The sequence below is a fragment of the Pogoniulus pusillus genome, chromosome Z, assembly GCF_015220805.1.
Source record: "Pogoniulus pusillus isolate bPogPus1 chromosome Z, bPogPus1.pri, whole genome shotgun sequence".
Lineage (NCBI taxonomy): Eukaryota > Metazoa > Chordata > Aves > Piciformes > Lybiidae > Pogoniulus > Pogoniulus pusillus.
Window position 1 is genome coordinate 98,823,133 of NC_087309.1, and position 121,896 is coordinate 98,945,028.

Sequence of the window (121,896 nt, forward strand, 5' to 3'; positions counted from 1 at the left end):
AGCCTGATGAAAGTGTCCAGACTTCAGGGGATCTCTGCCTGTGGACTTCGAGGCTGGAATCCTTCTGGCTTGAGGGGAAAGGATGAATCTTCCCAGTTTCTGGGGAAATAGTGGTCTCTCACCTTGTTCTCCTGGCGAGGGATGCAGTCTCTGCCTGGGTGCTGCTGGCTCTTTCTGGGTGCTTTGTGCAGGGATTCTAGCAGGCAGGATCTCAGGTGTAGGAGAAGAACCGTGTCTCTGGCACGGTTCTTCACGCGTCTAGCAGGCTGTGTGTGTGTGCAGACAATTCAGAGTCTGCTTCCTGGTTATCTCAGCGGCAGTGGCCCTTACCAGGCAATGGTAGGCATCAGGCATGCAAAGTGTGCACGGCTGCTGCGAGTCTGAGCTCCATCGGTAAAGGTAATACAGGATCTGGTCCTGACAACACAGTAGCGTGCAGATGTGCACAGCTGGCAGGAGACTATAGGCTCCTCATATATATATATAGGCAGGCTTAAATGAGCTCTGTGACTAAGGTACACAGGCAGGTGAGCTGCGATTGGGTCAGAGCATGAGGATCTGAGGGTCTGAGCATTGGAGCTATGCAATGGAGTCCGAGCGTGGGGGTCTGAGTGGCTGAGTTATCAAGGTAGCATCTGAGCGGCTGAGCTGTAAGTGAGGGTCAGAGCGGCTGAGCACTTTGTTTACCTGTGCACCCCTATTTATTGAATGTGGGCCGAGATTAATGGCCTCCTTTGGCCACTAGAATGACCAATCAGGTTGGCAGTCAGCCAAACCTTACCATAATAGGCAAATGCCACTTGCCTGGACTTTCCCAAATATGGGGATCACATGGACTTATCCCAGGGAGACATGAGCTGGGTGTGTGGGGACTTACACAACCTGTTTACAACCAGGGGTCCTGGCAGAAAAATATGTCCAGGCAAGCCAAGGTGTAAATAAGCCTCTTTTCAGGCCTACAGGCCCTCCACGACACAAGACCAAGAGAAAAGCTTGCCTTTAGTTCAGTGAAAGACCAAGTTTTCCTTGTTTTGGCAATGCTGCTTCTTCCCCTCTTGTGTCTGCTCTCTTGAAGTCTGAAGACATTTTCATCCTATTTAAAGAAGAGTTAATAATTACCATCTCATTCTAAGAGAACTCCTGACAACAAATTTCAAAGTGTATCGGTTACTTAGATGTTGTAAACTCAGTCATATTCCTTCAAACTATGTCCTGCTCCTCTTAGGTCCATGGGTTTTTTAATCTCTCCTTTATTTTAATAAGCATCAAAAGCTCAAATTTTAATTATTATGATTCAACAATGCATTATGTCTATTGTTACACATCTAGATTCTCTTCATATTTGATTGGTAGTACCTAGAAAGGTATTTGTAACTTTTTGTTTGTTTTATATTTTAGAAAACAAACAAAAAAAAACCCCTCTTCTATTCAGTGTTACTAAATCACTAAGAATTATATGTAACAAAAGAAAGTACCTTACTGCACTTTCATACTTTCATAATAAATCTTTAAGACAGTGTCAAGTACAAGCTCATTTTTTAATTTGTCAATGTGAAATAAAAGGAATTGTGGAGGAGGATATGGGAATTAATTCTTAAAGCTAAAAATAAGAATGTCATAAAAATGACAGGAAACAACTGTTAGGAATTAGAGTTAACAAATGTAAAATTTGATTAACACAATTTCTTTAGACTGATTCATATTCTAGATTTTGTTTATGAGCCATTTTCTTTACATAACATATGTTTCATTGGCATTTGTAACCCAAAGCAGATATTTAAACAGCTAGAATGAAAAATTTAAAAAGAAACAATACAATAACAACCTGTAGCCTGTGGGAAGGGCTCATCTTGGAAAGGTTTATAGAGAATTGTGTCCTGGGCAGGGACCTCATACTGGAGAAGTGGAAGAGTTTAAGGATTTCTACTGAGGAGGAAGAAGTGATAGAGATAACATGATCTTTCAAGGCTCCTTCCAGCATGTTCTGTGTTTCTGTCAGCTGATGAACTAACCACAACCCCACTACCCATTGCCCTGCACCCCTCAAGAGTGAGTCTGAGCCCGGGATGAAGGGAGGAGTGGAGAGAAGGTGTTCTAAGATTAAGGTTTATTTTTCATTCAACGCTGATTCGACTAGTAATAAACTAAATTTATTTTCCCCAAATCAAGTCTGTTTTGTCCATGACAATAATTAGAGAATGATCTCTCCTGGTCTTGTGTCAGCCTATAACCCTTTTGTTGTATTTTCTCTGCCAGTCTAGATGACAAGGGATATGTTATAGAGCAACCTTGGTGGGCACCTGGTAGTCAAGAAGGGTCAATCCACTGCAAGAACATAGCAGGAAATTTCACTCAGCTCTTGACATGATGAGCACACTGATTGTTTTCTCAGACTTCAGAGTGCATGGTGAAGATTTATTGTTGTTTTCTAAGGTGATGGAGATGATCTGAACTGCCCAGAATGTTCATACTCAAACTATTTTCTTGAGTCCAGCTATTCTCTGCCTCACAATGTGAATTTCAGTAGATAAATGCTGTGAAGTCACAGGTGAGAAATTCTGGTCCACATTCCAGAGTATATATACTACATGCTGACTTAGGCATGCCTGTGTTAGCAGAGGGGCCAGATTAGGTGATCTCCAGAATTCCCTTACATCCTCTACCATTCCACAATTCTACCATTCCATGCTCATTCCAGCCTGGGAGTTTTAGGGCAAAAAAAAAAAAATGGTATATAGACTGCTTAGCACATTAATACCTTTGTCACAATAGCAAACACTTTAATTGCATGATGATTGTATATTTTGCATTTGCTTGCAAAGCCAAGAATGGATTCAGCTCCAGGTAACTGGCTACACTATAGATATTAATTCCTTAGATTCAGGTAAAGCCATTCTTATCAGAGTTGCAATAAATTGAATTAGATGTCAATGCATATACACTAATATACCCCCTGTTTCTCTGGGCTAGTTTTTAAAGTTACACACAATAAATAAAAATTGTTTCTGATAACTACCATGTAACTAGAATAGATTCTTCATTGTATAAAAAGCGTGAGTTAGTGTCAAGGTCCAGAGAACAGAGATTAACAATACCTCTGTCCAGAGAAGCAAGATCTGTTCTTATAGATTTCCGTGTTGTGAAATTAAGGTGCAAGTAAGATCATATATCACCACAAAACTATTTATTAAAGGATAAACTTGAACAAAACAGAGGGAGAGAGAGAAGGGAGGAGAGAAGGAGAGGGAACAACAGAGAAAAATAAAAGATCAGGGAAGGAAAAGATTAAGGCTTATATTACCACTGGCCAAAGATGGGGGGGGGGGGGGGCACAGAGAGAGACATGTGCATGGCCCAGGGATGTTCTTCTGTGGAGTTCGACAGGATCTCTTCTTTTGGAGTTGTTCTGCAGTTGTTCTTGGATTATTCTGGTGGAGGTGCTCATCTTGGCAGGCATTGCTCATGTCTTTTTATACATTTTTTTAGATCGGTGTCCAGGTGTAGCTCCCCAGGAAATCTTCCTGTGTATTCTCATGCATTTCAGGGAGTCCGGTGGTGGCAACCGGGAGGGCTTCTGACCCCCCTCTCCCTCCCCCCCCCGTGCTGCTTACCTGTCCATACCCTAAATACATATAAGCCTTTTCTCTTCAGGGTAGTTGAGGTAAGGCATGCACATCCTGGGCATTTAAGCCAGGCTGAGGTCCAGGAAGTCCACAAAAGCAATGTGTCTCTGTTGATCTGCATCCCCGTGCTTTTGGCCAGGAACCTGGGCTGAGTCCGGGAAGTCTACACAGGCACTGTATCTGTTGATTTGCAACCCTGAGCTTTCAGACAGGAACCTGGTCTGAGTCCAGGACCGTAACAAAGGCAATCTTTATCTTTGATGAACAAGGGAGAGACAATTTAGACTCTCACAGTTAGCATGCTGCAGCACATTGGGTTTTTTTTTCAGTCTAGGCACTCCTGACATAAAATATCAGTTACTTAATTCTATCAGTTAAGTAGATCTACCTATCAGTGTAATAAGATTATGAGGGGGGTTATAATGCAAATGAGCTAGCTCCTTTTAAACACAACACTAAAATTGTTACCCAACATAAAGTCGATGGTTTCCTGCAGTTCCCCCACAGTACATGTCAGAAATAGAAAACTAGGCACTGATTAAGTTGACTTTGACAAATTCTTTCACTAGCTGAATCTTCCAAGGCTGTATATTTCTTCAAAGGAAATGCAGCAGGTAGATATCCAAAACATTCAATAGAATTTGACTGAGTGTGTATTCAGAGAGGTTGTCTCCAGCAAAAGAAAATTTTCACTTGTGGATTTTTCTGTCTTCAGTGAATGATGAAGTTTTAAGCTGCATGGGTTTCAGATTGTGCAGTGCACGCTGGCTGAGCAGTGGGCAAAGGAAAATCAGAGCAGAATGAAAAAAAATCTGCAAGCAAAGAAACCCAAACAGTTGTAAACAAAACAGAACAAGTACATGTCTATTTTACTTTTCGGCTGACAAGTTTTTATGTGATGTGACTTTTCAGGACAGATAACTGGCATATTTCTAACTGAGTCATTGCCAGGAATAAGACGTTCAAGTAAAATTTTAATTTTTTAATTAAATTGGTCTATATTTCATAACCTGAAGAACAGCATGTCAAACTGTCTTTTCTCCAAGACTGTCAGGATTTTATGCAGTGGTTTTGCCTAACAGCTATTATAAATTAGTCAGATATTTGGAAAACAGTAGATCAGGATCTAAGTACAACTATTTCATCAGTGGTCATTGCACAGTGTAAAACACTGCGCCAGATGAATCTCAAGCACTTACCAACAGCTTACCCAAATGAATTTTGCTCTCAGGGAAATCTAATCACATGTGTTACTAGATGGACTTTTCACTGACTTCAAAATATCACAGTATCACAGTATCACAGTATCACAGTATCACCAAGGTTGGAAGAGACCTCACAGATCATCAAGTCCAACCCTTTACCACAGTGCCCAAGGCTAGACCATGGCACCAAGTGCCACATCCAACCTTGCCTTGAACTGCCCCAGGGACGACGACTCCACCACCTCCCCAGGCAGCCCATTCCAGTGCCCAATGACTCTCTCAGTGAAGAACTTTCTCCTCACCTCGAGCCGAAATTTCCCCTGGCGCAGCCTGAGGCTGTGTCCCCTTGTTCTGGAGCTGGCCACCTGAGAGAAGAGAGCAACCTCCTCCTGGCCACAACCACCCTTCAGGTAGTTGTAGACAGCAATAAGGTCACCCCTGAGCCTCCTCTTCTCCAGGCTAAACAACCTCAGCTCCCTCAGCCTCTCCTCATAGGGCTTGTGCTCGAGGTCTCTCACCAGCCTCGTTGCCCTTCTCTGGACACGCTCAAGCATTTTGATGTCCCTCCTAAACTGGGGGGCCCAGAACTGAACGCAGTACTCGAGGTGTGGTCTGACCAGTGCAGAGTACAGGGGCAGAATGACCTCCCTGCTCCTGCTGACCACACCATTCCTGATGCAGGCCAGGATGCCACTGGCCCTCTTGGCCACCTGGGCACACTGCTGGCTCATGTTCAGGCGGGTATCAATCAGTACCCCCAGATCCCTCTCTGTCTGGCTGCTCTCCAGCCACTCCGACCCCAGCCTGTATCTCTGCATGGGGTTGTTGTGGCCAAAGTGCAGCACCCTGCACTTTGAGCTATTGAACCCCATCCCATTGGCCTCTGCCCATCTGTCCAGGCGGTCAAGGTCCCGCTGCAGAGCCCTTCTGCCCTCCAGCTCAGTCACTTCTGCCTCCAGCTTAGTGTCATCTGCAAACTTGCTGATGACTGACTCGATGCCCTCATCCAGATCATCTATGAAGATGTTAAAGAGGATGGGGCCCAGCACTGATCCCTGAGGGACACCACTAGTGACTGGCCGCCAGCTGGATGTGGCACCATTCACCACCACTCTCTGGGTCCGGCCCTCCAGCCAGTTCCTAACCCAGCACAGAGTGTTACCATCCAAGCCGCGGGCTGACAGCTTAGCCAGCAGTTTGCTGTGGGGGACAGTGTCAAAGGCCTTGCTGAAGTCCAGATAGACCACATCCACAGGCCTCCCCACATCCACCAAGCGGGTCACCTGATCGTAGAAGGAGATCAGGTTAGAAAGGCAGGATCTGCCCTTCCTAAACCCATGCTGGCTGGACCTGAGATCTTTGCCATCCCTCAGGTGCGCTGTTATTGGCCCCAAGATAACCTGCTCCATCATTTTCCCTGGCACTGAGGTCAGGCTGACAGGTCTGTAGTTCCCAGGTTCCTCCATCCGACCCTTCTTGTGGATGGGGACCACGTTGGCCATTTTCCAGTCTCCTGGGACCTCTCCGGTGAGCCAGGACTGCTGGAAAATGATGGAGAGTGGTTTGGCCAGCTCAGCTGCCAGCTCTCTCAGCACCCTGGGATGGATCCCATCTGGTCCCATGGACTTGTGGGTGTCCAGATGGCTCAGCAGGTCCTGAACTAATTCCTCATGAATTTCCAGGGGAACACACCGCTCCCCGACCCCATCCCCCAGTTTAAGAGGCCATTTGCCTCCTCCTCCTCTCTCCTTACTGTTGAAAACTGAGGTGAAGAAGGCATTCAGGACCTCTGCCTTTGCTTCATCATCAGTTATAGTGTTCCCCTCCTGGTCCAGTAAGGAGTGGAGGCTCTTCTTGCCCTTCCTTTTAGCATTGATAAATTTATAAAAGTGTTTTTTGTTAGCTTTCACGGAAGTGGCCAGCCTAAGCTCTAGCTGAGCCTTAGCCTCTCTAATTTTTCTCCTACATAGTCTGGCTACCTCCTTAAACACATCAGGAGAAGCCTTCCCCTCCTTCCAGAGGCGATACACCCTCTTTTTCTCCCCCACTTCCTTCAAGAGCTCTTTGCTCATCCAGGCTGGTCGCCACCCCCTGCGGCTCATCTTTCGGCACGTGGGAACTGCCAGTTCCTGTGCCTTCAAGAGCTCCTGTTTAAAGTAAGTCCAACCATCCTGGACCCCTTTGTTCTCAAGAACTGCTGCCCAGGGGACATTGGAAATAAGTTCCTTGAGCAAATTGAAGTTTGCCCTCCTAAAGTCCAAGGTGTAGGTTTTGTTGAAGTGCCTCCCTACCTCCCTGTATATTGAAAACTCCACTAACTCGTGATCGCTACACCCCAGGCAGCCTCCCACTATCACATCTCCTACCAGCCCTTCTCTGTTGGAGAGCAGCAGGTCAAGCTGAGCTTGACCCCTAGTAGGCTCGTTTAACAGTTGGGTCATGAAGCTGTCCTCCATGCACTCCAGAAATCTCCTGGACTGCCTCCTCTCTGCTGAATTAAGTTCCCAGCAGATATCTGGCAGGTTAAAGTCACCCACAAGGACAAGATCTGAAGATCTTGAGACAGCCTCCAACTGTTTGTAAAATATCTCATCTGTTCCCTCATCCTGGTTGGGTGGTCTGTAACAGACTCCAACCAGGATGTCAGATTTATTAGTCTTCCCTCTGATTTTAATCCACAAGGTCTCTACCCCTTCATCCCTCACTTCTAGCTCAATGGCATGGAGTGACTCTCTAATATACAGGGCCACCCCTCCTCCTCTTCTCCCTTGCCTATCTCTCCTGAAAAGGTTATATCCCTCCAGTATAACAGCCCAGTCATGCCTGTCGTCCCACCAAGTTTCTGAAATGGCAACTACATCGTAGTCCCCCTGGTGGACCAGGACTTCCAATTCCTCCTGTTTGTTACCCAAGCTGCGTGCATTGGTGTAGATACACTTCAGCTGGGCTCTCGATTTAATTGTCCTTAGTTTCCTTCCATCTCTCTCCTTCTCAGAGAGAGTAATTTCCTCACCCACCCCCTTCAGACCTAGTTTAAAGCCCGCCTAATGAGCCCTGCCAACTCCATTGCCAGGACTCTCCTGCCCTTCCTAGATAACTGCACCCCATCACAAGCCAGCAGGTCTGGTGCAGTAAAAGTTCCCCCATGGTCAAAGAACCCAAAACGCCGCCGCTCACACCATCCCTTCAGCCATTTGTTGATATCGTAGGTTCTGCTATTCCTCTCTGTGAACTCCCTTGCCACAGAGGGAACTGAGCAGAACACCACCTGCGCTCCTGCCCCATCTATCAATTTCCCCAGGGCTTTAAATTCCTTTTTAATTGCCCTGGTCCCCTTCTTTTCAATTTCGTCGCTGCCAGCCTGTATTACCAACAAGGGGTAATAATCAGAGGGCTGGATTAGGTTTGGGAGTCTCCTGGTGATGTCCCTAACCCGGGCACCAGGAAGGAAGCAGACCTCCCTGTGAGACGGGTCGGGACGACAAATGGGTCCCTCTGTCCCCCTCAAGATGGAGTCCCCGACAACTACAACTCTTCTCTTTTTCTTGTTTTTTGTGGAGCTAGTCACCACAGTTGGTGGTGACTGCTCCACCCTAGGCAATGTCTCAGTGGGGTGATCCTCATTGCTCTCACCCTCTGTACCCTCTGCATGCAGGGCCTCATACTTGTTGCGCAAGGGCAGAGGAGGAGAAGGAGAGGGCCGGGTAGGATTTCCCTTACTTCCCCTGACAGGGATCTGCACCCATCCCTCACTGTTTCCAGGGGCAGATTCCTTAGCAGGGGGGATCTGCAGAGCCTGCACCCACAGATCCAGCTCCCTTTCATTCTGCCTTATTGACCTGAGCCTGGACACTTCGTCCTTCAGCTCGGCCACTTCATCTTTCAATTCCGCCACCAAGGTGAGAAGGAAGTTCACCTGCTCACACCTGGTGCAATTGTTCTCCCCCTCCCCTTCAGCAGCAAGGGAGAGGCTGTAGCACTCCCTGCATCCAGTGGCCTGGACTTCTGTGCTTTCCCAGGTCACATCAGTCTGTGTGCACACGCTCCTCCTGCCCTTTGTAGCACGAGTGACAGGCATAGTGCACAGTGATACTGACAGTCAGAAAGAGGAAAAAAAAGAAAAAAAAAAAAAAAATCTCCCAGCCGCAGGCAGGCTGGCTTTTCACTCTCTCGGCTCGGCAGCCAAAATGGCGGCCGGCGCGGCACGCGGCGGGATTTTAAATCTCCCGCGGCTGACGTCACCAGCCCCGTCACAGTCTCACGCTGTATCGCGAGACCACAGCCCAGCCGTCCCCTCTGCTTACCTTACCGTGTCTCAGAACCACGGAGAGCAGCAGAACGGAGCAGCAAAACCGAACCCGGCACCAACCCCCGCGGAGCTTTTCACTCTCTCGGCTCGGCAGCCAAAATGACCCAATTCCTGTGCCACGAAGGTACTTTAGTCTGGTAAATACTGCGGTATTTCTGGTGTCTGTCAGTTGTGACCTTCATGGCCTGGACAGGAGGGTTAGAAATTCATTCATCCCTTGGACAGTCAACTACTCTGGCTGCCAACTCGATGAGTCACTCTCCACCACTATGCCTTCATTCGTCTTCTCTTTTCACAGCTAGAGTTTCCTATTATTCATCCTGTTTATACCCATTAAATAGATCTCAGCCCTCCTCCTCATTCTGTTTACAATCTTAGGCTTTCTCCAAGATACAGTACCACGGCCTTGAAGTACACTAGGGCTCCAGGTTTCTGAAAGTCTAGTCATAGCCAGCCTCCCCTTCCTGCATGACACAGCATGCTCTTTGCTGATGATGACAGCAGAAGAAGTTCCTCCACTAATCATTTGCCCTTCGCAATTCCTTTTTTCACACCAGTCTGACATTCTGCATATTCTGTGCATATAGAGGAAAAACTGTAACTTAGCATTTCAAAGTTAGAATTATTTTCATTACTACTAAGAAAAAATAGGAATAAAATACTATTAAAACTTTTTTTCCTAATGCTTAAATATTATTAGTAAGAACCAAAGCAAACATAAAAGAAAATGAGGTAACAGATTAAAGGACTACATTATGTTGACTAATTTAAGGGTTTAGACATTACTTTAAATAATTCAGGCAGTAATGAAAATTATTGCCTAAAATTCCTCACATTTTAAAAATTCCCTAAAAGTAATTCCATGGAATTATTTTGTCTGGAAAAGACCTTTAAGATCATCAAGTCCGAACTTCAGCCTAAGATCACCATGGCCATTATGTTATAATCCCCAAGTGCCATGTCCACATGTTCCTCAAACACCTCCAGGGATGGTGACTCTACCACAGAATCAGAGAACCACAGATTCACAGAGTGTATCTATTTGGAAGAGATCAACTCAGTCCTACCTCTGACCCAGTACTGAAAGGTCAACACTAAACCATGTCCTTAAGCACCAGGCCTACATGCCACTTGAACACTCCCAAGTATGATGGCTCCACCACTGCCCTGTGCAGACCATTCCAATGTTTGATAACCTTTTCAGGGAAGAATTATTTCTTAACATCCACTCTGAATCTGCTCTGGTAGACCTTGTAACCATTTCTTCTAGCCCTGTCACTTGTGATCAAGAAGAAAAGGCTCCATCTTCCATTCAGGTGGTTGCAGCAGGCCATTCAGGTAATCAAAGAATGTAGTTTCATAAAGGTTTTAAAGGACACTAAAATGGTTGTCTTGGTTAGCATCCTTATTAGAGTAAAAGAAGTTAAAAATATTGATAATAGCTAAGACAGGGAATTTCATGCACTTTCAAGATTTTCAGGTACTCATGACAACCCCCTAGGACACTCTGTTCTTCATACCACAACTTTACGTATTTGGAGGAAAAAAAAAAAAAAAAGTAATATTACTGCTTGCAAGGTTATCCTGGTCGTATTTTTCTGGTAATTAGAGTGAAACGTTGTGGCTATTGTGCAGTCTCTGTTAGTCCTGTTTGAGCACAACACAGGCGGTAATGGGAGCATTAACAAAGAGCAGTAAAATGTAACCTGCAGTTATTTCTTTTTTTTTTTTTTTTCAGAAATATTTTCACCATACAATTAGTCACTAAGGTGAGCTTCTAGTGGAGGAAAAAGTATAGAGATGCACACTTCTTTTCTATCAGGGGAAAAATTTTGGAGAGGTACACCTGACACAGCCTCTTCCAGGGTGAAGTTAAAATGATTTCTCATATACACTGCTATGATTTCTGCCTGATTGCTCCATAAACACCTAAAATACTAGGTGTTATTTGGAGATTCTGACTTAGCATACATAAAATTTGCTGTGTTATAGGTAGGAGAACCATATATTCTAATTAGAACTGTCATGTAGCACCAGTTACATTAGATGCACATGTGGAGTTTAACAAAAATTCTTTTAGCAAAGAATACGGTGTTTCAGCTCACCTGGTTTAGAAATTTAGTTCTTATATACAGAACATTCATTCCAATCCATCAAATTTTACTTTTGGATTAGCAGCTAAGCCTTGATAGACTTCCAACTAAACAAAATATTTCTTTTTCTCTTTGCTATACTGCTCTGAGAGTTGGGAAAGCCAAAAGGACTACTGAAGTGCTTTCACAAGAACGTTTCCATTTGTAAGAACCTCGCACATGCATTTCCTCACTTTGATCTTGACAAGATCTGTGTAATTAGCACTGACAGCTCAATTCTCAATCTTCAGTTCTATAAAGTATAGAAAATAAGAATGTTTTTGTGGCTTGGGAGAAACCAGACTGAAACTTGTAAACAGAAACACCTTTCATCTGAAGCACAAGGGAACAATGAAATGTCCCTTTGATTAGAGATGGTAAAATATAAAAGCCATTACACAAACCACATGCCACACTGGAAGTCCTTCTGAAATTTGAAGTATGGGCTGATATACAGTGCCAAAGTGGGAGGATTGACCTGATTGAAGTTTTCACAATTGTGCACATGTGCAAAGAAACTAAAAGATATGCAGGAACAAAAGAAGGTGGCACATGACATTTCACAACACAGCTCGGGTGACTGTCAGGAAAGTGAGAAAAGACTTCTGGTCTTGAATACTGGTTGACTAAGATGTGAGTGCTCAAAAAAATTATTATTTAACTATTTCCTGATGTTTGATTCCTACAGATATAAAAGCACTCAACAGAATTGTGATAGGCTTATGTTTGATATCTGATTACAACACTAATTCCTCTTAGTCAAGGAACTATTTGACCACATCTTCTAGGCTATGTGTGAGATGAGATTTTTAAAAGTCTCCTTTTCCTATGACTTATAAGTTCTTCTCTGGAGAAAAGTGAAGGTCAAGTTACAGAAAGCAACAGCTGCCAAACACGTTCCTAACTCTTTGATGTCCATAAGGCAGAAGTAATGGTGTGAAGAACACGGAAGAGAAGTGTCAATGCAGAAAGGGTAACCTCTCCAGAGAGCAGAGTGCTGGTCTTCAAGAGATCACTGGAGCTAACAAACCAGAAATAACAGGATGCGAGTTTTGGTGGTTTTTTTTTTCATATTTTCACAAATCTAAAGTATGAAATTATTCCATTTCAGAAAACAAGCTAAGTGAAAAAACAAACATGTTCTTTTCATATATCAGAGTGGGTGGCACTGAAACAACACAGAATTTTTTTTTTTTTAGGAATTTGAAATAACATTTGAGATGTAAAATCTCTGCATTTAGAAATAGATTGCAAGTTTTAAAGTGTTCAAAACAATTGCGGATTAAGTTAGGTTTTACTTATATAGATACAGTGGATTGCATTTTGTGATTAGAAACTTCCAAAGGTTCTGCAAAATGCATCCTGCCAGAATTTTCTCCGGTAAATTGTAATAAATCTAATACCCTCAACAAAAGGAAAAGGCTCTTTTGTGTACAGTCTCATTCATTACAGTGACTCTCAGTGCCTGGCATTTCTAACAGGACATGGACATGAACAGGCTCCATGGTATGGTCTGAATGTTGTAACCTGTGGCCAGTTCATCTTGTAGCACTTGACCTTTGTGGATTAATTCTAATCTCTTCTGTCAGATTCTTTGCTCAAATCCTATTCAACTTCTTGACACAGTAGTTCTTTGTTAGCTTGCCTTTTTGACATTCAGTCATCATTCCAGCATGGACCAAAATATCTTCTTTACTTTTTTTCCCTTTTGCCTGTTTCTTTCCCTCAGTAGGAACTTCCACACCCTGCTGTTGATTTCCAACTATGTTTCTCCCCCAACACAGCAGATACTTCTCCAGAAAATGAAAGTATTGTGATACAAATATTCTCCTCCTGGTCAGTGATTTATCTTTAGAAAAGACCTCTTGAACACTCTGATAATAAAAAGGCAAACAGAAACAACAAACACCCCACTAATAATCCTAAGGAGTTAATACTTAATTGCATTTTAAAAAAAGGAAAAAAAAGTCAGAAATGTCAGCTTGACTTTCTACAAGCTATGACCATGTCTGAGACTAGAATCAGATGATCACTTTGATCACTTGTGATCCCGTTGGGGCAGAGCCATCATTTCACAAAAGGGTTAAATCACTGACCTAGGGAACGCAAATTAAGTGCTCAGTGAGTATGATCTCATTCCACCCAAGCTTCAAGGCCCTTTCAAAGAGTTTTGATGACACAACTGCTTGACAAGTACCTTCTTCCAACAAATGCTTCCACTTCTCCCACAAGCAAAATGGTGTTGCTTGAACTTTTGTTTAGCTGACAGGAATGAACCCATGGGCTTATGAGTGATATAAATCTAATAGAGCAGTCAAATGCCCTGCTACCATCCGGACCTGATATTAATAAGCATAGAATTGTAGCCTTATAACAAAACACAGTGACAAAGCAATGCACACTTGTGTGCATTGCAACACAACCAAAAATGAATTAGTGAAGGAACTGCCTGTGCCATTAAACTAAACTCAGACACTGTTAGTCAGTGTCAGTACTTTTCTAATTTACAGCTGGTTTAAGGCAAATATTGAAGCACAAGTAAGAAGAAAACACAAAAATATTTTTTGGACCTGTATATTGTTCTTCTTATTATTAGTATATCTGTATAAAACACAAGTATCTAAGGTTTTCCCATGTCATCAAATAATAAACATTGTACAGTAGACATCATGCAATCATTGAAGTCTGCCAGAAACAAGTTCCAACAAAGGCAAGATACAGACAACTAAAAATGAGATTCTACTATGTTTTCTCAGACTAAATATAACAACTAATATTTCCTGAAACAAGATTAGAAAAAATATAGCAGAAGCATACCCAGAAAATGGAAAATGCATTAGGTTAGTATCCCATTAACCCTTAGCCCTGTCATAATAGTATAGCTTTCTATATCCTTGGTGCAAATTGATCCCCGTGGATTGAGCATCCCTCACAGAACTCAGATAAAATAGTGTGGAAAATGGAGGGCTGTAAAAATGGTAATGTAAACATCCAAAGCATCTGTGACTGAAGATGCGCAAACAAGAGTAAAATGGCTGAGAAATATGGCCTGACAAGCAGCTCTGAAGCCAGCTGAGAGAGAGAAGAGGAGAAAAAAAGTATAAAATAGTTTAAATAGCATTTTTTCCCACATTCTGGTCTCAAATGTTCTGATTACAGCTGTACTCCTACAAGTCTGAGAGCACATTGTACTTTAAGCAAGTGAGAAATTTTCACTAAAGTCAAAATGATGGATCCATTATCTAGGCACCAAGTCATTGAGAAGTAAAAGAACTGTAAGACTAACAGGAGTTTATCCAAATCCAATTCTGTCCAAATACAAACACCTTGTCTTAAAATACTGTACATCTGTCTTAAAATACTGTATCTGATGAGCCAGAAGCAATCCCTCATACCATGTTGTATATCCCTGCTAAGAAGGCAGATACCACACCTGTAAGAGATATGACCTCGTACTATCTCCTCTCACACTTTCCCAGAGATTTCACCAGGGAAAAAGACGAAGTTAGCATATGTTGGGATTAATTAAATAAACACAGTTAAAAGATAAACTTATTCTCCCTTTGTTTCCTGCAAGCTTCTGTGAGTAAGCCCTGAAGTGCCTTGCTTATGGTCAGATCAAGCATTTGAAGGTGATAGTTTCTATATTGGCAAGAGGAAGTAATCAAAGATTTGAAAATGAGGCGGATACATGAGGGTGAAATATAAAAGAGTAGAAATGGATGAAACTGCTTCTAGATTGCTCAAATGCTGTTTGTCATGTCCTGCTGCTGCTTTGGAATAACAGAATCTGGCATCAGCAAATAACTAAAACACAGACAGCATGCAAAACAATGCAGCTGGAAAGAAAGGGACAGCAATTTAAAGATATTCACCTCTGGATTGAACTGACCCCTGAATGAGTCTTTTCTGCAGGGTAAGTATCTTCATTGCCTCTTAAAGAAATCTTAACAGGCTAATGGTTCCTTTTATATGCATTTTAAATGTGTTTAAATTTGCATCATGAGCTTGGAATTGTCTTTTTAAAGTTATAAAATGAAGTATCAGGCACAAAACACCCTCTTCCCAGTACTAGAAAATGATTACAGGAATCTGGTGTTGGTTAACAGTCGAGTAGGAAGTGAACTTTTAACAGCTCTCCCACCGCTAAAGCTAGCATACAAAATAAATGAGGGTCTGCCTGGTCCCAGGAGTTTAAAAGAGAAATCTGGCAGAGATAAAAGCAGCTATAGGTCAGATCGTTTCTGTCCAACTTTAAACTGCCCCCTGCCCTCCTGCAGTTGTTTAGATAGATGAACTTCAAAGTTCTGCTAGGATTTTAGAGCAAAATATCTTGCTGGGCAGAGAAGTATAAAAAGATTTTTTTTTTTCCCTGCTTTATTATGCTGAGGGGGAATATCATCTAGAAGTAATGTTTATAATCACACTAAAACTAGTAAATCATCACTGATGAAGCTATTTACATGAGTGAAAATATTCATAAGCACTACTTGCAATTATAAGGTAGAGAATTGTGGCCGTTTGAGCTGATTTTCTATCTCTGACACAGGGGAGAGGTGAATATTCCAGGGATAGGCCATATAATGGCAACAATGGATAAGTTAATATAATTTCATTGGAGCATCATTATGTCTAGAAGCAAAGCTTGTTCTTTCCTCTTGCTGGCTTCTGCTGCTTGAGCTGTGCCTGCCTGCTATCTTCCCCCGCTGCTGTTTTAGCTGCTACTGCTTTTGCTGCTTCGCCGCCGCTTGACCCCTTCCCCATCTTCCTTAAGGTTATCATTTTTTTTTTTTACTCTAGTAGTTTATTCTTTATACTGTTAAACTCTAAGAAATACAATTTCATCTTTCCCTGACTTTCAAAAAAAAAAAAATCTATGTTGTGGTGAGTTTATTCTACCAGGGGAGGGATCCACCCTAACCCGGGACAAGAATCAACACAGAGAAGGCAGCTTCAGCTAGCCAAAGATACAATCTTTAAGGACAAGACAGATGATGGCAGAGATTAAAAAGAGTGAGAACCAATACTTGCTGAACAAGAGGTGAAAATTAAAGAAAAGTTAGTTTCAGCAAAAAAGCAATTAAAGTAAAATTTTAAGTCCTCCAAGAGCCAACAAATATGCAGAAATATATCTGGAAGAAGATCAAGTTTCATTTATAAGGCAATGAAGTAAAAACTCCTAAGATACATTCTGTAGTTCAGAAACATTATCCTGCTATACACACACCTGCTATTAAGCTTGAGAAGTAAAGGGTCACTAGTCTACAGATGATTGATATTCTTCACTCTTCCCTGCAAAAATCCAATCTCCACAGAAAAATACATCTGACATTTAAAGTATACACGTACTGTGGTATTTGCTAAGGTTTTAAACAGTTATGAGTCTCAAATTCTGAGAAGGTGGGGTTTGTTGGCTTTTTTTTTTCCCTGAATGCTTGATTAATAGAAAGAGAAAAGCCATATTCTGAGAACTTCCAGACACACAAAAGGTGTTACAGGCCTCACCTATTTTACAGCAGACAAATGAATGCTGCAGAGTTCGGGTTTAGAGCTCCATCCTTCCTTCTCTGCACAGCAGTCTAAAACGGCAGAAGCTGAGAAGTACTTCTCACCCCGGGACTTGACTGTCAAATCTAGCACTTGGAAAGGAGCCAGAGGTAAAGTGGGAAGACACTGCATGGCTCCTCTTTAAGTTTCAGGAATTTCACCTTTCATGTGGCATTGGGTAGCTTCCCTAAAAGATGAAGGCAGCACAAAGGTTGGAGCTTTTTTTCCTGCATCACTGGCATTCAAAAAAGAATAGTCAGATACCTAGCTCCATTTTTCTTCAGTGGCTGTAAAGCACTTAAAGCACCTTTTTTTTTTTAACTTTTTTTCCTCCTTTTTTTTTTTTTTTCTTTAAGAACAGGAAGCATTTTCAATCTATTTGAAGGAAGATTTCAATAATACAATCTCTTAAATTTTTCAAAATCATACATGATATTGTTACGTTAAGCCTCTAATTAAATTAAAGTTGTGGAATTGTAGATCTGTAATGTCCAGAATAGGAGCAACAGTCAGTCTGAAACAGGCAGGAATGCAAAATGGGCTTCCCAAAGAGTGAACGGTGGGAGCTCAGCTTCATTATCAATTACATTCTTCCAGACACGGTCCCACAGGGAGTACAAATTACAGTGCATTCATCACAGCTGTCAGAATGAGCATATCATGAAACATCAGATTTGAGAGGCAAGAGAAAACACAGAGAAAACTGAGGCCATGGATTTTAAAACTTTGCTAGTAGAAAGAAATAGAGTTCAAGTTACAACTGTCTGCAGTTGCACCTTCACTCCAAACTGTTGCTCAGAATTTGATCATGCACCCCACCAGTTCCCCCCTCCCTGACTCGTTTTATTCACTCTTCTTTTTAAATAGTGGCTTTTTATTTTCATCTCCAGTGACGTCTTGTCCTAAGTAAACAGTTTGTTTATTTACTCTTGCTGCTTTAGTTCAGTGATTTAAACATCACTACACCTTAGATCTAGAAACCCCCACCATAAAAGCACAGGCTAAAACCAGACTACAACCTTTGGCTTTCAAATCCACGGGGAGATAATGTCTAAGGTTCCTAGACAGTTATATAATAATTTCAGGGATTAACACAGGAAGTGCATGAACCTTGTGTTAAGTTATAGCTCAAAGCTGATAAAACCTGAAGATTGCTACTGTTTTACAACGTATTTAAATTGAATTTCCTCTTTTACACGTGTGATTTCACAACGCAGCATGCTCGTTTATAGGGAATGCAAGGATAGAGACATCTTGTGGTGATATCAAGAGGTACACAAGGAGATGCACTTTCATACACTGAAACCAAAATTTTCCTGGGTTTACTTCACCTTTTCAAAGTAATTTCAAAACAAAAACTACTTTCAAATTAAAATATCAACATTCTTCATTGATTTTTTTAATGATCATTTTAAAGTATTTTTTGGGAGTTTTATTGACCAAAGTGACATTACTGGAATTTTAAGTATGGTAAAAGAAACATAACCCTTTTTAAACAAGATTCAGCTCTAACTGCAAGTACATTCAAGCAGCTTCCATACTTGCAAATTATCTGGGGAAGAAATGTAACCAAACAAATACAAATAAAATCACCGTTCTTTGTGGAAGAATACTTCAAAAACTTCCGGGTAGATAGGAAATTAAATGGTGCATCTAAACTGCATCAAGGAAAAGTCAGGACAAATGTTGTTTCCCCTGTCATGGCCTCTAAATAAGGCTAGGTTCACATTAGCATGCTAGCAGGGACACAGTTATACGACAGCATGAACTCTCCTTCTGTGGTTGTTCTCATGTTGGTTTTCTGTCTTTCAGTTTCTTCACTTTAAAAAGAAAGGTGCTTCTTACCACACTTATAAGACGTTTGGATTTTGCTGGCAGTATTATCCTTTACTTTCAACACAAATGGGGTCTAAAGCTTTATGAAAAATATCTTTTTTTGCTGCTGAGAAGCTTCAGTGAGATTTATCAGGTGAAAATGGATAAATTAAGAAAGGCATTATGTACACTGATCTATGACAACAATCCAGTTCCCTAGAACTGGGAATGACTACCACATTTCCATTTATTTCTGTGAGTTTATCCTATTAGTAAATAAACAGTGTAGAAAATATTAGTAAATATTTTTGCAAAGGAAAGGGGAAAATAAGAATATTAAATATTAAGGAATATAGGAAAACTTTTCTGCAATACAAAACATTGCTCACTGCTGAATGACTGAGTGGCCATGAGGTTCAGGAAGGTTAAACACTTCAGTTATGATCACAGCTCAATGTCAGACTAACTTTGGAAAACGTCTCATGCTCCTAGCTGAAGCTTTTAACAGCAGCTTACAGTCTTACATAGGCATATAATCCATTAATATACTGCATAAAAGCATCCATGCATGAGATGATGATCTTAAACAGTCACCATAAAAATAGAAAGAACTATCTCCAAAAATATTTGAAAACAGATGTTGAGAGGAACACAAGATATAGGACTACATTGCCCTCTGGAAGACAAGAAAACAAACACAAAATACAGTACCAAATACTCAAACAGAGCACCAAATTGCTGTGAGTGGATTTAACACATCTTACCAAAACAAGATGTCTCTCATGATCATGAATAAAAGAAGAGCAATATTTGGCCTGAAATGTCGAATGAGGTTGCAGAGTGACAATGGAGGAGTTTGCTATTAGATGAGCTGAAAGACATCACAGACTGTTTTGCCAGCCCACTGGAATGAGCAACATTTAGCCCAGGAAGTGTGTTGCCATTAGTTTTTATTAATGTTATTTCCTGTCTTCTGAAGACCAAACGTCTTCACCTAGTCTATCTTTCCAAATATTGAAGAGCAGGGAGAAAATAGCCACTTGAGATCACTCATTTCTGCTGTCATGGAGCTTTACCACTGCTACTTTTTCTTTTCCCTTTTTTATTATTACTGTTAAAGGAAATATTTGCGCTCACTTCTAACAGGGTAATAGTATTTTTTTTTATATCAACAGGTTGATATCTTGATAGTTTTAGCTCAATTCCCAATTACAAGTATAGCTTCAAGTCAGACAACAAATATTGATTCTTCTTAAAATGAGCTGTAATAGCTTTTTTAAAAAGCACAACTTTGTAAAGACAATCATCCTGAAGCATACTTCAAGCTGCAAACTATGATGAAAAGGAAGAATGAAGCATAATAGGAAGTTCTGAGTTCCCTCATCAAGGAGACAATTAATAAGGAAACTGAGCCAGATTAAACACTGCAGTTATGACAGAATCAGGTTTTGGAGCTATGCTCTCATTCTCACAATTGTTTTCAGCTAAACTACAGCTTTGACATTAATCATAAAGCAAAAGAGTACTGCCTGGAAAAAATAATGGGTATAGAATAAGGAAGAAATAACTGATTAATGAAGAGGTTAGGGAAGTCAAAAGCTCCTGAGGAGCTCTGACTGCCAGCTTTGTCCGCAGCCAAAGAAGCTGGAAGAATTCAAAGATTTTGCCAGGAAACACTGCAGGGATGGCTGGCAATAATGAGCCTCTCATCTGGCATGAGTCCAAGTAAATGCAAAGTGTCAGTTAAATGGGGTAAGAATAATGCCACTGCTATTAGGGATAGAAACACTGCATGTCTGTAAGTCTGAAAACTCAGAATACAACACCTATCTCCTGAAAGGAAGTTAAAACAGTTGCTTGTAAAACAGACATGTTGAGGTGCTGTAAAATTGTTGTTGAGGTGCTGTAAAATTGTTGGAGTTGAGGTTTTCTGTTTTTCTGTTTTTCTAATGCATACATAACAAGGAAAGGAAACTCACCACCACTCTTTCAAGGTGAAAGAAGTCTTTATTTGTGTATCAGAAACGCAATACATATTGTATAAATAGTGGGAGGCTGCATAACTCAAGCCACCAATGCAATCCAGATGTGCACACCGGCACAGAGAAACTGTCTAGCTGGTTACCCTTCTGGCATGGGGTGGATGTGACCTATAAGTGGCACTCTGAGGGTGTGTAAGGTTTAAAAAACTCTCCTATCCTACGTTGCTGACTGAAATAGCCCACATTTTCATTTTCAGCTAACAAAACAGCTTACTGCTGTTTAGGCTTGTGTCCTATTACTGCCTGCACTGCATAGCCCATTCAAACCACCCTGAAGTCCACTAAGCATCTTATCCCCTCTGCTATTGAATCTGTCACCTTCAACAGCTGCATCTCAGATTATGAGCCTCTCATACCTGCTTCAAGACAAACCCAGAAGGACTTGCCTCTTGTTTGTACCTGAAGACAGATTTAAAAGAGGATGATCCATGTCTTTTTAGTATTCTGTACTCCCCAAAAGAAATAGTATTCACAGCAACAGCCCAACTGCCTTGCACACTTTTCAGATCATCAGGGAGAACAGTATTATGCTACAAAAACTGGACTTGCCCAGAATTCAGAAGAAACTCAGCTTAAGACATTGTTCAATCAGAATTGATTACATTTACATTTTACTGTAGATAAGAAAAATCTGCTTTTATGTACTCTCTCATGAATAACTACACCATGAGGAAAAAAAGGGGAAAAAAAGAAAAACAGCACAAAATAGAATGTGTTAGGGTCATCCATACACTTCTGCCATAGCTGTAAAGAAACATTTGCACTTGAACATCAACAGCTGGACCCATATTAAAAGAAATCTTTCCATGCCACTGGAAATGCTGTAACAGACATACCACTGAAAACAGCATTGTAACAGAAAGTGCAGACATTATTCTGTGTCACTGCCTTACTTAAGCACACCCAATAAAAGGGACTTTTTGCAGGAGGGATAGAAGGAAAAAAAAATCTGCAATATGACTATGCAGCTCAACAGTGTACTGCTTAGGTAACTACTAACAGTACTCATTCCCTCACAACTGGTAGAATGATGTGTTCAGAAAATTAAACCTGTTAGCATTTCAACCAATGTGTACATGGAACAATATCATAGAGCTGTCAAGGCTGAAGGAAAAAACGCAATGTGGTTCACGCAAGAGAGAAAAGCCGAAGACATGAATAACCTAGAGATGAATAAAGGCAGCCTCCCCCAGGAAAAAACACACATCCTCCCAAATGTAATCACAGCTATTGTCCTTCAGGCAATATGTCACTATTAAAAGTAACCTCAGTTAATACCTTTTTCTCCTCAAAGAAGTATTTGATCACTAATGCATCTCATTTGCTGAAAACATTGTTTGACATAGATTCACTTTGCTAAGCTTTTCGGCAAAATGCTGTTCATCCCGAGTGGAATGAGGTGTTCACAAATTTCATGTCACCGCTATCTCGGCAATTTTACAACCAGCATAAACTCTACACACCACCTCTACTGAGCTCTCACAAAGGTTAAGCTAAGATAGTTGCCTAACAGTCCTGCTTACCCATTCTGGGTGCCTAGTGGCCTATTTACATAGCACAAACTTGATGGATTATTTTGTTAGTGGCCTATTATATTCAGATTTTATTTTGATAGATGATTGCCTGATATTGAGTCTACAGATGAGCAAAGCAGCAGGCTGCTGGCTGTGGCTGTCTGCCAAGGACAGTAGAATAGCCACTTACTATTGTCTTGCAGAGGAAAGGATGACAACATGTGTTGCAACATTCCCAGCTAAGTCATGGATTTAGGATGACTGTACTTGCACACAAGATCAGCCCTAATCATCCATGTGTATTTAGAGGGTGAGCAATGAAAAAGCCACAAAAGTTAGAATGGATTTCCCCCATAGCAGCTGTGCAACTGGACAGGGTAGTAAACATAGCAGCCCTGCTGCTTACCATTCACTGCAGAAACAGTTCTACACCCTCTATAAATTCATAGAATAGTTTAGGTTGGAAGGCACTTTCAGGATCATCTAGTTTCAACCCCTCTGCCATGGACAGAAACACATTCCAATAGACCAGATCTCTCAAGGGGTCATCCAACATGACCTTGAACACCTCCAGGGAGGGGGCATTCACAATATCCCTGGGTAACCTGTTCCAGTGTGTCACCGTTATCAGTATAAATAATTTATTCCTAATATCCAGTCTAAATCTACCCTCCTCAAGCTCCAAACTATTCATTCTCTTCATATCACTACAAGCCCTTGTAAAAAGTTCCTTCCTGGCTTTCTTGTAGGTGCCCTTCAGGTAGTGAAATGCCACTACAAGGTCTCCTTTGAAGCCACGTTTTCTCCAGGGTAAACAGCCCCAACACTCCTAGTCTTTCCCTACAGGGGAGGTGCTCCAGCCCTCTGATCATCTTTGTGGCCTGCCTCTGGACCTACTCCAGCAGTTTGATGTCCCTTTTATGCTGGGGACACCAGAAGAGGAAGCAGGGCTCGAAGTGGGACCTCACAAGAGCAGAGTAGAGAGGGAGAATCATCTCACCAGTCCTGCTGGTCACACTGCTTTTGATGCAGCCCAGAACACGGTTGGCCTTTTGGGGTCCAAGTGCACATTGTCAGCTCATGTTGAGTTTTTCATAAGTGATACCCTGAAGTCCTACTCCTTGAGACTGCTGTAGAACCACTCCTCCACTGGCCTATATCTGTGTTTGAAAGTGTCTCAACCCAAGCACAGGGGCAATTTGATGGTTTGGGTGTTACCCACACACACACACACACACACACTTTGTAAAATCACACAGACTAGACTCAGCCGGCTCTGGAAATTGAATGAAGCTTATTATGTACAGGTTAGCACAAAGTACAAGCAGCTATTTACAGTATATACAGTTACATACAGAAATATACAAGGTAAAAGGTAATACAGAAACACAACTCCCTTCCCAGAAACCGGAGTCCCCAGGAGGGGCTCCCAACCACCTCTTCACCTTCCCCCTGCCCCTTTCAACCTAACCCCAGTCCCAAGGAAGAATTTCCAAAGTGTGAGGGGGCAGGGTACACCCCAACCATCACAACGTTAGAGGTCGTTTAATACAACCTCCCTGCCACAGGCAGGGCCACCTCTGAACTAGACCAGGTTACTCAAGGACCCATTCAACCTGACCTTGAACATCTCCAGAGAGGCAGCATCCACAGCCTCTCTGGACAACTGATTCCAGAGTCTTGTCACCCTCACAGTAAAGACCTGTTTATATTGTTCTACGTATATTACTGGCAGAAATGCTAATATTGCAATACTTCATTTTGTGAGGTAACCAGTTGCACGGTGCTACTCAGATTAACATGGCTAATACAAAAGACTTGAATTTTCATTAAATATTCTAAACAATTTTTATGTTGGCTTCAGAAGCACAGGTACTATGAAGTACCCACGCACACATACTCCAAGTAAACAAAAGGATACATTTTTGGAGAAGAAGAGTCTGGAGGACAGAAAAAGAATGTGAAAAATCATATCAGAAATTCCACCATGAAACAGAAGACAACATTTAATGTCATTCGTTTTGGGTTATGTTGCATTTCACACACTCCCCAGCATGAGTACCTGTTGCTATATGTGGGGATATTCAGATGTCTCTGCACCATAACCCTGACACTAAAAGCAAAAGGAGGTACGTGAAAAAGTCCTCATACTATAATCAGATTTTTTTATGTAGTCACAAGGTTTAACTCAACTAACCTGGAAATAAAGTTAGAGGACATATGTAGCAAACATCCAGGAAAAGCAAGTAGGGAGGAGCCAACAGTCCTGACAAGGATATGGGGTAGGACTAGCTGCAACTGCCAACATGCTGCTCTGCTTCACTGAGATGGAAGGGGCTGAGAATTTCAAGCAGTGCTCTCTCTCACAGCAGCAGTCTACCCATAAATTAAGATGGTGCTTAGATTGTCAGTTTGCTCTTTGGCTCTCTGAGCAAGTGTAGCATAGCTGAGTTTGCTGATAATGCTTATCAATTAAAAGCTGGGAAATACATTGTGTATTCTTGTCACTGATGCACAAAATACTTCTGATTGCTTCAGTATCAAAAAACTTAAACTACATTTACAGTAATATGCTATTTGTTAAGTACTTCAATCTACAATTACACTGAACTCAAAGCTCTACCACTGTTTTAATTTAAAAGAAACAAATTGCCAGCATAAAATAGAATCATAGAATCATAGAATCAACCAGGTTGGAAGAGACCTCCAAGATCATCCACTCCAACCTATCACCCAGCCTTATCCAATCAACTAGACCATGGCACTAAGTGCCTCATCCAGTCTTTTCTTGAACACCTCCAGGGTCGAAGACTCCACCACCTCCCTGGGCAGCCCATTCCAATGGCAAATCGCTTTCTCTGTGAAGAACTTCCTCCTAACATCCAGCCTATACTACCCCCAGCACAACTTGAGAATATGTCCCCTTGTTCTATTGCTGGTTGTCTGGGAGAAGAGGCCAATCCCCACCTGGCTACAACCTCCCTTCAGGTAGTTGTAGACAGCAATGAGGTCACCACAAAACCTCCTCTTCTCCAGGCTAAACACCCCCATCTCCCTCAGCCTCTCCTCATAGGGTTTGTGCTCCAGGCCTTTCACCAGCCTTGTTGCCCTTCTCTGGACATGTTCCAGCACCTCAACATCTCTCTTGAACTGAGGAGTCCAGAACTGGACACAGCACTTAAGGTGTGGCCTGACCAGTGCTGAGTACAGTGGAAGAATAATCTCACCCTACTATCTACCAGTACCCCCAGGTCCCTTTCCTCCTGGCTGCTCTCCAGCCACTCAGTCCCCAGCCTATAGCACTGCTTGGGGTTGTTGTGGCCAAAGTGCAGAACTCTGCACTTGGCCTTGTTAAATGTCATCCCGTTGGCCTCTGCCCACCCATCCAGCCTGTCCAGGTCCTTCTGCAGGGCTCTCCTACCTTCCAATAGATAAACATCTGCTCCTAGCTTGGTGTCATCTGCAGACTTACTGATGATGGACAAAATGTCTTCATCCAGGTCATCAATAAAGATATTGATCAGGACTGGGCCCAGCACTGATCCCTGGGGCACACCACTAGTGACTGGCTGCCAACTGGATGTGGCACCATTCACCACCACTCTCTGGGTTCTGCCATCCAGCCAGTTCCTAACCCAGCACAGAGTGAATCTGTCCAAGCCATGAGCTGCCTGCTTGGCTAGGAGCTTCTTGTGGCAGGCAATGTCAAAGGCTTTGCTGAAGTCCAAGTAGACTACATCCACAGCCTGCCCCACATTCACCAGGCGGGTAACCTGATCATAAAAGGAGATCAGGTTGGTGAGACAGGACCTGCCCTTCCTAAACCCATGCTGGCTGGGCCTGATCCCTTGGCCATCTTGTAGGTGCTTTGTGATGGCACTCAGGATGACCTGTCCCATCACCTTGCCTGGCACTGAGGTCAGTCTGACAGGTCTGTAGTTTTCTGGTTCCTACTTATGACCCTTCTTGTGAATGGGTATCACATTGCCCAGCTTCCAGTCTTTGGGGACCTCTCCAGTGAGCCAGGACTGATGATAAACGATGGAGAGTGGCTTGGCCAGCTCAGCTGCCAGCTCTCTCAGAACCCTAGGATAGATCCCTGTTGTGAAGAGCAGGAATTAATATGTGGCCGAGTCGGGAATTTATCAAAAATAGTTATTTTTATTTTCCCAAAAACCCACCTCCACAACTATATATACAAAGATTAATTTAGTTTAATAAGCAGATTCAGTCGCATGAGAATTAACCTACAAGGATACCATCAATAATCTGACTATATTGGAAGTCAGAAGTTGGAAAAGGCCTCAGCTATTAATTAATAGCAGTTTCTTACTAAATTAAGCTAAGCCAAATAACTCACTCAGGCTGGCTCGTGCGGTCTGTGTTCCTCTTCCTTCCAGCGGCTGCAGGTGAATCGTTAAGTGGTCGTTAAGGGTCGTTAGGCACACAAAGGTGTCAATAGGAGAGCAAATCCTTTGAAGGTCTCTCTGCAGTCCAGGCACAGGGGAGTGTGTGAGCTCAGGCAAAAACATATGTCCAGGCACAGGCAAACTCCAAAGCGGGAAACCCAAAGGCAGGAAGGCCCCCAATATTTATAACCTTCGCTAGACAAAGGGCAGAGTTACCACACCTTAGGCGCGAAAGCGCACAGCCAATCCCAGCCTGGCTCCAGCGCGGGAACTCACGGGGCAGTCCTCCCCCCCTTCACGGGGCAGTCCCCCCCCCTTCACGGCTGCAGGGCAGGCAATGGGGGAGGGAAACCAGGCGGCTTTTCCCCTTTCCCCCCAAAGTCCGGGCAGGAGAGGAATTTAGGGGTACAGGACTCCAGGACAATCCCATCCGGTCCCATGGACTTGTGAGGATCCAAGTGGCTCAGTAGGTCCCTTACGTCTTCCTCATGGATTAGAGGGGGACTGTACTGGTCCCTGACTCCATCCGCCACTTCAGGAGTCCAGCTGTCCTGGATGCAACCTGTCCCACTATTGGAGATTGAGGCAAAGAAGGTGTTAAGCACCTCTGCCTTTTCCTCATCCTTTGTCACTATATTCCCCTCTCTATCTAATAAGGACTGGAGGTTGTCCTTGGCCCTTCTCTTGCCATTCATATAGTTAAAGAAACATTTTTTATTTTCCTTGACAGCCATGGCCAGCCTGAGCTCCAAAAGGGCTTTTGCCTCTCTGGTTGGAGGGCAGAAGGGCTCTGCAGTGGGACCTTGACCACCTGGACAGATGGGAAGAGTCCAATGGGATGGGGTTCAATAGCTCCAAGTGCAGGGTGCTGCACTTTGGCCACAACAACCCCATGCAGAGATACAGGCTGGGGTCGGAGTGGCTGGAGAGCAGCCAGACAGAGAGGGATCTGGGGGTGCTGATTGATACCCGCCTGAACATGACCCAGCAGTGTGCCCAGGTGGCCAGGAGAGCCAGTGGCATCCTGGCCTGCATCAGGAATGGTGTGGTCAGCAGGAGCAGGGAGGTCATTCTGCCCCTGTACTCTGCACTGGTTGGACCACACCTTGAGTACTGTGTTCAGTTCTGGGCCTCCCAGTTTAGAAGGGACACTGAGATGCTTGAGCGTGTCCAGAGAAGGGCGACGAGGCTGGTGAGAGGCCTTGAGCACAAGCCCTACAAGGAGAGGCTGAGGGAGCTGGGATTGTTTAGCCTGGAGAAGAGGAGGCTCAGAGGTGACCTTATTGCTGTCTACAACTACCTGAGGGATGGCTGTGGCCAGGGGGAGGTTGCTCTCTTCTCTCAGGTGGCCAGCACCGGAATGAGAGGACACAGCCTCAGGCTACGCCAGGGGAAATTTAGGCTGGAGGTGAGGAGAAAGTTCTTCACTGAGAGAGTCATTGGACACTGGAATGGGCTGCCTGGGGAGGTGGTGGAGTCGCCGTCCCTGGGGCTGTTCAAGGCAGGATTGGACGTGGCACTTGGTGCCATGGTCTAGCCTTGAGCTCTGTGGTGAAGGGCTGGACTTGATGATCTGTGAGGTCCCTTCCAACCCTGATGATACTATGATACTGTGATACTGTGAATTTTTCCTCTACAGGACCTAGCAACTTCCTTGAACTCTTCCTGGGACACCTCCCCTCTTTTCCAACAGTGATACACTCTCTTTTTAATCTTTAATTCCTTCAGCAGCTCCCTGCCCATCCAGTCTGGCTGCCTCCCTCCTTGGCTCGTCTTCCAGCTTAATGGCACAGCTGCTCCTGTGCCTTCAGGAGTTCTTTCTTGAAGTAGGTCCAACCTTCCTGGACCCCTTTGTTTTCAAGGGCTTTTTCCCAAGGAACTTTCTGAGTTAGTTCCTTAAATAGGCTGAAGTCTGCCCTTTGGAAGTCCATCGTGGAGGATCTGTTGATGCCCCTATACTTGTTACTAAGCTGCTATAGTCAGAGTAATATTAAAGTGACAATGTTCACAACGTGACCAGTGCTGAGTTAGTCATTACATCTTTGGACATGCTCTAAATGTTTTGATAATTACATCAACATCTTCCAGAGTACAATGTCATAGTTAACCACTTTTCTTCTTGAAGGTGCTTGAGGTATGTGCCACTTAACTTAGCAGCAGTACTGCTAGACTGGTGCACACCTACTGCTCTTTAAGTATCAATATATCCAATTCCATTGTTTAAAGGTCAGAAGACAAAAAGAAATCTTTACATCCACTTGGTCAGCAGAATACAGGTAGGGAATTTCACCCAGTAGAATGGTCCTGCCAGGGGCTTCCTCCTTACTGGAAAGGAAATCACTAATAGCAGTTTAAATGAACAGTTAAAATGCTACAATGAATAATAAAATCAGCATCATGAAAAACAAACTGTTCCTCCTCTTTCCATGTCTCTGAACAAGTCCATGACTGTCAGATACCATGCTGACCTCAAGCATCAATCAGGAAACCTATCACAGTTATCAAGGTGAACTTTTGTGTTGGTTCACATTTACACAGGTAGTATCTCAGACTCAACTGTGTTAATTCTGAGTGGACGAAACTGCAGTTTCAACAGTCAAGCAGAAGAACAGGGCCAAACCACACAGCTAATGCATGTGAATCTCATAATCTCCACACAGAAAAGCTTAATTTTCCAAACAAGCCTCCATCAAAGCCAGTGGCCTCAGTCTGGCAAAAAAACTCCAGTTTAGCTTTAGGCTGAAGACGAGCCAGCAGTGTGCCCAGGTGGCCAAGAAAGCCAATGGCATCCTGGCCTGCATCAGGAAGAGTGTGGCCAGTAGGACAAGGGAGGTTATTCTTCCACTGTACTCAGCACTGGTCAGGCCACACCTTGAGTACTGTGTCCAGTTCTGGGCTACTCAATTCAAGAGAAATGTTGAGGTGCTGGAACATGTCCAGAGAAGGGCAACAAAGCTGGTGAGAGGCCTGGAACACAAACCCTATGAGGAGAGGTTGAGGGAGCTGGGGTTGTTTAGCCTGGAGAAGAGGAGGTTGTTGCTGTCTACAACTACCTGAAGGGAGGATGTAGCCAGGTGAGAGTTGGCCTCTTCTCCCAGGCAACTAGCAATAGAACAAGGGGACACAGTCTCAAGTTGTGCTGGGGAAAGTATAGGCTGGATGTTAGGAGGAAGTTCTTTACAGAGAGAGTGATTGGCATTGGAATGGGCTGCCCAGGGAGGTGGTGGAGGTACCGTCCCTGGAGGTGTTCAAGAAAAGACTGGATGAGGCACTTAGTGCCATGGTCTAGTTGACTGGACAGGGCTGGGGTCTAGGTTGGAGTGGATGACCTTGGAGGTCTCTTCCAACCTGGTTGATTCTATGATCCTAACTGAGCTGCCACAGGTGCTTGCAGAAGTACAGAGGTGGGCATGATCTGCATGGCCCTCTCTGAACTCTGCTTCACATCAGCCCTGCTATGCCACTCTGAAGTCCCTCTACCAGACAGCTCTATGGCTGTGAGAATGACTGCAGCTTCATCCACTGAAACTGAATCTGGTGTTCCCACAAGCCTAGTAGTTGAAACAGAAAACAGAACAAAACATTGCTGTGAGTAAAAGACATTAAAAGGCCTAAGGAGGTGTGATGCAGCCAATATCAGTCTAAGGCTCCCTCTCAGTAGCTAATAGCATTAAAATGTCAAAGAGGTTTTCTATGAATTTCCTAACTCAAATTTGACAGTTTCTTCCTATCTAGTGAGTTGAGCATGCTAGAAAATTTTCATCTTTGTCATCTGAGTCACCTTTGAAGTAAATATCAATAATCAAACTCCCTGGCAATGCAGTCTGATTGCAGAAGTCAGCATGAGAGAGAAATGCACTTGTACAGTCAGAGGACATGCATCTTCAGATTTAGGTTAAAGATCCAGAGCAGACAACACATGAAAGCCATTAAAAATTCCAGTTGTTCATACCCAGTTACCCATTGAGACTTGCAGGTAAGCAAAAGAGGGCGGGCACATAAACTTTACATGTACAGAGCCAAGCTGAAAAAGAATCTTGAAACTGAAGACTTTTGTGCCAAATCCTGAAATCAGTGCCTTGAAAAGACCACCAGAAATCACTAGCAATTGCTGTTTGCTATCAGGCTTCTTTGCCAGGTAGGTGTCACTATGCACTGGGCTAACACTAATGTGTTGTTTTTTCCTCTCAGTCAATTTGTAGAATTTCACTTCTAAGTCAAGATTGTTTTAAAATCAACTTTGAGCTGGTTTCAAACAAGTTTTCAATACATTCTGAAAATACAAGGAGGAAAGAAAGATTGCTAAAGTTTTCTACACGCTTTATTGACTTGGGAACTTTCAGTTCTGGGATGCCATCCAGAAGGATCTTGACAGGCTTGACATATGAGCCTGTGCCACCCTCAGAAATATCAACAAGGCTAAGTGCAAGACCCTGCACATGGGTCAGGTCGATTCCAAGCACAAAAAAGGGTGGGCAAAGAATTGATTAGAGTAGCCCTGAGAAGGACTTGGGAGATTATGCTGACAAGAATCATGGAGTCATAGAATCATAGAAACACAAAGGTCACAAAAAACTTTCAAGATCATCGGGTCCAACTGTTAACCTAACACTGCCAAAGCCACCATTAAACCACGTTACTAAGCACCACATCTACTCAATTTTTTAACAGCTCTGCAGGATAGAAAAGCCACTGCTTCCCTGGACAGGTTGTTACAACCCTTAACCACTCTTCCAGTAAAGAATTTTTTTTTCTATTATCCATCCTAAACCTGCCCTGGCACAATCTGAGGCCTTTTCCTCCTGTCCTATTACTTCTTACTTGGGAGAAGAGATCAACACCCATCTCACAACTACCTGCTTGCAGGTAGTTACAGAGAGACACAAGGTCTCCCCTTGGTCTCCTCCATACTAAGCAACCTCAGTTCCCTCAGCCATTCCTCAGAACACTTGTTCTCTAGATGGTTCACAAGCTTTGTTTTCTTCTTTGGACACACTCTAGAAACTCAGTGTCTTTTCTTGTAGTGAGGATCTCAAAACTGAACACAGTATTTGAGGCATAGACTCACAAGCTCCAAGCTCAGGGGTAAGATCTCTTTCCTGGTCCTCTTAGCCACACTACTTCTGATACAACCAGGAAGTTGTTGGCCACCTTGGCCACCTGAGCACACTGCTGGCTCATATTAAGACAGCTATGAGCCAGCACACCCAGGTCTTTCTCCAATGAGAAGCTTTCCAGACACTTTTCCCCAGTCATGTAGCATTGTGATCCAAATGCAGGATCCGGCACTTGGCCTTGTTGAATTTCATATAGTTGCCCTTGGACATTGATCCAGCCTGTCCAGATCCCTCTGCAGAGCCTTCCTTCCCTTGGTAAAATCAATACTTCCACACAATTTGGTGTCACTTGCAGACAGAACTCTCAATCCCCTCATCCAGACCATGATATTTAAGATACTAAACCCACTTGGCCCCAAAGCTGAGCTATGGAGACCACCATCTGTGGCCAACAGCCAGCTGGATTTGACTCTGTTCACCACCACTCTTTGGACTCAGCCATGCAGTCAGTCTGTTTTACCCAGCAAAGAGTACACTTATCTAAGCCATGAGCAGCCAATTTCTCCAGGAGGATATTGCAGAAGCCAATGTCAAAGGTTTTAGTAAATCCAGGCAGATGAAATCCACAGCCTTTCCCTCATCCATTAGGCATCTTGTAGAAGTAGATCACGTTCATCTAGCAGGATCTGCCTCTCATGCAGATCTGCCCCAGCTGTCTTTCACATGCTATGTAGTAGCCCTCAAGATGATCTGCTCCATAACCTTACTCACAGTGAGTTCAGGGTGACACGCCTGTAGTTCCCAGATGGGTTTCACATTTCCTAACATCCAGTCAACAAGGACCTTCTTGGTTAGCTTGAACTGCTGATAAATGATGGAAAGTGACCTGGTTAACTTTTCTACCAGATCCCTCAGTATCCTTACACAGATCCAGTCCAGCTCCACAGACTTGATGGCATGAAGTAGCAGGTCATTGATTCCTCTTGGATTAGGAGAGAAGTTCAATGTGACCTGGTAACATGTGTTTGTAGTCCAGAAAGGCAGCTAGGCCCTGGGCTGAAACAAAAGAAGTGCAACCAGCAGGTCTGGGGAGGTGATTCTCCCTGTCTGCTCTGCTTCTCTGAGACCCCACATAGAGTGCTGCTTCCTTTCAGGTCTGGTCCCTCAAAATAAGAATGGCATAACATGCTCAGGTGACTTCAGAGGAGGGCCATGGAGCATCTGTCCAAGAAAAGCAGCTGGAGTTGCTCAGCTTGGGGAAGAAAAGACTCTGGTGAGACCTTACAAGCAGCCTTGCAGCACCTAAAGGAGACCTACAGGAAAGACGGAGAGGGAATTTTCACAAGGGCACACAGTGGTAGGACAAGAAGTAATGGCTTTTAAGTGAAAGAGGGTAGATTTAGGTTAGATATAAAGTTCTTCACTGTAAATGTGGTGAGGCTTTGTATTACCCAGACAAGCTGTGGATGCTCCCATCTTGGAAGTGCTCAAGGCCAAGCTGGGTGGGGCTTTGATCAACCTGATCCAGTGGCAGATGTCCTTTCCCGTGGCAGTGGGTTGGAACTATGAGAGTTTTAAGATGTCTACCCAAACTATCCCATCATTTGTGATTCCATGAGAGAATGCAGTAGCATTTTAAAACATTAGCTAACACAGTCAGTAAGATATGCCACATAATTTTATCAGAAATAGTGTGGCCAGCATGTGATCATGCCCCTCTGCTCAGCACTGGTGAGGCCACAGCTCAAGTACTGCATTCATTTTGGGGCGACTCAGTACAAGAAGGACTGAAGTGCTGGAGCACGTCCAAAGAAGACCAACAAAGTTAACAAACAGTCTGGAGAACAAGTCTTACAAGGAATGGCTGAGAGAACTGGAGGTGTTTCATCTAAGGAAAAGGAGACCGAGGGAAGATGTTATCACTTACTACAACTGCCTAAAAGGAGCTTGCTGTAAGATGACTGTTGGTCTCTTCTGCCAAATAACAAGTGGTAGCATGAGAGCAAAGTTGTGCCACGAGAGGTTTGCTTGGGTATTAAGACAAAGTTCTTTATCAAAAAGGCTATCAAGTATTGGAACAGGCAGCCTAGGAAAGTGGTTGTGTGATCATCTCTGGAGATATTTAAAAGATGTGTAGACAGGACACTTCAGGATGTGGTTTAGGGGTGACTTGGCAGTGGCTGGTTAATGGCTAGACCTGATGATCTTATAGGTCTTTTGCAGCATAAATGCAACTCTGATTCTATAATTTTGTGCATATAAAGCATGGAAAAACATTAATAAAATGCTGGGGCAGGGGGGGAAAGTCGCTAAAACATTGAGTCACAACCAGAGCAAAGCATTCAAAAAACATTCCCAATGGCTTCCAAATTTTTCACTGAACTAGTGTAGACATTGGAAATAACATTCTGCATTTGGAAATTATTCATTCATAAATATCATGGTTTCATATGACCAAAGGTTTTGTATAATAAGCATTCTATATTCCACAAAGAAATTTTATGAAATAGAGTTTTGTGTAGCAGAGTGGAGTATATAATACCACAATTTAAAAAAAAATGGATACCATCAAAAGGCTGTAAGGTCTTCCTCATGGCTACCTGGATTTTCACAGCAGTGATGGATCAGGTACATTCTCCAAAACCATAAGCAGGAAGTTTTTCCATTAGATGTCACAAGCTCAGATTTTGATCCTACTACTCAGTTTGTGGCACACTGTAAAATAACTCTGACTTTGTCCATTAGAGAAGTGTTCACTAGGACCAGCCAGGGTACAGGTACACTCCATATGTGTAAAAAACAATTCCCAAATGGAAGTATTTCTAATAGGAAGGGGAAATGTTCATGATTTCTTATTTCTTCAGATAAGCACCTGTTATTTCAAACAATGATGACTCAAGTAATTTAGCAGTTAAGATAAAAGTAACGTTCTATAGATAATTTTGAGAATAAGACAGCAGACTATAACCATTTCTCTGTCTTCCAAAATTGTCAGCTGTGAGAACTGTGGTGTCTTCAGTAAATGCAATTACAGCAAAACAGAGGATGATAATAGCACAGATTCTGTTACCACAAAGCCACACAACAGTTTTGATTTTTTCCTTTTGCTCAGTACATAAGTCTACAAATGGATGTTACTAGTCAGGATGTATTAATACTTGTCATGTTAGAAGAACATCACTGTACCAACAGAACCGGTATGATATTGCTGTTACTGGCAACTAAACATCATATTGTTATAGCCTCATCAAGTTTTGTTTTTTGGGATCCCTAATTTGATTGAAATTTGACTTTCTGTCTTAGAGTCCTGGCTTCACTGCAGACCTTTGGAAGCCATGAACATGAAAAGACTTTGAAGTCATGAACATATATCTTAATTTTCTTGACTTTTACCATGAGAGAATTCTTCTATCAAGACACACCAGTGAGAAAACTGTGAGAAATTCATAAGTCCGAAAATTACCAGCCTAAAACTTGCTGTGGAAACATCTCAGCAGATCAAAAAGTGCGTCATTATCTCCTTTTCTTGTCAGGAAGAGTAAATATTATTTCAAAAGGGCAGCATTAAATGTTCACAAGATACCTCCAGAGATAATTGGTATAGCGTCCTTGGGACAGACAAAGCACCAGAACAGTCACAATATTCACTTTTGGAATTACGGGAGCATATCTCAAGTTCTGCTAGGTAGGAGGTACAAGGGAAGAGAAAATTCAGACCCACCCTCGGTAAGTTTGCAGACAACACCAAGTTAAGTGGGAATATTGATCTGCTGGAGGGTAGTAAGGCTCTGCAGACAGACCAGGACAGGCTGCATAAATGTGCTGAGGAAAACCATGTTGGCTTCAACATGATCAAGTGGTGAGTCCCGCACCTAGGCAACAATAATGCCATTCAATACTACAGGCTGGAAAGCTGCTCAGCAGAAAGGGATTGGGGATATTGATAGACAAGTGTCTGAACATGAGCCAGCAGTGTGCTCAGGTAGCCAAGAAGGCCAATGTGGCATTCTGACTTGTCTCAGGAATAGCATGGCCAGCAGGACTAGAGGGATGATTGTTCCCCCATAGTTGGTACTTATGGGGCCACATCTTGAGTACTGTATTCAGTTTTGGGCACCTCACTGTAAGAATCATAGAATCATAGAATTAACCAGGTTGGAAGAGACCTCCAAGATCATCCAGTCCAACCTATCACCCAGCCCTAACCAATCAACTAGACCATGGCACTAAGTGCCTCATCCAGTCTTTTCTCGAACACCTCCAGGGTCGGTGACTCCACCACCTCCCTGGGCAGCCCATTCCAATGGGAAATCACTCTCTCTGTGAAGAACTTCTTCCTAACATCCAGCCTATACCTACCCCGGCACAACTTGAGACTGTGTCCCCTTGTTCTATTGGTGGATGCCTGGGAGAAGAGGCCACCCCTCACCTGGCTACAGTGCCCCTTCAGGTAGTTGTAGACAGTAATAAGATCACCCCTGAGCCTCCTCTTCTCCAGGCTAAACACCCCCAGCTCCCTCAACCTCTCCTCATAGGGTTTCTGTTCCAGGCCCCTCACCAGCTTTGTTGCCCTTCTCTGGACATGTTCCAGCACCTCAACATCTCTTTTGAATTGAGGGGCCCAGAACTGGACACAGTACTCAAGGTGTGGCCTGACCAGTGCTGAGTACAGGGGAAGAATAACCTCCCTTGTCCTACTGGCCACACTGTTCCTGATGCAGGCCAGAAGGACATTATTATATACTGAAGCATATCCACACACGGACAACGAAGTTGGTGACAGGTCTTGAGAATAAGCACCATGAGGAGCAGCTGTGGAAACTACCACTGGAGAAACAAAAAGTGAGCATAGACTGATCCTCAGCTATCTACGGGAGGTTGTAGAGAGGCAGGTGTTGGCCTGTTCTCAAAAGTCAGATCTTATAGGACTAGACAAATGACACCAAGTAAGAGGAAAAGGCACCAAGTTACACCAGGGGAAGTTTAGGTTAGATAATGTAATGAAAAAACTTCTATATTAAAAGTGTTATCAAAGACTGAAACAGGATGCCCAGGAAGTGGTTGAGTCATCATCCCTGGATGCATTTAAAAGCAATCTAGATATGGTGCTCAAGGATCTGGTGCAGTCAAGGCCCTGGTAGAGTCACATAATGTTTGGACTTGCTGATCTTAAAGATCTTTTCCAACCATAATAATTCTGTGAATTTTTTTATTGCAAGAGGATATTTGGGAAAGCATAAGGGTGTGTGCGTGTTCTTTTCAAGGAAAGACTACCAATCCCTATGCAGCTTCTACTTCACTGAGAATAAATTTATAGGCTGGTTATCAGCATATTTCACAGGATCACAGGATGTCAGGGTTTGGAAGGGACTCTAAGAGATCACCAAGTCCAACCCCCCTGCCAGAGAAGGATGATACAATCTAGCTCAGCTCACAGAGGAACGCATCCAAATGGGCCTTGAAAGTCTCTAGATCAGGAGACTCCATAACCTCTTTGAGAAGCCTGTTTCAGTACTCTGTGACCCTTACAGTAAAGAAGTTCCCCCTTGCATTGAGATGGAACCTCCTGTGCTGCAGCTTACATCCACTGCTCCTTGTCCTATCACAGGGAGCAAGTGAGAAGAGCCTGTCCTCCTGCTCCTGACACCCAGCCCTCGGATATTTATAGACATTTATTAAACCCCCTCTCAGTCCTCTCCAGACTAAAAATCTCCAGGTCCCTCAGCTTCTCCTCATCAGGCAGTGCTCCAGTTCCCAAATCATCCTTTTAGCCCTCCACTGGACCCTCTCCAGCAGATCCCTGTACCTCTTAAACTGGGGAGCCCAAAACTGAATGCAGTATTCAAGAAGAGGTCTCACCAGGGCAGAGTAGAGGGGGAGGAGACCCTCCTTTGATCTACTGGACACACTCTTCTTAATATACCCCAGGATCCCATTGGCCTTCTTGGCCAAAAGGGCATACTGCTGTGCCATGGATAACTTGTTATCCAACAGCACTCCCACATCCCTCTCCACAGGGCTGCTCTCCAGCAGATCACTTCTCAATCTGTACTGGTGCAGTTTTTTTTTATTCCTTCCCAGATGCAGGACTCTACGCTTGTCCTTGTTGAACCTCATTTGGTTCTTCTGTGCCCAGCTCTCCAGTCTCACTGGATGCTGCACAGCCTTCAAGCTGTATCAGCCAAGCTTCCCAGTTTGGTGTCATCAGCAAATTTGCTGAGCAGACTCTGTCTCCTCATCAATGTCAACCCCTAGGGGACTCAACTAGTTACAGCTCTTCAGATGAACTTGGCATCATTGATTGCTACTTACTCTTTGAACTCTGTCTGCTCTTCCACTCATACTTCCTGAGGTTGCTCACTAGGATTTCTCTCATATAGGAACTGAATCTTAGACAAAACCTGATGCTCTGGAAGACAAGACAGAAATGCCACAGACTTTATAGAAGACACTATAAAAGTTAAAATTTTCCCTCTGATGCATATAAGCTGAAGCTACTCAATTTTTTTTCAAGCTCTAATGGGATTTTTCTGAGCTCAGCAATGTGCCAGCTCCAGTTTGATCAGATTAGCCAAATTTGATTTGCCTTCTGTGAATGCAGATGGTGGCAGTGCACTACTACTCTTCACAAATGTGAGAGATCTTGAGTTTCCTGCTGGGCACTTTAGCACCCAGAGAAACCACTCATCTTGACTAATACATGTGGATTGTTGCAAACTGATCTATCATTTAAATTACTTTAGAATTGTTAACAAATTAGCCTTTCCAACAATGTAGTTATCATCTTTGTCTTTGCTAAATAAACACTACATTCATGCCTAACAAGGGAATTTCCATTCTGGCTCTTAGAGATTTAATGTATTCACGTTATTAATGATTTATAACACTTTTCCTCAGATTTCACTCATTCATTTTTAAATTAGCTCTTCTGTGACAGATGTCTATGCATGCCTTTAAGGAGACACTCATGCAGGAGACTTGTCATCAACATATTGGGGAAACATTTTAAATATTTAAGAGAGTATTACTAATGCAACAAAGAAGATCAGGGTAATGAATGAAAACATTACATTGAAAACAAAATCTGTTGTGTTTTGTGTTTTTTTTTCATTATTACACAGAATTTCTAGTCCAAGCATTTCTGACTTTTTCACATGTTTTAGACCCACTTTTACAGAAGTTATTACCCTCAGACTGTTGTGGAGGCAGGGAATTAACATGGCCAAGTCAAGAATTATAAAAATAGAAATAGAATTATTTTATGTTCCTGGAACCCCTGCACCAACCTATATACAAAAAATAGGAATTTCTTCAGAAAAGGATATCATAGATAAATTTAGATATTTAGGAAGTCAGGAAATGGAAAAGGCTAAGATATAAACACTGCTTTGCCCCACTACCAATCAGGCTGAAGCAGAGAATTAAGGGAACAGTGAGTTTCACTCATGGAGGTGAGATAGGTATTTGACAGTGGTCCCTTGCTGGATTCCTCTGCAGGAGCAGCCTTCTGATGCTGCAGGAAATATCCAACAATAGAGATCCACACAGCAGAAGCCCAAGGTGAGTGGCAGAGCTGCCAAACTTGGAAATGTCTCAAGTATTTCTTCCATGAATGGGATGATCATGGAATGATGCTGCCTTGGCAGTGGCAGGGGAGAGCCAAAACTGCTACTCTTCCCAATTCAGGAGGCAGTCAGGAAGTCAGTGGTCTGAGGGGCGCCAGGCCAGATGCCACCCGAGGCTTTCTCTCAAAGGACCCCAGGGCTTGCCAAGCCTGCACGTTTGCACAGAAGGGTGCAAAAGTGGGGAGAACTGTCCAAAAGCAGGTATGGCATAAAACTGGAAGCCGTGCAAAAGGTAGGAGCTATCCAAAAGGGGGGATGGTCCAGTCACAACAGGAACCTGTTGTTGTGGAGGCAGGGAATTAATGTGGCCAAGTCAGGGATTTATACAAAAATAGTCATTTTATTTTCCCGAAAACCCGCCCCCAAAACTATATACAGAAAGTGATTTAGTTTTAATTACCAGATTCAGTTTGTTTGAGAAAATCTGCAGGATACCATAGATAATTTGACTATTTTGGAAGTCAGAAGATGGAAAAGGCTTGTTGAGCTATTAAATGAACAGCGTTTCCCACTTAATAATAAAGCTGAGCTGAAATAACTCACAATCGGGCTGACTTGATCCAGTGGCCTGTCCTCTCGCTCTCTTCTGATGCCGTCCTTAAGAGAGTCGTTCAGAGGTATTCAGCTGCACAAAGGGCGCTAATGGGTGAAGCTGTCCTTTGGAGCCAGCGCTGGGCTCTTTCTGTAGAATCTATCCAGGCACGGGGGAGAACTCAGGCGGGCACCAACTTCCAGGCAGGGGTGAACTCTAAGGTGGGAACCCCAAGAACGGCAAGTCCCCTAATATTTATACCCTCCCTAGACAAAGAGCAGAGTTACCACTTCCTAGGCGCGAAGACCACAGCCAATTACAGCCCAGTTCCAGTGGGGGCACTGCATGGGGCACCCCTCATGCTGGAAGGGCCCCTTGATCACCCCCTTCATGCCTGCAGGATGGGGGGGGACGGGGGGACAGGTCTTTTCCTGTCTTTTCCTCTCCCAAAGGGAGAGGAAGGAGGGGTATACAGGACTCCAGGACACTTGTCCTGTTGGGCACTCTATTAGGAGCCCTTTTTCAAGGCAGGGAACTCTCATGATGTGAACTCTCAAGGTGGGCACCCTTTCACTTTCTCCCTTGCTCTATTTATGCTTTTCTAGACAAAGTGTCCATTTACCATTGTACACTGGGTGTGAAAACCCAGCCAACCACCAGTCCGGCTCCAGCACAGGCTTCCACACAGGTCAGCCCACGTGCAGAAAGGAGCCTCTTGCTGTTCCTCCCTTCAAACCCACAGGGTGGCAAGGGGAGGAAGTAGTTTTTGCACCTTCTTCTCTCATTGAAACCTGCAGTGGAGAAGAGGCAGGAGAAGAAAGGAATTTGGGGTCAGGGTAATGAATGAAGAAACATTACTTTGGAAATGAAGTCCAGGATTGTTTTTTCATTATTACACAGAATTTCAGGTCCAAGCATTCCTGATATTTTCACATGTTCTAGGCCCACTTTTACTGAATTTATTACACATCCTCAGACTTACAAAGCCTGTGACTCTTGCATAGTTCTGGACTGGGTACCTTTAAGCTGCAGCTCTCCTGAAGAAATAAGAAAGAGAAAACCAACCCCCCCAGTGGTCTGCACTTTGGCAACTTAATTTAAGAATCGCTCTAGTCATATGTCACATGGCCATGGGCAAGTCAGGTTAAGTTCTGTGTGCCAAATTTGTCCATTATTTTGCTGAGTTTAAAATCTGTGAACATGGTGACCACAGAAACCATACCAGCAGGAAGATTAGTAGTGGGGAAGTATTCACCAACTAAGGTATCAGTAAGAAATCAAAATCAGAGTTGCTATGTAAAAGCTTTTAAAAAAGAATACAGCAAAAATCCTCACCACTCCTTCTTGAGATCTTCTAAAAACAAACACTGTAGGTAATCTTAGAATGCAAGAGAACCGTTTTAACCAGTAGTAACTTCTGCCTAGAAAAATAACTAATGTTGAGGGGTTAATTACGTCAAATTAAGAGGTATGCATCTGTGACCTTTTCTTCTTCCCTTGAAATATAAATGAAATAGAATCACATCGGAGAAAGAAAATATAATCACTGTTGGAGAAGGGTAGTGATGTTTGAGACTCCAATGAAAGCATTCCCTCTAACTACTGTCAGAATGGATTTAATATTCCCTTGCTCTGTAAGAAGCATTCTACAGCACTGATGATGGTTTCATTCTCTTTCTTGCCTAGCAGACTTTTTAATTAAACAAAAGCTCAGAAAATGTATTATCAGAGCCTACTCCTCTAGTTCTTTGAAATTACTGGTTTTCATCACTCTGCTTATTTTCTATCAGTACTAGCAATCGTTTAAAGCAATTACAGTGATAACAGAGTACACAGAGAAACACAAGATTTGATGGCCCTTTAAAACTTCAGTTGTCTTTGCTAAAACATTCCATCTGTATTCATGATTTACACTGCTGCCCGGTCCTACTGTGCTTAACCACTTGCTGAGCTAATTAGTCAGGCTGCTTGGAGTTTCTGGCTTGTTCCTTATTTTGGATTACAAAGCATAGTATGCACACAACAGGTTTTTGGTAACAACAGGTAGTAATGCACTCAGTTTTGGTTTATCAGAAGAACATGTTCATTATCTGGTCACAAAGATCACCATGAAAGCAATAAAACAATACTGGCATTCCAATTGCATGAGATCTAAACTCCATTTCTGGACAAGCAACACATTTTCCCTCTTCATTTGAAAGTAAACAAGCAGTTCCACAGAAGGCAGTGTTGAGATGTATATTCTTCTGAAACATCTACATCTTGGTATACCTTTGTGGTTGTTTTTGCCACACAGATCTCTGAAGCTTAAGCAATGTATTTGTTGCTTTCCATGCATCATGAATCTGTGACAAGATCACAACAGATTTACTTAATTTCCCACAGACAATGGATGTGTGCCTAAAACAACTACAACTCCTGTTTCATTTGTTGGAAGACTACATCCTCCACCTCACCAGCTCCTTCTCCTTGCCTTGTACATCCAGAGAAGCTCCAGATTGCTGAACAGATGAATTAGAATGGGTTTTAACTGGCAGCCTAAACTGGAGTATACCATCTGAGATTATCAGCACTCTTCGTATATACTCTTCATGTATACATATATACACTTCCTAGATAACAAACACCAAAGGAAGAATCAACAATTTTCAGGCACAACTGCACACAAAATTCATGTGGTGTTTAATTAATTCTGGCCTAGATAACAATGCTTCTTTATCAATTAAAAATTTATACATTTGCATATGACTACCAAAAAAATGCAAAATTATTGTTTGAAGGTGCAGTGTTGCTTGGAGACAAAGAGTGTTTGTGATGAGCAGACCAGGCATTATTTTATAGTGTTGAATTTATTAACTACTAGTAACATCCATGTACATCTTTGTAGCAGCAGAATTTTACTAGATACTAATTATCTTGCAGAATTATTTAGAATCATAGAATCATAGAATCAACCAGGTTGGAAGAGACCTCCAAGATCATCCACTCCAACCTAGCACCCAGCCCTATCCAATCAACTAGACCATGGCACTAAGTGCCTCATCCAGGCTTTTCTTGAACACCTCCAGGGATGGTGACTCCACCACCTCCCTGGGCAGCCCATTCCAATGCCAATCACTCTCTCTGTAAAGAACTTCCTCCTAACATCCAGCCTATACTTTCCCCAGCACAACTTGAGACTGTGTCCCCTTGTTCTATTGCTGGTTGCCTGGGAGAAGAGGCCACCCCCCACCTGGCTACATCCTCCCTTCAGGTAGTTGTAGACAGTAATAAGATCACCCCTGAGCCTCCTCTTCTCCAGGCTAAACAACCCCCGCTCCCTCAACCTCTCCTCATAGGGTTTGTGCTCCAGGCCCCTCACCAGCTTTGTTGCCCTTCTCTGGACATGTTCCAGCATCTCAACATCTTTCTTGAATTGAGGGGCCCAGAACTGGACACTGTACTCAAGGTGTGGTCTGACCAGTGCCGAGTACAGTGGAAGAATAACCTCCCTTGTCCTACTGGCCACACTGTTCCTGATGCAGGCCAGGATGCCATTGGCTCTCTTGGCCACCTGGGCACACTGCTGCCTCATCTTCAGCTTACTATCTATCAGTACCCCCAGGTCCCTTTCCTCCTGGCTGCTCTCCAGCCACTCAGTCCCCAGCCTATAGCGCTGCTTGGGGTTGTTTGTCAGCTGAGACATTTTGAATCAGTAAGCATTTTTCAAAGTGCAGTTTGTGCAGCCATGGTTTTACTTCAGCTACTCAACAGGATAATTGTCTTGCTCCAAAATAACTTTAAAAATAAAACACATAAATGCTAAACATCGAAGTAAGGAGTGTCAGAATATTCAAACTACAATTATGAAGAAGAAACTGATCAGAACAACTTCTGTGTCTGCTAAAATCACTGATTACAGGCAGGAAATGGTGCCATAGCAAAGGTGCTTTCACAGTTTCTGATGGCAAGACCAAAGAGGCTGGAACGCATAATACAGTACTTGTGAACATAGCATGAGCTCCAAACTCCAATTCACAACTAAGAACAGAAGGGACTAGTGACCAGGAACCAGCAGTGTGCTGGCTGTAACTAGTAGGTCAAGAGAGGTTATCCCTCTACTCTGCCCTGGTGAGGCCACATCTGCAGTACCGTGTCCAGTTCTGGGCCCTCCAGTTCAAGATGCACATAGAGCTTCTTGAGAGTGTCCAGTGCAGAGTCACAAAGATGATTAAGGGAATGGAACAGATGTCTTCAGAACAAGGAGAGCCTGAGGGAGCTGGGGCACTTTAGCTTGGAGAAGACTGAGAGGTGACCTTATCAACGTTTATAAATATCTAAAGGGTGAGTGCTAGGAGGGTGGAGCCAGGCTCTTCTCAGTGATGCCCAGTGACAGGACAAGGGGCAATGGGTGAAAGTTAAGACGTCGCAACTTTCATGTAAACATGAGGAGGAATTTTTTCCCTGTGAGGGTGACAGAACACTGGAACAGGCTGCCCAGGGGGGCTGCAGAGTTGTCTCCTCTGGAGATAATTCAAAACATGCCTGGACATTTTCCTGTGTGATCTCGTATAGGCGATTCTGCTCTGGCAGAGGGGTTAGACTGAATGATCTTTTGAGGTCCCTTTCAGCCCCTGACATTCTGTGATTCTGTGAAACAATGATGCTGACAGTGTACAGATAGAATCTTATTTTCCCATGAGAGCTTTCAATTTTTATACAAGGCATGTGCTAAGCTCTGTTGCAAAACGTACTTTAAATTGTCAAAATTTCTAAGGTTTTCTTATTTGTTACATGTAAGTACTTGTGAAAAAGGACATCAAAGAGCAAAACAGTGCAACAACTCAAGCCTATCTATGCTGAAACAAATAAACCTGAAGAGTGCAAGATTAATCAGCATTTAACAGCTGTTACCAGAAACCCTGCACTGGCAAACCAGTATCTGCAGTAAATGACAGAAAAGCATCGAAGCACAATTTGCTACTTCATTTACGAGCAAGGAGTAATTTTGAGTTAAATGCAGAACAGGAATAATTATTCTGAATCAAGGTAACCATGGTAAATAGAGCACTTAAAACAGAATGGTGATTGGCAATACCAGAGCATAAAGGAGTGCTAGTAGCGAACATAGTAAGTCATTATCTCTGGTGGGAGGGAGAGGCACAAGTAATTATTACCTGTGGATCACTGAAAAGTTGGTGGAGATGTATTGTTGAGGTAAATGACAACGTACTATGAAAGCAGAGTCTTTATTAAATCTGTAATTTCAGTACCCAGCCTGGCTAGAGTCAGCCTCTGTGCTCCCAACCTGCTTGTGGAAAGCATTGCCTGTACAAGGTCATCTTGTGGAACAGGAGCCACACACGGTGGTTTTAAGAGACACTTCTTAAGCCCTTTATTGGCCATGTGCAAACTCATTACAGTCACTGTTATATCCTGTAGTCTGCTTGTATTTGCTCTTCATAAAATAACTCTAAGGCAATCAAACTGGTGACTGAACCATTCAAGTACAGCCTGATTCCTTCAATATTTATTTAAAAATAAGTGTCTTTTGGTTGCTGTTTCTGCCAATCACCTAGCAACACAGTGACAGAGTGCTCCATTAAACATACATCTTACAACTCTTGGAGCACATAGGAAAATGTTTACAGCCAGACCTCTTTTTCATGGTGGTTAGAGTTACGTGTGAAGAACAGACTGAACCTTCCACCTAGCAGTATTTCCAAACCCAGACCCACACTGCTGCATTCATTTCTGGCCTCTCCAGATGGGGAATGTTTTGGTAAGTGCAAACTGCATGAGAATTCTGCTCTCCCAAGACTGGTACTGGGCTATTGGCTCCATTTTGGTCTATTACAAGTGGGTATTTTACCAGCCCGAGAAAACAACGTGGAACTCAAATTTTCCCCTAGCTACAAAATTCGCAGCTCCTTATAGATTTCTGACATGCAGAAGGCACTTAAAAAGAAAAAAAAAAATTAAGTGTCTGTGGTAACATACTTGCTGGCAGAGCAGAAACACTTATTTTATCACAACCTTCTAAGTTCAAAGCTACCTGATAGTTCTGTTTTATGAGAGCTATTAAGTATTAGATATATTACAACATCTGGTGTCCAAGTGACTGGGAAGGAAAAAAAAAAAAAAAAAAAAAAAAACCACTTAGGTTTTTTGACCTTCATTAGAAAATTTCCCCAAACACCTGTGTGCTGCAGACTATCAAAGCCTAGTTTAGTAAGACTGGCTGCTGTGCTTACAGGGCCTAGCATAAATACCCATGAAAATTTTCTCTAATCACAGTCCTCCTAGGAAACAGCAAGAGACCATCATACAATCTCACACCATTGAGCTGGCACTATTTACCTAAGCACTTGACTTCTGAAGATAAGTTTCCCATGTCTTCTTGGAATTGTGAAAAATTAAATGAAAGCATGCAGTTTTGACTGTAAACAGGTATTTCCTTTCAAAATAAGGTAGTTTGATAATATTCAACATTGGCCTGGAATTTTAGGCTGACCATGAAAATTACTGCAATTGCAGACTCATTAAGTGGCCTGGAATTGTCACCCAACTCGAAGTTGCAAATGGCATGCAGATAAACACCTCTCTTAAAACCCCACAAAACTCCATACTAACTCTGAATGAATGCAGGTAACCAGAAGTTTGGGTTTGCTTCAGATGTTTTTACAGTTTGAGACTAAAATTTAATTGTACAGAATTCTTCAGAGGTTTTGGGCAGTTGAAGAGGGGTGGAATCCTCAGAGTTCACACTATAATAAAGTAAGTCCATCTTAACCAACTGGTCTGAAGAAATAGCTTATATTCTGCAGAACAAGCTCAGTAGCTCTCACTGCTCTGTCTCAGGCTTCAGGCTTTGTCATTCTCCCTCCGGCCTTGTGGCTTTCTCTAGTTTGCATTCTGTAAGATACAGTGGGGGTTGGAAAGCGAGCGCACGTGTCTGTATAGCCTTTTGAGGCCCTTAACCCACAGGAGGGAATAAAAGAGATGAATTAAAGGAGCTATGCTGCTTTCAAGCTGCACGCATTTATGTAAATATACTTCACATTTGTATTACCTTTTGCATTTTTATATTTAGTTTCCCTTGTAAATACAATTCCATTTTTGCCTCCGAGTTCTGAGTGTGGTCAAATTGCTCTTTGGAGGGCAGATTTAAACAAACCAAAAAAAGTTACTGGAGGGATCCAATCCAACCTATAGCAGATGTGAATAAGATAATAAGACCATCTACCAGAAGAATTTCTTAAAGCCACACAGGATCACAGTCAATGTTGACCATTACCATTCTTGCATTTGCTTTGCTTAGCTGAAGCAGTGACGTGGGTCACAGACCACAGAATGAACCTACTTCCTCATTTAAAACTTTTGGGTTTTTTTCTCTCAGAAAATTAAAAATAATAAGACAGGTAGGCTGTGGGTTGGTTTCATTTTTTCTTCTTCTATTCTACATCTATAGCTTTTCCTGCTGTGCATGTTCGCAGATATCAAAAAACAGCACTGATGAATCAAATTATTAAAAATTCATTAAAAATATGTTTTCAGCTGGGTAGGTTATATCTTCCCTGATATAGGTCTCAGGTGGCCTCACTTTATCCTCACAAAAAAAAAGGAACACCTGAAAATCCACATGGATTACATTCAGTCAAAAACTGTGCTGTCTTTTATCATTGTTTTCTAACAGGATTATGATGCTCTCAGCACCACAGCTATTATGAGCTCTGATAAGGTTACAGCAGATATCCAGGATTGCATTTCCCATTGTTCATAAAAATCAGGCTAAGTAACACAGCAGAAGGCTGAAGAGTGTGGAGCACAGAACAGTTCTGACCAGAAAATAAAAAAACAAACAGAGGAACAGAGAACAGGAGGGTCAGGCAGCTTCATGAAAGGGTCAAGCAGCTTTGTGAGTTTCACACACTCCATCTCAATGGAGAGAATCGTTCAGCTGAAGAACAGTATACAAAAAACACCCAACAATGTAAGACAAAAATACTTGTGTAGTTCTTTGAGATTTAATGTAGTCACATTTACTGGTGCAACCAGCAAATCCATTTCTATTTCATATGGGAACACTGGAATCACTAACTAGATTGTAGAGTCTTAGAGTGTAATATGAAATCACTGCATTCTCAATTCTTTCCTAATCCTGCAGGCAAGGCACAGGAAATCATTTGGGTAAAGCTAAAGGGTGCAATCGAACTTCAGTAATTCACTCTCATGTTTTTGTTTGTCTCTTTATCATTTATAGTTGCATAAGATTTTTTTTTTTTGAGTGGGCTGCAGATAGAAACAAAAACTTGGAAAGAAATGCAAATTTTTATCTACTTACTCAGTTTTTAACTTGGCTGACAGAAGCCCCAGAGTCCCAACCACAAGACTTTTATGGTGACCTTATTTCTGTCCTGGCTCAACCTTGAGTGGGAACTGGAATGCAGAAGATTTTACCTTGAGAAGAAACTTCTTTAAAGTGAGAGTGACAGAATACTAGAACAGGCTGCCCAGAGAGGTTGTGCACTCTCCTCTGGAGACTTTATCAAAACCTGCCTGGATGTGCTCCTGTGTGAACTACCCACGGTGATCCTGCCTTGATGAGAGGGTTGGATCGATGGTCTCTGGAAGTCCCTTCCAACCTCTAAGGTTCTGCGACTCTGTGAGATCTAGATTAAATTTGGTGCCATAGCAGACTGTCCTTTCCCATTTGAAATTCAAATCTTCATAAACAACTGATATCACTATGTTCACCTACACTTGTGCTTCTTCTGATCTGCTCTCATATGAGAACTGGAAAAATAGGAGAGGTATAGGTAGGGAATGGGAAAGTGGAAACATTGGTTAAAAAAATATGACAAATTTAGTACACAGGCTCGCTGAAACTCTTTAAAAATGTTTTAAGATTGTATGAGAGTATGCTTCTATAACTAGAAATTTTAAAAAGTTTAACCTCAAGTATTTCTTTTAAATTGGGCATTCTCAGTTGTTCTTTCAACTTCTGTGATGCCTATTTTTTAACTAAAATAGTATTAATTCTAGTGAAAAAAAAATTGACACTTGACATCGAGGGGTATGTAGTCAAAAAACATAATTTTGTAGTAGGGAGGCATAAGCCTGAAAATGGTTCTCAGGTGTGCCCACTTAATATAATTTGGTCAACATTACATATTGCTTGCTTTATTACATCTTTGAGACACAGTAACTTTAGAACATGTAATTTAATTTAGCAGACTGGGAACTTTGATAGTACCCAATGCTGAGATCTATGTCCTGCAGGGCTCAGCCTATCACCAACATGAGATCCTATCATGCAGTTCAATGCACTGCTTTTTAGTCAGATGAAACATTTGACTTTTATCATAAGAATAATCTGTAAGTCATACCTGCAACTGCATTCACAGCCTACTACATTTTTCCTAACTGACTTCAGGTCTGCTGACATTCAGTGCTGTTTAGGCCAGTCTGCTGGACATACAGCCTAAGGCCTAAAGGATGGAATTTCTTATTGCAAATTAATCATGGTGGAGAATTCATTCCCCTGTGAGTAGTAAGACAACTGCACCAACTTAGGGACCTGAAAGAAACTTCGCACTTCCCTTATATCTTTACCCTTTCAAAGACTGTGATCAGAAACAAAACACTGCAATAAGACCTGTCCTTTCTTCACACAGATCTTCACTCATGCTACAAGAGACAATGTTATGCAAAGACAAAGTTATCACCTGCTCTCACCTGCTCTGTTAACGCTGCTCTGACCCTAAGGCTTGTGGAGGGCAAAGGAAGGTGTAATTTTAAAGACAGTGACCTCTATCAGAGAATATTGCATTAAAGTGCACTTTATTTTAAAACATTTAATTACCCAGCTTAGAATACTAGATTTGTTACATCGCCAAATTCTTCCATTTTACAAAGCATTTTAATTCACCAAGGTGAGTCTGAAGCAGCAAAGGACAGCGGTTTTTGCAACTAGTGCAGCCCAACAGACTAGAATACAAATAGCTGTTAGGAGCATGATGCTTGCAAGGTGGTGGGAATAAGCCTTATAGGAGATAGTATGTAAGCTTCTCTGTCTCAGGTTGCTCTAAGTTTGCCTCTCTCTCATGTCTCTGTTCCTCCTGTGTTTTACTCATTTTAATATTGTCTGATCATGAATGCACTTGTCAACATTTAAAGAGCTCTTATCTGTAATTACTGATGACAGCTGGAAGGTGTATTGAACTTCTCTGAAATAAACTAATTAAGAACAATCCCAGTGACCAGAAAGCATAAAATACAGCACAGGCTTCTCTGATGCCAATACTAATAGCAAGCTTATGTAACTTTCTCCATCCTTTATTATTGCTCTCCTGCTTTAATTAGAGGATTCATAAAGGACTGAAGAGGACATATTCCAGTGGAACAGCATTTTACTTCTTGGAGGATAGACATAATTGCAAGCCAGCAAGAAGACTGTAATGAATGTAAACAGAAAGGAAAAGATAAATAAAATAATGCTGTGCCACTATTAAACATGACACCAATTTACACAATCAGGTTTAGCACAAATTCAATTATTCCAAAAGAAAAAACCCAGAATTCTTACCTCCAGCTGCTACAGTGTGCTAGTTTGAAGCTAGCTATAATGTTTTGGAGAGAAGAACTAGATTATAGGCTGTGAAAGGAAAACAATGGTGATGTCTACTCCCCTCACAGTCTTGCTGAACAAGAAATGAAAACATTAGATAACACTCTCACCATTTTCTCTCACTTTCGCTTGGGCTGTTGGCTGAGCAACATCTTACTCCCTAACCTCACCCTTCATTTGGTCTAACTCACCTTCGCTTCTTAACCTCTGGCTGATCCTCAATTCTTCCTTGGGACTGGGGTAAGGTTGAGAGGGGCAGGGGGAAGGTGAAGGGGTGGTTGAGAGCCCCTCCTGGGGACTCAGGTTTCTGGGAGGGGAGTTGTGTTTCCGTATTACTTTTACCTTGTAGATTTCTGTTTATAACTGTATATACTGTAAATAGCTGCTTGTATGTTGTGCTAGCTGTAAATAAATAGCTCCATGCATATTTCCAGAGCCGTCTGGGTGATTTCTAAAGTGTGGGGGGCGGGTAACACCCAAATCATCACATACTGTCTGATATTCAGACTTCATCCTGATGTCCAGACAGCATCTTACTTACATGTACACAGCATCAATTAAAACACTATAAAGGAAACACTGCAATAAACTGTAGACAAACTTGCTCTCCTCTACATGCACTCTTAAGAATTTTACTTATAAGATGCTTGTAAAAGCCTCCTTAGTTGCTAGAAAATCTAGCACTATCATTAAAGAGCTGTCTGAGATGTCTGGCAAACAAATCAGGCTTTGCAGTCCAAGGTACACTTACACCTAGGAAAGGAAAAAAACAAAAATCAAAGCAGTAGCTACCCTGAAAAAAAATGCAGTGTTGCTATTGTGTGTCTCTGGATCCTGACTGGAAATGGACACAACACTATACTGGTACTGTTGCTGCTGGATGACATAAAAGGTCCCCAAAACCATTCTAGCTGAAAGAGTTAGATAGTTTTAAAAGATGAGGCCTCAAAACAGCATCACAGAATGTCAGGGGCTGGAAGGGACCTCAAAAGATCATCCAGTCTAACCCCTCTGACAGAGCAGGATCTCCTAAACCAGATTACACAGGAATGTGCCCAGGTGGGTTTTGAATATCTCCAGAATGGGAGATTCCACAGCCCCCCTGGGCAGCCTGTCCCAGTGTTCTGTCACCCTCACAGGGAAAAAAATCCTCCTCATGTTTATATGAAAGTTTCTATGTCTCAACTTTCACCCATTGCCCCTTGTCCTGTCACTGGGCATCACTGAGAACAGCCTGGCTCCATCCTCCTGGCACTCACCCTTTACATATTTATAAACATTGCTGAGGTCACCTCCCAGTCTCCTCTTCTCCAAGCTAAAGTGCCCTCAGTCTCTCCATTGTAAGAGAATGGCATAGCTGTAGATGAAAGCAGTTGAGAATCATTCCGACAAACAATCACCTATCAAGGTGGCTAACATGTTGTCAGCATGGACACTTTTGAAGATAAAGATACCTTGTTTCTCTGAATACTACTTTTAAAAGTTAGGAACCATGAAGAATTTTTCATTTATTAGGAAGAAAACAAAACCTACAACCTCCAAATACATTGTAGAATCATGGATTGCATCATGTTGAAAATGACCCTCTGAAGTAATTTTGTCTGACCTCCCTGCAGTGAGCAGGGACATCTTCAACCAGCTTGGGTTGCACAGGACCCCATCAAGTTTGACTGCAAATGTCTTCAGGGATGGGGCCTCTACCACTTCTTTGGGTAACCTGTTCTGGTATTTCACTAGCATTATTGCAAAGAACTTCCTCTTAATATTGAAGAGATAAACCTGCCCTGCTCCATTTTAAAACCATTGCTCTTGTCCTACCAACACAAGCCCTTTTAAACAGTCCCTCTCCAACCTTTCTATATGTCCTCTTCAGATATTGAAATGTAGCTAACTCTCCCCAGAGCCTTTCTCTTCTCCAGGCTCAACAATCCCAACTCCAGGAGCCTGATCTTTCTAGTGAGAGGTGCTCCAGCCTTATGAACATCTTTGTGGCCCTCTGCTGGACCTAATCCATCAGGTTCATGTCCTTCCATGGTACCCTGGGTAAGGTCTCATCAGAATAGAGTGGTAGAACCACCTCTCCCAAAACAGCAAGCCACGTCTCTTTTGATGCAGCTCAGGATGCAACTGGCCTGGGTTGCAAGCGTGCTTTGTTGTCTGACATCTAGTTTCTCATGCACCAGCACCCTAAACTCCTTTTCTGCAGGGCTGCCCTCTACATTATCCCCTAGCATGTGTCAATACCAAGGACATCTGCTGGTCTTCCCTTGTCCACTGATGTAATCACTCCATTATAGAAAGCTACTAGGTTGGACAGGACTTGCCCTTGGTGAAGCCATGATGGGTGTCTCAAATCACCTCCCTGTCATCCACATGCTTTAATACAGCTTCTAGGAGGACCTGTTCCATGATCTTCCCGGGCACAGAGGTGAGGTTGATAGTCTGGTATTTTCCAGGGCCCTCTTCTCTACCCTTTTAAAAAATGGACACAACATTTCCCTTCTTCCAGTCAAGACTTTTCAAATATTATGGAGTGGTCTGGTGACTGTATCAGTCAATTCTCTCAGGACTCTGGGATGCATCTCATCAGGTCCCATAGACTTATGTACATACAGGTTCCTCAAGTGGTCCTGAACATGTTACTGAGTACCTCAGCCTTCTCCTTTCCTGTTGACACCAGCTCTCCATTCTTGCCTAGCAGAGGGGTACACTTTACTTAACCTTCCTTTGCTGGCTGATGTACCTGCAGAAGCCCTTCTTGTTCATTCTTTGCATCCCTTGCTTAGTTCAGCTCCAGACATTCTTCAGTCTTCCTGACCTCACCGCTACACAACTGGCCAGTGTTCAATATTCAACATAGAAGGAATTTACCTTTAACAGTTAAGAGGCTAAGTTAGTAGATAGTGTGAAGTAACTTGAACGTTCTGAAGGCAACTACATTGGGATAGAGATGAAAACAAAATGCCAAAATCAGTAACAGCTATTCAGGCCACAAAGTCAATGAAAGAATTAAGCACCTTAACTGCCCTCGTATGAAAAGTTTACTGAGAGGTGTGCTCAAGTAGCCTCAGTGAGGAGAGCAAACAGAAATGCCTTTTGTAGTAATGAGGACTCCACTCAACATTAACAACGATGACCAAGTCATGGTGCAGGAAAAAGCCAGTCAGGCTAAAGACTGTGAACCACCAGTATAACTTCAGGGTCTGGTCAGTATTTGGGATACAACTGAAGTATGTGGACTTTGTGTTCAGCTGCAACCGTGCAGACAGAAATCATCACAAGAACATATGTAACTGATATTGTTCCTGAGTATTCTTTCATCCTCACCCAACTCATTTAGTAAATTCATGTCCTTTAGTTGACAGCGCTTTCAACTTGTTAAATCACACAGGTTTCAAGAGTACCAAACTTCCTTTGCCTAAGTATTTTTCCTTCCCACTCCCAAAGGAGAGGGGGAAAAAAAAAAACAACCCACACACAACATTAGCAGCCAGTTCTTTCCTCGAGGAGCAGTGATATACAGTTTCAGACAGTCTAGAGGGCTGAGAAAAAAAATTAAGATCACCTGTTGTGAAATTTCAAGACAATGTGACCTAAAGAACATATTCTTAACTGGATGTATTGATAACTGCCTTCCTAGAATCAAGTTAGATCCTTACAGTTCTTTTATTTATTACACATTTTATGGCAACAAATGTAGGTTTATACACAGAAATGTATAAAAGTAATTTTCTTTTGGTGTAGCATGTACAGGCACAAACATTCAAAAGCAACAACCAGTCTGTCTTTCCTATCATCCAGTTTCTTGAAAATAAAGTAGCAGAACAGAGCTTCACCTATTTGTCACTGTCGTGGAGGGGTTTTCTCTGTTCCTCCTCTGTTAGGGGGAGGTAAGAAATTAATTTGAGGTGTTTTTTTAATAAAATTATTTATTAAAATTAATATTTACAAACTTGTACCACCCCCAACCACTATGAAATCCAGGTTCCTATTGCAAAGTTATGAAAATAGCTTGGGATATATTTACAGGGGTTGATTAAGTGGAAATATCAAATTATGAACAACTATAGACAGATAGAAATTCCCTTAGGCTTAAGGCCTCTTAACAACTATACTGTTTGCCCAGCAAGGGCTGAAACTGTGTGTGCTCTTCAGACAGAGGTAACTTATATTACAAAGGAATTGAAGCTTACTTAGGTGTTGCTCTTAAGTATTAATCATTAATCACCCTCCCGGGATTCAGTCACAGAGTATGCCCAGTCTCTGGGGACTTGACGGAGCTAGGGATCTGTCCCAGCTTGCAAGGGGGATTGATAAGGTGTCCCCAGTCTCTGGGTTAAACAGAATTTTCTCTAACCTTCTCTCCTGGGGTGATCTCTGCCTCGATGCTGCTTCTTCTTCTTCTGGATGCCGTGTGTCCAGGGATGGTCAGCTGGCAGGATTCCAGGTGCAGGAGAAGGATTTGTCCGTGTAGCTTCTGACACGGTCTCACAGCCAGCAGGCTGCATTTGCAGGTTTGCAGACAGTCTGAGGGTCTGCTGGCTCTGGGTCTTCCCAGACTTACCGAATAACTGGCAAGTAGTATTTATGCTGGGCTAGCAGGGTCTATGCCGTGCTGCAGGGAGACGAGCTCCGTAGATAATTGCAAGACAGCAAGCCAGTATGTATGGCTGCTCTTGAGCTTAAGCAGGGGGCTCTTGGCTCCCCATATATGTATGAAATGCAGGCGTGCATGAGCTCTGCTTCTCAAAGGGCTCGCAGACATGCGCCTTGAGATCAACGCATGAGGTCTGAGCCTCTGTAATGCTTGCAGGTGAATAAGGCCTGATCCTGTGTCTAGGCCATGCAAGCAGGTCAGGGCAGCAGGGTGCTGTTGTGGATCAGAGCTGAGTCTAAATGCTCTAAGCTTCTGAACGGTTTGAACGGTCTGGCCCGTCTGACCACGTGGTGCTGCTGTGCACCCCTCTTTATAGACTCTGGGCCGAGATTTGTGGCTCGTCTGGACACATAAAATGACCAATCAGGTTGGCAGTAAGCCAAACCTTGCCCCAATAGGCAGTAGCCATTTGCCTGGACCCTCCCAATAGGGGATTACCTGGGCAGACTCCCGGGGTACACGGACTGGGCATGTCTCTGATACACAATCTGTTTACTGCCTCGTGGGTCCTGGCAGAAAAACATGTCCGGGCATGTAGAGGCATGGTGAAGCCTCAGTTTTGGGGCTGCTGCCCCTCCACCACAGTCACAGAGTTGCTTGGTAAACAGGCAGAAGTACAATTATTTGGTTCTACTGATGTATGAAAATTACTGCTGTGAAAAAGGTAAATGTTTAATGCTTAAAGGACATTTACTCAATATTTTCTAGTGGAAGGCCTCTTTGCAGTGGGGAACATCACAACTGTTCTGCTTCCCATCTTTTCACAATGTAATTTATCCAAGATACTTGTTGACATGGTTTGGATTCACATTTCTCTGCCTGAATCGAAGCATGGCCATTAAGACAGCTGTAAAGAAATAAATCTGTGGAGAATCTGACTCAGTATTACAATGTTAGAACTCTACCTCTCAAACTGCCAAAATATCTGCATCCCCAAATGGCTCTCTCATGATTACACTCTAGTCACAAAGTCAGGGCACTGATGTATCTCTCAGTTTTGGGACAAGAATGAAAAAATAACTCCATCATCTAAGATAAAGCAAAATGATGGCCATCCTGACCAAGAAGACAAGCTTAGATGGCCTGAATTCTTTAAAACTTACCAACACAGAGAGAGGCTGAGTGAGAAGAGAAAAAAAGGACAGTGACACACAAAATGTTAAGTCACAGTGGTGAAATCAAATCTCCTGGTCTCTAGGTGACAACTGGAAATTAAAAGCATACTCTCTTCAGGAAAACAGGTGCTGTCTCAGTTCTGGCCATAGGTATAAAACTAAGAAATTCATTCTTACCTTTCTTCTTGCTGTGATGATGCTAGCCCTCATGAGAGTGGATCTATGTGAAGACAACCTTTGGTACAGTGTCAGATGAGAAAGTTTCCCCTGAAGAATTAATGTGTACCGCTTTCCATGTAATTTATGAGTAATAGATAAAAATGTGGGAAGAGACAAAGTGCAAGACTTTTTTTTTCTGTACAGCAAAAAAAGCATAATAAGATACAAATAGATGGAACTGGCTTCCATCTTCCAGTTGTTTTAACAGGATCATCAGAACTTATGATGATCATGAGAACTAAAAATGTTTATATTAATAATAAACCAAAACCAGCTGGATTCACAGAAATTATGACAATCTAAGGCAACATAAATGAAGACTGAGACACACAGGAGATATCAAAGAGCTGTAATGGTTTAATTTTCTTCAGAATTAATATAGAAATATATGCATCTTTGTAAGAACTACATACATTTTATTTAGATAAAGGTGTGCAAAGTATGATTATTTACCACTGCTGAGAAACAAAAAAGGAATCATATTAACAGTTACACTTATTTCATATCATAATGTACTGTAATTTCATATCATAATCTACTGTAATTAAAACAGCTTGTATATTAGTAGCATAATGAATCAGTATAATGATGTTAAGTAGCCTGCAAATATTTCAGTCATTGATTCAGAACTAACTGAAGTTTCTGTTTTCTAGAGTTCTTCACTGCTGTGCTAGGTGACCAAGCAGTTCAAAGTTTGGCATAGTCTTTCAGTATCATTTCCAGTTTCTGGCTCAGCATGATGTTCCCCTTCACTTTCAGTTTACCAGAAAAAAATGCCTATAAAAAAACAAAGGGGAGAGGGAGAATAACGTATTCAGCTGTTTGCCCATAACCCAAACATGAAGCCAAAGTTAAGTGTGGATGTCTAGTGCTCCAGATAATGCTTTCAGTGTACAATGTCCATTCACTATCGGTAATTGACAGAAAACCATCCAAGTTAAATTCCAGTAGCATCAAGAATCACAGTTTTCCACCTAGAGTGCAGGAGAGGTCAATTCTATCCCTCAGTAGGGAAAAAAAAAATCCACACCAAAACCCAGACCAAACAGAACTTCAGTGGCCTCTATTTCTTTTCTATATATAGCACAGAAGACTTCTGACATAAACCAAACTTCTTCAGCAAAGCTGATGGCAAACCATCACCAGGGCACAAAAATAAGGCCCCTAGTCCTCCTTGACTATGCTAAATATATCCATATATCCTTATATGAAATAAGACATGTATATGAAAAGACTATTTAATGAGAATCAAAGGCCTAATTAAAAGGCTATTCAGCCAAATTCATAACAAATCCTCACAGGAAGCACTTGGACAACATAAATACACACATTTCCCAAAGGAAGGCACAGCCTTTATACATAGCACACTAGAACAAACAGTAACTAAACAAGATTTCATTGCATTTTTAGAATCATGGATCAAACAATACTTCCACTGAAATACTGGTATACTACATTTTTATTGTCTCCTTCAAAGAGCTGTATACCCTGTTTCAATCTAGTTCAGTTTTTTTTTAAACTGGCTTTGCTTCACTGAGACTTTACAATTTGAAAGGTCTTTGAAAGTTCTGAAACAATGTGCTCTTGGACCGTTTAATTAATTTGAAGTACATTCAAATAAGGAATATAGAGAGCCAGCAGAAAATAATTTAAATAGATGCTTTGGGCATCTCACAGAAACTCAAAGGAAACACTAATGCCTATGAACAGATAATGTTCCTGAATTGCAGTCACTATTGTTTAACATTCTGAAGATTATACATTGATATCTTGTTTGTTTGTACTTTATGTCTGCTATATACAGAGGGTCCCAAAGGATTTTGCTCATGCAGTATGTAGGACTCCCAACACTTGCTATTGTCATTAGTCTCCAATTTTACAATCACAGTCTCCAACAACTTCTAGTTTGGACCAAAGAAAAGGAAATGTCTGATATATAATGAACTTAAACTTTTCCTCTGCTCAAGCTTTAATCCAGAAGCTGACATATTAAATTCGTGACAGCTTAATTTACTTTTACACAAGGCATTGTAATTAGTAAAATTAGTAGTTTTAAGTGGTTGATTACTCCAAGAGGCTAGAAGTGCAGAACCAGATTACACACATTTCTTTTCCTTAAGATCTGTCTAATTTAGGTGAACTTTGTCCCATTTCAATGCATTTGCATGGGTGCACACTTCAAGATTTCTCTTCGCTTCAGCAGTAGGAGTAAATCAGATCAACACAACAGCCTGACAAACCCTAGCCTTGCAAACTAAATACTGTGAAGTGCCAGGAAACAAATAAACAATTATTTTTTGTATTTCTAGGCTTTAACATTTGAGGTATCTTTGTTTCAAGATGATAAAGATGGCATGAACTTCTCATCAAGTCTCCTGATTAAATGAGTATAAGGTAAAGGCATGCTTATAATAAGTTCATCTGACTCTGGTTTGCACTATGCAACATTCAGTGTCTCAGATTTTGGAATGCAACAGTCATGAATCAGAAATTGATTTAATGCAAGTAATATGTCCCCATGTAAGTGATTATGTCTGTGACACAGAAATTTTTACCTTTTGTGGGTTGGTCTTTTGTTGTACCACATCCATGAAATCCTCATCTGACAGGGTGAAGGTGGTATCAGCAGAATTTCTTGCAGGTCCTTGGTAGACTGCTCCAGAGCCATTCTTTAAGTCAATTGCTGAGAAGCAGCAGCAAAGATAACTTTATTTCAAAATAAAGATAAATTTTTCAGCCTAAAGAACACTATTATTATAAAGCACTCAAACTAAACAGATACCTGCACCAACAGCCACTTAAAAATGAAAGGGTTTTAATTAGTCTTCTTGAATGGAAACAAAAAAAAAAAAAAAAGACTGGGGGACTTACAGCAAGGAGTGACACTGGAAAATTGTCAGAGAGATGGCCAAATTCACTTTTTAAGCAGTGCTTAAGATTCACAAGATTAAGTAGGGCAATTACTGTAAAAATGTTAAATTCAGAAATAAAGCTCTAATGTTTTAACATAGCATTCTATATTCAGAGAGGGCAAATATGGTGGTGTTCAAACACACTGCATTTTCTTCTTTCTTCCCCAGGCAACGTAGCCTGTTCTGCTTCATGCACAGAACATTTAAAGCCTTGCCAAATATCTGTCTTATATCTTCTGGAAAGCCGACTATTTCTCCACAGCCTTCCTTTCCAACACCAAGTAACCTGCCAAAATAATCTATTAGAGAGCTAACACCATTAGGTATATTGTGCCATTTGTTTAGAAGAATATTAGATGAATATTTCAACAGGATGTGTTCTGCAAAATAATTTTCAGATTTTGAAAATTCCAAGTCTTTCCAAAGAGAACAGCAGAGACTTGAACAGCACGGACCCAAATCAAGGAGGTTGGAAGAGACCTCCAAGATCATCCACTCCAACCTAGCACCCAGCCCTATCCAATCAACCAGACCATGGCACTAAGTGCCTCACCCAGTCTTTTCTTGAACACCTCCAGGGACAGTGCCTCCACCACCTCCCTGGGCAGCTCATTCCAATGGAAAACCACTCTCTCTGTAAAGAACTTCCTCCTAACATCCAGCCTATACCTACCCCAGCACAACTTGAGACTGTGTCTGTTGCTGGTTGCCTGGGAGAAGAGACCAACCCCCACCTGGCTACATCCTCCCTTCAGATAGTTGTAGACAGCAATGAGGTCACCCCTGAGCCTCCGCTTCTCCAGGCTAAACACCCCCAGCTCCCTCAGCCTCTCCTCATAGGGTTTGTGTTCCAGGTCCCTCACCAGCTTTGTCACCCTTCTCTGGACACGTTCCAGCACCTCAACATCTCTCTTGAATTGAGGAGCCCAGAACTGCACACAATACTCAAGGTGTGGCCTGACCACTGCTGAGTACAGGGGAAGAATAACCTCCCTCATCCTATTTGCCACACTGTTCCTGATACAAGCCAGGATGCCACTGGCTGTCCTAGCCACCTGGGCACACTGCTGGTTTGTGTTCAGCCTACTATCTACCAGTAACCCCAGGTCCCTTTCTGCCTGGCTGCTCTCCAGCCACTCTGTCCCCACCCTGTAGTGCTGCTTGGGGTTGTTGTGGCCAAACTGCAGAACCCTGCACTTAGCCTTGTTAAATCTCATCCCATTGGCCTCTGCTCACCTATGCAGCCTGTCTGGGTCCCTCTGCAGGGCTCTCCTACCCTCCAACAGATTGACACCTGCTCTTAGCTTGGTATCATCTGCAAACTTACTGATAGTGAGCTCAATCCCCTGGTCCAGATCATCAATAAAGATACAGAACAGGACCAGGCCCAGCACCAATCCCTGGCCACTTTTTTTACTTGGTCCTCTCCCCACTGCACTTTTACCACAAAACAAAAACGTTATTCAAGTGGATGTTCGTGTAAGGACATGACAACTCTAATCACAGAATTATGGCTGCTCACCCAGTATTTGTTCTGTCAGTTTGCCTAACTATGGAGAATCATTTCTGCATAAACTCTATCACATGTATTTTTCTTCCGAATAATTTTTCTGAAAGGGTAAGGTGAACTATACAGACTGGGAATAGCTTTCGCCTGTTCAAGTGAGTTTTTCCATTTTCTGAAGTCTGTTCTAAGCAATATATATCCACTTACAACAAAACTAGAGGGGCATTTATGTGCACAATGACGCTCAGTGAGAGGTGACATACTGTATTATCATTATCCACTCCACCTAAAGGTAAATTGTAATTTCAGCAACCAGTTTTAATGGGCATCACTGACTGGACACAATTTGAGAAGAAAAAGGAAAAAAGAAATTACTGAGCACTGAATAGACAATCTACACAGCCTATGTTTGTGGGCAGAAGTTGTGAAGCATTCTATTGATCCAAGCCTGCTACTCTACAGTCTGAAGTCTAACATCCTAAGTGAGCCTTTACATAGTGCTCCTGTAGGTTACCCAGGTACAAGCTATCATTTACCAACAATATAATAAAATAAATCATCTACTGAATCATGAAATGCAAACTTCACAGTGGGTATCAGCTCCTCAGACTAACCTAGCCAAGCCTAACTGTCAATGTGCTTTTAAAATACACCTCTACTCAAATCCCAGCAATGTAAAGAACTATACCAATGTAACTAAACTGATCTCCCTTTGAACCAAACAGTACTAGTCAGAAAGCTCCACATACAAATTCACAAAATACACACATGGTTTTCTAAGATGTTTACAGTTCTTAATGAATAATTTTTAAAATTACATCTGGGTCTTAGATATCAAATGAGCCTGAGCCCCTTCTCGTGCTTCATTCATGCATTAATTTTTCATTTGTCCCTACCCTTCCTACAATGTTCCAGAAGGGAACTTAGATGCTGAAATCCTGACAAAACATCTCCCAAGACACAACAGAATTTCTTCTCCATCTATACTAAGCACTGGCTGGAAGAACAGTTTCATATATATATCACTGATATACAACTCCATCAGTCTCAGCAGTGAAAGTGTAGATTAAATAGTACTGACTCAGGCAAGTACACCTAGTTTTTTGTTTGAATATAGTACATACTCCACACTGTTACAGCCCTTGTTTGTCTTCTCCATTTCCTATGTTTCAAGAGCATCACTTACCAATCCACACCTAGAATGAATCGTAAACTCTCAAAGCACATATATGCTTTTAAACACTGCATAATTATGGTATCATGGGCAAATAGGTTATGTTTAATCACATCAAATCTTTAGACCATTTCAATTAAAACTTACTAGAAATGATAAAACAAGGAAACAAAAACTCCACAAGAAGAGGATCAATCTAATCTAATTTTTTTTCTCCAAAACAAGAAAATACTATTTCTATTTCCTCTTTATTTTTTTCAAAGAGCATTAAGATTTTTGCTGGGTTTTTTTTGTTTTGTGGGAGGGTTTTTTTGTGTTTTGCATGTGTGTTTGGTTTTTTTTTGTTTGGTTGTTTTTTTGTTGGGTTTTTTTTGTTTGTTTCATAAAAACATGAAAACTCTTCTACTGTTACTGGACACACTCCTTTTTTTTAAGCTTTACCATAAATGAATTATAGCTTCTCTATGGAAGCAGATGGAAAAAAAAAAATACAGAAAATCTACCCAAAGCCCTAAAGGAACTTGGAGAAGAATATAAAGCCCCAAAACTTGATATGCAAGCTGTAATGGGTGAATTCTGGTGAATCACATTGGAGAAAAGTGACCCAAAATATGCTATACGCTGGTATTTTACTGTGGGAGAGAACGTTCCCTTCTTATAGAGAATGGAAAACTACCTCAAAACCTGCTCATTTTTCCACAAAAGAACAAAACAAACAAGAGATCCCACCCAAAAAACCCAAACAAGCAAACAACAAACATCACAGAAGGATTAAAATCATATATGATAATTTTTCTTGCCCCTAACATACCCTTAGCCTAGGATATTCGGATGAAAGCTGAGACTGAACTACAGCCCTGGCACATGGACAAATGGATATGAACTAGCAATGAAAGAAATAAGCCAAATACCACAACAGATTCCAATCATTAGAGCAGAAATATTTTAGCCTTCCAAATGACCAGAGAGGGTGTCTCCTTGTAAAATACAGCTTTGTAAGATATATAACACAGTTGCCTGCTATAGCAGAAAACAATCAATATATGTCCACTTATCTCCTGGATACATGTCTCTATGTAGCTACCATCTTGTCACTACAGCTTGCATCATCTAGCTTGGCAACAATTTGTTACAACTTGGTACTGGCATAGCTATGTCAGTGCTCAGATAGCTGGTGACCTGGGCTGCTGCTCGGCAGCTACCTCCTATACTGCCTCTGTGGCTCCACTGCTAGCAGTAACAGATGAGTAGCCTAAAGGTGTCTCCAGTGTTCTTGGCTCCTTCCTGGCTGCTACACATACAGCTCCTCTTCTAGCCATTCACATTGCTGATTTTCTCCATACAAAAACTGAAGTTTGAAACAAGTGTGGTACTATGTGTAACAGCCAACTTGAGAAGTCAAAGCTGGGAAGTCTCAATTATAACATTTTTTTTTTTTTTTTAATAAGAAAAGGTAGTTCCAGTAACACTAAGCTTATCCCTTAGGTTTTGATACTGCCAAAATCTGTAGTGGTTTATCCTCTTAAGGGGATTTTCAGCATCCTCTTAAATTAAAACAGCTTGCTTCTATAAAGAAATACCATGCTACGGTTCAACATTGTTCAGACAGTAAATCTGCTGTCCGAAATTCCACATCCTGAGTGCAAGATCAATAGGTCTGTGCTCCCCATGGCATCACAACATCCATAGAGAACTAAATGAAAGTAAAGGTCATCACTAATTACACAGACTAATGTTACTAATATTAGTGCTACTATCAAGAAGTGTCTCTGTAGCAACAAAAGCTAAATCCAATTCACAAAACCTGCCTTAAAGTAATAAAAATCTTGGCTTAACGCAGAGAACAAAGCTACAGATGCAATTCAAACAATGAAAATGAAATACATTATTATATAGCAGAAACATAAAAGTTTGTTAAAAACCTTTTTTCTCCTTAACAGTTTGGAAAACATAAGGACAACTGTGCTCACATAAACAAATTTCATAGCAGTCCTCAATACTACTTCCCTACTAGCCTCCTCCCAGATCTGAAGAGGTTCAAGGACATTAGCAAATTATGACAGAGCTACAATCACTGAGTAAGGCAGCAATGAGCCGCAGGGCCCAGATTGTTTCTAGTGCTGTCAATTGCTGCAGTTTTCACAACAGCACAAAGCTCTGCAAAAGTGACAACTAAACAAAATAAAAGATAAGCCATAACAGCTATATGAAAACTAAATAAGGGAAAGAAGCCTAGTAGGTAGCCCAAGAGAACCAAGAATACCCCCTGTAAAGGGCTTGGAGACCCTTTAAAAGGTGAAGCCTGAAAAGGAGGTAGATAATAAACAACTAGCATCCACCAAAGGCTTAAAACAGAACAAAACACTCTAGCAAAATAATCTACCTCATCACATTTTAGTTGTTTCACTGATGTCAAAAATTTTGACCGTACATTGAAGGATATGCAACATTATCCTAAACTAATTTTAATGTCATGTTTTTCACTCTGCTTTACCATAGCTATGTACATTATGGGACCTCGCTCTCAAGTAATTTTAAAGATAATGCAAAATTGTTACAATATACTTATAACATTTACAAAATTGACTTAAAAGTTACTGTGCACAGAAAATCAACTAATAGTCAGCAAGCCAAGTTTAAATACAGCCATTAAAAAGTGCAATTTTCTTGATGTTGACTAACATTAAAATCTGAAGTAGGTTTGAAACCAGCCAAAAGACTGACACAATTAAATTCAAGCTATAGCAAAGGTAATACCTTACTATGTTCAGCTTTTAAAGTAAAAAAAAAAAAAAGAAAGATTTGTTAAGGGCTAAAGTTTCAGCACGTACAGAAGCCTCTATTACACTAAAACAGAAACAGGACAGCACTCAAGTCAGTAAATAACACTGTCAATGTTTTGCATTCTAAAACGGTTATCATTATTCATGTGCATTACAAGAGTTTTGCGGATGACCACAAAAAGATATATCAGAAAACTTTGGGGTTCTTGACAATGTTTTAACAGCAAGACAGCAGTCATCCTTTGATTGCAAAGCCACAAACTATTTTCTTCCACATTCACCATGCAAAATGAACTATGTTAGCATCTAGTAGAAGACACAGTACATGATGATGCTCTTGAATATTGAATAATAACATATGCAAACTAGAAAATATAATTAGGCTGGCAATTGCTTACAGAACTGGAAGTCCTTTTTTCGTTGTTGGTTTTTTTTTTTATTTTTTGGTTTGAGGTTTTTGGGTTCTTTTGGGATTCTCTTGTTTTCTTGATTTTTTATGTCTATGTGTGTGTTCTCTTTTTTTTTTTTTTTTTTAAGATCAGAAAAGTGTTTAAAAAATCCCTAAAATAAAAATCCCATCAAGCCTATTTATGTACCTAGTCAAGCTGGGAGCACATGGCTTGGACAGATTCACTCTGTGCTGGGTCAAGAACTGGCTGTTTGGCAGAAGTCAGAGAGTGTTGGTGAATGGTGCCACATCCAGTAGGCAGCCAGTCCCTAGTGGTGTCCCCTAAGGATCAGTGCTGGGCCCAGTCCTGTTCAATATCTTCACTGATGATCTGGACGAGGGGATTGAGTCGTGCATCAGTAAGTTTGCAGATGACACCAAGCTAGGAGCAGGTGTGGATCTGTTGGAAGGTAGGAGAGCCCTGCAGACGGACCCAGACAGGCTGGATGGGTGGGCAGAGGCCAATGGGATGACATTTAACAAGGCCAAGTGCAGAGTTCTGCACTTTGGCCACAACAACTCCAAGCAGCACTACAGGGTGGGGACAGAGTGGCTGGAAAGCAGCCAGGAGGAAAGGGACCTGGGGGAACTGATAGAGAGAAAGCTGAAGATGAGCCAGCAGTGTGCCCAGGTGGCCAAGAGAGCCAATGGCATTCGGGCCTGCATCAGGAACAGTGTAGCCAGTAGGACAAGGAAGGTTTTTCTTCCACTGTACTCAGCAGTGGTCAGGCCACACCTTGAGTACTGTGTCCAGTTCTGGGCCCCTCAATTCGAGAGAGATGTTGAGGTGCTGGAATGTGTCCAGAGAAGGGCAACAAAGCTGGTGAGGAGCCTGGAACACAAACCCTATGAGGAGAGGCTGAGGGAGCTGGGGTTGTTTAGCCTGGAGGAGGCTCAGGGGTGACCTCATTGCTGTCTACAACTATCTGAAGGGAGGATGTAGCCAGGTGGGGGGTGGCCTCTTCTCCCAGGCATCCACCAATAGAACAAGGGGACACAGTCTCAAGTTGTGCCGGGGTAGGTATAGGCTGGATGTTAGGAGGAAGTTCTTCACAGAGAGAGTGATTTACTATTAGAATGGGCTGCCCAGGGAGGTGGTGGAGTCACCATCCCTGGAGGTGTTCAAGAAAAGACTGGATGAGGCACTTGGTGCCATGGTCTAGTTGACTGGCTAGGGCTGGGTGCTAGGTTGGACTGGATGATCTTTGCTGTTTCTTCCAATCTGATTGATTCTATGATTCTTGCCACTAGCAATCAACAGTTAAATACACAGCCATAGTAGTATGCCATTAATCCACACAAATTGTGAGAGCTGACACTACAGTTGTCACAACTGTTAACACTACCAGCAAGTTACATAACCATTTTAATATTTGAGGAACACATTTAAATATTTAAATTCTTAATGAAGTTTAACTGTAGTGATTTTAATAACAACTAGCTCCTGCCTTCTTCATTCTTTAACTGTTTGATATCTTAAAGATATAAATTTTTCAACTATCAAATGACTCAGAAAATTCTTTGGGGAAGTGATATACAGAGGGAGTACCTGCATACCGATACTCCTGATGAGACAAGTAAACAACATTTTCTATGAACACCCTTCTTGTCATCTAAATGTTTATATTCAGCCTTACATATTTATTACTACAGCACAGAGACTAGTGTAATTCATAAACACTAGCCACTCTCTGACAACTAAGCTTGAAGGAACTGACCTGAGTATACAAAAGTTTGCAGTAAGTTCTCCAAGATTCTGGAAATATTTCATTTAGAATCGTAATAGTCAGCAACTGGAAATGTTTAAATATTAGATTACCTCCTCCACCCTCCATCCCACAGAGGACTTTAAGTAATTCAAATTTCACATAAAAGTAGATACTGTTCAGTGTGAGAGAAGCAGAAGGAACAAGACAAAGAAAAGTTATGCCTGTTTAATCCCTTTTAGCTAGGCAAATAAGCAAGGGAAGAATGCACTGCTTTCCTCCCACTGCTTAAGTAGGAAGAAGGGATAAGCTTTCTTTGAAAAATGGTAAAGGCTTACTCTTTGTTTGCTCAGAGGAGTGGTCTTTCTGTGTATCTACAAAGGAAAAGCATCCATGTCTTCACCTTCCATAAAAATTTGGTCTCTTAATCACAGAAAACATCCAGTTGGAAGAGACCTCAAAGATTATCCGGTCCAATCTTCAACCCAGCACCAAAGGGTCAGTATCAAACCATGTCCCTAAGTGTCAGATCCACACACTGCTTAAATATCTCCAGAGATAGTGACTCCACCACTTCCCTGAGCAGACCATACCAATGTTTGAGAACTCTCTCTGTGAATAAGTATTTCCTAATATCCTGCCTCAACCTCCTCCTGTGCAATCTGTAACCATTTCCTGTAGTCCTGTCTCCTGACACCAAGGCTGTCCCCTTCTTGCTCCAACATCCCTTCAGGTGGTTGTAGAGTACTGAGGTCTCCCCTCAGCCTCCTTTTCTCCAGACTGAACAAACCCAGCTCCCTCAGATGCTCTGGAGAGGCCAGCTACTCCCAGGCCTTCACAAGCCTCACTGCCTTTCTCTGAACACACTCCAGAACCTCAATGTCCTTCCTGTAGTGAGCAGCCCAGAACTGAATACAGCACTCATGGTGTGGGCCTCACCAGTGGTGAGTACAGGGCAATGATAAACTCCATGGCCCTGCTACTCACCATGTTTCTAATCCAAGCCAGGATGCCATTGGCTTTCTGGGCCATCTGGACACTGCTAGCTCATATATAATTGACTGTCAACCAAGCCCCAGGTCCCTCTCAAAGTTGCAGTTTTCCAACCACACACACACAAGTCTGTAGCTCACCATGGGGTTGTTGTGATCCAGGTGCAGGATCCAGCACTTGGTCTCATTCAACTTCATACAATCAGCCTTGGCCCATTGTTCTAATCTGTTCAGGTCCCACTGCAAAGGCCCTCTACCCTCTAGCAGATCAATACAGACACCCACATTGGTGTCATCAGGAAATTTACTGAGGGTGCACTTGGTCCCCTCACCCGGATCATTGATAAAGATACTTAAAAGGACAGGCACCAGTACTGAACCCTGAAGGATGCCACTACTAACTAGGCACCAGCCAGACTTAAATCCATTCACTACCACTCTTTGGGCCTGGCCATTCAGCCAGTTCCTTTATCCAGTGCAGAGCACACTTATTCAAGCCTTGCACCATGAGTTTCTGAATGACAATCTTGTAGGAGACAGTATCAAACACTTTATATTAAAGTTCAGGCAGACAATGTCCACAGCCCTTCCTTCATACACTGGTTCTCTTTTAAGTGCCATGTGATGGCACTCAGGATGACCTGTTTCATGACCTTTCTTGGCACCTGGTTCAGACTGACAGGCTTGTATTTCCATGGATCATCCTTCCAGATAGGGAGGAAAGGCCACTGGTCAGGCATAAATCTTTACTATGTCTATTCTGCACTCAGCTGTTGGCAGTTTAAGGTCTTCTTAGGCAAGAAATTTTATTCACATCTTAAAGACTCAAAACCAGATTTTTCTTCCAATGACTTGTCTCTCCATTCCTTGAACATACACAATGCTGAGTTTATATGATAAAGCAGTTCCAAAACTGAAGACAATGTTAAATCATCCTGAAGATGCTTTTTCTGGTTTTTATCCTAAGCACAACTATCACATTATGTTTAGTTACACATGAAGCAATAGACATGACTGATGTAGTGTAAAGAATGATTCTCTAACAAACACAAGTATCCACTTTAAGTGTTTTGGTCATTAATCAGTGCACTTCTAATCTATCTCCCAAAAATGTAAGCAAGAACACAGGTAGTCTTCAGTCCAGTTCTAAGCATGCTCATTATTTAAATCATTGAGCATAAAAGTGGAAAACTGCAGATGGCAGCAATGATTAAGAGCAGTAATGAGTTTTAAGGCACAACTTCTGAGTTGAATCATGTGATTTTTAACACACACCCCCCCCTCATTTTGATGCATTGGTACTCAGCTTCCATAATCTATAAGTCATATTCAACACAATGATTAACTGCTATCCAACTGGAGATTACCCCTTACGCTTCAAAAATCCCTTAAAAGGCAATATAGGTAGAATAGAACTATCCTGTTCAGCCTACATAATTTTTCCTGAAACAACAGGAAAGCAGTCCTGCTGCTCAGAATCCTGAGTGGCAATCCAGAGTGGCTGACTTTAGGAAAAGAAAAAGTGAAATTACAGGTTTCTAAAATATTCAGTGAACAGAAAGTTTCTTAAACACAGTAACTGCTTGGAGAACAGACACAGAACAACGCAGACTGATCTGACCTACCAACATGTCAGTGTCTTGTCAGCCTGTCAAAGAGCAGCCCGCTTCATCTACCTCAAAACTGTTCTGACTGGATCCAAGCATAAAAGCAAATCAAAATGAAGCAGTCTAAGTGACAGACGTGACTGTGAGACTTGCATTTCTTCCTAAAACCCCACAAAGGCTTAGAAGTTACATCCTGACTATGGTTTGCTCTTTTGGAAAAAACTTATATTCTACTTATAGACCATTTAGGACACCTCAGCAAAATGCCTGAATAATTCCAGAGACAGAGAAATAAATCCAATTATTGAAATTACACTGCTTTTTACAAAATGCACAAGAATTATATTTTTTGAGGAAATAGTGAAGTGGTTTTGCCCCCACCTGACCATTCCACATGCTTATATAATCCACTTTACAGGGAAACACTTCCCCTCTCATTCCTGTTACAATGAGACCCAGTTCCAAGCTTTAATGATGGGTAATGATTATTGTACCACTAAACCTTGACCTCTGAATACCTGATTGGAAACAAAATGAGCTGTATTTTCACAGAAGAGACAAGAACAACATAATAGAAACAATACTTATTTGGTTTGAATACCTAGTGTGTACATCACCAGCAGACTAATTACTGTAACACAGTACTCCTACTAGGTTCATTTAGCCTGCTTTTCTAAAGGCAGTGGTGGGCCATTCTGGAAACAAAGAGAACTGCATTTAAGTTCTAAAGGATGGTTTGACTTTATCTACATTTAAACAGGCAAGTTACAGATGTGTATTCCTATACAGGCCAGTAACTGCCATTATGGAAATTTATCTGACCTTGTCACTTGTACGCTCAGTATCAACCAGATTTTTATGTCCCAGTGAATACTCACCCTATGTTTATTTGAAGATAGAAGTTTAATTAGAATGAGTGTAATTAATCTCACTTCATTTTAAAAAAAAAAGCATCAGGACATTGCATAAAAGCTACAACTTACTCCACTGCATTGCTGTTTTTCCATCTTTTGTGATGTCCCACTGGAATACAGCATTTACTTTCTTTACCAATTCATTTCCCATCTCTTTTACACGACGACCAATTTCTTCAAATACAAGGTCACTCTGCAGCCCTGTAGTCTTTAAAAAAAAAGAGATTACAAAGAATTTAAAATTGAAACTCCATACAAAAAGTATTAAATATGTCTATTAGTTCAAGTACTGTGTCCAGGAAAGTCTCTATTGTAGAATTATCAAATGTAATTAAGATTTATTCCACCACAAATAATCACCTATAGTAGCTGTCAGCATTAAAGAGCACATTCAAGTAGAAAATGTTTCATGGACATTTCCTTCAAAATTATTTTAAATCTTGCTTTTGCAGGTTTTGTCATTTATAACTACAATTTAAGATAGGTTTTACAATTAGGGCTCTAAGAGTTTCTGAATTGACCTTTATTCCCTTTAGAGGACAATCACTGCTACTTTTTCCACAGCAAATGGTATGTTAGTTCTCAGAACACAGAAATGTTTTTACCAGTACATGACTGTGACTTGACATGGAAGATGCCTACACTATCATTCTGACTGTGTAGAAAATGTGCTTATCATTTAAAAGTTGGATTAGATACATTTCCATTTTCAACTTTCCCAATGATGTATTATTTTGCAAGCTTTTAATTTTCTTTCTTTAAATATTTGTAGTGAATAAAATGCTACATTTCAGGAAGCTATTCCATTGACATTCTTCATCTAAATGGAACTGGAGCTGTCAAGAGTTTAGGCCCACATGAGGAAAAGAGCAAAGAAGCTCTCACAGCTTTAGTTATTCTGGTATACACTAGAATGCAATGGTGCTCACACTACTATCTCTCATTATCTCATAACCTCTTGTGGCCGTTTGAGCTGATCCTCTAGCTCAGACATAGGGGAGAGATGAACATTCCAGGGATAGGCCACATAAATGGCAACAATAGATAAATTAATATAATTTCATGGGAGCATCAAGAACTTAATGTCTAGAAGCACAGCTTGTTCTGCCCCTTCTCCCACTGGCTTCTGCTGCTGCAGCTTCGCCTATCTTCCCCGGCTGCTGTTTTGGCTACTAGGGGTGGGTGTTGTGGTGCAGTGGTAGAATTCTCGCCTGCCGTGTGGGAAACCCAGGTTCGATTCCCCAGCCGGGGGGATGTGTTGGTGGCACAGGTTTGAGTCCTGGCCATTGCACCTAAGAACGAGAGAAGTCTCCGTTTGAAAAAGTGCCAAGAATTGATGTCCCAGGTTGGGGGAGTTGCCCCCCGGGAAGAAGTCTACTCAGCACAACACAAAACCCACCCTTTTTGAAAGTCAGGGAAAGATGAAATTGTATTTTCTTATAATATAACAATGTAAAGAGAAATAATAACTAGAGAAGGAAGGAAAGGAAAAAAAAAAATACAATAACCTTAAGGGAGATGGGGAAGGGATCAAGCGGCGGCGAAGAAGCAGAAGCAGCAGATTTGAACTTCGAATGCAGATTTAGCAATAGTTCAGACACAACCAGCAGAAAGAAACAAATTTCAGGAATGTATCACAAGTGTTAACATGAATGACACTGTCTCAGTACTTAATAAAATTCAATGCATTACAGTTTCAACCTTTGCAGGCAGGAATCAATGAGGGAAAAAAACTATACAATGTACTAAGGTAATGCACTGTGCAACAAAGCTTTTTAGGCCACCTTAAGAACCCAAGACATTCTCAGCATTGCATGCACAACTATGTCTTTTGTGGGAAGTCCACAATGCTTAATGTAGGATTTCTTAAGCTACATATTGCAAGTCATGCCTGATCATATGTACCAAGAGCCACCACAGTCTTTTTTAACATGCTATTTCCTATGAGTACACTACCTCATTTTCATTTGTCCTGGTCTTTTGATGCCTTCCTGCCACTCTCCTACAACTGCCACTGAATTTGACCCTCAGCATCTACAAAATAAAAATAAAATGCCCATTTTACAGGTAGAGGTCTAAACTAGAGAGGCTAATTTCAATCTGAAATGCTCAAAACTGTGGCTCTTGGTGCATGCTTCACTAGTTTTGTAACACATAGCATGGTGCTTATCCCAACAGCTCAATTGGCGAGAGGAACTTCAAATCTCATTGAGGTGCCCTATGTATCTGTCTCAATTCTAATATAGATTTCCAGAGACTCAAATAAATCTGATAGAACCAAAGAATAATTTATAGAGTGCCCTTCCCTCTTCCCCCTTCTTTCCCAAAAGAAAGGAATTAGATGTAGAGAGAGGAAAGGTAAGCACACCCAAATAAATGAATCTCACTCAATTTGGAAGTTAAAAAGAAAAGTTTAACAGTAACTTAAAAAGGTATCTGAAGTAGGGAAGTTACAAATGTATAGGGAAGGGAAAACAAATACAAAATGTATAAATACAACCTGATTTTAATGGTGATGGCTTTGTCCACCTCATGGGTGATGGCCACGTGGTAAAACAGAGATACAGGAACAGGATGGTGATGCTGGTAAGCACAGAGGCAGGGAGCACACAGAGAGAAACAGGAAGTCCCCCTGCTTTTATGGATCTTTAGACAGGAAGGGGGAGTGGGCTAACCATCACCTGGTAGTGTTCACATCCACCCCTGGGGAGGGGTCAAGACCACTTAGGGTCAGGTTCAAGGTTACTCCCCCTGGAGGGTTCACCCTATATAGTATCTCAGAAGGTCTATTTTTATCCTCAAATAGATCCACAAACCTCTGTATCTTAAACAACATGTATGTTCATATCTGAACTCATATATTCAGACTAAGTACTGTAAATAAGACTGGAAAGTGACCTACGTATTTTCCTGTGCTTTTTTACAAAAAAATAAAGATTAACTACATTGCTTGGCAAGTTAAGACTTCTACTGTTACCCTCTACCTTCAGAGGCTGCAGCACAGAAGGCTTATCCAGAGCTGGCACTATATCCACATAGCCTCCTGCAATAGCAACTTCTCCAGTCTCTCTGACCTGTAGTGGGGGAAAAAACATATTAAAGAGGTAACACATTGACAAAAAGCCACAGCAGCAGGGCAACAAGAGTCTTCTTTACATTTTAAAATCAGAGACAAAGAGAAAAATTAAAAGTCCCAGAGTGAAAAACAACTACCCCAAAAACGTGTCCTAGTCTTGTGGCAAGTTAGTATGCTATAGAGTTCTGAGAAATACATTCTAATTTTTTTTTCCTTGATGTAGATATACAATTGTCAGGAGTTCATCTATGCAGTTTCACTATCTCCAGGTGCCTCACGCTGTAACTGACACAAGCTTCTAAGCATTGAAAAGTCAGGATTACCAGATGAAAAATACCTGAATTCCTTCTAGTTTTTTATTTGTTTTTTGTTTTGTTTAGTAGTTAAGCCAGAGAAGAAAATTCATACAGAAAGCTCTCATAATAATGGTTACTGAAATCATGCTTAAGAGCTTTTGCTTACACTGCACTTGAGACAAAGCTGAAAATGGATTTAAACCAAAATACTGAAGTCTAGTCTTAGTTGGACTTAACTAGTTTATTACAAGACAGCTTTACTTAAGACTACCTAACACACAGTAAGAAACAGAATTCTGCACAATTTGTAACTGCTGAAACAAAGTGCTTTGCTATAAGCCTGTTAAATACTTCCATTTCTCTCCAAAATGTTACTCCACACTGGAGCAAAATTCCCCAAAACTCTAGGTTACACTGGATGATCTTGGAGGTCTCTTCCAACCTGGCTTGTTCCATGATTCTACATACCAGCAATTATTAAATCAAGAATAATAACAAATCTAGCCTTTAAGAACAACAAAACATCTTGCTCTGTTTACAAACTCTAAAGGTCGTGGATGGATACAATGAACTCAGTTATTTTGCACTATAAATGCAAACCCTCAAAAGCACCTTTTAAATATAGCTATGCCATCTGCAGGCATCTCCAAAGTTCATCTGAGACACTACATTACACTATTTACTGCTAGTAACCAGAGATGGAGAGTTTGTACAGGGCAGCCTTGATGTTGTCATTCTGAAAACATACAACTGCTAGCATTCATCAGGTCTGTAAAGAATATTTACCTTGGTAAAAACCTATTCTACAAAGCTGTATTCCTAAGGAAATAGCAATCTTATGGCCTTATGACTCTCCTCATTTGACTTTACCTGCCAAATCCTCCTTGCAGCTGCAACTGAATCTGCTGCTGTACTCACTAATTAACAGCTGGTTACAGCTTTACAAAGATAGCACTGCAAACCTTTGTCCAACCAAAGCAACATAAATTCCATCTGCATAAGCCAATACATATTGGTAAACACCAACAGCAAATCACAGATTAAGAAAGTGACAGTGTCCTAGAATGCTACAACAGAAGCAACAAAAATGATTTTTCACCTTTTCATGGCGTATTTTATCCTTAGCTTCCACTAAGTATCCTACCAAGTGCAGGAGACAACAACTACAGGACAGTCACACAAAACGCAGAGACAATAAAATAAAATCATCTTAACTATAAAACTGTAAATTCCTTTTTATTGCAGTTACAATGTCCAACTGCTATGATACTTCTGTTTGTAAGTTGTGCTGTACAGACTCAGCTTAACTCAGTTAAATCTAAATGTGTAGAAACTTGCCTGCATAAACTAACTCTCAGAAGATGACTTAAGGTTAAAAAAAGGTCCAAAAAGATGGATACACAAGATTATGATTAACTGCAAAAAGTAAGTACAAACTATCCTAATGAGAATGATTGGAGTTTCTTTCTCTTTTCAGAATGGACAAGCACCGAAAACACAACACAATCTAACAAGATCTCTTATAATAAGTAGTATATTAAGTCCTATTACTATAATGGTACTTTTACTGGAATGTTAGTGACACCATAAAACAAAAATATTTAATTTTATTCAAATAATTTTTTTACAAAACTTTCTTCAGTGACACGCCTGATAAACCATGTCTTTGCTTTTCCAAATATAGCCCCAGTCTTAACCAATAACTCTTTCTCCACTGGTCATAACAGTGAGAGTTTTCTGACCTTGGTCTGAAAATGGATTCTGTTCCCTTCCTTCCACATTTCTGTCTGTAAAGTTTGGCCTGGAAAGACTGGCTTCGCAAAGCGAACCTAAAGAGAAAAATCCAAACAGTACAGAGGTGTGAACCAATTGGTCATGTGTACACAAAAAGTTTAAAAGCATAGGTGCTGCTGAAATAAGAAAAGGTAAAGAGAAAAAACAAGTCAACTAGCAATGTGGTAAGCTTAAATATTTAACTAAACACACTAGGCAGAGGCATTAAAATACATGCAGCAATCAGTAAAAGCAATGGTGGCAGTTAAGAGCGCAGAAAGTCTTTTCCCACCCCGAAGCTTTTTTTTGATAGTAAACCCAGAAAAATTTTTAAAAATAACTGCAAAGAACAAATGCACAGACCTTGATTGCCTTGAATCTGTTCACATCATTATTTGCAAACTGTTTCAGAATGTTTCTAGCAGCAAACCCAAAGCTGCATAGTCCATGAAGTATAGGCTTCTTAAATCCTATTAAAAAAACAACACGTTACCATTTGCAACAGAAGAAGAGAAAAAAACCTGCCATGTTTCATTTATGTTGACAATTTTGGTCATGTTTCCTCACACAGCTATGCCTTGGCACAGAAGCTGAGCCTTGGTAGAAGATAATCTTTGTGTTAAATCTTTTTCCAGTCCCGTTCAAGTCTTGACAAAATAAACATTTGAAAACTGAATTGATATTTATTAAAGTGCAACAGTTAAGTTTAAAAGATGCTGCTTGTACTGGCTACGTTCTGATCCCTTAACAGGTTACTCTGACCTGACAGGGTATGTGTAATTGATCACACTTGCAACAGTCCATGGATCCAAGACTCACAACAGGCATGTCAGAGCTTTGGCTGGAAAATAAATGCCACTCTTGGTTGCAACAGCCTGGTTTTCCTGAGCAATAAATGACTCCCACTAGCATCTACACAGGAGGAGAAGTTTCCCTAAGGGTTAACAGCTGTAAGTAAAAACAAATCAAAACAAAAAGACAAGGACAATGAAACAAAGAGGAGACAGAAGAAAGTCTAGACAGAAGAGAGTCTAGATAGAAGAGAATCAGAAGGTGTATAAGGAGCCACTTTCAAAACAGAGACAAAAAATCTACTAGGACTGAATCTTGGGAAAGATTGGAATTATGAAACATAGATCAAAGGAAGGAGTAAGGATGAAACCCAGAAATTCTGACTCATTAGGTTAGGAGAGGAGATATGATGTACAGGCTTAAAGAAATGTGAATCTGTTTTCTCATTGTATGTATTCTACACCAATCATTCTGTCATTTCATTTCTGTAAAGTATTTGAATATCTATACTTCCAATAGCACCCTCTTTTTTTTGTACACTGTGCACAAATATTTCTGAAAGCACAAAGACACCATACTGTCAATTTTAAAACAGCTTACTGGCATTATTTTACAATATCAATATTCGATATCTCTCACACAAAGTATTATACTGACATTTAGCTCTTTAAAAGCTTAGTTCAGTTCACCATGCAAGAATGAAAAGACAACACTATTTTCAGAACTCCAGAACAGACAAATATACATGGTCTCAGTATTTTCTTTATAAAACTAGTACATACTCATAAAAACCTATAAATCAAGTCTTTCTATCAAGACTAAAATGAAAACTATGTAAATGCTCCTTTCACTTTTTAATATCTCAGAAACACTCACAAGCTATAGAAATAATGGCACAAGGATATAAACAGGTGTTTTCATGTAGTGTATCTCCTCAAGACTTTATTCACATTAAGGCTTAAAGGTAATCCTGGAACAACCTCTATTCACTACACTGAATGCTTCCTACTACCTCATTTTCATTCATTTTCACAATGCCTCAGTATGAGCAGGTTGAAGATTTCTCCTCCTTTTGGGTTTCAGAGTTTTTATAGGATTACCATCATTATTTTAAACACTGGGTTTTCAACTACAAACATGTATTTTCTCCCTCCAGCATCTTCAAGAGTAATTGGGTGATTTTATCAAAATATTTATCAAAACATCAGCTAAACAAAAAGCCCAAAAAACAAAAAAAAAAAAAAAAAAAAAAACCCAGAATGGTTTAATAAACTGGGCAAATCTCTTTACAGACCCTAATATGTGGTCATCATTATTTACAAAGACAAATTTACACAAACATCCATAAAAGAGAGTTAACTTAAATGATTAGTTATATTTGTGGAAGTGATCTGAACAAGGAAGCACATCTTGGCTCTATTTGGCTTCATAAGTACACCATGCAGCAATGCTAATATATTGAAATTACATTGCCAGAGATTTACGGAGTATTACTGACACTTATTTTCATGTAAAGTTTATGCTGATAATTTATATTCGGGAAAATTTCTTAAGTACATCAAACTGCTGTCTGCCTTGAGTAATCACACTATACTACTAGAAAGGACTGAAAATTGTTTTTATAAGGCCTTACAATAGATATTCAAGAAAACAGACTCTTCTTTAGTAATTACATCACTGCAAGAACAAGTTGATGTAGTCTCTGTTCCATACTTCAGCATGTAGTATTACATAAACTACAGCACTAGCAGGAGTTGCAGTTAAGCAATTTTATAGGGAAGAAGTGCTAATAAACTTTCTCTCACCCTCCTGCAATTTACTAGGATTGGGAAGACTACATAGAATCATAAAAAATTCCACCAAGACCAACATAATTTGAAAATTACTTTGAAAGAATTATCTATCAAAGAAGTCATGGAATTCCTTCTGAAGCTGTTGACAAGTCAATTACCCTTTAACATTCCTAGCTACAAGAAGCAAGGCATTAAAGTGAAGACATCTAATGGTGGCTCTGTTATAAAAGTTATAAACCAGCATTGCTTATTCCAACTTATTAAAGACATACAGACTAAGCGAAAAGAAGATTAAGAATACATTTTATCCAAGTATTAATAAAACACTCAGCTCACCCCCAAGAGCAGCAAAACCTGGATCAATGTGTAAAGGATTCGAATCCCCACTCAACCGATACAAGGCAGCCTGCAGAAACAGGGAGTAAAAAATGTGAGGCTAACTGTGCTTAGCAGCAATAAGCAGTCACTCAAAAACTAAGACAGAATAACAAATTCATCACAATCTATTTCACTAGTACTGAGATAACATAGCTTACAACAACACAAGTAAAACAGAAATTAAATGTTATTGAACAAACTGCCAAAGCACCAGTGAAACAAGCCAAGAACTGTGTGTGGTCCTGGTACACAAGGAAATAACACAACTGTTTAATGGGAGGGAAAAAACCAACCTACTCTGCTGACATACATATTTGGCTTCACCAAAATCTGGCAACAGTGAAGCAGAATTTGTCTACTGATTCTTTAGCTTGAGGTGTCATTTTCAAGAGACATATCCCATGACAGATACACCCACAATTTAAAAGAAAATCAAATATTGAATGAGTTTCAGTTTGCAAGCACAGAAGCTACTGTACTTTTTCAATATTTGATTGATCTTACAGAGATCAGAGGAACCTTAGAGATTCCCTTCCATTTAAGAGTAACATGACCACTGATTGTGACACATTTCTCAATAGCTTCTTGGCTAGCTGGTCCCAATACCAAACACAAACAAACTCCCAGAGTAACAGGCCAAGCTTTCTACAAGACTTTTGGTTCTCTTCCACTAGGATAAAGTAGAGAGAGAGAGACTGACTTAGTGTGCTGTATATACTATGAACATAAATAAACCTTATAATGGCCATTGTACTTCAGTTTTCTGTCTCTATGTGGCCACAGTATTTGTATTATCAAATTTTGTATTTGCTGTTTGTGTACAGTGGCCAGCACTTCATAGTATGAGAAGTGTGACAAGCCAATCTGTGCATCTTTCTGGACTACAAACTTACACCAGATTGCAGTGCAATTCAATGACTAAATGACTGTCGAGTACTCTCCAGCACAGTATTGCCAAAAGAACCAAGAGAATTAGTAGATCACTAACATTGCCAAAAAAATCAGGAATTCTATTCGTTTTATATGACAGCAAGTACTAATTGAATATTAATTGAAAAAAAGGCTTTTAAATGAAAAACAAGTTCTAATTTAATCATCTACATTACTGGCCTTTAGAACCTCTAAGTATTTTCTCCAAGCATTTTGACCTGAGGTGATAAAAGGTGGTAAGTATTTACCCAAGCTAACAGATTTCTCAAAGAGAAGAAAGAATATAAAATAAAAATAAAGACTCCCTAAAGGAAGTGTTTTCTGATACATGTTTTAACACTGTGTCTTCTACCAACTTTAGTGTAACTAAAGGCATTCTGAACTCATATTATCATTTTAATCCATAATTAACAATTCATTTTTAATCTGTTAATATTAAGATGCATTTCATCAAATATTTACAACTTTCACATTAAGCTCCAAATCTTTTCTATTTGTCCTGCTAGCATTCATTAAGAGAGCAATTCTGAGTCTCAGTTACAGTGGAATGTAGAAGAGCTTGTCTGCTTTTGTGCGTGAGGGTTGGATACACACTAAAAACGTGTGCAAGAAGAAACCCTAAATAGCAACACAGTTTAACCACACAATACTAGAAAGGCAAATACTACGGTAGTAATTCTTCTTGACTGCTTACATTGTCATTTAACCTTTTTTGAAAAACTTGTCCTTTTGAAAACAATGGCACATAAGTAAGAGAGCATCACTGGATCTGAAATTAACTGCAATTGTAGTTTCATCCAAAACATGTATTTATCATAATATTAGTTTGTAATTATCTTCTAAATGACCCTACAAATTATTTGGAAAACAGTAAAGACTGGAAAGTTCACACTAATGTAAGACTACAATTCAGACACATTTGAGTTTGACCTTTCAAAAGGGACAAAGAAAAGAGCAAATAATTTGCTGAAGAAACAGATAACCTGAAATTAATCTTATAGCATCACAACATAGTTGAGTCATCTCACTTGATGAGAAGAATTAAGTCAAGATCTTCTAAAGGCAGTATTCTCCAGTACCAAGATCCTTCAGCTAGCAACCTAAGAAGCCAAACAGGCTTCACAGTGACTCTATGCCACAGAGGCTGTTACACATGGAGCACCCAAGAAGTGTGTGGTGAAGCATGGTTCTGGTTGAGGGTGGAACAGAAAAGCAAAGTGAGATAATGTAACTATTTACATTTTACTACACCACTAAGGCAGCTGGGGTGATGAGTGGAAAGAGACAGCTGAGAACAGGCTAATAATTACCATCCATGGAGAGCACCTGCTCCCTTGACTTATTGTTCTTCTCTCCTATCGCAATTCTCACACAGAGAGAAATTGGGTACTAAGAGTGTCACCACACTCCTACTTGCACACATAAGAAACCCACAGCAGCAAGTGTTCAAAGAATGTGCACATGCTGATCTTCTGACGTGCTGTGTCCTTACCTGCATGCAACTCTCTGCTTGACTAGTTGTTCGAACTGTGATTTCATGGTTGAAAGGTAGAGATAAGCAGCTCTAATGCCACCAGTATCAGTTATAACATTATGAAAGAGATTTTAGTGATGACCAAATCCTTAGTTCCTTTAAAAATAAAGCCCAAACCAGAAAAATTGACAACTTAAAGAATTGCTCTTTATAGAAATCACCACTCTTGAGAACTAGAAAATAAAAACTGCCAGATGTGAAATAATTACATTAAATAACTAAATTACTTGAAAACTAGATTAAAATTATAAGGTCTCACTTTCATTTTCCATTAATTTTTATTTTTATGAAAGCTATCAGGAGGCTATTTTTTTAAAAGGAGCTGCTATAATAAATTTTAATTCAAACTAAATAACACTTAGTTGTAGTACTGGAAAGCTGTATTTATGTAGGGCAAAAAAAGACAAATTTATGTTTTAAGCTCAAATCTCAAATCTAGCTATGCAGCTGTTACTTACTAAAGCTGTAATAAGAACGAGCCATTTATTTGGAATGATAATAAGCTCTACTTGGGAGACAAGATTTCCACTAAATGCGTTTTGAGATTACTGTAGTAAAAAGTACTTGTCCTTTGTGAACAAAATAAATGTAGCATTTAGGAGATAATTACATTCAGAGAATTACATGGGATCAACGTATCTCAATAGAAGCCTGGTGACAACACTTCTCTTTTTGTACTTTCAACAACTAGAACGTCACTAGTCTCAGGTAGAACACACACATGCTGAACTGAATGAAACAATTACACAGCAGGTTATTTTAGATCCAGTGCAGTCAACTCAGGTCTGCCAACAAACTTCTTTTCATTTACCACAGTCTTTGGTCATTACTTTATCACATAAACTATATTCCATGTGAGAACAGATTTGTTTTAAAGCCTGCTCTACGTTCTGTATTCCTTGAATAATGGCATTTCCTGAAGGCTTGAGTAATAGAATTAAGGGGAAAAAAAACAACCAAAACCTAAAAAAGTAAACCCCCCAAAAATACAAAAAAAGATGCATCCTTGGAGGATGACAATAGTCAACTGATGTGAGGCATTAGACTGAAGTCAGTCATAATATGGTTAGATTGTTCTCCAATTAATAACACAAACTGTCAAGTCTCATTTCCTAACAATTTAGGACTTCTGCCAGATCACAAAAGAAAAGGCGACATCCAACCAGTCTCTGCCAATATTTCAGTCTTGCCTGCAGACTGCAGTAAAGGTCAGTGGTAAAGATAACAAAAAAGGAAGCCAACTATTCATGTATTTACCCTTCTAACTGGGGAGCAGAAGAATCTATCCTACCAAGTCTATATGTATAAATGTGTGTGTGCACCTGAATGTATACGTACTTTAATATCTTAAGTAAGAGCAAGCAGTCAAGGCAATCTCAAAGAAAAAACAGCCACAAATTTCAGCCCAGATAGCCAACCATGTCCTGGGCTGCATCAAGAGAAGTATGGCCTGCAGGGCAAGGAAGACAATTCTCCCCCTTTACTCTGCTCTCATGAGACCTCACCTGGAGTACTCTGTACAGTTCTGGAGCCTCCAACACAAGGATGACATTGAACTGTTGGAAGCAAGTCCAGAGGAGAGCCATGAAGATGATCAGAGGGGTGGAGCACCTCTGCTATGAGGACAGGCTATGAGAGTTGGGGCTCTTCAGCCTGGTGAAAGGAAGGCTAGTAGAAGACTTTGTAGTACCCCTCCAGTATCTGAAGGGGGCTCACAGGAAGGCTGGGGAGGAACTATTCACAAGGTCTTGTAATGACAGGACAAGGAGTAACGAGTCTAAACTTGAAGAGGGGAGATTTAAACCAGATGTTAGGAAGTTCTTTACAGTGAGGGTGGTGAAACACTGGAACAGGTTGTCCAGGGAGGTTCTGGATGCTCCCTACCTGGAGGTGTTCAAGGCTTGGTTGGATGAGGCCTTGAACGACCTGTTCTAGTGGGAGTTGTCCCTGCCTATGGCAGGGGGCTGGAACTAGATGATCTTTGAGGTCCTTTCCAACCTAAACCACTCTACGATTCTATGATTTCAATAAGCTCTGATTTACATTAGAACAATGAGCATTTCCAGTGAAACTGGCACTACTGATGCATCAAAGGCTCAGTTTAGCACAGTGCTAAAGTAATTCACTGTACCTAAAGTTAAGAAGCTACTCTTTGACTGCCATTTGCCATACTTTCTTTTTTAAATTAATTATCTCTGTAGGGATAAGGAGACATATTAGGAAAGTGTGATTGATAGAAATCAACAGACAGAAAGACAAAAGGGTTCATTCGTTCCTCCAGATAGCCAACTATTGTTCTCAAAGTAGGTGTACGCAGAAAATAAACAAAACAGACAGTTTGAGTTACTCATCATAGTTTCAAATGCCTATATATATTTTCTGGAAATCTGGATCACAACCATGATTCTGTTTTTAAGCAAAATTGTAATTAAGAAATACAAGTGTGTAATTTCCTAGAATAATTTGAAGTTCTATGTTCTTAGTGGTCTGGACTACCCAAACACTACCTTCCCTTTCTAACTTTGATTCCCACAAGAATTCCTAAAACATTCTATTAAAACACCTTCATATACACAGCTATAAACAAGTATTTTAGGTATAAAAACATACTACATCTTCTGTCCTTCCTCACTCTGCGCTATTCATATCTTGTATTGTTTATCCCTATTGCATATTTTTCAAACTAAAAATCAACTTATATATTCTGGTGCAGGCTCCATGGAACATTACCCATTCTTCAGGAGCATGGCAAAAGTACAAAAAGGCTTTCCTTTAAGTGCCTCTCAATCAAAAAGAACAAACTGCTTTGGTCTGGGGAACTTCAAGTGGAATAACAATTGTTATTTTCTTTATGAAGGATCAGAGTAACAAAGACCACTTGTTTAATGAAATGACTGCCAAGCTAGTACCTATTCTTCTTTAACCATATTAATATGCAAAATTTTAGTATCATCTAAGCCCTCAATCACTTTTCAAAACTGACAAAATTAGAAAATTATATTCTGATCTTGCCAAACAGAATATAAATGGAGAAAGTATGGGGGAAGAGTTGTTGTGTAATCTTGAAATGCACATTATAACATGTAACAAACTTTTGAAGTAATCTCTATTGCATTTGCTCACTCAACATGTCAAGAGTTTGGCAAGTATGAACTACATACTGGAATTTCTACAAAAATTAGGAAAACAATACCAAATGCTTGCAATGGCTTTGAATCCCTTTGTTTTCCATTGTCCTTTGTTGCTAAGCACTCTTTTTCCTGGCATGCTTTCCTTATCTGTGAATCCACTGCAGCACTTCATTATCTCTATCATGACACAAATTATTTATGCTACAAACAGAAGAAAAATCACCTGGGGTTCTCAGGAGGCTCTCTGCAATTCTTTGAAGTTAATTTAAATGTACATGTTTTCAGGCAACACTGTACTACAATCTTTACAAAGCAGGACCTAAACCCCTTATTTGTCCTGTAACTGTATCTTCCCCATCCATACACATATTTTCATCATCTCTCACATGACTTTATCACACTCATTCATAAAATGATCTTAGCTCAAACCATGTTCTTATATTTTTTTTTTTAAATTCTAATCTGTTTCAAATAAGCATCAAAACTCTCCAAGGAAACAAATAAAGCTAGAAACAGCATTATATTGAAGAAAAGATGTTTAATGATTACTTATTCTAACTACAGATACATTATCTTAAAAACACACAGATTCACATACACTTAAAATAAAAGCACAAGTTAAATCTCTGTAGAATAAAGGATTTTGACATTCCCAATTACACAGAAGCTTGCAAGAGTCCTAGCACCCTCAAAGGAAAGCACTGACTGATAGTTCAGAACCTGCTGACAACAGGCAGAAACCATTGAATAGCAGGTTTTAGTTTAGTAATTTATTAGGCTGTTAAACAGCTCACATGTGCTTCTTTACTTTCCAAGACGTCTTCTTAAAAAGTTTTTATTGCAAAGTCCACTCCTTTACCACAAACGAGATTTGTGCAGAACTGTCTTCACAATTGTTTCCAGTTACATTAAGAACTGCAATAGCTGAGCTTGAAGTAGTAAAAAAAAAAATAAATTAAAAAAAAAATCTGGTAGCTAACTAAAACAGTATGAGCAAGAGGACTGCAGGAATGAGAATGATTCAGGTTGGGAAGGACACTCCTGCAGTGTTAGTCATTGAGTGCTGATGATGCCATTTGAAACATGGCAGGTGCCAATTATTTTATCCTTTTTCTGAGAAAATGGAAAATAACTATATTTTTTTTAAAAAAGCCCACACCACTGAATAGCAGCAATTTTGCTACATTCTGTCAGTCAATGCCTGATTTACACCTGGAACAGAAGGCTTTACATACCTTGTGTATTTTAAATCCTATCAGATTGATCTAGGTGTGAACTTACTGAATTTATTTACATTTCGATCTAGGTGTGAACTTACTGAATTTATTTACATTTCCCTGAACTATTAAAACATCTTTATATTCCCTAAACTGGCTTTTTTTTTAATGCTACTTACTGAATCACATTCTCAAATGTCACCATTGGGCACTATATGCCACTCTCTTAAGTACTATGTAATTTTGAATGTTTCAAACATTTATAAACACCCTTACTTTGTGGACTGGAAAACGTAAGACTGCAGAAAAGATTGTTACTGTCAAGACTACAGAAAAGATTGTTACTGTCAACAGCACAAACCAATTCCAGATCTCAAGTTTAACACTTGAAGACCTAGTTCTTCGAAGTGCATCACATTATATACTGTACAAATTCAGTAGAGACCTGCTATGAATTTAATTTTCAGCCTGTGATGCTCATAGACCTTCCTCCTGCTGGTTCTAATCCCAAATTTCATCTTCCTAATTCCATCATCTCATCCTCTCCTATCACAGTCATTGTGATAAAGGAACACCCATGCCTGAGTACTTTGGGATATCTGGGTAACAGCTGCCCATAGTCCATAAGAATTTTATGGACAAAGCAAAGAAAATCTGTCTTCAAAAACTGCAGCTCAAGTCACTAAACCCCAAATCATTTTCATCTCATTGTTTTTTCTCAGAATACAATTTCTTGCAACAAATAACATAGGAAATCTTAAATCCTACACTATCTCATCTTACGTCTAGAGCCCTCTCTTTGCCTGTGGAAGGAGTTCTTGAAGGAGATGGAACTCATCACTTATACCTGCATGACTGAAAACTGTATCGGAGACCATTGGATACAAAGGATAATTATTAAGACTACAAACAAATCCAGCTTTATTTGGAATTTTTCTCTTTTTAGAGATGGTGAAAAATCTGAAACAGTAGCTTAGTTTTCCAAAAGGAAAGCAACTTAAAAATTACATTATATCAAAATGCTGTTCCCTCCATCAGACTAGTAACAGTCTGCTTCATTGCCTCCAAGAAGGAATTTAGAAGTTCCTCAAAGCAAGGATGGCAAATTTTTCTGACCCTGGAAACTGCTCAGCAGAGTATCACATGCTTGAGATACTCAGATTGCATGGAAAAATAGCTCTTGCAAAAACTCACATGACACTGCTCTGCAGAGACTTACAAGAGGATCAGCTGAACAGCAGGATGAGACATCATGTTTTCTAAAATATAACTTATCTACCTTTTTTTCTAAATGTCTATTTCTCCTTTTATAAATATAGGTAACAAACACAGAGTCAGAAGTTAAAAGCAGGAGAATGCTTTGGTGAAATAAATAACACTGTTGCAAGAGAATTTTTCAAGTGGTAATATTTCTTAGAAAAATTAAACATAATACTGAAATCAAATGATACTAACTAATATTTGGAAGTCTTGCAAACCCCATGTTACAATTTTATTTTTTCTATACAACAAAACAAGACAAGCAACTTTCAGCAGGGAGCAAGAGGAACATGGGATAGTAAAACGTCAATAACTTCCTGAAAAATTCAATCTTATGGGCTACTGTTACACTGTTCACTTATTGTCACAACACTATGTATTCTCAATATTAATTCTGATATTTGGAGATAGAGAACAGTTAATTTCTTGGGAGGTAACCTGCACAAGATCAGAAACCTGTTTTTCCACAACTAAACAACAAAACACAGACAGAAAGCACTCAAAAAGCTCAAGAATTCATATTTGTCTCCTTCCTCAAAAAACTGACTCTATCACTTGGACATCAACCATTTTAAAAACTCACTGAAGCTTATTTTGTGTGTCATCAGAAAATGAATTCCAAAAAAACTCAAGGCATTTGGGAATGAAGTGACAAGAAAGCTCTACAGAGATACAGATTGTTCACTGCTTGTGATTCTCAATTCCATTATGAACTATCAAGCAAAATTTATTTGATTAATTTAAGGCCCTGATTTGATAACTAATGGGACAAAAGTACTGAAGCTCTGTAACTATATTAAATATTCCCTACAGGGCTGAAATTGAATGATTCATTTTTTGCTAAACAGCAAACAGTCAAACACTTTCTAGTTTTCTTGATCTTCTGTCAAAAGGTCTATTTTATTCAAAAGATTTATGGCAGTATATGTAGTAGAGCATAGCTCAGGTTACAGACAAAGAGCAAGCTAAAAAATTGCCACAGAACATCCACACCTTTACAGGGCAAGACACAGAAAAAGTCACCTAGTTCTTTGTGGATAAATTCATGAACACACAAGAAGTCTTTTATGTCCTTCAGGAGAATGCAAATTTTAAGCCTTATAGCTTTTTAGAAGGTCACATACTACTTCTAAATGTTTGATCTCTAAGCAGTTTACACCATGATACATCAACTCATTCATAAACACCAGCTGTATTTTTAAAGAACATTTCAGGAATAGGAACAGATTTGAAAGGAGCAAACAGTCATTAGTACTTGCTATTAGTCTTTGATACCACAAACCAAAAGGATTAGTTTGTTCCATCAACGGTCACTGACATAACACATTTTTTTTCAAGGAACTGTAGGTAGCTGTAACCCTCCTGTGTTCCACTGAACACATGGGATAGGATAAAAATGGTCATTAGCTCTCTGTTTCCAATATCTTCTTCATTAAGTAGTGTTTCCTCCTGACTGAAAACATTTAAAGCATTTTTCCTCTTGCAAAAAAAAAAGGGAACCCAATGTAGCTGAGTTAGTATTGAATACAACTTTCAAGATAACCACAGACATCGATTCAATTAAATATCAGAACAATCACTGCAAGCATTTTAAAAATACACATGATGGTCTACTCATCGGGAAGCTTACTACATTGTCATACTATGAAAAATTAAGGGAAAATGATGCTAATTATGAAAAGCAGTTGAGCCACGTAGTTGTGGTAACACAAAACCTTGAGTGGTGAATGTCACAACTACCACTGGAAATCAAGGCAGTCCAAGTGAACTCAAATGCCACTTGCAAATTGACTCCTTCAGTCTGTCTCTCACTCTCTACTAATCCAGAAGCTGAATGGCAACACTCTTCTCTGCCAACACCTTTTTTGTTTAAACACTTAAGAAAAAAAAAATGTTTCAGGAACTTCAATTAAACTTGCGTGTCTGTTTCCATTTTGAAATGGATTTTAAGCAGTCACTTATCATTCACAGCCACATAACTGTAAAATCTCGGTAGCATTTCCCCAAGCTCTCCTCCATGTCAAAGTCTGTATTACTACACATAAAGTTACTGAGTTCTACACACTGTTCTTCCCATACACAAGCATCATCACTTAACCACAGATGCAAACGAGCAATCTGGCAGATAAGCCTTCTCATGATTCTTGCTGTCTGCTAGCTGTGGCTCCAGCAAAATCTAACTGGAGAGGGATTCTCTTTTTATCTATTTACATGTCACAGTAGATGTTAAAATAAAACAAGATAGTGGCTACTCTGCGCCATTTCCTTCATTTCCAAAAATGAATTTTGCACTATATCAAAGTTTCCCTACCTCTGCATTAGAGGTTTATTACCTTTCTCGTGAACTTAGCATTTTATAAACAGTAACAATTCCTAATATAAGAGTTTATGGCTCAGAAACAAATATTACCTTATGACCAAGGTGATCACAGATGTCATTTGAAAAATTGATGGACCACCTATCAATTCCAATGTAATAATGCAGAGAATATGAACATTCCAAAATCCAAAGTAAAGACTAGAAATTACTGGATCATTAGGATCGGTGTATCTATTATAAAGTGCCAGCTGCTAGAGATCACCTTTCACTACATTTAACCACCTCCCAGGAACAAAGAGCTCTCTCAAAGTTTCTTGCTTCTTGCTCACTGTGGAAGCTGCATTACCACAGATGCCTGTCAAAACCGAACTGCTTCCCTGCTCCCCCTTTCTTTATATTCAAGTAACTGTGGCAGCCTGTTCCTGGAACAGGATGTTGTGGTTCAGCCACCACTTGGGTGCTTACACTTGTGCCAGCTCAAGGCAGTTGGTGCCACCTTCACAACAGTCTGCACAAACAAAAGGTGAAGAAGAGATCACCTGGAATACTGGAGGCACTCATCATTCAGTAACCACTGTAACATCATGTGCGGGTGCCCCAAGAATGACTGGGGTTCCAGTGCACCTATGTCAACACAAGAGCAGCATGTGATCTGCAGGAATATGTAATTAGTAAATCTGTAATCATCCTAGACATTCTGGTGTCAGTTTGCCTCATCTCACTCCTTACCAGTCCCTAAATAGCCTTCTGTGAGCCTTTACTCTGAGCATGGATCAAAGCACTCACCTTGTCAACTTTCAATGAAGCCTGTTCAGAAAAACTAGACATTTACACCTCGTGCACTGATGTTGTGAATTTTAGTAAGTATATTGGTAATAGAAATACTGATAAAAGCTCTCTTTCCTGGTTTATGCGTATAGGGCTAAGTCAAATTTCAAATACATGAATAAGTGGATGAGACTTTTTAGATATGCCATATGTAATCAGAAGCTAAGCAGACATCACAGTTACCACAGTTCAGCAGATGCTTAACATAGTAACTGCATCACCAGAAGCTACAGCCTTCTGCCATGACTATGGTGCCTTTGAAAACACTACTCAGGGTCTTAACGTTGGTAGGTCCAGAAAGCCCTGTCTTACTCGTCTGACATCTGCACATGTTTACCTTTAGAGGAGGACACATTTATTTACTCAAGTTTTTACTTGACAGAAAGTAAATGCTTGTGAACCAGAGAGACTGCAGACAGACAAAAGCATAACCAAACAGGTATCTGCCAATATTACAGGTTTACCTGACTAAAGGTAATTTAGCTTTTTCAAAACAGTGAACTTTTTTCCCCTTTTGGTCATGATGTGTTTGTTTACACCATTTGTTGTTAATTTCACAGAACTGCAACAGAGAACACACAATCTAGCACAAATTTTAGCTTTGCAATGTACATATAGATACACAGACACATACACACACAAATAAACATACATAAATGACTGAGGTATAGCAGAAAATTTGAAGAAGTAAACATCAAGACTTCTTTCTCCAACAAACCAAACATTTATGCACCTACAGCATACAAAACTTTACCTGATCAGCTGTTGTGACATCAGAAATTACAGCATCAGGGGGTCTCTTGGGTGGATTCACTGTTACCTACAGTAAAAATAATAGTATTAATATTTCACTGAACAAAATGTTATATCTGGACCCATGCCAGAATGTGTAAGATATGTGTAAAATGAAACATCACTTACAATGTTCATGAGGCTCCTCCACCCCAAAAAAACTCAAGCAAGAAACATTCACTCCAGTAAAAAAATTAGTTGTCTCAGAGAACATTAATGTTTTGGAATACAAAAAAATTTTAAAGTGATATGCCAAAAAGTACAATGGAGTATAAAAGTATTTACTACCTCACTTATGGACTATACCACTTCTGGTTTCTAAGAGCCTCCGGAGGTTTGGTTTTTTTTCACTACTGCAATGACATGCTGCAGATTAAGCCCCACATTATTGTACAAAAGAAACCCACAAAACCCAAGTTCTGTGTAGCTTTATATCTAATAGCAGCAAATGCTCTTTTCCATTCGCTAATAGCGGAGCAAAGACACCTTCTGAATGGAAAACTTGATAATATAACTCCTGCTTCTGTCACTTTAGAGACCCACAACAGACTTACATCTTTAACAGCCTGGCAACAAGCACATCAACTAAAATGCTTTAAAAACAAGAATGTCTTGGCAACCTATATCCAGCTGGCTTAAAGTAACTCAGCCTGACCTACTGAATCGTTATGACACTACAACTTGCCAACACATGAATAATTAAGGAAACTCCTCTGCCAGTAGGTCAAGAAAAGACATGACTTACATGTGTTGGCATTATAGACCTTAACCTATAAGTCCATTCTCCATGGTCTGCAGATACAGTAAATATGTAAAGCACCAAAATGACACATTATAAAATACTTCTGATCAGCTGGGGATTTCTTTCTGGCACAGAGGGATGTGAAAATCTTTTTGAAATAGCTTGCAAACATAATGCAAGAAAATTTATCTTTGCAACTTGCCTCTTGTATGCAGAGGCCTCTGTTTAAATTGCTATCATTGTGTTGTCTCACCTAGACCACATTATGTTTTCTTCTATCACAAGAAGAATTGTTGCCTCATTTGTATAGCATTTTCATACTTCTCTAGTGTAAAGAAGTTGCAGTTGCAATGCTTAATTAAAAAAAGCCACGGCACTACATTGTACTCACTACAGATTAGAAACACTTCCTATGAACTGCCTTTTTTTTATTTTCACATGCACTATTATGGAATAATTAAAGGTTCCATCAAAGACCTTTATACATTATTTGCAATAAGTATTTTGTGAATTTTTTAAATACTACACAGAGGCTTTTCCCATTTCCCTTTCAAGAGGCAGGCACTCCAAGATTTGATTTGTAAAGTTACATCTGGGAAAACTACATAAATTGATGTAGATATAAGTGAAAAAAAAAAATATCCCAAGGAACATTACCTATAGTATTGCAGATATAAAATACCTAGACATTTCACTATAAATGTCAAAAAATACTGAGCTTAAGTATTTTGTAATTGACTATTACTGCAGTGATTCAAGACTTTAGTTCACAATAAAAACTTTCAGTCACAACTTAGCTTGAAATATGGTACTGAAGGAGACAACTATTACATGTCAGGTCGTTGAAAAGCTACTTCATGGATTTGGGCAAACACTCTGCATTCATGTGACATACACTGTTTTCCATCTGCTAAGGTGCTTCCAAAATGTAGGAGTTCCACTGGAAGTAAGAAACTGCTTCTCTCTTTTTCTCTCTATGCTTTCCAAACCTCTTTCTCATAAATACATTGATTTATATACAGCTACACCTAGAGATCTCTTCTAGAAATTACAAGTTCAAATCTAACACCACGAATCTGAGTACTTTTCAGCTTTTTACCAAACTAGTCTTTTTAACAGAGCAATATCTTGCAATATTAACATATGATCACACCTATTAGCAGAAATTTAACATATGAAAAACAAGTTGCTAAAGGGAACATGAACACTTTGTATACACACACATAAAATTGAAGCTATCAATTTATTTTAAAATACATATCACCTTAAACAGAAGCAAACGTTAAGTCTCCGAGCTGGAGCAACAGAACACGCTGTAATGCTACACTGATATTGCAGAGATGACATTCTCAATTGGAGCACAGAGGCAGAAATTTAAATGTAGTCATGGCAGCAGAGATGAGACAGGCTTAAATCAGAACTCTGTTAAGAGTCTAGCTAGCACAAGGCAACAATTTAATAGCAGGCCCTCAGACAAAGCATCTGAAAGCCCAACTTTTCAGTCACTCTCCTTCCTGCCCATACCCAAACAAGGGCATCCGGGAAAAACTGCTCTTGAAGCTACACACAGAAGAAAAGTAAAGATCCTCAAATCAACTTGAGGAAAACTGAGATTAATAAATAAAAGCCATTTCTCTGTTCCTGTTCTGAGCTAAGTAGTCTCCAAAAATCTTTTCAGACTGAAAGTGATTAATAAAACAAAACCTTTCCCAAGCTGCTTTTAACATGAAATTAGTAACTTTCATGATTGTGAGTGGCAATACCTAAAAACATAGTATCAAAACATGTAAAGTTTCTTTTGTTTGTACAATTTACAACTCAGCTTCCTAAAAGAGTCAATAAGACTCTTGCCAAACTGGAAAGTCTGAAGACCTACCAAAGATTCAAAGTAATTTAGCACAGCCCAAAGTACATGTAGCAGATCACTTCTGTGGAACTAACTGGGCCACAGTGTCAACTTCAAGACTGCTTTCTGAAAAGTCTAAACAAAATTCTCTACAGGTGCATATTTTTCTACATCATGTACTTAACATCAGTTTCAATTTTGGTTTAGTCTCAGACAAATTTCTAATTTTAAGTCCAAATAATCTAGATTCTAAACTGTTTTCAGTGAATCTCCCTATTCTGTTTACCATTAGGACATTTCGTATCTGTATTTTCAATAACTTCAGTGTAGAAATGTCTCATCAACTGCATGTTTAAAAACTCACATTTCTCCCTAATTGTCAGAACTAAATAATTGGGTTCCCTGAAGTATACCTTTTCACTCCAGCTCCTTAATGAACAAAAACGTTTAAATGCCATTTGAGTTTGTACTCTCACACTGCTCAAACATTAGTTTATTCTTTCAATGTTTCTTGCCATGCTGATGGAAGTTTGTGGGGTTTTCAAAACTGATATGCATGAATTTACCTTTGCCTTTTCTGATGTCCGTTTTCCACCAAATCCTCCAGCTCCAACGAAAAACAAAGAAAACTGATTATAACACACTAGGTCCTTTCCACAATAGGTATTCACTGAAAGACAATAAAAGAGAAAGAGCTTGAATGTGCTGTTACAGAAGAAAAGTTTGGCCTACATGACAAAGTTCATTCTAAAACCTACAAGCTGCACTGTTGCAAAACACTTTCTGACTAGTGAAGACTTATGATCTGTTTCAAGTAACATAATCATCGGCTTTCATACAGATAAAGCATTAAAATTTTTAAAAGAGCTATCAAAATGCTGCTGGTATTCAAGGTGGTAAAGATATTTCACAGAACGCTGAAATCAGAATTTATTTTGGTATCTCACACTGAATTAGCAATTCATTTAAGTATTATAAAATTCCAGCATAAAATATGCTCCATTTGGAGCTATTAATGATTCCATGTATGTAAAGCACATTACTAACTCATGCAAAAAGCAGTACCAATACTCTAAGAAAAGGGTTCTAGATCAAGCTTTAGTTTAAGGTCACCAGTTCCTTCTTTTATAGAAGCTGCACTTCTGAAACTGAATCAATATTCAGCTTCCTACATCCTATTCGACTCCTTTTCACCTCAGACTAACATTTACAGTACTGTTAGCAATGCTCATTTCCAGTTCCAAAAGAAATTTTAAAACCCCTAAGACTGCTGACAGAGAGAAATGCACGTTGGAGAAACAAGCAGGTCTTACGTCAACTTAGTATGGAAGCAACACACGGGAACAAAGGGACAGTAATGACCTTTTTACAAATTTATTTGTACACTTAAGGAATAAAAGCTCAAAAACGTTTTGAGATTCACTGCTTATTAACCTACGCTTCCAGACTAATTTCCCAAGGGATCTTGGTATGACCACATCTAAAGACATCAAAATTCTTAAAATGACAACTTATCGACTTCAGGGGACATTCTGATCATTGTATTTGGATGCAATACGAAAGAAATGGGGTTTTGGTTTTTTTCTATTTAGAATAGAAAAATGCAGATAAAAAAAGAATTCCAGGATGTGCTCTTAAAGATAGTTGCTTTGCAGATGTCTACGCAACACAAACATGACTAATTTTCACAAACCCCCTCTTCAAAACACACATCCCCTTTCTGAACGCTCGTTGAATCTAAAATAGGACTAGATGCTATTACTAAAAGATTTTTTTTTGGTTTGTCTATTGCACTGTTCCACCTATATAAGAAAAAACCTAATATCTGAAATCCTTTTCCAAAGATAGTGTTCTTATTTCAGTATCTCAACTGGCTAAGAACAAATACATTTTACATTACATAGCAATTGCTAATTAGCTCATTTCTCATCTCTTAGTGAAACTGGATAATGTAAGATTCTTCACTGTGAAAAGGCTGGCAGTTATTGGTACAGCTAGTTAAAAGCTGACCCTGTCAAGTTTTAATACATTCTCTCCAAAAATTATAAACCTTCTTACCATCTATCAGCAAAACTGCTCCTGATCCTTTGTCAAGAATATCAGCGATGGTTGAAACTGAAGTCAATTGTCCTGTAAGGAAGGAAGAACATACACATTATTTTAAGGTTTTCCTTCAAGAATGAAGTCCACAGATCACTTCACACTTATACAACAATCACTTCACACAGTAACAATAATGGTAACAATCAAAGAATCACAGAACTGTCAGGATTGGAAGAGACCTCGAGGATCATTTAGTTCCAACCTCCACACCATGGGCAGAGACACCTTTCACTAGATCAGGTATCCAAAGCCACATACAGGGAAACCTTTTTGGCAAAACAGGCAAACCTCTTTCAGCAACCTGTTGCAGTGTCTCACCAACCTTATAGTGAAGAACTTCTAGTATCTAAATCTACCCTCCTCTAGCTTGGATCCATTCCTTCTAGTCCTACCACTACCCCACACCCTAAAAGTCCTCCACCAGTATCTAATGGGGGCCTATAAGAACACTGGAAGGCCACAATAAGGTCTCCTCAGGGCCTCTTCTTCTCTCCAAACTGAACAACCCCAACTCTCTCAGCCTGTCCTCATTGCAGGACAGTAACAGTTGTAGTAATCACATCATGATTATAATCAAAGTGTCTGGGTATCTTTGCAAATATTTGTTTGCAGATGTGAGGAATATTTTTCCCCCCGAGTTTTTGGTGTATTTTTAACAGAATGTTGCTATGGTATATCTACTCAGGTTTAAACACAAATCACTTCTCAGACTCAAACACATCACTAAATTCAAAGACAGTTCCAATCACTTGTCCACATATTCCAAGAGAGCTCTGACAACTACAGTTCTACAGAATTGAAGTTCAGCTCAGGGCCTAGATCTGCAAGTTTATGAAGTTTGCCTCTAAAAAGGTTAACTCTAGAGAGGTATGTAACCATCTATGTTTACATAATCAGCCTATGAAAGGGAGAAATACAAAATTTTTTAAAGTCCTGGCAATCCATCATGATCAGACCTCTCTGAAGTTTGTGTAACATTCACATATCTCTTGTTTGTTTCAACAAGAAATTCTGCCACTTATCTGTGGCTTTCAAGATAACTTTTTTCTCTTCTACAGTCTGTAAAACTTATTTTAAAAAAATACTAATAAAGAAACCCAGGCACATGCATGCATATCCTGAATGAGTCTAAAAAACACCTCTCAAATTGTTATCTGGGAAAACGGCCATCTGCAAAAAGAGCTTGCTACTGCAGCAGTCAATATCTTGAGAAATTTGACAGGAATAAAAATAACTAGTTTGTAGTCTCCTCATTAAGATGTCCATTCCTCCTCTAACTAATTTAAATCTTATGCTTTTATAGGCACACAGATACAACCAACATTGAAGAAGTAAGCATCTCAAAAGTTCTATAGTACAATCTTACAGAAATAACTAGAAGTTTGCTAGTTAGTATTAAATAATATGTGTTATACACCAGCATGTACCATACACTACAGAAAAGCAACATCTGAATCCAAGAACAGTTTCAGAATACCCTCAATAATGCAACAGGTTACCTCTATCTTCCCTCATTACTTGTAGAAATATGGTAAAAAAAAATTTGGAAATAGAGCTTCCCTATTTCAAATTATGTCTACGTGACCTGCTGTCATAATGAAAAGCAAATCAGAAACACAAAACGACTGACCTGAGGTTGGCAATGGTTTATACAGTTCCAGATATTGCTCACCATGTAGCATCTACATAAAGAATGGATACCAGCAATCAATATATTCTATTGCTTCCTACATCACAATTTCAAGGAAATTATACAGTTATTTTATGAAGTGTGCAGAACTCCACAGTTTTTTGGTTTGGTTTTTTTTTTTTCCAATTTCATCCCCAACAAAATATTTTTAAAGAAAGTTTAAAACTTTTGTAGTTTAACAAAATCATAGTGAACAGAAAATTTAACAAAAAACTCATCATTCATACAATCCTAGACATGGGATTACACAAGTGACATAAATGACCTAAGTGACATCATTTCATAGAAGGTAACAATACAAAATACTTAAACTTTTCTGCAATAAAGAGAACTTAATAATATTACAAATATCCTAATTAGTAAGTTTATTTTTATATAAAGCACAAGCAAATCTAGGTTATGTAACACTTCTATACCTTTGTGACATCAATATTTAGTCCTGGAAGAGAAGGAACGCCATCAAACATTGAAGTCTGAGCAGGAATTACTCCAAAGCTAGGTAAACAGCAGAACTCTTCACTTCCTTCAAAGAGAAATTTAAGGTGATCTGGATCCTTAGTTGACATTCCCACACCAAGAGCATAAAGAATAGGCTCCAAGTGAGTATATGTATACACATTGGTAGACAACTTTCGGCCAACAATGCTTGCCTAGAAATTGGAAGTCAGTATGAAAAAAAATAAAATCAGTCTGCAATAGAAATCTGTAATAGCTAATGTTTCATATTCCTTCTATAATTCTCATATCAAAAAAGTTCATGATTGAGCGTTTTCATTACAAAGAAGTATGAATATGAAGTAATAAACCATAAAACACAAATGCAGTACAAGCAATCTTAATGTAATATATTATTCTCAAAGCAAATTGCTTGCAGCAAAGTAAAAGTAGTGTAACTTCACAGAACTCCACTCCTAGCAGTACATTTTTTCTACAATAAATCAAAAATAATTAACACTATGAGATTGACATGAGTTTAAATTACCCATATATAGAGGAGGCAGAGCAAAACTATGTTCTCAGAGACCTGTCTCCTGTCCCTTTCCTGAACAACAAGCTAACTACACAGGCTTACAGAAATTACAGCAGTATGCTTTATCGAGTCTATTTAGTCCTAAGTTTTCTCATCATCAGTAAGAAAAATAAAGTGGAGTCTGAATATGGTTTTCATTCTGCTTTCCCACTTCAGCTTAGAACCAACCTTCCTTTTTTTCACAGACAGTGAGACAGAGCAGAAGTTGATCAGTAACACAAGTCTCTCCACTCATGGTTTCCATCTAACTCTGAATGCATTTGGTAGAGAGAGATACTCACTGTGTCAACAGATGAAGAGACTGCTGATCTGGAGCTCGTTGAATTCATAGAAATGTTCCCTTGAGACTCTATCTGACTTAGAGCATCACTCAATACATTTATGGATTCTACAACAAGGATTTGCAAAAAAAAATTAATCACTTATAAATAGCCATAAATGACCCATTCTGGTTACACATACAACAAAGATGTCAGCAAAGGAGATATAGCCTGGTACCTCTCAATTCATTTTCAAACACAGTAAATACACATATGCAAATTGAGCACAGTGTTTCATTTTACAGTAAACTACACAACAGTTGATAAGTGATTTCTACAACAGTCCCTGCAGTTCTGCACCCAGCAGTCTCAAAAACAGCAATACCACCATTCAAGCCACAATTCACACTGATAAACAAATAAATATATCTGTGGCTTGAACAATGCCAAGATTACAAGACAGATCATGCATGTCTGAGACACAGAATTGAGTTACAATAAAGGCAGTCCATCTAAAAGAGCGGACTCTTTGAAACTCAATGTGGCTAGACATATATTAAAGATCTGTGCGCTAGAAAGGCTCAAACAAAAAGAAGTGAGAACCAAGCACAGAAAAATAAAGGAAAAGTTTAAATCCGAGGAGCTCTAGGTGATCTGGTCTGGCTTTTGAGGCCCCTTCCAGCCTCTAACATTCTTTGATTGTTACTTAAGTACCTTTGCTTTGGAGCTACTCTGCTCTCCTCCAAAACTCCTGTACCCATACCACTGTGGACAGCAGGTCGAGGGAGGTGATTCTCCCCCTCTACTCCGCTCTGCTAGGACCCTACCTGGAGTACTGTACTCAGTTCTGGAAACCCCATTACAAGAAGGTTGTGGATGTTTTGGACCATGTCCAGAGAAGGGCCACTAGGTTGATCAGAGGGCTGCAGCACCTCTTCTATGAGGACAGACTGAGGGAGATGGGGCTGCTCAGTCTGGAGAAGAGAAGGCTCCGAGGTGACCTTCTTGTGGCCTTTCAGTATCTGAAGGGGGTCTACAAAAAAGCTAGGGAAGGACTATTCAGGATATCAGGGAGTTACAGGACTAGGGGGAATGGAGCGAAGCTGAAGGTGGGCAGGTTCAGGCTGGATGTGAAAGTTCTTCACCATCAGAGTGGTGAGACTCTGGAATGGGTTGCCCAGGGAGATGGTTGAGGCCCCGTCCCTGGAGGTGTTAAGGCCAGGCTGGATGGGGCTCTGACCAGCCTGATCTGGGGTAGGATGTCACTGGCCATGGCACAGGGGGGTTGGAACTAGATGATCCTTGTGGTCCCTTCCATCTCTGACTGATTCTATGATTCAATTTGCACTGCTGCTCAGACTAACATGTTGCTCCATCACACAGCCCTCCTCTAAATATCCTGCAAGTTAGTTGCATACCCTTTTGCAGAATCACAATTTCCTAAACTAATTCTTGCTTCTCAGTCTCACTTCCATTGTTTATTTGTGGCTTGAATATCACAAAGAAAAATGAACATCTACAAAACAAACTCTCTTTATGTGTCAGTGCAAGCAGTATCATATGACATGAGGTAATAACATTTATGCAATGTGAAAGCATGCAAAATAAGACTTGTACTTTATAAGAACAAATGAAATAAAAGTAGTATTGTGCTGCTGGAGCAAGCAACAGACTAGTTCTACTTTCCTGTATGAATTGAAGAGAGGCTTTCACATTGCTTTAAAATCTTCAGGTAAAGTGCAGCTGAATGTTTCCTCAGCTTTTCAAATGCAAAACTCATTTCCATGCAGGAAAAATAACTATTGTTCTCAATGGTGAAATGTGAAAAGATTGCCAACATGTAACTCACATGCAATAACATAATTAAGACAAACTTAGTACAAAGGCAATGTGTAATTTAACATTACAGTGCCGAATGCTTCAATTTCCTTTTCAAGGAATAATATCTATGATGAGACTAAAATTGGTGCCAACTGTCTTCGGCTAAACACCAAGGAGATCATACAATGGTTTGTGTTGGAACAGGTCTTTAAAGGTCATCTAGTCCAACATCTGTGCAGTGAGCAGGAACATCTTTCACTAGATCTCATTGCTTAGAGCCTCATATGTTCTGACCTTGAACACTTCTGGGGAGCGATGCTGCAACATGAAGGTGCAGCCTCTTTTCTACAGTAAACCCCAACTCTCTCAGCTTGTCCTCAAAGGAGTGTTCCAGCCCTTTGAACATTTTGTGGCACTCTACCACTTCTTGTGCTGAGGGCTCCAGAGTTGTACACTATACTTCAAGTATGGTCACACCAGTGAGGAGCAGAGAGTGAAAATCACCTCCCTTGATCAGTGCAACGTGCAACTGTAACCTAACACACAAGCACAACATGTTCAGAAGCTTCTCTATCAATTCAGAATATAATCTGGTGTTACTGCTTACAGACAGGTGCAGCAGCACAGGACCTCTCAGTATCTCAAAACACAGGCTTGTCTTAATCATGACAAGCATGTCAGCTCGCTAGATTCAGCTGCAAACAACAGCCTGAGGATTCTTTTCGAGTACTAGTTAACCGAAGTTGCATTATTCTGCAACTGAAACTGCCTAAGGCCACACCGTGATGCACTGATGTGCAGCAAGTTGATGCTGCGTCCTAACCTTAAGGCTCTGATTATGCCCTGCTTATCTTCTTGAAATATTTCTAGTTTGTTCTGAAGTGGTATAAAGTAAGCTGAAACTATTACTTCAATTTAATCACTAGTAGAAAAGTCACATCATCATGTAAATTAGGAAAAAGGTCAGACACGTAACTCAGTTGCAGATTAACTGCTGCCTTCGAGGCAGTGACATTTTCATACTGTGTTAAATAGGTGGTTACCTTTCATTCCTCATAAATGGAATGCAGAAGAACACAAGACAGTAAAACTGTATTTTTCACTTCAACTTCCTAAGGCCTAAATTTTAGCACAGCTTTTTAAAAAAAAAGAGAAAGAAAAGCAGAGGAAAAAAAAAGTCTCTTCTCAGATTTTTTTCTGTAGCTAAAAAGACATTGTGTCATGAATGCACAAGTAATCCTATCTTTTGCTGGTTAACAGAACTAGACCTTAAAACTGTGTGGGAGTACAGAAGAACTGCCAGAACTTCTCCACATGCATTAAGTACTACTCCTATAAAGCTTAGGGAATAACTACAGAGAACATTCAAAGACACCCGAGGCATTAAAAGGAAAGTGAAAAGGCAGGCATAGTTAGTTACACGGATTGTGTGACATAGCTTTTGGGGTAAAGGGAGGAGTCCAGGTAAAAGACTGTACTGCGCAATCAGCAGCTGCTCATCTAGAAATATGAAGGGCTACTACCAAGAAAATTGCTTTACTCAGCACGCTACTGTGATGTCTGAGAAAGTTCAATGAGTTACCAAATTAACATCAACTGCTAAATCAAGTGACAGTTAGCTATCTACTATTAAAACTGCATAAACCCGAAAAAAGCATATTCTGTTACACTAAAAAGTATTTTTGCTTATGTGCAAGAACAAGTTAAGCCTACAAGCTAAAAAAGTGCTGTTTTAGAAGAAAAAAAAAAAATCAATGAAAAAAAAATTAGTTTTTTTGCTTTAACTGGCCTCAAGAACAAAAAAACATTTTCAGTTCTTACAACACTGCTCCTAAAACAGAGGTGAGACAGTACTGCCATTTAGTCTTCAAGAGTTCAACAACTCCAGCAGAACAACACTACCTAAAATACAGCTATGAATGTGGTCTGGGTGAACATCAAATGAGTGGTTTGCTGGGCATGATCATTTAAACATTAGCTACACAGCACTTGGGCTAATTTATTCATACATTTGCAGAATGGTTTGGGTTGGAAGGCACCTTTAAGTTTTAGTTCCAAATCTCCTGCCATGGGCAAGGGGCACCTTCCACTAGACTAGGCTGCTAAAGGCTTCCACAACCTCCCTGAGCAACCTGTTCCAGTCTCACCACTCTCACCACAAAGCATTGCTTCCTAGTATGTAGCCTGAATTTGCCCTCCTTGAGCTTCAATTCCATTCCCCCTCATAATATCACTACAAGTCCTTGTAAAAAGCCCCATCTTTCAGACAATGGTTTCCCTCCATCCTTGCAAGAAATAAGAATTCTAATTAAAAAGTACAATGTGAAACCGAATATTGAGTTATGTATGAACATGAGACACATAGAAAAAATACATTCAATAAACCAAACATCAAAAAAATCAAGATAACTCTCTTACTTTTTTTTCTAATCTAGACCAAGTAAAGTCAAGCTGCACTTATCAGTATGCTCAAATTATGAAAAAATATTAACATCTCTGATTAAGGGATTTTCTACTGTATTAGAAGCAAATACTCTAGCTAATTAGTATTTTTAAAATAATTATACATAGTAGTTAGTACATGATTGCTCTTCACAGCATCAAATTACTCAAATTAAAGAGATTCTTTGGAAAAGCTTTAACACGCAGCTATTAGGTATTACAGCTTTTCATTTTTAATGCAGACATTAATTGCTTTCCCTTACTTAACAGTTGAATACCTTCAAGTAATAAGGAGGAGAAAAGCCTTAAATATAGAACTGATATGTCTGCTTAGCTAACTTTTCAGAATTTCTTCAACTCTTCTGCTAATTCTCACATACAATAAAACAATGCAAGCATTTTCATTTAGCCTGACAGTAGCTACATCTTGGTGTCTCTGAAAGGACAATGGTGTGTTTTGGCTAGGTCTCTAACAAAACAGAAGTTAAGCTCAGTACACTGCATGGAAGACACACTAATATGACAGTTACAGTTTTCTGACTGTAGGAATCTGCTCCTGTAGTGCACAATATTGTCTTTTTTTTTTCTTCCTCCCAACAGCATCCAGAGGCGGATGTGGAATATCATACATAATGCTAAAGCACAATTCAGAACAAATCCAAATCTACAACTCTTTTCTACAAGATTTTTCTGCCAGCAGGCCATAAAAATAACACAGTACATCTGAAAGGCTAGAGAACAGATATGAAGCTATGAAGCTGCAGTTATGCTGTTATAAATACTACGCCATAGAACATTTATAAACTGACACACATTTGAAAATGGGACACAAGTAAGCCAAAGATGGTTGAAAACATGTCAGTAAGGTGACATAGAACTCTGTATGGTCAATTACATTCCCCTAACAAGATCTGGGGGAAGGGACAAAGAGCAGCCTGTATCTGGTTTTGGTCTAAAATCATGTCCCTGTGGTTTTAGTTATATGCTGTAATGGATTTCAGGATCAACAGCTTTAACATCTACTGTGTATCCAAGTACCTCTGAAATTCAACTGGCATTGTAGATTAAAATGCCTCTTTCCCATCTCCAACAAACACTTACATGCTTGCATTTCTTAATTTGACAAATATTCTTTGACCTAAATAACAATATGCATAATAATGAAACAGCCATCAGCAATACTTAGCACATGCAACTCATAGTGACAACCTAAAGGCTAACATCTTGAGAAATCTTGGAAAGCAGTCAGGAAAATCAGAGTCACTCATTTATGAACTATGACAACTATGTATCTAAATAGAGACACAAGACAAAAAAGAAAGCTAAAAGATGGAAGAGAAGAAAGTACGGAGCAGGAAAAGACAGAGTAATTTTGGTGAAAAAAATTCCTAAAAAAAATAAAGGAACAAAGAAAGCAAACAAAATATTGAATGAGACTGCAATTTTGGGTGATGTTACCCAGGAATACAAGGCAGTATGGAAGAACTTCTGTGTTACACCAAATTACTTAACCAGAGAGCTACTTGGTACAGAAATACCCAAAAAAAACCCAAAATCTCAAGACACAGGAAAAAAAAAAAAAAAAACAACAATAAAAAAAACCACATTCTCTCTACTACCTATATGTAAGTGCAACTCAATAAAATTACCATTAGTCAGGCTGTAAGACATAGAATGACAGTGATATTATTTCCCTAGAAGCACTTAAGACCAATAAAACTGTTCTCATTCAACATGTAAGCATACAAAAGCTTCCTTAGAAAGACTGTACTGAAACAGCAAATTATTAATGTTTACAAAAGAATTCAGTGGTTCTGTAGATTAGTGGAGCAATTTTCAGCAAATATATGACATGAAAGTGCTCTCCAGTAAGCTTTGCTTGCCCAAACTACCCACATTATCAAAGTGTCCTTTACCTTGGATACTTCTAGGTTTGCTGGCATTATCAAAGTCACAGACCTTCTCCCATTTGTCTCTCACTGATTCAGGTGTCATAGGCTGATTCTTCCCTCTGACAATAGCACCCAAGGAGCGTTCCCAACGCACTAATGAAAAACATGAGCCAGAAAGTTCAAGTAACAAATACAGAAACTTTCAATTCATTGAGATCACTTTCATCTGGGCCACTACTTTCAAGAAGGTGCATAAAAACTGAAAGTAGCAAGTACTTCTAGATGGCCTAAAGGGGCTCACTGCTCACATACATTGCCTTCCAACACAATTATTGCTATAAATGCTTAACAATTATATAAACCCCTTGGAAAACTACAGTGGAAATGTGAAAATTACTTGTTATCCAGAAAGAATGTTAATATATAAGCAGTCACATATCCAAATGGTCCGTGAAGATTTATTTCAATACTACAGCTTGAGAGAAAATTTTAAGGGTAATGTCAAATCAGTTCTGAAAGGATATAGATTTCTTGATATGAATCTAATCCTTAACCTGTCAAGTAGGTTTCACTCTTGATGAGTAACAGACAAAGAATAAAGTTATAATGAATCCTCATTAACAACCCAGCTTCATTTTAAAGATATCAGCAGTAGCCATTATAATGATGAGAAGTATTATTTTCTTTCAACCAGAGAGGAGAAGATGCAGATTTTGGCTGTATAAAAACTCAAGGCCTTGAGGAAGGTTACTAGTTTCCCTCATGTTTAGTGACATTTGTGATTTTTACTTAAAATAAGTAACTTCATCAGAACCTTAGGCTTTCACTAATCTTTAGTCTCCAAATAAAAACATCCTGAGTAGTAACTGCAAAGACAATCTGCATGCTTCCATAGTCAATCTTGCAACATAAAGTACTTACATTTTCCTATCCATCCAGCTCCCACCTATAGAGACAAAAAACAACATCCATCAGCTTACCATGTTACAAAGTCAAATTTTTGTCATGTAGGGAAACAAAACTACACTTGAAAACAAACCCAACATAACAAAGATTTCTGAACTACTGCTGGTTGTATTTAACAATTTAGTTAGGCACTAGAATGTAAGCAACATAAAACTCTAAGAACAAGATAACAGCTTCCAACCAATAGATGAGCTAGCAGCCTGATGACAACACCTATAATTAGAATTCCATTACTAAGTAATTAATTCTTCCTTCAAGTTGCTTTTTGTGTTTAAACAATTTAGGAAACAAAAAATTTTTTTGAAGTAGGTGTTTTGGCACCCTTCACTCTTAAAAGTGCACAACTGGAAGCTGGCCAACGTGATACCCATCCACAAGAAAGGTCATAAGGAGGAGCCAGAAAACTACAGATCTGTCAGCCTGACCTCAGTGCCAGGCAAGGTGATGGAACAGGTCATCCTGAGTGCCATCACAAAGCACCTACAGGATGGCCAAGGGATCAGGCCCAGCTAGCATGGGTTTAGGAAGGGCAGGTCCTGTTTCACCAACCTGATCTCCTTTTACGATCAGGATACCTGCCTGGTGAATGTGGGGCAGGCTGCGGATGGAGTCTACTTGGACTTCAGCAAAGCCTTTGACATTGTCTGCCACAAGAAGCTCGTGACCAAGCAGGCAGCTCATGGCTTGGACAGATTCACTCTGTGCTGGGTTAGGAACTGGCTGGATGGCAGAACCCAGAGAGTGGTGGTGAATGGTGCCACATCCAGTTGGCAGCCAGTCACTAGTGGTGTCCCCCAAGGACCAGTGCAGGGCCCAGTCCTGTTCAATATCTTTATTGATGATCTGGATGAGGGGATTGAATCCAGCATAAGTAAGTTTGCAGATGACACCAAGCTAGGAGCAGGTGTCAATCTGTTGGAGGGTAGGAGAGCCCTGCAGAGGGACCTAGACAGGCTGCATAGGTGAGCAGAGGCCAATGGGATGACATTTAACAAGGCCAAGTGCAGGGTTCTGCACTTTGGCCACAACAACCCCAAGCAGCCCCCTATAGGCTGGGGACTGAGTGGCTGGAGAGCAGCCAGGAGGAAAGGGACCTGGGGGTACTGGTAGATAGTAGGCTGAACACAAACCAGCAGTGTGCCTAGGTGGCCAAGAGAGCCAATGGCATCCTAGCCCGCATCAGGAACAATGTGGCCAGTAGGACAAGGGAGGTTATCCTGCCCCTGTACTCAGCACTGGTCAGACCACACCTTGAGCACTGTGTCCAGTTCTGGGCTCCTCAATTCAAGAGAGATGTTGAGGTGCTGGAACGTGTCCAGAGAAGGGCAACAAAGCTGGTGGAAGGCCTGGAACACAAACCCTATGAGGAGAGACTGAGGGAGCTGGGGTTGTTTAGCCTAGAGAAGAGGAGGCTTGGGGTGACCTCACTGCTGTCTACAACTACCTGAAGGGACATTGTAGCCAGGTGGGGGGTGGCCTCTTCTCCCAGGCAACAAGGGGATACAGTCTCAAGTTGTGCTGGGGAAAGTACAGGCTGGATGTTAGGAGGAAGTTCTTCACAGAGAGAGTGGTTTTCCATTGGAATGGGCTGCCCAGGGAGGTGGTGGAGTCACTGTCCCTGGAGGTGTTCAAGAAAAGACTGGATGAGGCACTCTGTGCCATGGTCTAGTTGACTGGCTAGGGCTGGGTGCTAGGTTGGACTGGATGATCTTGGAGGTGTCTTCCAACCTGGTTGATTCTATGAATAAGAACTGTAATAATCAGATCAGCAGTATTCTCAGCATAAACTAGAATCTGAAAAGGCTGTAACTGCCTGATACACTTTTCATTCAGCACAACAGGGTCAGCACTTCTTCTGACTACACTGTAGTAACTCACACAGTAATTCAGTTTCAGCCAAAAAGTTCAGGCCAGACAGAATAAAGCAAGTGATCAATTTCAGGGAAGGGGCAGAAGGAGGCTAAGAGGAGGATGAAAAGGAAAATAAAAAAAATACCTCAAACAGACTGCCATTCTCTGCACAGCTCTCGTGACAAAGCCAAAGAACTAAGGGAGCCACATATTCTGGTTTGAAGGCATCAATCAGATCTAGAACAAATTGGAGGAGATAATAAAATAGAAGTGTCATATGATTTCAACAAATTACTACTATTGCTGCCTCTGATGAACAGCAGAGCCAGAGAGAATTTAAACAATAATGTTCTGCCATGAAAAGAAAGGACATATGAAATCAAAGATTTGAAGATCCATTAAATCAAACAACTCCTGAGATGTGTATATGCCTCCAAATTCAGTGTCACTGGTTTTCACACTGATGAAGGACTATCTAAATGTTTGGAACGGTGCAATATGCAGACTGAAATGTCAGTATCTTCCCAAATTTCCATCTGACAGCCAGCCAGAAACAACAAGAAGCCAGGTAGACAATCCTGATAGAGATACATCTGCGCAAATTTCTCTTTTAGTTTGCTATTCAGTTATAAGGAAAAGACAACATTAAAAAATTGCACCTGTAAATATTTGAGAAGTATCTCATTTGAAAATGCTAATATTTCCAAATAAGATATTAAGAATTATGAGCCCTGCTACATTTATGTATCATTTATTAGGGCATTTTCATAGTTTTCTCTTGTACCAGAGGATAATCTAAAAATACACTAAAGTGTGGTTGTCCAGGCAGCTCTTGTCACATATTCTGTCCACTGTCTGGAAAAAAAAAATAAACTAAACTGGTTTAATTTCTTTTTTCAGCTATTAAAGTATCATTCCTTCAACAGCAACAGACATCTAGCTGTTCCTCAGCTAAAGCTCAACACGTATTTTTAGATGTACCCTGACAGATAAAGAGCTGGGAAAGTTTAGCATCACAGGTACTTCTTTAATAGCCAAACTGAAAGAACCAAAGTTTATTTTCAGAAGTTCCACAAAAGTAATATGTAACTGAACACCACGGCGTTAGGCGCTGGTATGTGCTAAGTGCCTAACAAAACCATTGGGCTTTTCTAAAATACTCAGCTTCATGCTACACACTACTTAGTCTCACAAATTAGCACTAGACTGTTACCACTAATGCTATTAATCCATCACTAAATTCATCAAGAGACAGTTGGTAAAGTTTAAAAGAACACAAAAGGTACAAACTACATTTAGACTTCTAGCAAGAAAAGTTAAGTGAGCCAAGCTGAGCATACATAGCTGGGGCAATTCTAAAGCAAAAGTGCTTGCAGATATGTAAAGATAAACAGGGAAGCACTAAGATAACAAAGACAATTAAATAAGACATATGAAAATGTTTTTCAAGGTCTGCTGTCCAAACCTTTTAAGAAAAACTGGACAGAGAGGGAAGGAGCAAAGAAATAAATTATCAGAGCTTTAACTAACTTGAAAGTAGGACCAGAGCATCATACTCTTCTTTAAGTAACAAAGAAAATTAGGATGTGCTTTTGTTGCTTTGTGTAAATATTTTCAGTAAATTCCAGCTACTGGATCCCACTTTATGTTTCAGGAACTCATGGCTGAAAGTTCAATGCATTTTACTCTTCTGTATGAAAGTGTAGCAAGTCCTTGGAACAAACAACCCCAGTGGTGCTGAATTTCTAGATCACTTGGATTATTCAGAACTAAGCCAGGATACTTTACACAGAACTTAGTAAGTAAAATGAAATCACATGTTCAACCCACATGTAACCGTATAAAATACATTACTCTTCAGTATCTTGCATATGCATCTGAAAGACTTAGTGATTCTCCCGGCTTTGAAATCTCCTGATCACTAAGGAAAAGAAGGGTGGGAAGGAAATTAAACAGGCTGACTTTTTAAGACTTTCTAAGAGCAATTTTGTTCTAAAGACACTTTTTATTTCCCAACTCTACCATGTTCTTTATACTGATTTCTCACTGTGGTGTTGTTCTCTGTTCAAGCATTAAAAGATTTAGTAACTGCAATAAAGAAAACCAGAATGTATTGGGCAATTCACTCCATTATCATCTCCTGCTGATCAGAGAATAAAGAAGTAAACACATGACATGTTTTGCAAAACACACTATTTTGCAATTAGACAATATAACAAGGTCTAACACTCAATTCCATAGCTGATGAAAAAAAAAAGCCTTTCCTCTATAATAGGAGGATCTTAGAGATTATAATTAAAGTGTCTTGCCACATGAAATTGCTTTTATGAATTACAAAAATTGCCTCTTATCTTGCAGCAGAAAATTGGAATTCCTTACAACAGGCAAAGTAAGTCGACAGTTCAGAGACAAAAAGAGAATAGTGCATGGAGTGTAAAGGATTTGCATTTTTTAAGGGATACAAAAGCCAACTGTGCCTTGACTTTCTGAAAAATATCAACAGAGGGAGACATTAAATGATTCACCTTGTGGCATGACAGTCTGGGTCAGCCTAGAACCAGCAGTAGGAGCAATTGTGTTGCAGTGGATGTTATACTTCCGGCCTTCAATCGCAATCGTGTTTGCAAGACCCAAAAGGCCAAGTTTTGCAGCACTGTAGTTTGCTTGACCAAAGTTTCCATATATTCCAGCAGCTGAAGAAGTCATAATTATTCTTAGGACAGAAAAGGAAAAAAAACAAACAAGTGAAACAAGACAAAACAAAGGTTCCATGTTTTCCTGCAAAGGCTTTTTTCAGATGGCATAATATTCCCCACACTCCACAAAATAAAGTATGCAAATAAGACACTATTTGTGGGTTTCACTAACAAATATATACCTTTTTTGTATTTTATTGACATAAAACATCTGACAACTCCGGAAGCATTCTCTAAGTATCAGAAACTAACAAAGTCATGAGCCTTTTTGAGTCATACTACAAAGCTAGAATAGAAACAACCTGCAATGACAAGACACAATAGAGAGAAATGTCATTTCTTTTCCTGTTCTAACTGGACTTTGAGTGATGTTATTCTTGTAACTAAAAAATGGTTTCAGACAGAAGAAAATTATTTTACTTGTAGTTACTTCACTTTAATACTCACTTGGTAACATAAGAAGATGGATTCTTACAGAATTCACATTCAAAGAATCCTAATGCGCATTAAACATGAGGCAAGAAGATAGCAAAATCTTGCCTCATGCCGTCCTTTGACAATATTGCTGCAGAGATGATTGGACTGCTCATAAAGAGCATCTAAAACCACTGCAGGTCATAGATGGTTTGAGGCAATAAAACATTGTGAAATATTGTGATGTACGTCTTCTCAGACTGGAATTCAAAAGGAAAAATGAGCCTACACCTTCACTTTTACAACAAGCTTTATCACAATCTATTCTAACCTACCACAAACACAATGCACAGCTGAGATCAAAACCCAGTCTATTATCATGTGTCCCACTGACAATAATCCAATGTTTTTAATAGAGACATGTGCTACAAGTACTGGCTGAGTGTAATCAAGATGATAAAAGCTACAAAATCTATACAAAGCAGGCATTTTGCAGATGGTATACATCTATACAGACAATAAGAAGTATTCATTATCATTTGTATGTAACCAAATACTGAAAAGGAGCCTATGGAAGAACTTTGTAAATGGATGCAACCCCTAGACTTCACTGGTGTATTCTGCTTGCTGATCCATTCCCTTTTCCATACCACTCAATTTACTGGGTAAGAATGAAAGTCAGTTTGGTCACAGAACGACAAAGTTCATACAGTTTTCAACATGTGAATATGGCTGTTACAACACCTAAAACACCTGAAGTGAAAAAAACACCTAAAGGTCTGACTTCGCTTCACTCTCAATTAACAAGACATACCAAAGTACACTAAGAACACTCCCATGGCTTCTAAGACATTTATTCAAAGAAGGGAAAAACAACCAAAAAAAGGGGGGGTGGGGAAGGAAATCAACAACCCAAAAGTAATATCCACAAGCAGAACTGCACGTACCTGTTACGTGAATAGGAAGCAGCAGAGAAGAATGTCTCAGACTTGCAGTAACAGAAGTAAGACACTTTTCTAACCAATCCTCATGAAAAGAAATGGTATAACCCTATAATTTCTGTCTAGGATATTTGCATCTACATTGAAAAATGCTTTAAACATTTGGTTGGAGAGATGGAGAAGGGGCAAGACTGAAAGCCTAAGAGCGTTTCAACTGATTTTGTTTCATTCCAGTGACAGTGAAACAGAAGGAGGCAGCAAGAGTCCTCCTTCACTGTTAGGGCACATATCAGTCTGTTACACTTTACTGAAAAGAAATGGAAGAAAAGAAAAATTTTTACCTGCCAAATTTCTGGTTTTTCATATGATTCCATGCAGCTCGGGTGACCAGGAACGATCCCCTCAAATGAATTCTATGAATTATATCTAGAAACAAATTAAGCTGGTTTAATGACTCCAAGATTTTGCCTCTGAACTACACCCACCGCTTTTCTTTCATGACAAAACCTACACCTCTTCACATTCTCAAACTGCTATTAAAAAAATGAGGAGCTTTCATTTTTGTGGTTGTTTTTTTATAAGTTACTTGGAAGTGCTTGCCTGAACATACACTGATCATCTCTTCCACCTCTTGGATGAGGGTCTCCTGTATAGCATTCACAAGCACTCAAAATTCCTGTACTTAAGGACAGTCCTGAATTTAAGAACTACAGAAGCTAGACCATTTTTGCAAGTCTGCTCAACCATCTCATTGAAGATTCCCCCCAGTTCTTATGCTCCTTGGGACAGCAGCTTCCTTTCCTCTGTTGTTAGTTCTGCATCTTTTAACCCTATTTAGTATTCACCTAGTGATTGCTGGCACTAGGAATGGATTCTGCTCACAAGAACTCGTGTGTGTGTTTCACAACCCTTTTTTTATATTCCACTCAGACAACTCAGGAGTTACAGCCTGAGCCTCCTTTCTTTCCCTTTGGATCTATACACACCTATCACGAATTGCAGCACAGATCTATTTTGCAAGCAGAATACCAGGCAGCTAAATGCAAGGAGATTACCACTAAACTTTCATGGCAAAATATTATTCCCTGATCTGGCCTTCCCTACTTTCTCTTTTTCCTTGTAGCAATGGGAGAGATATGCTCATTAGCCTTCACATAAACTTAAGAATGTACTTTCTATCAACTCACCCCAGTCTTCATCACTTATTCGAACAAATGAACGGTCTCTTAGAATCCTAAAATGCATCATTAGGAAAACAAAATGAAACAAATGAGAATAAAGACAGATATATGTTTATAAAAAAGTGACAGCCCACAAGCAAACCATCAGATTTACTCACCCAGCATTGTTTATAACAATATCTGAAAGAAAAAAAAATACACTAAGTATACACTAAGTGAATGCACTGACAAAATACAAGCTTGTTTCTATTTTTCTCCCACCTTTATAAATATATACAGGCAAGAACACTGTACACATACATTATATTGCTATTCTACAGCTTCTTGTCCTGAATAGTGGAACCCACCAACCGGACAACAAAGAAGACAAAATACTTCAGTACAGGCAAGTCTCAGCTTTCCAATGGAACAATGTATGACAGTGAGGTATATCTGACAAGTACAGGTGACCTAGGAACACAATATCTGCAGAACACACAGTTTTGCAGCTTGCTCTGAACTTCACAAAGCTTCTAATAATGCAGTTTGTGCCTCTATCTTTGTTGCACTAAGTTCACATGATAACTGGAAGAACCACAGACTCACAGTCACTAAAGCAACCTGAATCATCATATTTTTTTGTCAAATATTTAGTGGGTCCTGTAGGCTTTGATTATGTGTACATATAGCCACTTAACCCTGAGTTAAAAATCAAAACTTTACAATTAAACAGTACTAATCATATGGTAAAGAGGCACATTACCCATTAGATAAAATACTTCACAATTCTTTTTTTTTCAGTTTAAGAATTTTGATCTTCATACAGGCAAACGAGCTTCCAAAACATGCTAAAGCATCTCCAATTTTCAGCAACATCATTTACCTTAATTTTATGCAGCTAGTTATAACACTTAATGAACTGCGTGATACAGAAATCATTAATCATTATTTAAATATCAAAATTCTGAAGGGCATGAAATATTGAGATTTAAGATTCTGCTATAAAGTATGAAAAGCACAGGTAAGTGGAAATCCACTGATGCAGGTTTCACTAAGGGCATCAAGGGCTGGCAAGTTCTACTGTTGTGACACTGTTGTCAGTTACACTATTTATAATGGCTCTGCACTCGCAAACAAGTACAAACAAGACTTAAGCAACTGTACCTATCCTGCCAAAAGCCTCGAGTGCTGTCTTCACAAGCTTTTCACCATCTTCCACTGAATCTGTAAGAAAAAGAGTATTAATTTTCAAGCAAAATTAACTGGATACACTGCACATCCAGAATATTAACAAATAATTCCATAAAGGTAAGAAAAATAAATTGTATACAAACTCAATATACAATAAATTCAAATCCAGCCACTATTTGTATGTGCACTACAGCAAATCCAAATAGCATGTTTGCCACTGAAAAAAGCAATACAAGTAGGAATCCATTCCCATTTTGCCTCTGACAACTGCAGATGGATAGTTTCTTAGTATTTCACTGTTAAGAAATCATATAAAGGAAACAGTCATTATTAGATGAGTGGTTTTTTTTTTTAATTATGTGATTGCTTTTAGCATCTGTGTCTCCCTACTCCACATTACATTACACCTATTTAATTTATATGGTATACGTAAGCTGATAGCAGGTCTTTGTTAAGCACTGTCAACTTTTCATTCAAGTTTTATACTAACTTTTTCATTCAAGCATTATACTAACCTGGAAAAATAACATACCATAATTGGGTACTGCTTTCCCTCCTTTTGCTCTGATTTCATTGACAACTTTGTCAGCAGCTGAGGAGCTCTTGCCATATCCCTTGAAATCACCTCCAAGATCATTCACTGTGCATCACAAAGAAATTCATTTTTCATTGTTAACACTGAGACTTCATGGCCTCTCCTTGTCTCATCACAATGGATGTTATAAGCAATATTAACAAAATCTGCTGTATTTGGATCCCACTGAAGAACTCAGATGATTAGAGAACAGTAGGTCACATTAGGCTTTTTTAGCTTCAGAAATAGAACAGCATACATTCTTTTATATATATATATACACACACACACGCTATGGGAAACAGAATTATATTTCTTAACTCCATCATGTATTCAGCTAGCTTTCTCTGCCCAGCCTACCTCTATAATTGTATTATTATAGTTCAAAGATTAAGATCAAGATTACATAACAACCATAGGCTATTAATTCCGATCTCCTGCCAAACTGCTACATCTGCTGCACGAATTGTAAACAAGACAGAGAAGACTTTGTTTCTGTGTAACAGAGTAGCTGAAACATCGCTAGTAAACGTCACTATAGAACAAATTAAGTCTTCTGACAAAAGGCACAAGAGCCTTCTCTAGCATTTCAGGTACAGCTCCTGGGGAGTAAAAGGACCACTTGAAACAGACAGCTGCTTTGTTTCCAAGCTGCTTTCTGTACTGAGCCATGCATCATTAACAATAATTGCTCTATATTACCACCACAGTGTGCTACATAGCCACATTTGCATGGTCCGTAGTTTCATCAAAGGAACAAACGCACTCTCAAAAAAAAAAAAAAAAAAAACAAAAACAAACCGAACATCCATCATATTTGGACAAATAATTAAAAATTAAAAATAGCAGGAAGTATGTTTACATGGCTGCCAAATGAAATGGTAAGAAAACCAGAAGTGACTGTGAATATACATTCAACATTGGTAGTTTGCTAAGCAGCCTTTTGCTCTGGTGAACTCTACCTTTGTGTCTGTGAACTCTACCTTTGTGTCTTCTAACACTTTTAAGTCTTCAAGAAGCCAGTCAGAGAAATTTACAAAATAGGCATGATATTCTCACTGGTCCTGTAACTGTAAGTCTGCTGTATCATCACAAAAGGAATTAAACCTAAGTCTCTTCTTTTTTTAATCTCCAGTAAAGAGGAACACAGCTTGCAGAACACAGGTTCTTTATTACACAGATCAAGCAAGTCTTTTCTGAAATCCTGTGTTCAACTTCATGAGCTCCACCTAAAACAAGTACACAAATACTGCAGAAAACCCATATGAATAAATAAGAATGTGTAAGCCCAGTAGTGAGTCAAGAATGGCAAAGAAACAAAACCATATCAAGAACTGCCTAGCATGGAGCAGGAAGAATTAAGGCAGAACATGATGATATGCTCGAGAACACTAACAGACTGATGCAAACTAAAAAGCAAATCTCCAACTAAACAGATCAGTATCTAACACTTTGAACATGCAGCTAGCAAAATAAAGAGCAAGCATTCGGGAAAATTTCCAAGTGTAATGAAGTGTTACAACAGGCAACATGGTCAGACTGCTCTGTCTGCAATATCAAAGGTCTTCAATATGATAAAACAGAAAAGCAAGTCAGGAATAGCATATCTTTTCTGTCCTGGGAAAGAAGAGGGGACAACTTTGTGGAAAACTTTTATATAAAAGGATTGTTAGTTTTGTTAAGACATCACAATTCTCCACCAAAAACATGCTTATATCTAACTATCTTTCACTTCAATAGTAATTTGATGACAAGAGTTCAATTAAATATTTGGAAAAAACTCTCAGAGGCAGCAAACCACTTCCAGCTGAGTGCAAACACTAACTTGAGTTAAAGAAAAGGACATGCACAAGAATGGAGTTATAAAATAATTCTACGAGTGTGATAAAGTTATCAAAACCAAAATAAAACAACGAATAAATTATTTTAAAAATCAAGATTTACATCATGTAATTTGCATGGAAACATTTAGCAGAAACAAGCCAGAGACAGAGCACGGTTATAGTCTGAACCACAAAGAAGAATTAAGGCTACATGTACATTATCAGAATGTAGAAGCAAATGTGTAGAGTGAAGCTGTTTGTGCTGAGGACCTGACATTCTACATTTTTTTTTTAAAAGTTCATTTCTTCCTGTCATCTTGTGCCACAAACCAAACAATTAAGGTATACAGCAAAATTGTACCTTTCAGTTTGGTTTTCAAAGGAACTCCATTCATGCACTTCAATGTCATCTCACAACGCAAACAAAAACATAAAATTACACAAATCAGGAGAAATATAAAAGGAATTAATATAAACTAAAACAGTTATACAGAAGGTCTTCCAGGAAAACTGAAGAAAGAGTAGGGTCTGGACACACAGAGGTTGCAAGACAAAAACAAAGCATTCCGTACTTCCTGCTGTTAACTTTTTTTGATGAAAAGCATTGATGAGATGAAGCATGACCCAAAAAATAAAAAAAGTGGTAGCAAGCAGTCTTTGGGTTATAAGGAAAAAAGCGAGTTCCCTTTGGGTCACACTGGCTAGTCTAGCCATACCAAAAGCAACTTAACAGAAGATTATAAAGAGAGAGACATGTGGAACTGGACAGTAAAAGCTCCCATATTGGGACCCACTGCTACTCCTCCAGCTAGAGCATTTGACCACTGTTCCTACAATGAACCTTCATTTCCTTAACTTAAAGAAGGGAAAAGTCTTATATCTGCTTTTGTTAAAAAAAAAAACACAGAAGTAACTTGTCAAATCTTTGAAATCAGACTCAGAAAACAACAAAAGAAAACTAAACGCAAGCATGCAGGTAAGTGCACAGCATTACTACAGGAAGAGGTGAAGTGAGGTTGTTTCCAGAAGAAATCAAGAAGTTTCACATATTGTTGTACAAAAAAGTCATACAACAAAGGTGCATTAGCTGTGGCCAGGCAACATGTCTTCTTTCCAATCATTCTGGAAAGTCAGAACTCTAGCTACAGAGTCAGTACAACTAAGTATTTGGGCTGCTTTTGTGATTACTTCAAGTTCTTATTTAACAAAAAAGAAGTCATATTCCTAGTGAATAAGTATTAAAGGGGCAACTACCAAGAAAAAAAAAAAAAAAACAACACACAACCTAGATCAATTTTCAAGTTGTCTCCACAAAAGACTCCTCATGTTTAATCCACTAAATAAACCCACACAATTTTTAGGACATTTGTAAGCTGCAGTTGGGATTTTCATTAGAAAGACACCAAGAGTCAGTGAGCAAGTTCTCACCTATAGCCTGTTTATGCATTTAATCTGGAAGTCACCAACAATATATGCACAAATTAATTTTTAGGCAGTAAAATGGCAAAGCCAACTGTCAGAGCATGCCCAAGAACATAACCTTCAAAATTAGCTTGTGATACAGTATTTTGCACAAGTAATATTCCTTGAAGAAGGTTCAACCACATGACTACAAAACTACCACAATTTGGAACTGTCATTGACATCAGATGGCTCTTCTCTGAGATACATGGTAAAAAGAAACAATGCAGTGCACTTTCAGTATTTTTTCTGAGACTACTGATACTGCATTACATTCCAGTACATTTTTCCTAGAAGAAAGTACTGGGGAATAACATATTTTCATTTTCAAAGGGCCATACTAAGTTTCCGAACAGTATCCACACAAGACAACACTACCTCTGGCCACAACTCACAGTACAGATTGGTATATGTGGAACAAAGTCAGGTCCAGTAAATTATCTGATTCAAACTGGTTTTCCAGGAAAGATATGCTCTTGGACAAATCTGGGGAACTTATTTCATAAGAAAATAAAGCTTAGAAGCAAAATCTAAACAGCAAAAGATAAGAGAGAAAACCATTAAATAACAAAGGTTACTGTCTAAAAGGGCATGGATTGTAAAATGTGAGCTATGTGGAAAGGCAAAGGTCATTGTCTAGATTAAACTAGTTAACAAAAACTCACCAACTACTGAAGCTCCTCTTTCAGCAAAAGCCAGAGCATATGCTCTGCCCAAACCTAGTTATGAAAAAAAAAAGGGGGGGGAAAGAAGTTAAAAAGGTAGTTAATTTTGTCTCTTCGATCCTGGGTCAGAGAAAATGCTGCACAAAAACTAACTGCATTTAATAAAAATGCACCAATTCCGCAAACACCCCAAAATTCAAAGTAACAATATCTCCCCCACAAGATACAAGTTTTAAACTTACTTGAAACTTTTAAGTAAACAAACAGATAAATTGTAGACAAAACCTCCACTCGAGAGAAATAAAAACAAACAAACCATGCTTACTCTTTGGTATTGTACTCAACAGAACCATCATTGAAATCTGTCTGACGCTGAGTTTGTGCTTGTGACAGAAAAATACATTTGTATGGCACAAGGTTTAATGTTTTGATGCAAACTTGGAGGAGGAGGGAATGTTTCAAGTTAATTAATTACAATCTAAGTAAGTCTTTAAGACTTGAAGAAAAAACAAAACAAAATCAACTATAACTGAGGATATACAGAAAAAAAACCCCTCTATATACTTGGATGCAAAAGAATGATTTATTACTACAGTTAATGAGCTCCATCTATACTTCATCTATCACAACAGATGACTGTCAGTTTTGCCTTATATACAAAAGAAAGATTCTGGCACCTTTTCCCTAGTTCAAACTCTAGGTGTGTTATACATTAGTTATTTGTTGCAACAAATGATTTACAGAGACATTATATACTGTGCCAGTCAAAAGTTACTAAAAACAACGATGGTTGCCTTTTTATTATAAAAGAAAGATTTGAAGGATGAACAGTCAAAAGTTTCTCGGAGTGCAACAGTATCTCTGTCCCTCATCAAAACATCCCAAGACAGCTCATAAATGAAAAAGTGCAGGGGAAAAAAACGAGGGTGGAGAGGGTGTTTTGTACATACAGCTTTAAAACACACCAACAAATTGGTGAGCCTCGGTAATAACATGAAAAATGCACATATGTCCATGGCCTGATGCAATCCAAGTCCAAAAGCCACACAACTGAGATGTGCACAAAACCCAGACCATGTTTTTTATGCTAGTATTCTCAAAAGGCAAGCAAGGACTGAACTTTAAGGTTCAAAACTGACCTGGAAGAAAAATAAATAAATTAGAAACTAGCTTGAACTGCATGACCAGTGAAAATGTGACAAGACAGGCAGGAACCATACTTCACAAGAGACTGTCCCAATGTGAAATGCCACCGCATTTTCACATGCCCATGGATGTGAAAACAGGTCTCACTTTTAAACAAATTAGTAACCCAAGTGTTTTAGAACTTTAACCTGTTCACCAGCATCCAATAAAAAAATCAATTATGACAATGCTATTAGAAGTAAACTCTAACTACAGTGCTGCAAGTTAAGTAAAAGCAAAACAAGAATATGAACAGGCCTTCCCTCTACCTTGGCTTAAATATGTAATCAACCTCTTACTAAAATTATTGTGAAATAAATCTTCCAAGGGCAGCTTTATCTGTTAACAAACCATTTTCAAACAGTCTTATACTAGAAGTACAAGGGTCACTTTACCCACACTTATGATGAGCAATTTTGTTCCATGCAATGTGTTTTAGAAGGTTTGCTGTTGCCAAAGTATCTTCTGTTTTGATACCACCTAAAGCCTTAACCTGTTCTTCAGTGAGATTTATTATACAGAGAAGAGCATACAAATACCGGTCTAGTAAAAGCTGAGAAGCACCATACAAAGCCCCAGACTCTGTTAACTCTCAGACTTGCCACCTTCAGGTGATGCGAGTGGACTGTTCAGTCCTTTCCACAAAATCTCACATTCCTCACATTCTTGGTCCCTCTCAACAAGACATCACGTCCAGGCCTTTATTACTCTCATATGGATGTGAAGCTCCACAAAAAAAAAAAAAAAAAAAAAAAAAAAAAAAAGGTAGCAAAAGTTCACTGTGAGAATGCAGAACCTTCTCTGAGGACAGTACATAGAACAAGCTCCTTCGTTAGCTCATCACACCTACAAATTTTGTCTCACTCTGGTCCACACTAACAGCTCTTTGTTGGAACTACCCGAGCAGGCAAAAGTCAAAGCACGCATTCAGAAGAAAAAAATAATAACACACCCAAACTTCACCCAACCCCAAACCACAACAGCAAGTGCAAGAACAATTCCTGGCAAAACCAAGAATTCCACTGCAAAACCACCTCCCCAGAGAGGCCAGGCGCGCAGCCCACCAACAGCACAGGCCACCCCTGCTGCTGAAGAAAACTTTCCCCCACCCTTCCACCTCTCTGCTGCCTTCTTTCCTGCGCCTTCAGGCTGCTTCCCAGGAGGCCAGGGAAGGCAGCAGCAAGTCAAAAACTGCTTTCTGCAGCAGCGCTAGTACATGTCAATCGCCTGACGGAACAACAACATGCCCGACACCGTAGGTTACAAGTGCTAAATTACTACGTCCAGAGCAGTTAGGACACCAAAACAGTACGTGGTGCAGGACACCAATTACTGACTGGTATGAAGCAGCGTTACTCCGCCCTTGTATTTAAAGAACAGAAAGGGCGCATGCCGAGGCAGTACTAACTTGCTACTTTTTCGCAGTAACGGGACTCAGATCAAACTGCACTAGCTCCAAAGCGGTACAAGAAACACGGCGGTAACCTCTGTACAGCCTTGGCACCAACGTGGCACCCTTGATGGGCCAGGACCGGCACCTGACAGGGCCGCCGCTGGGCCAGGCCTCCCCCGCGGCGGGCAACCGGCACGCCTCGCCTCCTTCTCGCCGCCGCACCTCACTATTCCGAGGGGACCGCTTTTCACGAGTGAGACCTTCACAGATGTTCGTGACTGTCACCCGAGGAAACGGAGACACCTGTCAGGGCAGCGACGGCTGTGAGGTGTCAGCCTCGCTCGACCTTCCGCGGAAAGCTCCGCCACAGACCCAGACGCCTCCCAAGGAGATGAAATCCCTGTCACACCGCACCCTAGGCTGGGACGGCGATGCTCACCTCCTCCAGCGCCGGTCACCAGCACCACTCGTCCGTCAAACCTCAAGCCTTCCGCCATGCCGCTACGCTCTAGTGCACTGCTGACCGGCTCGGCCCCGGCTGAGGGAATACGAACAGGCAGGGCGGCGAGGGCGGAGCGAGGTGTCTAACTGCGCATGCGCTACGCCGCCGCTGTGGGGCGTAGCTCGGCTTGGGGAGGTGTCCCGCAGGGGGAGGGCGGAGCAGGGTTCCGGGGGCCGGGCAGGCTGCGGCTTGCGAGCTCCTGGCCCGCAAGTTGCTTGTGAAATACAGGGGTTTGACAGGCAATCTTGTCTGTCTTGCTCCATCGCAGACATGTGTCTTCACAGGCGTCTAAGCAGCCATCAGCTCGGCAGGATGGATTTCAGGACAAGGCTGCCGGAATGTAGACGCCACACCTCTTTAAACCTAAGCTATATTCACTTATTTTACATTAATCCTGCGTTGTGCAATTTTGGAAATTTGTTTCCCAATGCAAGTCACTGTTGCTTTCCTGGTTGTGGGAGTTCATTAGCTCAAACAATGTGAAACACACTACCTTCCCCCGGCCTCCCCTCCGATTTTGCCTCTCTGTGTTTGGCAAGCTGTGCCGAGTGTCAGTGCCCAGGTGCTGGCAGGAAACCTGCAGGGCCCTCAGCGAGGAGAGGCCAGAGCCGCAGTGTGGCAGTCGCCGCGGGTTCCAGCCAGCTCCAGCAGACGGGCTGCAGGACACAGCTGGCC

The 121,896-nt window shown here is 40.2% G+C and overlaps 1 protein-coding gene across 1 annotated transcript; it reads right to left on the minus strand.

Moving 5' to 3' along the window:
- Window positions 1-56,749: 56,749 nt before the first annotated feature.
- On the minus strand, window positions 56,750-121,282 carry HSD17B4 (hydroxysteroid 17-beta dehydrogenase 4). Its single transcript, XM_064140021.1, has 24 exons — window positions 121,159-121,282; window positions 118,142-118,195; window positions 114,151-114,258; window positions 113,592-113,651; window positions 112,607-112,628; window positions 112,455-112,501; window positions 111,609-111,693; window positions 109,742-109,929; window positions 107,362-107,453; window positions 105,321-105,345; window positions 104,424-104,552; window positions 98,266-98,372; window positions 97,371-97,604; window positions 96,895-96,946; window positions 95,220-95,291; window positions 93,728-93,831; window positions 90,536-90,601; window positions 78,520-78,589; window positions 75,962-76,068; window positions 75,568-75,654; window positions 73,438-73,527; window positions 70,523-70,661; window positions 58,966-59,093; window positions 56,750-57,187 (listed from the first exon to the last, which is right to left on the minus strand). The coding sequence occupies exons 1-24, from the start codon at window positions 121,214-121,216 to the stop codon at window positions 57,098-57,100; spliced, it is 2,214 nt and encodes a 737-aa protein (XP_063996091.1). The 5' UTR covers window positions 121,217-121,282; the 3' UTR covers window positions 56,750-57,097.
- Window positions 121,283-121,896: the final 614 nt, after the last annotated feature.

What these genes read in the sequence shown, in the direction of transcription:
- HSD17B4 (XM_064140021.1), bottom strand. Translation starts at nt 121,216, where the DNA reads ATGGCGGAAGGCTTGAGGTTTGACGGACGAGTGGTGCTGGTGACCGGC. An exon ending in CGAGGCTTTTGGCAGGATAG is followed by an intron (nt 112,629 to 113,591) that starts GTACAGTTGCTT and finishes TTTTTCTTTCAG; the next exon opens with ATATTGTTATAAACAATGCT. An exon ending in AAAAACCAGAAATTTGGCAG is followed by an intron (nt 109,930 to 111,608) that starts GTAAAAATTTTT and finishes TTCTGTCCTAAG; the next exon opens with AATAATTATGACTTCTTCAG.